The sequence below is a fragment of the Sorghum bicolor genome, chromosome 2, assembly GCF_000003195.3.
Source record: "Sorghum bicolor cultivar BTx623 chromosome 2, Sorghum_bicolor_NCBIv3, whole genome shotgun sequence".
Lineage (NCBI taxonomy): Eukaryota > Viridiplantae > Streptophyta > Magnoliopsida > Poales > Poaceae > Sorghum > Sorghum bicolor.
In genome coordinates, this window is record NC_012871.2 from 59,527,075 (window position 1) to 59,667,508 (window position 140,434).

The 140,434-nt window shown below is 44.2% G+C and overlaps 12 protein-coding genes, 1 long non-coding RNA gene and 1 pseudogene across 14 annotated transcripts; 3 read left to right on the forward strand and 11 right to left on the reverse strand.

Annotated features, from left to right (window-relative positions):
• Positions 6,859–11,551, reverse strand: LOC8060256 (annotated as a pseudogene).
• Positions 22,697–26,671, reverse strand: LOC8060257 (26S proteasome non-ATPase regulatory subunit 9). Its single transcript, XM_002462344.2, has 5 exons — positions 26,408–26,671; positions 26,246–26,306; positions 25,477–25,584; positions 23,699–24,008; positions 22,697–22,953 (listed from the first exon to the last, which is right to left on the reverse strand). Exons 1-5 carry the CDS (start codon positions 26,546–26,548, stop codon positions 22,932–22,934), a joined length of 642 nt encoding a protein of 213 aa, XP_002462389.1. The 5' UTR covers positions 26,549–26,671; the 3' UTR covers positions 22,697–22,931.
• On the forward strand, positions 26,768–28,990 carry LOC8060258. The gene is made up of 2 exons (XR_002450196.1): positions 26,768–26,957; positions 28,446–28,990. It is a non-coding gene; the product is annotated as an uncharacterized LOC8060258 (long non-coding RNA).
• On the forward strand, positions 31,877–33,857 carry LOC8062113 (ubiquitin-NEDD8-like protein RUB1). The gene is made up of 3 exons (XM_002460180.2): positions 31,877–32,116; positions 33,157–33,416; positions 33,545–33,857. Exons 1-3 carry the CDS (start codon positions 32,024–32,026, stop codon positions 33,651–33,653), a joined length of 462 nt encoding a protein of 153 aa, XP_002460225.1. The 5' UTR covers positions 31,877–32,023; the 3' UTR covers positions 33,654–33,857.
• LOC8062114 (BTB/POZ domain-containing protein NPY1) lies at positions 34,271–40,067 on the reverse strand. The gene is made up of 4 exons (XM_002462345.2): positions 39,192–40,067; positions 36,907–36,976; positions 35,238–36,407; positions 34,271–35,120 (listed from the first exon to the last, which is right to left on the reverse strand). The coding sequence occupies exons 1-4, from the start codon at positions 39,251–39,253 to the stop codon at positions 34,563–34,565; spliced, it is 1,860 nt and encodes a 619-aa protein (XP_002462390.1). The 5' UTR covers positions 39,254–40,067; the 3' UTR covers positions 34,271–34,562.
• On the reverse strand, positions 53,481–67,493 carry LOC8060259 (kinesin-like protein KIN-7I). 2 transcript variants are annotated; one of them, XM_021452462.1, is made up of 31 exons: positions 67,203–67,493; positions 67,003–67,092; positions 65,825–65,943; positions 65,352–65,465; positions 65,181–65,262; positions 65,039–65,106; positions 64,896–64,970; positions 64,180–64,325; positions 63,995–64,097; positions 63,495–63,575; positions 63,337–63,405; positions 63,197–63,256; positions 62,956–63,117; positions 62,668–62,724; positions 62,058–62,279; positions 61,572–61,745; positions 61,388–61,492; positions 59,827–59,907; positions 59,524–59,673; positions 58,895–59,008; positions 58,725–58,811; positions 58,418–58,621; positions 58,160–58,318; positions 57,376–57,582; positions 57,190–57,279; positions 56,986–57,123; positions 56,638–56,741; positions 55,795–55,864; positions 55,211–55,330; positions 55,057–55,128; positions 53,481–54,159 (listed from the first exon to the last, which is right to left on the reverse strand). In XM_021452462.1, the coding sequence occupies exons 1-31, from the start codon at positions 67,327–67,329 to the stop codon at positions 53,926–53,928; spliced, it is 3,684 nt and encodes a 1,227-aa protein (XP_021308137.1). In that variant the 5' UTR covers positions 67,330–67,493; the 3' UTR covers positions 53,481–53,925. The 2 variants fall into 2 exon arrangements, with proteins under 2 accessions (XP_021308137.1, XP_021308138.1); XM_021452463.1 differs by lacking the exons at positions 65,825–65,943; positions 67,003–67,092; positions 67,203–67,493 and having other exon boundaries at positions 65,181–65,258.
• LOC8060260 (phospholipase D alpha 1) lies at positions 71,708–75,047 on the reverse strand. Its single transcript, XM_002462347.2, has 4 exons — positions 74,891–75,047; positions 73,363–74,369; positions 72,374–73,254; positions 71,708–72,285 (listed from the first exon to the last, which is right to left on the reverse strand). The coding sequence occupies exons 1-4, from the start codon at positions 75,023–75,025 to the stop codon at positions 71,825–71,827; spliced, it is 2,484 nt and encodes an 827-aa protein (XP_002462392.1). The 5' UTR covers positions 75,026–75,047; the 3' UTR covers positions 71,708–71,824.
• Positions 83,121–84,939, forward strand: LOC8060261. The gene is made up of 4 exons (XM_002460181.2): positions 83,121–83,720; positions 84,052–84,122; positions 84,247–84,445; positions 84,523–84,939. Exons 1-4 carry the CDS (start codon positions 83,352–83,354, stop codon positions 84,712–84,714), a joined length of 831 nt encoding a protein of 276 aa, XP_002460226.1. The 5' UTR covers positions 83,121–83,351; the 3' UTR covers positions 84,715–84,939.
• Positions 87,049–89,304, reverse strand: LOC8062115 (PR domain zinc finger protein 5). Its single transcript, XM_021453769.1, has 2 exons — positions 88,664–89,304; positions 87,049–88,148 (listed from the first exon to the last, which is right to left on the reverse strand). The coding sequence occupies exons 1-2, from the start codon at positions 89,192–89,194 to the stop codon at positions 87,219–87,221; spliced, it is 1,461 nt and encodes a 486-aa protein (XP_021309444.1). The 5' UTR covers positions 89,195–89,304; the 3' UTR covers positions 87,049–87,218.
• On the reverse strand, positions 104,030–106,143 carry LOC8055988 (zinc finger RNA-binding protein). The gene is made up of 2 exons (XM_021453770.1): positions 105,654–106,143; positions 104,030–105,140 (listed from the first exon to the last, which is right to left on the reverse strand). The coding sequence occupies exons 1-2, from the start codon at positions 106,125–106,127 to the stop codon at positions 104,211–104,213; spliced, it is 1,404 nt and encodes a 467-aa protein (XP_021309445.1). The 5' UTR covers positions 106,128–106,143; the 3' UTR covers positions 104,030–104,210.
• On the reverse strand, positions 109,003–111,963 carry LOC8060263 (zinc finger protein 346). Its single transcript, XM_002462350.2, has 3 exons — positions 111,746–111,963; positions 110,647–111,065; positions 109,003–110,368 (listed from the first exon to the last, which is right to left on the reverse strand). The coding sequence occupies exons 1-3, from the start codon at positions 111,822–111,824 to the stop codon at positions 109,124–109,126; spliced, it is 1,743 nt and encodes a 580-aa protein (XP_002462395.1). The 5' UTR covers positions 111,825–111,963; the 3' UTR covers positions 109,003–109,123.
• LOC8060264 lies at positions 115,014–119,302 on the reverse strand. Its single transcript, XM_021452888.1, has 4 exons — positions 119,028–119,302; positions 117,474–118,234; positions 116,684–117,115; positions 115,014–115,958 (listed from the first exon to the last, which is right to left on the reverse strand). The coding sequence occupies exons 1-4, from the start codon at positions 119,131–119,133 to the stop codon at positions 115,443–115,445; spliced, it is 1,815 nt and encodes a 604-aa protein (XP_021308563.1). The 5' UTR covers positions 119,134–119,302; the 3' UTR covers positions 115,014–115,442.
• On the reverse strand, positions 121,101–123,246 carry LOC8060265 (hydroxycinnamoyltransferase 4). Its single transcript, XM_002462352.2, has 2 exons — positions 122,475–123,246; positions 121,101–122,133 (listed from the first exon to the last, which is right to left on the reverse strand). Exons 1-2 carry the CDS (start codon positions 122,943–122,945, stop codon positions 121,243–121,245), a joined length of 1,362 nt encoding a protein of 453 aa, XP_002462397.1. The 5' UTR covers positions 122,946–123,246; the 3' UTR covers positions 121,101–121,242.
• On the reverse strand, positions 128,690–133,380 carry LOC8060267 (putrescine hydroxycinnamoyltransferase 1). Its single transcript, XM_002462354.2, has 2 exons — positions 132,839–133,380; positions 128,690–129,879 (listed from the first exon to the last, which is right to left on the reverse strand). Exons 1-2 carry the CDS (start codon positions 133,283–133,285, stop codon positions 129,025–129,027), a joined length of 1,302 nt encoding a protein of 433 aa, XP_002462399.1. The 5' UTR covers positions 133,286–133,380; the 3' UTR covers positions 128,690–129,024.

The following is a 140,434-nucleotide window of genomic DNA, read 5'->3' on the forward strand; positions in this document are numbered from 1 at the left end:
TACTATCGTTCTCTTCATAGTAAGGGTAGAGATCCTAAAACTCCTCTTCAAAACACACAAGAAGATGATAAGGGAAGGTTCTAAAAGCATACCAAGTCAAGGAGTGAAGGTGAGAACAAGGATTTTTAAAATAAGCAACAAGGTAGAGACAAATAGCAAGAATAGAGATATTGTATAGAGCAAAATACCAAAGTTTATAGAGCAAGAGTGTTATAACAATTTTAAAACCTTAAGACGATCAATTTCAAACTAGGCTTGCGTCCTACAGTCAGCATTGCTTTGATACCACTTTGTAATACCCGATTTTAAGGATAAAACTAGATATGCACCATATGTGAGTGTAAGAAGTCAATTCTCACATATAGCCATAAATAAGGGGTAATATCAAAAGACAATGCATAAATAAATAAGGTACTTAGAATAAAAGAGATAACCTTTAATAGCAAACAGCGGATAGACAACTCCAAACTTTGGGTATTAACTCCTCTCTACAGGATCCAACTGACTGGTTGATCACAAGCCTAAACTTCTCTTGAGGTTTGGGAGAAATAGCAAGAGTGAGTCCATGTCGAACTCCACAAGTATAGCAGCTAGATTGTATAGCTCCCACAATCTTATGATCAATGTGACATAAATAATGTAAAGCATTAAACAATAAATAATGCACATCTTAACACAACAAGAATCATCACCCTTAATGCAAGAATCCCCAAGGCTGCTCCTGACCGTGAGCCTCGGCTAGTATACTAGTTTTTAACACTCTGCAGAGGTTGTACATCTTTACCCATGAGTCATGATTTATCCTTTCGCCCGAGGTAGCTAATCTCTTAACCCCCTTCCAAGGGAGGTCGGGAGGGATCCTATGAAGTCTTTCAAAGGTTCGTCTAACATGTTAGGGCCGCTTGGTTTCATTAGTCAGTCCATGTGATCCACCCACAGGAATCCACGGTCTGCTATTCCCCAATTGCGCCACACGGGTAACCGCTAACGAGCTAAAAAAATTACTCATACTTAACTAAAGCCAGAGCCATTTATAGCCCTCATGGTTGCACTATTGTCCCGGTTATCACTTACAGATAAATCATCAAGTTGCTAAAAAGTCATTTTTATCGTTTATTACTTAACATTAATCTAGTCATAGGATCATGGTCATAGAAATAAAACCCAAATGCTATACTTGCCTTAATCCAAATGCGCTTGCTGATCTTGCTAGTTGTCCAAGGCTCTGATCTTGATCACTGAAGCACTCTTGATCACCACGAGTTGCTCACCGACTAAACTCGATCACACACAAACAATCGGGGACAACATACACGAAGCAAACAAGGCTATAATTAGAACAGTACACTAATCATATAAAAACAGTATGAAAAGTTTATAAAATGATTCTACGCATCGCTACAATTTCAAAGACGTAAAGATCACAAAAATCGGAGCTAAAACGAGGGAGTTATAAATTTTCTAAGATTTTATATAGAAAAATAATTAATTAAATAGGGTCACGAAATTAAAAGTTTCAAACTGAGTAAACTATTTTACTAACATGTAGAACTCATGATTATGAACCTAACGCAATTTGAATGGATCAAAACAGAATTAAAACAGATATTTTATAGCCAAAACAAGCTCAGTGGCAATCTTGTAATTTCAGAAAACGTATTCTAGACCTAAGCCGAGCTATTTTACGTTTTACAAATTGAAAAGCGTATTCCAACAAAGCGTAAAGGACGCCGGTTTATTCCTAAAAACAGAAGGGGCTCTTTGGCAAAATATCGGCCGAAGAGTTATCTTCTATTTTCGGCTGTTGATTCAAGATCCTACGGTAGAGATTGACCCTAGGCGCTCGGCGGTGGCCAGCGGCGATCTCCCACGGTGGAGCGCCATGGCCGACGTCACGAGCTCGCCGGAGTTCATAGAAAAACGCGCTACGGACCACTATTCGCTAAACCGATAGCATAGGGAGACAGAGGGGGTCAACGCGAACTTACCAAGGCGATTTTGGAGGCCCGGGGAAGGCTTGGAAATGGTCGGCCACGTGATCTAGCGGACGACGGGGCCCTGCACATGTTCGCGTCGGTTAGAGAAGAACAGGGGACAAAAGAGAGCGAAAGGAGTAGCGTGACAGCTTCATAACCAAGTTGCGGTGCTCGGCAAGTCCTCGATTTCACTAGAATGGCTGCAAGTTACGATTTCCACGACGGCGTTTGTGTAGAGCTCGTCGGCGAGATTTAAATCGGCTTCGAAGGCGGCTAGGGCTTCTCCAGCATCGCTTGGACGGGGAAAAAGGGTGCGGGGGAGGGCGCCTAGGACTTATAGGAGCAAAGGAACTTTCCCACGGCAAATCCCGTAGAAATCGGGAAGGAAAACATGGCCTGAGCTCGAGTCCGGCTCGACCACGCGAGGAAGAAAGGGGAAAGGGGGAGGGTGTCGCTGACGTGCGGGCCCGGAGGGTCAGTGACAGGGAAAAGCGGGACCCGGCTGTCAGCGAAAAGAAAGAGAGAGAGGGGGTAGCCCGGCGCTGTGGTGCAGCCTGTGCCATGGAGTTGGGTCGGGCGCTGGCTTCCAGCTGGGCCAAATGGGAGAGGAAGGGGTTGGGCGTTCGGGCCAGAAAACAGAGAGGAAATTTGTTTTCCTTTTTCTTTTGATTGTCATTTTTTTCTTTTATTTTTAAACCATTTTCAAATCAGTTTGAAACAATTTTGAACTTTGCTCAAAGTCACACAGTATAAAAATGTAAATGCTCCAGCATGAGTACACATACATGTTACTAAATTCTATGATAAGTTTTATTTTAATGATAAATAGTATTTTTCTATGTTTCATGAGCACAACAATACAAAATTAAATTAATTTAGCTTTATTTCTAAAGGACAAATTTAGTGTGTTACATATGAAAGCTTTTTCAAAACTTCTAGGCTCCAAAACTCAATCTTTAAGACAGAAATTAGAGAAAAGTTTCCACCGAGCCCGATGAAGTGGGGAGAACCAGATGCATTTTCTTTTGTACATGCCCGTAGATATAAAATTTACTTGATTTTGAGTTTGTATGTCAAAGTTATTACTTTTTGAGGAAGGCCCTTTGAACCAAAGTTTTTTTGTTCCACAAGATTCAAACAGATGATACGGGGATAGCAGTTGGCAACAGGTGTATGGGATGTAGAGGAAGGACCGACACAAACTGGACTCAAACACAATCTATAGCGGTGGAGGGATTGACAAAAAGATACCAATGGTGTTCATGCCAAAGTTTAAAATAGCGGGCTATTAAAAATAGCGGCAACTTTTTTTCAACAGCTATGCAGCTATAGTGGTGCTATAGCGGCGCTATGACAGATAGCGTTTTTATAAAAAATAATAAAAAAACACGATACAAAAAAACATGGTAAATATGAATTTTGATGAATAGAAATATGTTTTCATAAGTATAGGTAACATTACTAAGTACTAATGTGAAATTATAGCATGGTTTATGAAAACTTTATTGTTCAGAATACCAAATTAGTTGTAACTGATAAATAACAATCTAGTACAAGATGGAGTTTTGAGAGTCAGACTGAGAAAAATTATCATAACGGCGCTATAGCACGTAACAGCGGTAAAATTTATCATAGCAAATGCAACTTAGCGGCGCTATAGCGTGTAATAGCGGTAAAAGTTTTGATATCGCAAAAAATACAAATAGCTTAGCGGCAGTCCTGTCCAGTAGCTATAGCGCCGCTATAGCCCGCTATTTTTTTCTATGGTTCATGCTCACCCCCCTGTGCCCGCGTCGGAAAAGAAGAACAAGGCGGCTAGGATTCTAGCGAGGAGGTCGCTGGCGTCTGAGACGACGAGCTTGCCAATGTTAAGGTTTCCAGGTTAGTAAATCGTCTCCCCAATGACTGTAGAAGGAGGTTCGGAGGGAGGCAGACGTGACATGACGGCGGTGGTGGGTTGAGGATGGTGTAGCAGGCCGGCAGGGGCGCCGCCCACCGAGACGGTAGGGGACAACCGGCCGGATGGGCGAGGTTCGCTATGAGGGTGTCACGACGGTGGTCGGTGGTGAGGTCTTGTGATTAGGGTGGCTGGGTTCGAGGGACGGGGTGGGTTGTGAACGGCGCGGCGAGGCAGCTCGCTGCCAGCCACCGATGGGGATGTTAGCATGTTTAAGCCGTGTATCTGCATTCTGTAAATAGGATAGCACTGCATGTTTCGCTTTCAGTTGCATGCGCGAGCGCCAAGCTGTGGTTGCCGCGCAAGTAGGAGGAAGTGGCCAGCGAGATTAAGGCCTTGTTTACTTCCAAAAGATTTTGCAAAATATGAGTAGTACTATTTTCGTGTATTTGACAAATATTATCCGATTATAGACTAACTAGGTTTAAAAGATTCGTCTCGCAAATTACAAGTAAACTGTGAAATTAGTTATTTATTTTATATATATTTAGTGCTATATGCATGTACCATAAGATTCGATGTGACAAAAAATATAAAAAAATTTGTAAAATATTGTGGAAACTAAACAAGGCCTTAACTCGCGCACAACCTGGGCACCGAGTGGTGCACGAACGCCGCGGACATGGGGATGGACGCGTCGTGCGCGCGAACACCGCCGAGCTGCGGTTCAGTGTGTAGCACAAAAACTCTGTGTCCATCGTTCTTCAAGTGTTTCGCGTGTGTTCTGTTTTCTTCGGCGAGTCGTACGTACCTCAGTTCCTGGTGTCGTACATCGTCGTCCAGGGCCTAACAAGGGAGGTAGAGGCATGCAGTGGGGCGGGGTGAGGGTGAGAGGTCGAGGACGATGGTGGCGAACTTGCTAGTATTTAGTGTGGGCGGGGTCATCGGACAGCGGCGGGTTGCGGGCGGCATATGGCCGGCGGCGAGCAAACCACAGCCGGGGCTGGCTGTCATAAGTTGCATCAGATATCCCAAGAGTGGCAAGAAGACATACAGAGTAAAGGCCAAGTGTGGCTAAGTGCATGTGGTTTCTATCTATAGCTTAAGTGTTTGGCTCCGGCCAGTCTTGCTGGGTTTGGCCCATTAGGCGTAGGGGCTCGGCCCGTTTAGCAAGTAGCACAATGGGTACGGCTCTTATAAGCCGATGTAATGAACCTAGACGAATTATCGAAGAACAGAAATAATAACCGTCTCTGCTCCCTTCGGGTTGTCTTCCTCAAGCTCTTGCTTCTGAACCCCTCCATTCCTGCTTACTCCCCAGATCCTTGCTGAAACTCACTCTCAGCTAGTCTATCTGATGAGCTCGATTCAGGTGCCTCCAGGGGTCATCAAACATGTTGGCAAGACTAGAAGGGCTTTTCTATGGAGTGGTGACAAAAACGGGAAATCGTCCCCGGGCTCATGTCTTGTAGCTTGGACTGCAGTGTGCAACCCCAAAGAGTTTGGCGGACTTGGTGTCAAGGACATTGTAGTGCAGAATGTTTGCCTACTCCTAAAACTCATCCACAGACTATACTGCCCTGGCTCTTCGGCATGGTCGCAGTGGATCCATGGACGCGTCTCCCTAGCTACACTGCAAGGCGATGTTAATGGTGAGCATTGGCAAGTGCTGCGCCAGCTTCTCCCTCTCTACCAAGCTATAACTAATGTCAAGCTGGGCAATGGAAAATCATGCTCCTTCTGGAACGATGTCTGGATCGGTGATGAAGCCTTAGTGGACGCGTTCCCGTCACTGTACAGCCACTGCACTTTCAAGAATGGTTCTGTTCATGAAATCCTATCCAACGGACTTGAGCATTATCTTGTGCCCAGGCTCTCTCATGCTGCTCAGTTTGACATGGTGGGCATTCGGCTCCTACTCTCACAAACCTCCCTGTCTAATGATGAAGACAGGCGCACATCATGCTTTGCCAAGGCCGATTCCTCACTTCACAGTGGAGCTATCTACAAGATGATCAAGGCGCGAGGCCAACCTACTGACCCCTCAGCAGTTTTTGTGTGGAAAAGCTATGCACCGCCTAGGATTCAACTCTTCATGTGGCTTTTGGCACAGAACCGGATTCAGTGTCGCTTCAACCTTCATCGCAAACACATTGTTGACACTCCATGCTGTGAGATCTGTCAGCAAGAAGAGGAAACAACACAGCACATCTTCTCCGCATGCCCCCTGGCGTCTCAGTTATGGCAGAGTCTGCAGATGACACCCCCTCCTCAAAACCTTGCAAATATACAGAATTGGGTGCCTCCTCCTTCAATCCCCAATGACGGTTCCTCAACCTTCATAGCCTTGTGCTGTTGGCAGCTATGGAAGGCCCGAAATAAGAAAGTATTCAGAAACCAAAGCACATCTCTGTCCCAGCTACTCCAAAGCTGTATCTCCTTGGCCGCAAAATAGAGCATCTGCCTTCCTGTCAAGAAGAAACACCTAGTCCAAGTCTGAAAACTTGCATTCCAGGTGGCTCGACAAGGTCAGGGATAGGACTAATGCTCCTGCTGTTGTATTTTTATTTCTTTGCTTGTATCATGCAATCCTTCGTAAAACTCCAAGCCGGGGGAACGCCTCCCCCCGTTAAAGTAAAAAAAAAAACACTGGCGGGGGAGGAGGCGGGGCCGCGGGGGTACACGTAGGAAGAAAGCATGCGCGCGGAGCCTGGGTCACGCTGGAGCACGCAACTGGTCATGGCTTAACGCGGTCAAAAGAAAACAAGTTTACTCTTCAATATTTCTTTTGTCGAGCATGTACTAAAATATTTGTTTATTCCTCAGTTCCTCTCATAACCTTCTGCTCCTGTCTCCTGATGCCCGTTTTCAATTTCCAGGCTTTCCCTTTGTCATCTAAAGCGATGAGAATGACACCGCAACGACTTAGCTTTAATCACGTCGTTTAATAGCGCATACACTAGTCTCCCTTTCCACCTTCTTGTCACGCGTCCGGAAACTTTCCTCTGGTTTTACACATCAGTTAGAGAACAATCTTTGCAACTTTACAAGATCTGTACTCCACCACTCCTTTAGTTTACCACACGTAATGCGTGATGTGTGAACACATCCTCTGAAATTAAACCTCTCTTGCCCTACCTATACACTCTCATCATCTTTTCCACACACTCAACTCAAGCAAACGCATTTTTCAAACCAGAAACCAACAACCGCGCATGTACACCTCAAACGACCGATCGATATCTACACATGTATGCAGCAGCAGCACACAAATCAACTCTCCTACTCCCTACTCATTTCGTTAGAGTCACCAGCATGCAGGTAACTGCAGATTCCTGCTATGAGATGCTGATCACAGTGGCGGTGGCAGCTCTCGGTGGCTCAGGCGACGCACTGCACAAGCCCACACAGCATGCTCACCTCCTGGTCGCTCGCCGGCGGCGGCTTCTTGCCATTGTCACCGTCGTAGCCCTCAGACGGCGCCGCGGGAGATTCTTTAATAATATCGCAGCACTCCTCGAAGCGGTAGCAGGTCACTAGGTGGTCGTTGGCCATGCCGACGGCCTGCATGAAGGCGTAGACCACCGTCGGCCCGACGCCGAGGAACCCCCGCCGCATCAGGTCCTGGCTGATGGCGTCGGCCTTGGCTGTCCGCAGCGGCACCTCCCGCGTGTTCCGGTATCCGCCAACCATTGGCCTGTTGTTGCTCATGAAGCTCCAGCAGTAGCTGTCGAACGATCCGAACTCGTCGATGACCTGTCAGCAGCAGCATATGTAATTAATTGCAGAAAAAAAACAGAGGTCGATAAGAACAAATATTATTTATTGCTAATATATAATGTTTCGGCTCATCAAAATCTAGGTGCGGGGCAGATGGATAGGATAGAATGGCATGCATGATCATATCACCTTACCTTGAGCAACTCGCGTGCGTTTTCAATGATTATGCGCAGCCTGTGTTGCGACAGCAGGGAGCTAGCAGGGCTGCATGGCGCCAAGAACTTCTTCTCGTTCAGCTTCGCCACCAACTGAGGGTCAAAGTTCATGAACACTTCCCTGTGGAGTGTAATTGCTTGTGAGTTTGATTTAGGACCTCTCTGAGATGTTTTGGTGAGCAGTTAAAATCTTAAGTGCTGTGTATGATGAGTTATTTGATTACCTGAAGGTGTCCCTCTTGCTGAGAATTGCAGGCCATGCCATCTCAGCCAGTGCACCAGACAGAGTCAGCATTTCGAACAGTTTCCTGCAGTTTAGGACTAAAAATTGTAACTTTTCAATCCATTGCTGATCATACATTTCAGAAAAAAAAAATTAGCTGATCTGATCGGGTTTAGAGCATACTTGTCGTCATGTACTGGAACTCCCCACTCTTTGTCATGGAAGGCAGCGTAGCAGGGATCTGTTGCAAGGTCAAATCAATGAATTCCTTACAGTCACTGAAAGAGACTGGCCATTCTAGGAGAAGGCTGAATACCTTTATTAAAGGTTTTCAGATTAGATGGCTTTACATTGGAATATTTGATAGGAAATTAAGCATTTCGTCATTCCAGCAAAGATCAATACTAAGCATTTTATTCTTCAGCACTGTGAATATATAGCATTTGAACCTATTGTTCACAGTGCTGAAACCTGACGACTAGGAGCTGAATGTATCTGTTTTTGTTCATGGAAGTAAGGGGTCCCAGCCGAACAGGCAACTATGTGTGTGAACAAAGGTAGCACTGGTAGAAGCCTAGCAGGTAGGAGTAGGACTGACTGATGAGTAGGAACAAATAAGCAAAACCTCCAAAGAACTAGTAGCATTGAAAAGATTGCAAACGTAGCACTACATAAATTATCTATAGTAATCATGGTTTCCAGCTGCTAACCGTACTGAAGAAAAGATGCAAAGTAAAGTTATGCATAAACTAAGAGATCAACAATGATTAAGCATATATCCTTGTAAAGAAAAGCTCGCGATATGGTCACTGCAATTCTTTTCGATCAGCAGAATTTCCTTTGAGGTAACACTCAATTGGAATGGAGTTTGGAAAATTCAGGTCTAGTTAATCATGTGTTAATTCAGAGGCCATCATACTTTTTTTATTGTCCATTGGATACCTAAAGTTGATTATATTCTATCCAGTAGCCAATTTAGCAGATTGATTACTCTGATTTAATTGCAAAAGGCACTATTGACACTTAATTATATTCAGTTCATACTTCAGAGTTTAAACAGTTGTAAATTTAAAAGGGTTGGATGAACTACGTTTTCATAAATATAGTATAGTACTTCCATCATGTAGTTAGTGCGTAATGGAATCCCTTTGGAACATAAAAATTGACAAGTTGCTCGATAACCGACAGCCCACCAAACATATCAGTGCATCTTTTTATTGTATTGTTTATGCCACCAAACGTCTACTGTGATGTCATATATGATCTAATACTCATCAATTGTCCAAGATGGCGGAGGCGTCTTATCATGCATTGCATGGTCACAAAACATCTTGTATTCAAGGGTCAAGACATATATAGTATCATCCACTGAACGTATTTTACTTATTTACCCTAGGACCAGTCAATACAACTCTCTACCGTCGAAAAAAGTGAAAAGCCTATTCGAAAAAAGTGAAAAGCCTATGCTAGCCTCCGCCTGCGCTGGCTGTACATTTTGAAGAGAGAAGAGCAAGGTCTAGCATCTCTAAATTCTTAAGATGGAATAAATTTTTTTTGTTGAGATTAACCACAAATAATGAGAATCAAATGTGATTTTTCCTATTTATGAGAAAAGACAAGGACAGGACCAAACATCAACGTTTTAGCAAGTGTCAGTTTCCATATGAATAGTTTTATAGGAACAAACAACTCGGTCTTCAATCCTAAAAGTACCGTGACAATTATATATAATAGTTTAACAAACATCGCAAATGAAAGCACTCATAAATCACAATCCAACTTTGAAAAATAATGAAAAATATCTAAGGGCTATGGCGGAGTGGGTTTAGCTTCGGATTGTAGATAGAAATATAATCTTTTGAGAAACTGACATAATTTCATGAAAACGACGTATAAGTATAATTAGAGTTATTTAAACTCTAAGATATCATATAGTCTTCCGGCCAAATATCCTAGTGTAGCAAAAACAAAGCATAGATATCGGTTAGATCACCAAGCATATATTTTAAGAACAGATATAAATAGCAAGCACCTAAATTGGAGCTAGGATTTGTTGTATACCCAATCAATACTCCAACCAAATAGATTAGGGAAACTCAACCAACACCTCGTGTGCGGCACTGCCCACACAAGTTGTAACTGACTGAACACTTCGCATCGAGATTTTGTTCCAAGGTCGGCAAAAGCTTTTGTCGAAATATGTACATATGGAACAATTGGAGCACAAAGAGCACACATGGTTATGGAAATACATACCACTTGAATAAACTAGTCGCATTTCTCCAAAAAAACATGTATTGTCTCCTTTAATTTTTCTAGATTATGTAACATTGTACGTATTTTTTTTCTTGCTATAATTTATTACTGTATTATTTGTTCGTCTAGATATAATAATCTAAGAATATATATATATATATATAGTAGATGTTTATCATGACAAAGGTGAAAAGCAGTGGTCTAAAGTTTGTAGTATGTTGTAGGTCCTGTATACAATACATACAAATAACATACAATAAGCTAGTAAATGTATAGGCACTTATTTTGTCTTGACCTTACCGAAAATAGCCATAAAGCGCATGCATGATTTGTTTTGACCACCTACCAGTGTTAGGGGTAACCCAGGGGCACCTCGGCGGTCCCGCTGACGCCGCCGCCGCGGTGGGTTCTCCGTTCAACAAGCCGAACACCGGCGGCACCACCACCTGAACAGTGGCCGCCGCTGCTGCACCGCCTGCAGGCACGACGACGCTGCTGCCACTGCCAGCAACCTTCCTGGACGTCGTCGCCGTCGCCGCCGGCCGCGCGGAGGGAGGGCCGGCAGAGCCCGCCGCCCTCCGCCGCGGAGCCCCCACGGGCGGCCCCGCGGGGCGGCGGCCGATCCGGCCCGTGGACGCCCGGCTGCAGAAGGACTCCGTGGACGCCTCCGACGCGCACGAGACGCTGAGCGAAGACGACGGGTGCACGTACCTGCTGCTGCTGCTGCTACTCCCCCGCCCACCGACGACGGCGCCTGCGGCGCGGCGCAGCAGCATGGACGCCGCGGCGCCCCTTGTCGGGGACGGGGACGACAACGACGGCAGCAGCAGCCTCCTCCTGGCCTTGGCGGCCTGCTTGTCGGCATCGTCCTCGCGCTCGGGAGGAGGAGGAGGCTCCTTGTTGTTGTTGTCCCTGGCCCCCGGCGGCTTCGGAGACTGAGACAGCCTCCGCCGCGCGGCGCCGGGCGCACGGGGAGCCACCGCCGCCGCCGACATGGCGCCGTGGAGCGAGCGAGCTAGCGGCTAGCGAGCGAGGCGTGCCTGGGCTCTCGATCTCGCGTAAAGTGAGCCTGTGTGAGTGTGAGACGACGTCGTGGGCGAAAGCGAGAGACGATCGGAAGGGCGGGGAGCAGGTGATGAGCCGGTTAAGTAGTAGCGGTAGCGGCCGCAGCTAAGCTAGCGTGTTGTAGCATTGTACTGGTACGTCGTACGCGTACAGCAGGGCCGCGCTGCATGCGGTGGGTGGGAGGTGCAGGTGCGCCCGCGGGAGGATCGGAAAAGGAGGGGGGTGATGCGATGCGGACGCGCGCGGTAGGTGCCACGTCGAAACCGTCGTCGTCATGGGTCGGGGGAGAGCTAGCTATATATATACGAACCTTTGATGATGCCCGCAGTTAATCATGCCGTGCGCCGGCCACCGCGATTATGTCGTCAGATCATGCATCAGCAGATCGACGTGCATAGAGAGATCATACAATACAACTCGGCGCCGCGCGCGCGCGGCCGGCGGCGGCGGGCGGCGCCACGCACGAAAGTGACGAGACCACGCCATGCATTGTCGGAGCACGCGTACGTCGGCCAGGTGCAACTACCGATCGAGCGGCCCCGTCTGGTGAGAGTAGTGTTAGACGAGACGACGCCAGTGGCCGGATGCTCGTACGAGCGGATCTGAGATGAAAACTCGGCGTGCTGGCCGGAACCCCCGGACGGACGTCTGTACCGGCTAGACGTGTATATGGTGCAAGCAGGGATATTATTTCTGATGGATGAGAGCCTGGCTGGTACTGGAGTGGAGATCGATCCAGCTCGTGCACCCTGAAACGGTGTTGGCGAAAGACCCGGTGACCGAATTAGATGTTCATGTCATATACTGATATATATGAGCTCCATCGGAGCCTCAGATGACATTCCTTTTGTCATATATATAGACTTCTTTTCAATCTGACGATGTCATGAAAAAAATGAATTCCTCTCACAGCTGCTCTAGCTTCTAGCAACAATGCAAGGTTGCCAAATAAATAATGAAGAGAGTTTTCTATCGGATTAGCTAGGTGTGCTTATTGACTGCTTATTCTTCACACACTGTTGTATATATATTTTTTATATGGCAGTGGCCCACATAATATGGAGCATCATTCTAAGAGAGTAACACCTTCAGTTTGTTGTATTCTCTCTTATATATATATAGTAAATACTACATTCCATTCATTAATTTTCTATCACAAAACTATCATCAGCCGTGGTACGTGTAATCATACCCGAAGTTAGGTAGGGTGTGTGAGTGTGCGCTCATGTATGTGAGTATCTGCATCTTAACTGGATCTCGAAAAAAATAGGATTTAGAAATTATTTTGGACAAAGTTTCGATCAAATATTGGGAATATAAATCATCCATAACTTTTAAATTGTTGAGATTACATATGAAAATTATAGTAATACATTTTGTCTTGAAAAATACTTTCATAAAAGTACATATATTATTTTAAAAATATTTTTATTTTATAAAATAAGATGTTAAAGTTGTGTTTTGGAGACTATATCGCTGTGCTAAACAATTTCTAAATTGAGGGAGTATTAGTGGTCAATCATGGTGGATCCCCCTTCACCAGCTAACTTTCTATGCAACATGGAGCCATGGAGGCCTCTTTTGAATTCCCGGCCCGCGTGAAACTCATGAGGACCAGCCATGAAACGTATACCATCATCGAATCCAACACGGTACCGTACCGTAAAAGTAGTTGTGAACACATTGCTATAGGTGCGACATATATTAAGGACATGAGAAATGTTGACTAGACTTAGTAAACATATAAGCTGTATTTGGGACTGCTCCAACATTCACAAATTCTATCGTGAAACAGTTTCACAAAAAAAAAATAGAGTTCTGGAATACTTTTTTAAGTGTTCTTACAATTTTACTTTTTTTCTTAAACAGAGTACGTTGAGTTGAAACTGTTTGACTAAAGAAACGTAGAGCTAAACAACGTACTCCATCAGCTTGCTAGCCTTCAGCAACCGCGCTAGCTCTGACTGATGATAAGCTATTCATTGAGCACATATGAGGTACGATTGTTCCTAGCAACAGTACAAGTCAAAGCAACTACTTCTCGTCTTCTAGGAGCAGAATCAATTAGGCTAACTTTTCCCATCAGTTAGTTCATCCGTCTTAAGATCGATGGTGGCTTAGTTTAACTCTGTACATGTGTTTAATAATAGGGAATCTACACACTATCATAATACCCGGCCTAGCTAGTTACCTAGTAACTTAACCGTACAGATGCCATGGATTTTGTATGAAATTTTCAGGCGAACGGTTGGTGGTGGAGGTACTTATATATTCATATATTGGAGGCCTAAGGTGGCTGTGGCCTTATTATATGCACAAGCTGGGGTATTTTTTTTGAAACAAGTATACTCAATTTGGAATGGATATATACACCTGCTAGTAGAAAGGTACCGACATGTTCCTTCTGTCACTCCGCAAGCAACATACGTGTATATAGTAAGCAGCCGTATACAGTAAGCAGCTTGTTCTTTCTCTGGTTGCACATTCTGTGTTTTATAAGACGGGAGCAGGTGAAATGTAATAAGCCTTTCAACGACTGATATATTGACAAACAAACAAATGGCATATTTTCTTTTTCCTTTTTCTTCTGTCCATACTCCGGCCACTAGCATCGCACTGTACTTCTGTTAGACGAGCGAAGTTTTGTTTGACCTCATATATTTCCATATGGCAATTGGCATTATCAAGCGTTGTAGAAACATCCCTACAGAACGTATAAATAATGTGATGGCAACGGTTCTCTAATCTGCTCATGGTGGACCGAAATTGCATCTCCAACATACAGATTCCTAGCTTGTACCTGAAGATGATATCAATGTTATTTGGCCCATACGCATATACCGCTTTTTCAACTTTTGATGAAACCCACAAAAAATCTTGTACGTAGGAAGAACGTTGAAGGCTTTCAAGCTGGTGTGGGATACGCGCGCGCAGATAAGAATATGAATACTGACGATGTACAAGTAAAAAATCTCGACAAAGTTAAGGCAGCCTGATACACCTAGTATGTTTCAAGCGCCCCACAGCTTAAATGCAAGCAATTAGTATATTAAAAGATGCCACACATTCAGCTAAATCAGTTCACTTTGCGGCTGAAATGCCATTGCTAGAGCCATCTCCACAAGTGCGAACATGATAGACCAGCTCATTGTGCAGAGAGCGTTGACTCTTCATATATAGCATTCGAAAATGGCACCTGCAAGAACCAGAAACCAACTTGGAGTTAACAAAGTCATCAGCAAGGGAACAAGAAGGATCTTGTAGCTTGTTCACGAGTAAACAAATAAGCTTGTCAGCTAGCGATCATTTGCTTTGATTCGAGGTGTTGAGACATTGGCATCAGATGGTGAAATTAAGTACAGCAAAACAAACAAAGAGCAGACATGATAGAGGCACCTGTCTTACTAATCAGTGGTCTAGTAGTTTATACGGAGTAGCTTGGTATGAACTTTTTGAAGATTAGCATATATCTCAATGTCAATCAAATCCTACAGCATTACTAACTAATACTCGTTTTTTCGTGTGAAGATAAAATAGTACCCAAAAAATTCTAACTTGTTGAAAATTGTAACAGGTGTCCATTGTCCAGTGTTGGTAATATTCCAAGTTTATATAGTGCAATTAATTCCAATTCCCTCTGCAAGCCTTTAAGAATCTATCCGAACAAGTTTTGTGAAAAGTTACATTTTTGAAGGGATATCAAAAGGAAACAAGTTTTGGATGTTTGGCCGCATCTAAACAGACCCTATATATAGAGATCTGACAACCATTCTGTAGTGCACTAAAGCTAGCAATCTCATACTTGGGACTCTACATGTCACATTTATCTGGTATCAACTTGGTAGCATTAAATTGGAAGACTCGCAGCTTCCACATAAAGTAGATTTTCTTATGATAATCCAAAGCCGGATTTCCGGATCTTTCAAAAAAAAACAAATGGACATGACTAACTGGAAGACCTACCATGGCAATCAAAGCAACCAAATAAACTCAGGCCTTGTTTAGTTCCGAAAAGTAAAAAGTTTTCGGTACTGTAGCACTTTCGTTTGTTTATGACAAATATTATCCAATCATGGACTAACTAGGATCAAAAGATTCGTCTCGTGATTTACAGCTAAACTGTGTAATTAGTTTTTGTTTTCGTCTATATTTAATATTTCATGCATGTGTCACAAGATTTGATGTGACGGGAAATCTTGAAAACTTTTTGGTTTTCAGTCATATAGAGATCATATCCATCGGCGCCGCGGCCGGGCGGCGCCATGCACGAAAGTGACGAGACCACGCCATGCATTTTGTCGGAGCACGTCTCTGCCTGCAGGGTGCAACCGATCGAGCCGCCCGTACGTCTGGTGAGACCGTGAGAGTACCGAGTTGGCTAGGTTTCTCTCTCTGCTTAGGCCTCTCGCTTGAGCCATTTTCGCGCTTGTTTGTGTACTTCGGTTTGTTTTCCTCTTAATAAAATACGGGCACACATCCTGTCGCGAAAAAAAAAATGAAAACTCGACCTGGCCCGGACCCCGGACGTCTGTACCGGGCAGACGGTGCACGCAAGCAGCAGGGATTTCTGATCGATATGAGATGCACACGCATGGCGCGGCAGCTGTATATTTGTATATGTACTTGTTTCCTGACCCCCGGCTGGTACTGCAGATCGATCGATCGAGCTGGTGCACCCTGAAACGACCGGTGACCCGAATTAGCAGCTGATTCATTTCATAGATATACCGATAAGCTCTGAGCCTCCTCTGATGATGATATTCCTTTCTTGTGTCACAGACTTCATTTCGATCTGATTGATGACCGCATGGAAAATGAATTCCTGTCACGGCTCTAGCTATACATACACTAGCAACAATATAATGCAAGGTGCCAAATAAATAATGAAGAGACTTTAAAAAAAACAATAATAATGAAGAGACTTTCTATATATCGATGTTAGGGTGCCTATTCATTGTTGTATACACACATTTTATATGACAGCGTGGACCACATTATTGAGCATCATTCTAAAAGAGTAACCTTCCGTGTATTCTCTATCACGTACTATATATATTAAACTCTGTATCACAACAATATCTTGGCGGGGCCGTCGTACTCGTACGTGTAATCATAATTCTGAAGTTGTTTACATACCTCTTTTGGTTTTCTGGTGGATCGGGTCCCGTTTCAACCAGCTAGCTTTTCATGCAACATGAAGGTTTCTTTTTAGTTCCCGCGTAAAACTCACGCGGAGCAGCTAAGCTAGCCATGGAAACGTAACACTCCTGCATTATACCTAATATACTCTCTCCGTCCATTAGTCTCCTTCGTTTAAGCCTTGTGCACAGAGACCAAGAAGCATGAAAGACTCACGTCTTTTCAGTAAATTATTGTGGTCCAATTAATCTAATTAATGTGCATGCCTGCATGCAACCAATGAACAGTCAAGATGGCCCAAGTCCTGCATGGAGACGTGTGCAGACATCCAAGGAATGGCCATAATTACAGTCGATCACCTCAAGATGATGGAGATAATTGGAAGAAAAATTTTTGCTTAAATGATTGAGATAAATAGACGGAGGGAGTAATTCATATCTAAAAGTGGCTGGGCAGCCACCTCTACAAATACTTTATTTCTATAGAGGTAGTGAGGTAGAGATAGCTGGCCCCATCGTCTATACAAATCATCAGAGACAGATCCAGCAGTGGGGCGAGCGGGGCTCTAGCCCCCCTCCCTTCCTACCCACCCACCCAGTGCCGAACCCATGGAGACCAAATTTTTGTCATGGATGCACCTTGAGGAGTGGGCTAAAGTTGTCTAGCCCCCCCCCCCCCACACACACACACACACCTTAACATTATCTTAGATCCGTTTCTGTGCAAATCATTACAATAGTAGTGATCTATGTCTGAGACAGTCAAGTGAGTATGTAACGACACACATTAAGAACATGAGAAATATTGAGTGGAACTTGTAAACAGCATGTAATGTGGCATATACTATTGAAGGGTCGAGATGGCGGACTAGAGAGGGGTGAATAGTCCTTTCTAAAACTTATCGCGCCGGCTAACCGAAACAAATGCGGAATTAAAACTATCGGTCTAGCCAAGACTACACCCCTCTATCTAAGTTCTCTAGCACCTTGCAAAAGATCCTAAACAAGAAAACAAGGTGCTACCTTAGCAAGAGCTCACCTAACTAATTCTAGAAGTAAGGTCACACAAACCTATGCAACTAGTACTTTGCAAACCGGGAGAGCTCCTACACAAACTAGTGAGGCAAAGCGCACAAAGCCTAAGCTCACTAGCAAGCTCAATAAGAAGGCAACTAATGCCAAATTAGAGAGCGCAACTTACTTAGCTACACAAACTAAGCAATGTGACTAATAAGGTTACACAAACCGAATTAGCCACGCAAGGGAACTACTTCTAGCTACACAAGCAAGAAGGTAACTAGCAAGCTACACAAGCTAAACTAATTACAAAAGCAGCTACACAAGCACAAGTATATAAAGAATGTAAATACAAGCTCGTGTATAGCGAATGCAAACCACCGAGAAGAGTAGACAATGTTGACACGGTGATTTTTACCGAGGTTCACTTGGTTGCCACCAAGCTACGTCCTCGTTGTGGCGATACACCCACTTGATGGATCACGAGCTAATTGGCATTCCAAAGCCAAACCCTCAGCGGGTGCCGCACATCCACTCTCAAGATGGGGATCCTCCAAGCCACAAGCAATCCACTAGAGTTGCTCTTCGCGATCCCCGCGGGGTGAGCACCGTACCCCTCACAATCTCTTCTCCGGAGCACCGCACAATCTCCTTGCGTGCTTCGACGGAGTCACAAGCCAGCCGTCTAGGAGGTGGCAACCTCCAAGAGTAACAAGCACCACCGGCTTGCAACACGAACACCTAGTGCCACTCGATGCAACCTCTCAATGTAACGCACAAGAATCACTCACTCACTATTGATTCGCACTCTTGCAAGCACAAGTGAGTTAGAGGCTTTCCTAGCACTCCCCAAGCATGGACACTAAGTCCCAAGGGTGCTCAGCACCAGCCAAGGCCGGCCACCACTTCTATTTATAGCCCCAAGGGCTAAACTAGCCGTTGCCCCTTCACTGGGCAAAACACGTGGGCACCGGACGCTCACAGGGAGCTACCGGACGCTCAACCCCCAGCATCCGGTGCTCAGGCGTCAGCCACGTGTCACTAGCCGTTTGAACTCGACCGTTGCTGCCAACGGCTACCACGCACTTGCGCCTGACACAGCACCACCGGACGCTCAACTAGTCCACACCGGCCGCGTCCGGTGCACACCGGACCCGTGCGCAGAGAGCTCCGCAAACTCGTAGGGTCACCGGACGCAAGCCACCGGACGCACCCTGAGCGTCTGGTGCTCACCGGTCAGACACTCCTCGTGCGCACTCGCTGACGTCACACACCACCAGACGCTCGAACAGTAACCTCCCAGCGTACGGTGCCAGCGTCCAGTGCGCTCTGCACACCTGAGCCACAGACACCACACCGGACGCTTTGGACCAGCGTCCGGTGCGAGAAACACTCCCGCAACTTCTCCAAATTTCCCACCGGCGCAATAGAAAATATACACTTAATTTTCTCAAAAGCGCCGAATCTCACCTCGCAAGCTCGGCGGGAGGGAGAGAGGAACCCACACCCCTCTCAACCCTAGGAACTCCACCTCCTTTGCAAATGTGCCAACACCAACAAGTGTACACCACCATGTGCAAGTGTGTTAGCATTTCACAAACATTTTCCCAAAGGAGTTAGCCTCTCAACTTGCCACGCCACTTGATCCTAACACGTATGCAAAGTTAGATCGCTCAAGTGGCACTAGATGACAGATATGCAAACAAGTTTGCCCCTCTTGATAGTACGGCCATCTATCCTAAATCCGGTCATAAACTTCTCTACACACCTATGACCGGTGAAATGGAAATGCCCTAGGTTATACCTTTGCCTTGCGCTTTCCATTCCATCTCCTCCAATGTTGATGCAACACATGCACCAACCAATCACCAAATGATATGATCCACTTCATATCATCACGTGACCGTATTGGTTCATCGATCTTGACCTCACTTGCTCTTCACCATTGCCTCGGTCCATCGGCGCCAAGTCTTGCTCAAGCTTCACCGTCACACGCGGTCCCTCACTTCAAAGCCTCTGACTTGCCCTTCACTCTTGCAATCGGTCCATCAAGCCAAGCCTCATCTTGATCTTCTCCACCTTGGTCACATGACTCCTTGTCATGTCTCTCATATGCAATGAGCTCCTCTATCATCACATCATCACCTGTGGACTAATCTCCTGTGTATCTCACATAAACACTATTAGTCTACCTAAGTTGTCACTCAATTACCAAAACCAAACAAGGACCTTTCAACTATCCATGTATATATATCAGGTTCAACAACTGCACCCTAAGCAAGACTATTGATTGGCATGTGAGCGTCAATATATGTATTGACGTGTAACTTTTCTTCTTTGTTGAATCCTCCTTCGCTGCCTTTGCCCCTACCGCCCGCGACACCCATTGACATCTCCTAATAATCCATATTGGAGGAGTCAACATGATGTCCTGTCGCTGCCAACCTCACCCACCACCTAACTGTCCACCCCCACTATTTGGCCCATGCCCTCCCTTAATCCCAGTTGGAGTTGGAAGAGGTAGACTAACGCCCCCATCGCCAACTCCTCTACTCGGCGTTGCCTCCGACGCTCATCAAAATACTATACCATCACCAGGCCTACAACCGCAGTTTGCCCCCTTCTTCTAAGGCCAAAGATGCTTCATTCCCTAATGATGGGGCGTCGTTGCCAGATTTCAAGGGGTTGTTGTCTACTTCCTCCGCCTCCAACCTCGTGAGTCCATGACAGTGCGTTCCCTGAGCATCAACATATCAGCCATAGTGGACGTGATTGTGGATGCTCCTAGGCTTCAGAAATCAGAACAAATTGCACTAAAAAGTGCATAGAAATTGAACAAAGATACATATAGATAGATAGATTGATGGATGGATGGATAGAGCTTGACCATTAATTCACCAAAAATTCAAACCACGTTTGCAAGTTCTTCGCTGGACATCAATGCACCAAAAAAATCTTGACAGCAGACAATCTATGAAATGGTCAAACAATCCTACTTTGTATATTATACATATGCATGATCAATCCAGAAACACCCAAACGCCTCTATAAGACTTTCCCTTCACCAAAGAGGTCTAGACCATCGATCTGCCCTGGTTTGATTTCTTGGCATCTCCCGAAACCTGGATCTGTCAGGAACATCTACTGTGTGGACTGTGGAGGAAAGCAAAAAAATCATACAATCCAGAAGAGGAAGCAAAGGGATTTTTAAAGCATTATAGTTTATTTTTATGGAAAATTTGAAAGGAGCACAATGGAAGAACTTCAAAGTTGCAAAAAAAATCAAAGAACCTTTTAAAATGCATCTTTCCAGCCTTTATAGCTCGAACCGTCGACTTATTCAACCTTCCCCAACGTGCATCGATCATCTGGTGACTGAAGAATGTAACTCTGTCAATCCTTGATGAATGAATGAAGTCCTTGAATCGCAAAAAAAAGACTTATTCAACCTTGAGTCAAAATGTGTGGGGGGCACCTGACAACTAAAGGCCACTTGGAGCACCATATATACCAGTATTCTCACTTTCATCAGTTTTCTAAATTATACTCCCTTTCATCAGTTTTCTAAATTATACTCCCTCTATTCGTGAAAGCTTCAACTCATATAATCCATGCTAGTCAAAATTTTTAAGTTTGACCAACTTTATAGAAAAAAACATCAATATCTATAACATAAAATGAATATCTTATAAAAATATATTTTATGATAAATCTAATGGTATTAATTTGATACTATAAATGTTAGTTTTTTTCTAGAAATTTGGTTAAAGTTTAAAAAGTTTGACTTAAGATAACTCTAGAAGTTGAAGCTTTCGGAACAGATGATGTACAAGATTTTGGGATGTGCAACCCTCAGGATTCCTGTACACTATTTTCCGTGAAAATTCTGCATTCCAAATAGAGGGCGCGCGAGTGTGGTATGGTTTGACAAAACTGCATGCAGTAGACGTTGCTTCAAGCAGGGGTTCCTAGGAACAGTACAAGTCAAAGAAACTAACTACTTCTCGTCTTCTCGGAGCAGAATCAAATTAGGCTAACTTTTTCCCATCAGTTAGTTCATCCGTCTTAAGCTGGTGGCTTAGTTTAACCCCTGTGCATGTGTTTAATAATGGGGAATCTACACACTATCATGTCATACCCTTAGCCGTACAGATACCATGGATTTTGTATGAAATCTTCAGGCGAACGGTTGGTGATGCAGCTACTTGTATATCCGCATTGGGGGCCCTAGCTAGGTGGTGGGCTGGCGGCCTTATTGTCCTAAATTTATAATAGAATGTATATACATGTTGGGGCATTTTTTTTGAAGGGCAAATTTAGATTGGATATATAATGTACTACAAGTAGAGAGGCATTTTTTTAAGCAGTTATACCCAATTTGGCAATTTATATTGGATACCTAAATGTACTATACAAGTGTAAAGGGGTACCGACATGTTCCGTCTCACTCACTTCGCAAGAGTTTTAAAAAAACAAAATAAATACCGTAGCTCTTTCATTTGTATTTGATAAATATTCTTCAACTATAGACTAAGTAAGTTCAAAAGATTCGTCTCGTAAATTATAGGTAAATTATGCAATTAGTTATTTTTTTATTTATATTTAATGTTCTATGTATGTACCGTAAGATTCGATGTGACGAGAAATTTAAAAAAATTCAAAATTTTTTTGAAAACTAAACAAGGCCATACGGATATAAAGTAAGCAGCCTGTTCTTTCTCTGGTTGGGACGTTGTTGGGCATTCTGCTTTTTTATATTAAGAAATGTTTGGTCGGCTAAAATTTAACAGATATTATAGCATATTTATAATTATAGATTATAGCAATTAGTGTCCAATCATAAACTAATTAGGCTTAAAAAATTATCTCATAAATTATTCTCTTTCTCTGACTATATTTTAGTTTTATAAATAGTCTATATTTAGACTCAGCCACTTTTTTACTCGTATACTTGTTAGACGAGCAAAATTTTGTTTGACCTCATATATTTGCACAAGCGTGATAGAAACAACCCTGCAGAACGTATAAAGGTAATAGCAAGGGTTCCTCTAATCTGCTCATGGATTCCAAAGTGCATCGCTACCATAGAGCCTTTTTTTAGCTTTAGATGATGCAACCGACGCAGAGTCCTGTCCTGTCCGTAGGAACTAGAACGTAGAAGGCTTTCAAGCAGGTGTGCGATACGCGCAGATAAGAATCAAACCCGACCATGTACAAGTAAAAAATCTCAACAAAGGCAGTCTTGTACACCGGTACAGTATGTTTCAAGCGCTCCACAGGTTAAGTATATGCCATCAGTATTTTGGAAGATGCCACACATTCAGTTAAATCAGTTCATTTTGCGGCTGAAATGACATTGCTAGAGCCTTCTCCACAAGTGCAAACATGATAGACAAACGCATCCTGCAGAAGAACGTTGACACTTCATAGCATTCGAAAATGGCACCTGCAAGAACCAGAAGCCAACTTGGAATTAACAAAGTTATCAGCAAGGGAACAAGGAGCTTGTAGCTTGTTCACGAGTAAACAAATAAGCTTGCCACCTAGCAATCATTTGCTTTGATTCCAGGTGTTGGGACATTGGCATCAGATGGCGAAAATAAGTACAGCAAAACAAACAAAGAGCAGACATGGAAGAGGCAGCTGTCTTACTAATCAGTGGTCTAGTAGTTTATAGCTTGGTATGAACTTTTTGAAGATAAGCATAATAAGCATATATCTTTGTCAATCAAATCCTGCATTGCTAACTAATACTCATTTTTTAGTATGCAGATAAAATAGTACCCAAAAAAATCTAACTTGTTGCAAGTTGTAAGAGGTGTTCATTGTCCAATGTTGCTAATCTTCCAAGTGTATATCAAAAGGAAACTATAGATATCTGACAACCATTCTGCAGTGCACTAAAGCTAGCGATCTCATACTTGGGACTCTACATGTCACATTTATCTGGTATGAAATGAACTTGGTAGCACTAAATTGGAAGACTTGCGGCTTCCACATATGGATTTCTAAACAAGTGGACATGACTAACTGAACGACCTACCATGGCAACCAAAGCAACAAAATAAACACAACTGCAAGACACACATCCATAAAGTTCTTCAAAAGGGCAGTTCAGCTATGAAATTTTGTATTGACTAGAAAGGTAATAAAAGGATTGATGCCCACTACCCAGATATAGTAAAACTTACCCCAGCAGTCCTCTTCCATGCCACTTTCTTGGTGTAATTGTTAAATTCATTGCTGACCCCTGGCGAATGATGACTAAAGATACATGACTATCCTCATTGGAAAGAGCTTCAGAGACGAGCCTTTCCTGCAATTGATCACCAGCTTCCACATTCCCAAACTTTACTATCTCATCTCCAAGTTGCAAACCATCCACAGAAGCAGGAGAACCATCTGTGATTTCATCAATCATGGCAAAAGGAAGTTTGGACACATGGTCCTCTTCCATAGGTTCACTTTGAGATGATCCAATGTGTGAAGGACTTGTTGTATCTGCATGAAATCAAATATCACAGAGATCAGAACTTTAATCACTTTCAGTTCAACAAGTCCCTGGGCCATCTTTGGTTAACTGGATGCCTTGGGTATAACATATATTTTTGCATAAACAGAGATTTATCATAATAACAACATGGCTATTGCATACTAAAATTTAAGATCATTATTATCACTTGATTTTTTTTCTAAATATTGTTTAACTTGATTATTCTATATTTCTGCCCTTACTCCTTCAAAACCAACAAGTTGGGTAGGCTAGAGTTGAAACCCAACATGAGCCCCTAGTCATGGTTCAGGTACGTCGATAGCTGCTTTCTAAGCACTCCTATCTAAACAAAGATCTCTAGGTATATTCTAACCCTTTAAATCTCTTTTTATTGCCTCCCCCCATGTCAGCTTCGGTCTTTCTCTACCTCTCCTCACATTGATATCTCGACTTAGGACTCCACAATGCACTGGTGCCTCAGAAGATCTCCTTTGGACATGGCCAAACCACCTCAACCTATGTTGAACAAGCTTTTCTTCAATTGGTGCTACCCCTAGACGGCCGCGTATATTATCGTTCCAAACTCGATCCATCCTTGTGTGACCACAAATCCAACGTAACATACGCTTTTCCGAGACACTACGTTGTTGGACATGTCGTCTTTTTGTAGGCCAACATTCTGTTCCATACAACATAGCGGGTCTAATCGCTGTTCTATAAAACTTGCCTTTAAGCTTTTGTGGTACCCTCTTGTCACAGAGAATGCCAGATGCTTGGCACCACTTCATCCACCCTGCTTTGATCCTATGGCAAACGTCTGCATCAATATCTCCATCCTTCTATAGCATTGATCCTAGATAACAAAAAGTATCTTTCTTAAGCACCACTTGACCTTCCAAACTCACCTCTCCCTCCTCGTGTGTAGCATTGCCAAAGTCGCATCTCATGTATTATGTTTATTATGTTTAGTTCGACTTACTCTAAAACCTTTGGACTTGGTTTGCTGCCACAACTCCAGTTTCCTATTTACTCTTGGCTTTCATCAACTAGCACTACATCATCTGCAAAAAGCATACACCAAGGGATGTTCCCTTGAATGTCCCTAGTCACTTCATCCAATACCAAGGCAAAGAGATACGGGCTCCAGGCTGACCCTTGATGAAGTACTATTTCAATTGGGAAGTAATCTGTGTTACCATCATTTGTTCGGACACTAGTCACGGCATTATTGTACATGTCCTTGATGAGGGTAACATGGTTGGGACTTTATGTTTGTCCAAAGCCCACCACATAACATTCCTTGGCATTTGCAGAACTATAAAAATGAATATCATATCATAAAAGATCATATCTATTCAAATTATTTTACATTTCAAATCTCATCTAGATTCTTGGTATTTTAGAAAATTCAATTGGACAAAGATTCAACAGGTTGCAGCATGCTACCGTTTGACAAGATACTGTTTGTATACTTACCAGACCTCCTCGAGGTTGATTGCTCATTCCTTGATAGCTTTGCTGAGTGTAAAATCTCCAGATTTTTATCAATTTTGTTCGTAACATCCTTGTGATCATTTCGCAATTCTGCAACAAGCATCAAACAATGTAAAATGGAAAGCATAACATTATACAACCACAACAAAGCCTTTTAGTCTATAGATAAAACCCAGCATGAGCCACCAACAAGAAGGGGAACAAAGGAAATGTATTTGAAGCAGACACATAAGACAACCAATCCACATTTTTAAATACATTTTAACAGCAAAGATAATTTTCTTTTACTCTACACTGTAAGCTCATGAGTCCAGCACAATCGAGTCTCTATCCTCTATCCCAATAGGCTTATACGGTCATACCTCGCCCACCTTTGGATGAAAACCCTAGCATTTTGTAGAAATTTATTAAATTTTTCAGCTGTGGACAACAGCAAAAGCATCGCATTTGTACTCTACCAGACTGCATCATCAGGCCACAGGCTTACTAGTGCCCTGTTAAGCAGAACAGGACTCTTGCAGCAACTCAATAGCCTACTGGACCAACTCATTCAATCAATTACACTAAGATCCCCTTTTCCTGGCTCCCCAAAAGCACCAAATTCTACTCCACCCATGGCAAATAGATTGAAGATGCATGCAAGTTGATAAACTAAACAGCTGGTTGAATAATTCTTATCACGAGTGAACATATAGCTCGCTAAACTGTAAGATATTGCGTCGCAACGAAAATCGAGCACAGCAATGGATACCAGCGAGCCTCCGGCGCTGGGCGAGCACGTTCGGGATGTCGATGTCGGACCTGGGGAAACCCTAAACCAACCGAGCCAAAACAAACAACGATTAGCGCTTAAACTGCGAAACTGAGAAGAAACTTCGGGTTTAGGCTAGGGTTTTGCGGATCTTAGGGGTACCTCGGCGTCGACGAGACCGCCGGTAATGCCCGGCCCGCCGGGCTCGGTGAGGCGGGCGATGATGGCGTCCATCTCCGCCTCCAGGCCACCCCGCTGATCCATCAGCTTCATCGTCTCCGCCTTCACGTCCGGCGCCACCATGATCCCTCCCTCCCCCTCTCTCGTCTGCAGCCGCGCAAGGAAACGGGACTGGTTCGCGAATCGTACTCAACGAGTCAGCGGTCTCTCAAGTCTCAACTCGTGTGGTGTGCAAGCAAGTCATGGACGGTTCGGTGGAATGACTGCGCACCGTTCGATCTGAAGCTAGTGGCTCAGATCGGATGGGTCCCTAAAACGGGCCTGGGCCGTGCGTGACGGCGGAGACGGCGCGTTTATTCCACGCAACACCGTCTTCTCTTCCAGAACCCTCTCATCTCCGCGTGCGGCGGCGCGATTCCTTGCTTTTTTTTTTTTCCTTCGACTTCGAGAGGCTGTGATTGTTCTTGAGTCGGATCCGGGTAACGGATTCGAGTTTGCGCCGGGCTTCTTCGGCTCCAGGTACTTCCAATCGGTAATAACCCTAATTCCTCGCTCCTGTTCATTGCTAGTAGCAAGCAGCCAAAGCACCTGTGTCGTTAGACTAGCAGAGTGGTGGCAAATAATGCTTGTTCTTGTTAAGGTGTTTATATGATTTGGTTTGCTTTTCACGTTGTTAGTTTGCGTACGGGAGAGAATAGTCGCTTCGATTTTGTCTTCAGGATTCTGCCGGGGGATTAGCCTGAAGGCTACGGGTTGCCACTGAACCCATAGAAGCAAAAATGCAGCATTCAAATGCTATATGTGGGGAATTGCAGAAAAAAAATGTCTAGGGCTCTAGACTACATTGTGTTTAGGAAAGACACCCGTGCCAACCAAACAGTCTTTGAATCACGAGCACAAATTACCAAGCTGTAGGAATTCCTTAGCACCTATGGATATTTCTCATTTTTTTCGTGCAGACCATTCATAGGAGCTCTTCACAAATATGTGAAGAACGAGCTCTGCGAGCCATAGAAGCAAAAATTGCACAATTGCACAATTGCACATCAAGGCCTAGTCTCTCTCCAATTCAAAGGTGGTTCACAATTGCACAAGCAGGACAAGTGGTAGAACAGCGTACTGACCAAGCAAAGCATTGCAAGATACATGCCAAAGTATCTTGTTCTTAATATAGCATGCATCTGTTAAGTGTTAACAGTGGATTATTGATAATCTAAATATTATTGCTGGCTAGAGCGAAGACCTTCCTGAGCGGAGTGTAATTGGATACAATACAAATGTCTTAATATTATTTTATTGCTGTGTCTTTTTTGCCTGGTTACTTGTATTGTCATTGTTTTCCTTTGTTGTAACTTTTTAGTTGTAGTAAGTACTTTTGGCCATAAGTCCATATCTTGTCTAGTTCTAACATCAACAACTTGAGTCGTCTGGATACTATTGACACATAGCCAAATTTCTGTTTGGTGACCATTTTTGCATGCCTCTGAAAAGTCTTCTATCGCTAAATGGGTCCATGTTACTGTACTAGGTTAGTTGTGATGTATAAATACATTATCCACTGAGAGTAGTCATATAAAAATTTCTCTAGAAATTTCAATTCTGTAAAACACGTATGGCATAAGTTTCTATTCATCAAAATCTCATGTTGTTGGTGTGATCCAACCTTGGAGGAACTAGGCAGTTGTTAAGAAGAGAAACACCATGTTAGCTGTGGAAAGCTAGCTGCTCTGGTCTAGTGTTTCCCTTGGGGAGGAGGACTCTTCTCCCTCCTTTGTACTATTCTTCTTTTTTCTCTCTTAATGAAATGATACACAGCCCTCTTGTGTGTTCGAGAAAAATAAGAAGAGAAAATAGGCACCCAAGTTCAAGCCGAGAGAGGACTTGAACCTAGATGGTTGGGTGCATGACCACACCTCCCATCCAAATAGTTGAACAAGGCTCACTTCCTAAATCTCATGTTTGTTGAAAATCCAACCGTTGCCCATCCTGTCTGATTCATTGCTGTTTCAATTCATTCCAGATATGGGGAACACTGCATCTGTGCAAACTGAGGCTTCAGATTCAGCGCAGCAACCTGCCACAACAGCTTCTGCACCTGAGACGAAGCCGAAAAAGAAGATCTGTTGCGCTTGCCCAGATACAAAAAAGCTGAGAGACGACTGCATCGTGCAGAATGGTGAGGATGCCTGTGGAAAGTTCATCGAAGCTCACCTGCAATGCCTGAGAGCCGAAGGGTTCAGTGTCTGACACGTTACTCCATCATGGCAACTCCACACCTGTTTCTGTGGTAGTCCGATTTTGATCATGAACAGCATATGATGAATAAGAACTTCTGGTAGAGTGATAGGAAGAACTCAGTTTTATTTCTAGACTGTAAAGGGAAAAAATTCCCCCTGAACATTGCCAGTTTGCAAGAGGGTTTGTGCCTTTTTCCAAGGCATTTTGTGCCACACATATCTGCAATTCTTGATGATACTGGTTGGAGATTGAGCACTACACCGTATGGAACCTAGAGCTTTCAATGACTTGTTCTAGTGATGTATGAATGAAGAAGATATTACCCTACACCTTTGTAGTTTTGTTGCCAATGGATGTTACCTCCATAGCTCCACGTACCAGCACCACTCTGTACCACGCACATGTTTGTGCCGGTGCTCATATCGTGTGGATGCCAACATGCGTAGGTTCTGCACACAAATGCCTTCTTTTCTTGTTTCAAGGTTGCGTGGAATGTAAGCACTGACTTTGAAAGCGAATCTGAAGCCCGCAGCTCTCTTTTTCTATCTTATTATCATCTTATTTTCCAATTCCAAAAAGAATTTTGTGCTGGTGGGGTGGACTGCTTTGTTTCTTTATGACGGTAATCATCATCAAGCGATCAATGATGATCATTTCTAGCATCATCTATATGATGGTACATTTTGTCCAAAAAGAAAAGTATGATGGTACATATCATCAATATACTGATCCCTTCATTGTTACTGAAAATTATGTCATTATGTATTCCCTACATTGTCATCCAATTTTATACTGACATAAGGGATAAAAAAGAATAGAATCTATGGCATTGAAGGAAAACTCATAATTTTCAATGCTAATAAAGGAATCAAATTTGGATGGCAACGAAGGATTTTCCTTTTCCTTTTCCCAAAGCAGCTTCTTGGTAAAAAAAACATTTCAATCTTGCTAACGATTTTTTTTAAAAGATAGCTTACATGCTGAGTTGAATAAATGAACTATTATGTTGTGACTACAGCATAAACGATGTTAATTGTGTTGACCACACATTGAAACAGGATAAATGAATGTGAGTTTTCCTCCGGGAGTCACACTAAATTTCATATATTTCTAGATTTTTTATTTAGTGAGTAATATTTTTGTTAGAAGCTATATTTTTTTATTGAGTGAAAATATTTTTTTTATTGAGCGATCCTTTTTCAATCTAACCTATAGCTTTTTCTCATGAAACTATAGATTTTTATTTTATTGAGGAACATTCTTGCCATAGCCTAGAATACTTTTTAATGAAGCCTTCAACTTTTCTAATTTGAGCAGAATATCAAAAGTTTCAACTGTTTAACACATGCGTGACTGCATATAAGAGAAGTCCATAAACCTATGTCCAATACTTTTGAAGTTATACTATTTTATTCTTGTAGATGTGGATATGGATTTTTTTTTAATAAGCCAATTATATGTACAATAGTTATTGGAAGAAGAAAATGAGGAACTTTTAAATATTGTGTATATGGTCAAGACATGTAATGTGATATGCAATATAAAGAACATTGTATTGTCAAGCCGAGGAGTTAGTAGGGTCACTTAACTATAGATGGTATATAAACGAGCTACACATAGACTGTTCGCTTGCCAGAAAAGTCATGCTCGAAATATTATCGCTGATTTTATTATGAGAGAAAATTATTGTTGAATGGTTGTCAGATTCGGTAGATAAACTCAAACGAACAGGGTCAATATTATCCGATCTTCAAGTTTGGATGCCTAGCGCCTCAACGGTTCTACAAGTCCTTTATGTATGTCAAAATTGTTATAAGAGCATCTCCAACAGTTATGTAATTGGACTTTGCATTCTTGAAATTTGCCAAAAACCTTAAAAATTACTCTCCAACAGTTTTGCATTTCACTTATGCATTTTGGCAAACTTGGCATTTGATGGACCAAACTTGGCATTTTTGCATAGGCACAGTGGCTTGGCAATTTTTATATCTCGAGAATCTTGGACTCCTTGTCGTGTCCGTACCCCCCACGTCGCGGTAGTTTCCCGCAAGACGAGTCCTCCCCACGCGCGACTCTTTTCTTTCCCCCGCGCGCCGCCTCCTTTCTTGCGCACGCCACCTTCTTTCTTCGTGCAGGGACGAAGAGATCCATCGCCGCCTCCTTTTCTTGCAGCGACGCGAGGCTAGGAGATCCATCGCCGCATCTTCACCGTGCCGCTCCTGTACCACAATGCCGTCATCTTGTTGGGGTTCCCCGCCGTGAGGAAGACGTCGAAGTCCACGCGCTGCTGCAACGTCGAGTTGATCACGGAGATCGATCGCGGCAAAGGAACGCGCGACAGGCGAAGGAATTGTGCGCGAAAAAGAAAGCGCCCGCGCGACGCGCGAGAAAATTTCCCGGAAGATGAAAGATTCCAGAAAAAAATAGTTGGGTCCACTATTTTGGGAAATGTCAAGTCAAAAATACCAAACATTTGGAGATGAACTTATTTTTCCTTTGACAAAACGTTTAGGGACTTGGCAAACTCGAACAAATGGCAAATTCCAATTGCATAACTGTTGGAGATGCTCTAACACTAGTAGAATTATATTATGTGATGTTTAACATTAAGGGTAGTTTTGAAACACAGTAATTTCATATGAATTGTGTAGAAATTTCACAGGAATTGATTTACTTTCACAAGGAAAACACAGGAAACCAAAAAAAATGCATTCTAGTTATTTCCGATTTTTAGAATCTATTTCCGTAAATTGCCTGTACAGATATAATCACTATATTTAGTTGTTTTTAATTAAAAAATGGTGAAATAATTATGTATATAGGACTATATTATTTGCTAATTATAAAAATCGTTATGAATATTCCAACTCGAGTCGGAGTGGTGGAGCACCCGGTTAGGGATGAAAACGGTACGGATATTTTCCGACCGTATTCGAGACCGAATTCGTTTAGAGGGATTCAGATCAGTCCGTATCCGAGTCCGAATGTTCAACATACGATACCGTATCCGTATCCGAGTACTTAAATCGTATATTTATGATGTCGACATCCAATCGTATCTTATCCGACATAGTTGACATTATCCGTATTCGAATCCGAATTCGACCAGAAATACGAAAACAAATATGATATCGATGATATCCGTCCGTATCCGATCCGTTTTCATCCCTACACCCGGTCACGGCGCCGCCACCCCCGCTATAAATCCGCCCAACCCGAGTAGAAACCCAACAAAAGAAGAAAGAAAGAATTTCTTGGGCGTTCTTCGGTTTCGTTCTCACGCAGTTCTGTTCGAGTTCGGCGCCGCGCCGTCAAGTCCCCTGACCGGCCTTGCGCGAGGGAGGAAGAGGCGAGGAGAAGATGCAGATCTTCGTGAAGACCCTGACGGGGAAGACCATCACCCTCGAGGTGGAGAGCAGCGACACCATCGACAACGTCAAGGCCAAAATCCAGGTGCGTGCTCCCCATCCTTGTTCTTGTTGCTACCGGCGAGTTGTTTTGACCTATCTATATGCGACGAGTCGATGGTCCGATCGATCCAAGTTTACCCTAGCTGTTGTGATGTTCATCCGATGTTACTTGGATTGATCCGGTCAGATTAATGTGGAAGTTTAGTTTTGGGAATATATTATTGATGAGGTAGTTTGGATTGCTAGGCTGAGCAGATATAGCATATCCGGAAGGTTGTGTTTTTGACTGCTTAAGTAAACGTATTCAGTACTATGTGTAATTTTGTTGTTTTAAATACAATTGCGCCTACAACTGAAGCACACTAGAGTTCCAACAATTATGCTAGTTTCCGAGTTGCAACAATTATGCTAGTCTCCTTTAAAAGTAGGTTCATTCAATAGAAATTGATGCAGCTTGATATAATATAAAAAAAAATCTGTTCCTTGTACTCACAGCAATACTTATTAAATCCATTATGATGCAAAGAAGAATATATTCTCTTGTTTTTATTGCTATATATTTATGGACTTTTTAAGTTAATCTTCTAAAAGATGCTTCCACTAATTTCATGCATATATGTGCATGATGCTAGATATAGTGGACATCTTGAGATGCAGCCTATTATAGGGTTCAATGTTAAAAAAACAATTAAGGGCAAGTGTATGTGTCTTGTTAGGCATCCTTTATTTTATTCCCCTAGAAATTCTCACTCTGCCGTTTTGCTCTCCTCAAGTTATGTATATGTGTCTTGTTAGGCATCCTTTATTTTATTCCCCTGGAAATTCTCTCTGCGGTTTTGCTCTCTTCAAGTTATCTCTGTTTTTTTTCGGTAGTCTATGTATAGTGCATTCTTATAATTTCCTATTTGAAAAGTTTATATGCAACCTTGCACTATGACAAATTGGTCATTGGTTTGTAAACTTTTCCTACCACGACCTTAATCATGCTTTGGAGATGTCACCGTTATGTTCTGTGAGTTAGTGGTCACTACATCTTCAATTTGATACTAAAGAGTTGACATGTTATTTTGTTCACTGTCACAGGACAAGGAAGGGATTCCCCCAGATCAACAGCGACTGATATTCGCTGGCAAGCAGCTGGAGGATGGCCGCACACTGGCTGACTACAACATCCAAAAGGAGTCAACTCTTCATTTGGTCCTCAGGCTTCGGGGTGGAACCATGATCAAGGTCAAAACTCTCACTGGGAAAGAGATCGAGATCGACATAGAACCCACTGACACGATTGATAGGATCAAGGAGCGTGTTGAAGAGAAAGAAGGCATTCCTCCCGTGCAGCAAAGGTACCCTGCAGATTTTAGTTATATCTGCAACTGCTAATATTTGTTCTTCAAAATGCTTATTCTACTTGAAACCAATTATGCTTTCCTGACGTCTGATGCTGATGAAGTGATTTCTGTCGCCTTTGCAGGCTCATCTATGCTGGTAAGCAGCTTGCCGATGACAAGACCGCAAAGGACTACAACATCGAGGGTGGTTCTGTCCTCCATCTTGTCCTTGCTCTGAGGGGTGGTTACTAGTCTAAACCTGATGAGCCAGACAGATAAACTGTTATGTTGGCTGCGAATTGTGCAGACCTGGTGATGTGGAACTTGCAAAGAGATAATAACATATATCAGCTTTGCGCCTGTGCCCAGTGGAAGGGGATGTCTTCCATGTTATTATCTGATATCTGATTCAACGGAATTGTTCCAGATTTACCTGTCTTGGCTTTTACACATTTTTATTGTTATTATTTGAATCTTGTTGCTGTGTTCATCGTTTTCATACCTTGGGTGTGGTTGCATCCGCTAGTACTAAAAATACGGGGAAAAAAAGGTTAACACGAATCTTGTTCTTTTTATTTATACTGTAGTTTCCTGCTTTTTATTTTTGATCAAACTGCAGTTTCCCCCACTTATTATGTGTAGATAAAAGCAGGCCCAGATTATACAACCAAAGAGAATGTGATTAGTTGTTTCGCTCTCCCCGCATATTGTCTGAACATTTTAGTGGCCTTAAATTCCAGACTCACTTGTCTCATCTTTTGCAGTGTTAACTTATCAGCACGGCTTATTAGCCATTGTCTTTGTTATTTGGTAGGATTGATTCGTGATGGCAGTACTGCGTGATGTGATCCATGTCTTACGAAGTGATCTGATACAAGGTGTTGATTTTTCCTTTTACCTTTGCCACAGAAACATTTTCAAGAACGCAGGCCCTGGATTTGCTCCCAGTTGAAATTACACTACAGTAAAAGCTACAGCATGGATGGATCACATAGAGAACAGCAGATTGATCTGCCACTACAGTAAAAGCTACAGCATGGATGATCACATAGAGAACAGCAGATTGACCTGCTTACAAAAAGAGGATGAGCAGCAGCTGATTACCTTCCTTCTGTACAACAACCTAAACCAGAGCTCTAAACTAGGAGGGGGAAAAACCCTCTAAGAAACAGAGTACCGCCTGTTCCTAAGAGGGGGAAGAGGGGAGGGCTTCACTTCTGCAGGCTTTGCTGACAACGGTGGGCTCTGCGAGCTACCAGACGTCTCTGAGCCTTTGCCGCCATGCTCGCCCTGCCCCTTGCTGCTCCACAGCTTGTCAAAGATCCTCCTGGATCGCGACTGCAGCAGGATGCCCCCAATCTGGTCCTTAAAGCTGTTCCTTCCGCCCCTGTGCTCGCTGATCCGGTGGTGCTGGCTCTCCCTCGCGCTCAGGCTTGTCACCTGCTTATTTAGTGAGTTTGGATGTTTCGGTATCCGCCTTTCACAGGGGTCACATTGATCCTCCATAGGCCGTGTGCAAGCTTGTTCTCCATTGTCAATCAGGGCGAGTTCTTTGCTTGAGCCAGCCCTCAGCTGCTGGAAGAAAAGGACCTGAACCACCAACCGGAGAGGCAGGCGGTCATTTTGTGTGGCGTGCATGGATGCATCTGTGCTGAGCTTCTTGACATCCACCAGGCTGCAAATCTTCTTCTTCTCAGATTTATTTATGTCTGGGTGTTCCTGATTAGAATGAACAAATTTATGATTCATAGTATAAACAATCAAACAATGTTCAATAGCAACCATTGAACATCGACCTAGACGCATGAAGGGTTCGCCTTTTATCTTTGAACATACCTTGAGATATGCATCGACTGCGTAGTACAGGTTATCATGAACAGGCCTAGCCACTTCTGGCACGGCTGTCGCTAGTTCAACAAACATAGACAATGAAAGGTCTTGATCTGAAGCTACTTCAGACAGGTAGCCATCAACAAGCTCTCCTACCGACAAAGTGGATTCTTGCTCAAAGTTGAGCTCAATCATCTTTTCATCAGACTTCTCAATGAAACCACCATTATGAGACAGCGCAGTTCTTGCAACAAATCTCTGGACAAGATTATGCACCAACCGAACATCATATGTACCATCATTAGGTGAAGTAGAAGGTAATAAGAGATCCTTAACAGTAGCCTTGTGCAACTGGAAGCTGATCCTTCTGATAAGCTCTTCCTTCACGTGCTCCCCACCTCCAACTAGTATAGCCACTTTCAACAGTTTCAAGAGAAATCTGCAAGAACAACCTGAACTCTTATCAGATGGCAACAACCATATTATTGTCTCGACCAGACATTGATTCCTTCTCATGTAATCCTCGGCAACCAATGCATCGTAGGAGTCCGGCAGCCATCTAACTGCATAGGCTTTAAGTGCCTCTCCTATCAATTCAGGTGACATTCTCCCCTTGGATTTAACAGCAACCATGACTCTCTTGTACAGGTCAACATCCAATTCACACAAGTCCTCAACCCACCAATCTTTGGGAGCTATTGATGGTTTTCCTGCCGACTCGACTATTTCAGCACAAGTTCCTCCTTTCTTGCTATTATGACTGTATGACCAGGTTACATTGGCAGGATCCACAGATGTCTTCGAAGCGATGGCATCGATACATCTACCCACGACCTTCAGCTCTTCAGACCATGGTAATAGGGCCTTTGTACTCTGGAGAACAATGATGGAATCCTTCCAGCTACGAAGTATGCTAGAATTTATGAAGACCTCAATTTTAAATATCAAGTTCCCCTTTTCCATATCTTCAGTCATTTCAAGATACTCCGCTGCACATCTTGCTGCTACAACATTGTGTGGACTGAGGGTGACCACCATCCCATAGCAGAACTTGGCACATATTTCAAATGATTTTGCTCCCCCAGGAAGGTCATCTATGCGAACCTCATCAGTCACCTCCTCAGCGGCCTTAAGAACTAATCTTTGAAGCTTGCTGCTCTTGGAAAGGAGGGGAAACTGTATATGACAACCAATAATAGAAGGCAATCACCACTCATGTATTGTTACGTATATGAATAATATATCCAACACAAAAGTAAAAGCATCCAAAGTAAAACATAAGCGAATTGCAGATAAGATGCGTTAAGTAATTGGTGGTTGGATTATTTAGTCGCACAGTGACAAAAAAATTCTTTCAGTTAAATTTTCAGCTGAACTATTGTCACAGAATTTTTTTATATATATAAATGTCAGTAAAAAGGAACATCTGAAGTAGTATCTGGTAGATAAAGGAAAGAGACAGCCCAACAACAGTCTTGAGCGAAACATAAATGTGAGAACGTTCTGTTACTAGAGTATGACATAACCCCTCAAATTTGTATTTTAAGCCAGAAGGCCTCAGGAAATGACTAAATATGTATCTTAAATAGTGCTCACTTAGAAAACCTGTGTCATTATTATAAAAAATAGATACAATTCTAAATCAGTGCAATAGTAGAAAATACTGGGCACCGACCTTGTGTAAGTAAAATTTTACTTGGCCAACATGCACCACAACATCTGTTGCAAGGTCAGAGACCACATATCTGCATGCATCAGCAAAAAATTGTAAGCAAAAGGCATATTGCAGAATAATACACAAATATATTTCTCATAATAATCACGGAAAGATAAGTAGTTTAGTCGATCACTTTCAGATTACTCATATCACTACATCAGTCATGCACAGTCTAAGATCGATGCCAAAACTTTATGAACCTAAGAGTTACCGGAGATTAAGAATCCACAGTCAACTTGTGTGTCCCACCAATGCATGGCTTTTGATGCACCATCAGCAGTCAGGCATATCGACAACAATGTATGTGTAAAGCTTATCTTAGACTCTAAAGACCTGTCAAAGACCTGCACTACCGGCCAATAATGGAGGCAAACATGCAGTAGCTGTAATCACTTGACTGTACAGGGCGCTTTCCAGTTATTCCAGTTCAGCTAACAAAAGCAGCCAAAGGCGTCACTATTGTTGGCCAAAGGCGTCATTAGAGTTGGTAAACAGCACACGCACGCAATGGGTTGGACACTAAGATCCAAAATCTCTGATGTTCGCTTGAGCTTAACACCAACCCTTTCCCCCACTTATGGAGAATCTGGATGGCCCAAACTGAGATCTTGCAGTTCCTTCGTGTGGTTAACCAACCTCAAAAGCATATCACCACAAGATCCACCACGAAAGTGCCACTTACTACTGCCACTTTGCACTCATGAGTGGTGCAAAAATACTACTGGTTTGTTTCCAAAGATAAGTTGGTGACGAAGCAACTTGCGGTGGATTCTTTAACTGAAGGTAAAGTGAAGGCTGATCAATGATTAGGAAGATGGTGAGATGACCATCGTTTTCTACTTTCCTTAACAATAAACTAGGCCAGCTAACTTTACCAAGTTGCCCAGATAAAACAGCAAGACGTAGTGGTATCTACCTTATAATAACACAAGAGTAAAGCATAATGCTTCTACCCCCTCAGATCTGACCTACACTAGCCACAAAAGAGCAGATAAAGCAAGTACAAATTCAGATAAAAAAGCCTACAACAAAGCCATACACTTTCTAGCCAGGAAATAAAATAGAACAATCCGATTCAAACGCAAGCACAGCACTAACGGACACCAAGGAACCTGTTATAAACAAGAACAGTGATGAAAATAAACTAGGTTTCTGCTCAATGACCCAATGATGAATCGCATCTCGACGAGAGCTATTTTTTAATCAGAGGATTGCCCATCACGGTAAAACAAATCGCTGAACAGCTAGCAAGTAGTGTGACGACAAGGGGATGGACACAAACAACTAATCCCAAGAGAAACAAAGAATGCCAGCGAGAAATTTTGAAAAAAAAATACATAGATCTATTAGCTCAGAAAATCGCAGCATACATACAACAGATAAATAGAATGCAGAGAGTACTCCCAACCCCCAATCCCCAAAAAAACAAAACACGCGCGGAAACTGGTAAGAAAATAGCAATACAGCATTGTTTTATAGCCCGTTCAAGCGGCCGGTTCAGATGAATGAAAAAGGTCAAAGCTTTTGGACGAAACCGCAAGTACGAACGAATTTGATGGTATTGGCAATCAAAAAAAGTGCGCCTATCTAGGAGGAGTATGTAACCAAAAGAAAAAAAAAGGAAATCCAAGTACAATGTCACGTCGAAATCAAGGAAGGAGGCACGAAAGGACAAAAGAGTTGGTTATTCTGAAACCAAAGCAGCAGGACGACAGTCCAAACAAGAACATGGTGATGCAAGAAGGTTTGGACTTTCGAACCACCCCCCATGTTAGCACCCGCCACCTTCACCACCACCATCTCACAAACACAAAACAGAGGTGTTCTTCTAGTTCCTCGAAAGGAATCCCTCCAAATGAGTACTAGTAGATGGGAAATCAAAGAGATGAGTGTTTGGCGCCACCCCTAATCGAGTGAACAGTACTGTTGCATCATTCGACTTCGACCGCAGGGCCAGGGGACGAGTCCGAGCAGGTTGTTGTTGTTGTTGTTAATCAGCAGGACTCGAGCGTCCTTTTTTTAAGTCAAAGAAAAACACAGATTTTTAACAAGATCGAGAGGATGCGGCGATCCTAGGGAGCAGCGTTGGGTAGACAGACGCCATAGAACATACATACTGGAACTGGAAGGCAGCAAGCAAAGATCACCGTACCGAGCCTGACTGCCTGCCTGAGCAGGAAGAGAGAGAGAGAGAGAGAGAGAGAGAGAGAGAGAGAGAGAGAAGGAGGCGTGTGTGTGCTCACCGGACGTCGGCGCCGTCGGACTGGAAGGCATCGGGCTTGGAGCCCAGCTTCATGAACTTCATCCTCCCTGCTCCCCTCTGTCTCCTCGGCCGGCCGGGCGCGGCTGGGCTCCTGCGCGCGCGCCTTTTCTCCTTCCTTTTCCTCAACAAAGCCGTGCTCCCATGCACCGACCGCCGCACCGCGGCACGAGAAAGCAAAGCAAAGCAAGCAAGCAGCCGGGACCGGGAGCTTTGCTTGCAAGTGCCGCGCGGCTACCGCTGCTGCTGCTGCTGCTGCTCCAACGAACCAAGACGGGGGAAGGTTGGTGAGTGGGATTGAGCGCGGCAATTAAGGGAGGGAGAGAGCGGGGCTTTGGAGGAGCGAGGACGGAGGAATCGGGACGGCGAGCGACGAGCAGGGGAGGAGGAAGAGGAGGCGGGCAGGCCAATGCCAATGATGCCGTGGCGTGTGAGTGATGGGATATTATTAAACTCCCCCCTCTGGCTCTCTCGATCGCTCTGCTCTCTGCAGTGCACTCCACCCAAAAAACACTCTCTCTCTACACCTCTTTCCCTCTGCTCCGCCTGCCAAAGCCGCCCTTCTCGTCGCTTGTTGCAATGTCAATACGGCATCTCCCTCCTCTCTCTCCCTCTCTCTGGTCTCTGCCCAGCCCAGAGCCCCAGGCTGTGCTGTGGCGTACGAGTAGCCTTTTTCGACCTCCCAATACCCCTCTCCCTCCCCCTGCGGCCTCTGCCTCTCTCTGTGCTGTGCTGCCGCGCCTCTTTTCCTTCACTTCAACGCTCTGCTCTGCGAACAGCAGAGCAGAACCACATTTCGCCGTGGCATGGCAGTGCGTACTCCACTGTTTTTAGCATGGCTAATTGCGCGCTTAATCGGTTCGCTTTTAGCATTTGCCTGCACAGCTTTATTAATAGTAGAAGAACGTTTCAGGGTGCGCGGTGGCCGGTGGGTGGTGCCATCCGTGACTGTGTGTTCTGTCTCTGTGGGTGCATCGCAGACTCGCAGTGGGTTGGAAGCCTTCGCACTTCACACAGCACACGTCCCTTTCTGTGTGTGCACCGCGCTACGCAGCAGCAGCCAGCAGGAGAGCAGGGCCACGTTTTTATTTTATTTTATTTTTATTTTTCCTGAAGAGAGAATTTGAGGCCGAGGCAGTGACGTCGTACTCGTACCGCAATATCCTTCCTCCTCTCCTCCTAACCCCCTCACGTAGACTCCCTTCTAGAAGGTTTCGTTCTCCGAGTTCTCAACACTGATGATCATTCGGAGAAGATCCGAAATCTTTCTCCTTTTGAAGGGACCCTTTGGAATGCAAGATTCATTTTTTGGTTTCTATATTTTTTTTCCAGTGAGAATAAATTGATTGGGGTAAAATTCCTGCCACAATTATTTCTGTGAAACCCTCGCGGTTCGTAACATCAGACATTTCTTTGATAGCCACGCGGTGCCTAGCTAAGGCCATGTTTGGTTCACGCGATAAATTTTATCACCTATCATATCGAATATTTGGATATATACATACAGTATTAAATATAGACTATTTACGAAACTAAAAATATATCTAAAGAATAATTTACAAGATAATTTTTTAAACCTAATTAGTTTATAGTTAGACATTAATTAACAAATAAAATAAAAATACTACTGTATCTGTTAAACTTTAACATTCACAGTCAAACACCTTTTAACATATAGATACACAAGAAACCAGCAAGTTTCTCATGAAAGTCTGCTAGTGAAGTTGGTTGGTGAACCCATCCGGGGTGAGCGTCGACTTGAGGGCTTGTTTAGATAAAAAAAACTTTTTGAATTTTGACACTGTAGTATTTTTATTTTTATTTAACAAATATTATCTAATCATGAAGTAATTAGGCTTAAAAGATTTGTCTCGTAATTTATAGGTAAACTGTACATTTAGTTAATTTTTTTATTTGTATTTAATGTTTTATGCATGTGCCGTAAGATTCGATGTGATGGTGTATTTAAACAAGGCCTGAGTTTGTCAGCCGAATATACCGGTCATTCAGTAGTGTTTTTCTCTTACAATAAATCAATAACAGTACACCTCACAACTCCTCACACAAATCAGCTAGTGGAGTGGGCACTGGCCACTGGGCAAGTGGGCAGCCATGTCAAACTGACAACCAGATACAAAGGCCTGCTTTAGTTTCGATTTTTTTTAATTTTTATAGTACTTTTATTTTTATTTGATAATTATTATTCAATCATAAACTAGCTAAATTTAAAAGATTATCTCGTAATTTACAGGTAAACTGTATAATTAATTTTAATTTTTATCTATATTTACTATTTTATACATGTGGCGCAAGATTTGATGTGACGAGAAATCTTTGAATTTTTTTTTGATTTTAGGGTGAACTAAAGTACTAAACAAGGCCGAGCTATACGGACTACTGTAAAAGACGACGTCACTTCCGCCAAGAACTGCTCCAATCTCAAGTCCTGGTCAATTGTATCGTACGTGCTAGATGTACTCTCTCCGTCTTAAAAAGACTGTTGTTGTTGATTTTCAGATATATTGTTTGACCATCTGTTTTATTAAAACTTTTTGTATAAATATCATCTATTTTGATATGACTTATTTGATCATTAGAGATACTTTAATAACGATTTATTTATTTTAGAATTTGCATAAAAATTTTAAATAAGACGAGTGGTCAAACATGATTAGTCAAAGTCAACAACAATAGTCTTTTTAGTACGGAGAGAGTACGTAGATGCAATTGAAAACAGAGCTCTTCGAGTCGACTCAAGTACAGACGCTCGCCTGTGAGACCGACTCGGCGACTCATCATTTCTTTATTATTACGTCTGTCCTAGAATAATATAATATAAGATGTTTAATTTTTTTTTACTCAAGTTTGAGTACGGATCTTATTAAAAAAATTATACAAATACAGTAAAATTTAAGTTATTTTAAAGAACTTTTATTAATAAATCATACCAAAGAAGTAATATTTTGCATAATTTTATAGTAATACAAATAGTCAAACTTGGTATTAAAAAAATCAAACGTCTTATAATTTAAGATGGAGGCCTCCATTCTAAATTATAAGTTGTTGTGACTTTTTGGTGTATTCATTTTGCTATACATTTAGACATATATTATATCTAGATACATAGCAAAATAAATATAAAAAATTAAAACGGCTTATAATTTTGAACAGATAGAGTATTATTATTATTATTATAGGTTTTTGCCCACTCAAAATACAGATCATGTGCATGCATGGAGTCAAAATAAATCCATTCTCAGCCTTTTGCCTCCTCATTAAACTTACTTACATACATAGACGATAAAGTTTTGTGGCAATGTAAAAGGGCTCATGGATCTCTTTCTTTCAAGCTTATCTTTAAAGACCAAAACCAGCAGCTAATAATGCCAGAATTTGCTAAAGGCGAGACAGTCACTACTGGAGCTGGCCGAAGATGAGATGGCCCATGGCGGATGTGCACCGTCCGTGCTCCTCAAGAGGTGCGGGCGGATAGCGGTGTAGAGCATGTCACATATTCTAGCATCTAAACGAGATGACCATCTTGTCTTAAAGCATTTGGGGCTAACCAGTAGGATGCCATCTCTATCCACGTCAGCCATGAAGACGTACGGAGAAATCTACAGCGGTGACTCCGGCAACATACAGAAGCTTTTTTTTTTTTTGAAGGAAAACATACAGAAGCTTCATGAGTTGTTTTCGCACGGACGGCAACATGGGTTCACACAAGCAGCGCCATCGCCGCTCAGCATCCCGGGCATATATAGGCCTTCTAGTCGACACCGCAATTAAGGTTGATCAGTGTTCAATATAATAATATAGATTTTAGTACACTAGGATGTGTTTGAGCGTCTATGTACAACTTTTTGGCCACCTGGGATGCCGGTAATAGGTGCATTATATTAACAATAGTAAATACAAACCACAACGAGATGGACATCCTCCTCTTACCTCCGAACGTCCACTTTGCAATTTAATGTAAAAACGTGCAATCCTTTTGCGCAATAGCCAGATGCCAGATTTTGCAAGGTAACCGACCTTTAGTAGCGTACAACCATTGTAATGATGAGTACATATTCTAGAGTTCACCCCATCAACTACATACGGAAAGCTTTTCTTCCATCCACGGGCCTATGGATGCCCTAGAGAAAGCTTGCGGGTTAATCCAACGAATGAACAAAGCCGGCCGGCCAGATGCATCTCACCTTTCACTGAGAAGCTAGCTAATTTAAGCTCGAGGCGATCGATGGCGGAGGGCACGTCACGCTCCGATCATTGATGATTCCAGGATGGGCTCTGATGACAAGGATACGGAGCGCGAGGGAGAGGATCACCTGAAAACAATAGGTTAACCAAAAAGATTAGGCGCAAAAGGGCAGCATGATCCTTGATTAATTCTATTCTATTTGCATCGGCGACCGACCGATCTCTTCTATTCTACAGTAGTTAATTAGGCCCATGCATTGCCATGGAAGTCGCCCAGCCGACCACCACCTTTCTGTGCATGCGCGACGACCCTGCTGCATGCCTTTCTCGCTCGCCGTCGACGGCCGCCGCGCGCGGGCCTGGCGCTCTATTCGTTTGGCTCATAATTCATAGTTGAAACTGTTGATGCAAAACTGATCTGCAAACACAAAGGGCTAATACCCGATTCAAACGTTAAGGCGTGCCAGCCGATTTGACCTTGCTATCGGCAAAGGTGATAACTCGAATACTTTAGTCCTGACAACAGCGATGCGCCCGGATGTCACGGCTAAGAGGTACTCACGCGGAACTCGAGAATACGCCGAGCTTAAGTCGACGAATTCCTAAGAACTCGTAATAAAAAGAAAAAAGTATGACGAAGTCGTCGAAAAGTAGATGCTAGAATATGAGTAAAAACGTGTATTTGATTGATTTCTTCTCTTTTTATTACAAGGTCTTAGGGTTTATATTTATACCCTGCTCAAAGAGCTACAACCAGACACGATTAGAATTCGAATTCCAAATTACACGGAATCCGTATACAAAACGATGTAAATAATTAAGGAAATAATAAAACTATCCTTCGTGACAAACCGAAACTCCTCCACATGACAACTGGCAGCTTCCGGACTCCTCCTTCGCATCATCGGCAATCCCCTTGCCATAGTCATCGGCAGACCCTTTTATCCAGCCATCGGCATCGGCAACCATCCTCATCAGCAACCCGCATCGTACTGCCACCCTATCCTACCATCCTAGACACGTGCCTAAAAATGGTGTCAAAGAAACTGATTTTTATAAGAAAAAAAACACTGCTCAATGGTTAACAATTCTTGTGACGAAAAGAGGGTGTCTCGCTCGCTCACCCGACGCCCCCAGACCGACGCGATCGAGCCGGTGGCGACCACACCGTCCACACGCACAGCAAGAAGTCTGCAATGCAATGCAACTGCATGCATGCATGTCGACGGCATGGCATGGTCCGCAACAAATGCGAGAGGACGACGATCCGTGTGGGCACGGGGGCGAGCCGTACTACGTGCAGATGGCTCTGTTTTTTGTTTCGTTTCCTTCCTTGACGGATCGGCATGATGATGATGGATCGCTCGAGCGAGATTTCGCGCGTGGCCACAATCATCAATGCAATATGGTTGGTGATCGTCGACGGAAGCTTGTTCGCTTAAGTTTATCTATAAATTTACTAATCATTAAGTAGTGTTTTTTAATTATAACAAATCAGTTCAGCCATGGCGTATGACCAAGCGAACAGGCACGCACGCGTGAACGACGGGCGTCGTCAGGTCGATTCGAATTCGAGGTGTGGCCACCGGACGGGCGGAGGAGGTCGGAGGATTTGTTAATTTTAGAGGCGAGCCGGGCGAGAATCTTGGTCAAACGACGACGGACGGGCCGGGGCTGGTGAAGAACTTTGTGGCTAAATAAACTAATCTGCACCGGTACCGGCTTTGCCAAAAGGTACCATTTTTAGATGCCGATACTCTACCGCATGCAGCAGATCGATCGAGGTATCTATGCATGCATATGCATGGGACTGGTTGATGGGACTGTAACACATGGGATCATACATGCACGTTGGTGCAGTAGTCACCAAAAAAAAACAACAACAACGCTGTAGTGGAGTCAACTCATGGTCCGTGTGCTCTCTAGAGTTTGTAGAGCATCCTTGGCAACAAAGTCAACTTGCATCTCATATGAACTTAATAATACAAAGGGATATATATTCCCTCCATCCTAAATTTTAAGTCATTCCAAGAATTTTCGAAAGTTAAAGCATCTCAAATTTGACCAAAATTATAGAAAAAATTTATTACAAAATTTTATGGCATCAAATAGATATACTATGACAATATAATTAATGAAAACCTAATGATACTTAGTTGATATTATAAATATTATTATCCTACGATATAAATTTGGTTAAACTTTAGATGCTTTGACTTTCTAAGATTTTTTAAATGACTTACAATTTAGGATGGAGGGAGTAAGAAATAGAGATATTACTTTCTTCATTCCTTGTAATAAATAAAGAAGTATAACCATACTTCTCCGAATGATTCAGTCATTTCTGACTTTCCAAAGGCTCCAAAAATTGCAGCAGAGGTAACAATGTTTAAAATGCCATTTCTCTTCTTACTAAGACAAAACTTTCCTTATAGTATCTAAGGAATCTCCCAAATGCACATAAATAATCTTTGATAGAAACACCCCATAATTGTTTAGCTGCTGCACTAATGAAAAGCTGACTCTTTTTCATTATAGAACAAACAAACTTGGATCATCTATCTTTCTCCTCTTACCAAGATTATTCCAGATGATTTTGTTCTTGCAAAGGAGCCAAAGAAGATATTGAACTCTTGGAGGGGTTTTAATATCCCCAAATAGCAGAAATGAGAAATGGCTTTATACCTCTAAAACTAATAACTTTGTAAAAAGATTGGGCAGAGTAGTATCTCCCATCCATTAGTAGAAAACTACCACACTAATGAGTCTTCCTCCTCACTATAACTAATTATGGAAGCCAATTGGCAAAACTAATCCCACAATTCCAAAAGATTTTCATCACCCATTCTACTAAAAGGTACACTTGAGGGATAAACCATCCCAAAGACTAGCAACAGATCTGTTTGTTTTCATTCACAATTCTATACAGCTTCCAAAATTCACTATTAGCGAACAGACTTTTGATTCTAACTTTTAGTCCCGCTCTAAATTAAGCCCAGGACTAATAGAGATTTGTGGTGTGCAGTTGAGTTGGTAAGTAAGATACACGGCAAGATTTAAATTATTTTTTAGTTCCCAAGATGGGTTTTAATTCCGGTTGCATGGCCTGGGACTAAAAGCCTCGACCTTTAGTCTCGGATTCCCAATCCCGATTGAGAAAACCGGAACTAAAGGACTTTCTCAACTGGGATTAAAACCCATATGTCTATTAGTGATTGTATAGCCAAACTAGAGTTTCCTATCTAATTATCTTCCCAGAACCTCACTTTCTCACGATACCTATACGTTGTGTTGGTAGATGTCTTAAAATATTCCATGGATGGAGTATATATTTTGAATCCGAAGGAGTATGCGTGTTTATTCTTAACGCACACACAATATATCATCGCCGACATTCAAAATGCCAGAATTATACTACCACTGCTGAAGTGTGTGTGATTTGGCAACCAGGTAGTATTGATAACCAGGTGGGAACTGCACTAGTGGCGTGGAATCAACATGTACTACAAGTGGTCCAACCTCTACTCATCTATTGGATCGTTTCCCTTTCAAGTTTCAATGTATGCAAAATGCATGATTCTGGCGTGGAGAGGACCCGGCCGGCCCGGACGGCGGTGATAGGTCGGCCATAGTGACCTATCAGGGAGTTAATGAAGATGCTCTCGCCTCCATCATTAACTGCTAATGATTAGCTTATGAGAAAGGTAACGCCTCACTGTTGCCGCAACCAAAAATATAGGTAACATGCACCTCTCCCTCCGAATGAAGCAAGCAATTGCATGCTGTCGCTCGCCAGCAAGTAAATATACCGTGTGTTTGGTTGGGAGCGGGGCGAGCCGGGTCGGAGCGAACTCCATTCCTGTGGCTGTTTGGTTGGAGGATGGGAGGGTTGGGTTGGCTTCAGGGTCCGTCAAAATCTGGCGGACGGAGCCGCTCCAGCCGGGTTGGCTCCCACCAAACACTAAATTCCTTCAACCAAACACTGAACGGAGACGCTCTGTCCCCAATTCTTCAACTAAACACTAAAATAGGTTGGCTCCGTCCCTAAAATCAGAAGTGCAACCAAACACTGGACGGGTTGGCTCCGTTTCCAAAAACTGGGTTGGATCCAAACCAACCCACCCAACCCCAAACCAAACACACGGTATGTGAGGCCGATCGAGGGGGGGCTGCATGCATGCTGAGTAGTAGTACCGTGTCCTTACACACACTGAAAGCGCAACCCGGCCTCTGATTCCCTTTGTAGGGCTAGCTAGCTGCAAGGACCACATCGACACTACACTCAGCCATATGACATGTTAATCAGTACTTATTAGCTAGCAAATCTAGATCAATCAAGGTACGAGTTGCATGACACTGCAATGATGATGCATTTTGGCCCAGCAAGCTAGCTAGTGTTCGTACGATCATCGAAAGCAAATATATATATTCGCCGCTCAAGTGCATAATTCTAATAATTCCGTGTTCAGAAGATATATATACAGATCTATCTATATATAATTAAGTTGAGTAATAAAATAAATAAAAGAAGTACTACGGGGTATCGTAGTTGCAACTGATGCAAAGCGAGTATCGTATCGTAGGTAATAATAGGCCAGTTAAAGAGACAGAGGCTCGACAAAGCACGTTGCGAGATGCAGTTCACCGGCAGATGGCCGGGCTTCTCGTGTGCACGGCTGAGCATGTTCGCCGCGAATCACGTCGATCGCCCGAGAGAAATGCATTGGAAGACCAAATTAAATGCATGCAGCGCAATGCATGGTTGCCCGTTGATCGATTAATTAAACTAAGGAGCGGCGCCGGGCGCGCACCGACCACGATCCAAAAATTAAAACCACTCGATCCTGTTCATAGTACGTGTAAATGACCTTTTAAGCTAGCTTCACCCAACAACACACCCTATCGAGCAGGAAAACTTGGTGACATGCAATGCAATCCCCGAGACACACACGACACACGCCCTTCTATTAATGCCTTGGTTAGTTCACCCTAAAAACCAAAAAGTTTTTAAGATTTCCCATCACATCGAATTTTTTGGTACATGCATGAAATATTAAATATAGACGAAAACAAAAACTAATTATACCGTTTAGCTGTAAATCACGAGACGAATCTTTTGATCCTAATTAGTCCATAATTAAATAATATTTGTCACAAACAAATGGAAGTGCTACAGTACCGAAAACTTTTTACTTTTCGGAACTAAACAAGGCCTAACTGTGACTGAACTAATCTGTATATACAAAAGCGGGGTAGGTCAACACAAGACACAAAGTGTGTGTAGTATGGTACTCGTTCTATACCTATAAAAAAAGTTATTTTGGACAAAGTTTAAGTTAAACATTAAAAATATAAATCATAAATAACTTTTAAGTTTTTTATTTAAAAGCATAAAAAAATAGATTTATTTTTTAAGAAATATTTTTTATAAAAATATACTTATACTACTTTCTGATAAATATTTTTATAAAATAAGGAGTCTAAGTTAGACTTTAAAGACCGTATCGTTGTCTTAAACAATTTTTTTATAGACATAGAGAGTACACAAGGTACATGCATGCTGACTAGGCCTCACGCTGTGTGCAGTGTGAGTCAACGGGAGCATGGTAGCCAAGTTGTCAACCCTTGTCCAACGGTGACCGCGAGGGGAGGCAGGGGATGGCATGGCGTCCAAAATAATGGCCATCCTCCCGCGTGGACGTGAGGACTCCCAGCCCAGGTCGGCCGTGCATGGCGGCATGCATGGTGGGGCCATTATTTGCTGCCACGCCAATATGCCATGCATGTCGATGCTTGCGCGAGATATATATGCTGCTGCGTAGTACTACGTACGATCGAGATGCTGCGTGCGATGTGGCAGCCTAGCTGCAGGTTTAATTATTAGGCGGGCGCGGGTTGGGCCATGTTTAGTTTCAAAATATTATGCAAAATGTAAATAGTACCAATTTCGTTTGTATTTGACAAATATTGTTTAATTATGGACTAACTAGGTTTAAAAAATTCGTCTCGTCAATTCCGCAAACTGTGTAATTAGTTTTTATTTTCGTCTATATTTAATACTTCATGCATACGTCTAAAAATTCGATGTGACGGAGAATCTGAAAAGTTTTGTAAAATTTTTTGGAAACTAAACAAGGGCCTTAGTACACGGGAAGCGGTGGCAACTTGAAGGATGATTTTCGACTCCGATTCCGACGATCCGATCGACGGGGGCAGATAAAAGAAGCACGCAGGCACGCAGCAGCCGGCGGCGTGACGGCGTGCAGGCAAGCACGCGCGCGTCAGCCATACGTCCTCCTCGGATTCTCTCGGCGGCTTCGGCTGCCTGCCTGCCTCGGAGCGCTCAACAAGGTTTCTGCTCGGCGCGGCCTCGAGGGCCGCAGCAGCCCGCAGGAGTAGTAGTAGTAGTAGTTTGCTTGGCGTAGACGGCACAGCCAGAGCTTGCGGCCATAAATGTAAAAATGGCCGCGCGCGTACGTACGTCGGGTCGGGTGGGCACTGGGCGCGCGGTGCACGCACGCAACGCCGTGGCGAGCGCCATCCGATCCGGCCACGCCCACACAGCGCAGAGGCAGTCAGAACGTAGAGAGGAACGGAACGGAACGGAAGACACAAAATGCTATGCTGCCGTCGATCGACCTCAATAATCGCTCAGCTCAACAAGCGGTAACTCTGCCAAAAATTCAGAGAGTATTCATGTGGGTTTCAGACAAGATTCATCTGAGAATTTTTTTTTTTTTTTTTTAGGAAACAGGAGGGATCGAGATTCATTCATCTGAGAAACATTATCCAGCGTTCTGATCGATTACAAGAGGTAAAGTACTACCGGAGAATGCAGCATTACCTCTAATATTACTACCTCTCATGCATGTTTACTTAACAGAGGCAGCAAGGCCCACCTTCTTTTTTCCCGGCCGTTCCAACCGAATCTTCAAGTGGCACATCAGGCCAGCTGCACTGTAGTATGGGGTGACCGAGGAAGAAGCTAGCTACTACTCCTCCTAGCTAGCAGAAAAGGTGCTGTGTCTCAGACATGGCGACCCAACCCTAGCTAGAGACCGGCGTCGTCCTGCTCAACTTGCATGTAGACGGAGAGCGACCTCACCGGGGCACTTGTGCCCAGCAGTAAAAGCCCATCGATCGATGTCCTCCTATATGCTACCCTAAAGCGTGGCAAGCTCGGCTCGTGTTGAACACCGCAGGCATGCAGCAAAGCCGCTATAGCTAGTGATAGATCGTAGTAGGAGCTGGCTGGAGTTTACAGTCCGGACAAGCAGAAGCCGACGCTGCTCAGTGGTCACGCACCCGCCCGGCCGGCCGCTTGCACTGGCCGACGAGGATGGACATTGACGGGACCCTGCAGTCCTGCTTGATCACGCCGGCAAGGCAAGGCAAGCCGGCCGGCCGGGGACCTCGATCACCAGGCCTACTACTGCCACCGATCTCTAGAATCTAGGCTCCGATATGGACGACGTGCCAGCAGAATGTTGCCCCGTGACACGGCCGGCCACACCCACTGTAACTGTACTACATCGGCAGGGGGATCATCCATATCGTCGTTTCTGCTTTTAACCAAGGGCCGTTTTGTTTTCGGATAGACTTATATTTTCTGCATTTCGAAAGGGGATCCAAAAACTCCAAATTGGAAAAATACCATGCACACAGTGAAAGCAAAGCGCGATCGGTCGATGAATGGAAAGTGAATGAACAAACAAGGCACTTCACCTACCGTCATCCTCCCCAGTCCCAGACCGTAACCACACGTGTGGCGGGCGTCGCTGGGGCTGTCCGTGTCGGCGACCGGTCACGACGACGGGCTAGCTAGCGCTGGCCCCGGCCCCGGGGAGATGGCAGATGGGGGTGGCCGTGGTCCGTGGGGCGCCGCGCGCGCGGTAGCGGTACATGCAGTGGGTGGGAGGTGTCCGTCGCCGGCGGTCGGCGCTGTGCTCACACGTGCGGGTGCGGTGTAGACCGGCGACAGTGTCGAGACTTGTCAGCACGGGCTCATGCATGCATGCTGTCATGCCGTGCGTGCGTCTACAGCCGATCGACGTGCATTTCACGGATCGGCGTGTCTGAACGCGCGCGCTTGGAGCTCTGCACAGTCTGCACAGTGCCTTGCCGCATGTCACGGGGTGGATCGGATGGGAGCACGGGAGCAGAGCATTCTGGGACGGGGCCGGCAGGCGACCAAACCGAAGCCCGTGTCCCGTGCCGTGTCCGTCCGACCCTGGTCAGGATCAGGATCACCCTGCGTGCTTGCGTCCGCATGATTTCGTCTTGCCTCGGGAAATGGCCTCGCCGCAGCGAATCATATCATTGCCGTTGCGTTGCTACTACTACTCCGGTCGCCGGGGCGGTCAAGCTAGCTAGGGGCGCGAACTCGACGCCAGAGCCAGACCGATCGATGGTCCTCGCGCGCGCGCGGCGGCTCATGATCGTCGTCGTCGTCGTCGTCTTCACGTACGGGATCCTCGGGTTCCTACAAGACGAGGGAGCCTTCTGCCGTTGCCGTCATGCCTGCCGTGGCATCATGCGCAATCATGCCCCGCATCGCAGGCACCTGGATTGGATCGCCGCCTTGGAATCTCGCCAAAAAATTTCAGTCATCATTGATTACATTCGTTCCTTCACCACTGGGTTTGTGTCCTTAACCCTGTTAGTATTTAGTCGGCTAGGAGTATCAGCTATAGTGCCGTAGGCTCGGGACGTTTTGCTCTTTCGTCATTCTGTGTCGTTGCAGTACTGGTACATAGAGCAATGCCAGTGCTAGTACGCTACTGTGAGAAACTGAGAACCGTGAACCAGCACCAGCACAGGCACAGGCACAGCAAAAGCAGTCCCACGTGCGAACTGGTTCGTTGGTACAGACACGTGGGCCCGGCAGGCAAGGTGCCACTGGGACTGCAAGGAGGGCCCTGCGTGTCAACCTCAGCCGAGCCGTGCACGAATCTGCACACGATCTTTCTCGTACCCAGCAATCATGAACCTGTTGTTGTTGGTGGTGGTGCACCGGGCCAGACCCAGAGCCGAACGCGCGCCCCACGGCCGAGGCTACTGTGCTACCGGCGCCAGGCTCGGACGGTGCAATTTCTTTCCCCGGCGAGCTAGATCGCGGCCGCCGACGCCGTATCGGATGGCCGTGATGTGGCGCCGTGTGCCCGTGTCGTACGAGCGAGCGAGTCCCTGGTGAGACCTGACGATGATGCCGCCGCGTGCTCGCCCCATGATTACGCGCCGCTCGCCGCTGAAAACCTGCTGTGAGGATCCACAGCCCGGGCGGCCGCCGGCCGGGCACAGACACGGCCGCAGCCGCAGCCGCAGCCGCAGGCATGCGTTCGTGATTGCGCGAATCATGGCCGTCCGCCCCACGCGCGCGGTTACCGACGGCCGGCGTGGCACGCTCTCTGCTCGTCTCTCTCTCACCCTGCCCTTTCTCTTCGCCAGATGGGAATGGGATCATTGAGGAGGCTGGCCAGAGAGGTGATTGGATAAGCGTGGTCACCAGGCGTGTGCGTGTCCGGTGTCCCAAGGCCCAAAGGCTCTGTCTGCTTCTGGTACCTGCTCCAGCTCCTGCTCCCAAGACTGGCAATTGGGACACAACGGACGGAGAGTGCGGTTTTCATCATCGTCGGTCAAGATGGACCTTTCCGACCAGCTTTCTAATCCTACTACCAGTTAGTCCTATAATACCAAGACAGCTTCAGAATGAACTGTAGTTTTGCTTTGGGTATCTGGCTAACACCCCTCCTTCAGACCAGCAATGCCCAGACTTCAGAATGATTGATACTGAGTACCATTCGCCTGCTCTGACCTTTAGGTGCTAGGACAATAATTTCCTTGCCACTGGCAAACAAATACAAGATCCGCATTTCTGCTGATTACTCAAGTCACTCAAGAACTGATCTATGCGAGATGAGCCAAGAGCCTCGGTGCAAGATGCATATCTCTAGATTTTTCTTCTTCTCAAAGTCCGACTCATATGGTGGCTTGACACTTAACCTCTAGATAGGTATTCAGCAGTGTTTTTCTCTTATAATAAATCAGTAAATAGTACTTTCAGTCTTGGTTTATCAACCGAATAGGCTCTCAAGCTTAACCGTTGTGCGTAGAATACTTAGAATCCAGAAATCAACCTTCCTGTTATCGTACTAGTTGTTACACTATGGACAATAGAAAGAAAAAGGTACACTTTGGACAGCAACCAAAATGCACCCACATACGTATGACTCTACTGGTAGCATTGTACTCCTAGCAAAGTACTGTACATCAGGATTCTTTACATTAGCGCTAGCGCTTTGGAATTAGAAGTAGCTGACGCGTGCAACCGCACCCTACCTGAAAGAAAGCCAGTGTGGTACTGGTACCACAGTACTAGGAAGGCCCGAAGCGTACAAGCGCACATTGGACTAATGGACCTACAAACATATTTGCATTTCTGCTACGTGAGCTATCAGCTATGCAAAAGACATGAGTTTTTTTTTTGAAAAATTAGATATGAGAAATTTATAAGCTCAGTTTGATGCGCTCTGTAATTCTTTAAGCATCCCTCTCAACCTCAGGACTTCGCGAGCATTCTGAGAAAGCTCCCTCTTCAGCATGGTGGATGCTTCTTGGTATTTGGCATCCATGGTCTTCATCTCATCCATTGCTTCTTTGAGCCGACCACGATGGGCGTCAAGTTGTGGGCGCAGACATCGAATCTCCATGCGAAGCTTTGTCTTCTCTTTGTTATTAGCTGCAGCATCCTGTAAATACGAGCATGCTATGAAATTTGCACTTACACAAGACTGGTCAGTTACTGAAACTACAACACGCAGAAAACTGTTGTTGAAGTTTGGCGATACCACACAGTTTTTTTTTAAAAAAAGAACTATGTCATCCTATTAATAGATAGGAATCCACAGTTGCGTGTCTTTCTTGTTGAAATATAAAATGAATTGGCTACTATCCCCATCGGACCTTAGGCTTCTGGGTTGAACTGCTCGTGCATGCAACTCGATACAATATTTAGCAGTTCTGGGCCAAACACAATTAAATACGGAGTATGTTAACTATAGCCAACTCCTATTTCCATGTTTGAATTGGCCACCTTCCTCGTCAGCTTAGGCTGTTGGGTGGAATTGATTGTGCATGCGATTCACTATTTCTATGCATTCACTCCCTTTGGGTTAAATGCGATGCAAACTTTTGAGAAGTATTCCTGGGAAATGTGATTTAACTTCTTTTAGAAATTATACAAATGAAAAACTACATTTTAAAAAGATATCGGTAAAACAATTCAAATGTTGATCCAAAATTAATATCTTCGTGTTCAGAACTTTATGTTCGGCTAATGAAGATAATATTTGAAGATATGTAGAAAAACACTTGCACGCTATTATAAAAATGTGACAAGAGCAATAAAACATGGAGACACTCTTTTTACAGGATCTCATTGAATCTTGCACATGCTATGAATTTATTGTTATGCATTGCAAGGATAAACACACAAAGCAACCTAAATGAAATCAAAACTCCTTATAACCTTAATTGATATTCCCTTTGTTCCAAAATGTAGGACATTTTAGTTTTTAACTAAGTCAAACTTCCCTAAGTTTGGAATGGAGGAAGAAGCAGACAACAATGAGTTAAGCAGTGCTTACATTTTTCATATTGACTTCCATGACAGATATCCTAGAATTCAACTCATCTATTGTATCTTTGGCATGTATTAACTACATAGAGAAAAAGCAACAGAAAAAACAAGTTAGTATCACTGAGGTAACCTGTGGTTAGTAACAAATAAAGCTAACTTGCCTTTCTGTCACAATTCTCTTTCAAAACCTCTGCTTCAGCAACCAACAATCTCAGCTGCTGTGTCTCAGAGAGTAAACAGTTGCGCTCTTCAGTAATCATCAATAGTTGTTTGTGAAGCTCCTATTCAAACTGGAGTCAATAGAATTCTACAAAGAAACCTAGCAAAATTTGCACTCCTTGGAAAAATAACTGTAGCATTTAGTATAGAAAAGCCCAATAAGTGACGTTCGAGTCAATTGTCATTAATTTGGGAATACTGAAAACAACAGCACCTCAGTGTTTATTATTGAATCTCTCTTAGTACAATGACATGCAGGAGATGGGAAAACAAATTGGTTTTGTATAATAGATTTGGTGGAATTGTTGGTTGTATATTGCTGAGTCTCTTATGCAGATTATATAGTACACTGCTTGGGGGGGGGGGGGGGGGGGTAGCCTATCTTAGAGAAGGCAAGTCAGGGTTAGAAACAATCTTAATGTACCATATATAGAGATATCCCAATATATTCCATGTCTCATAATGCTTGAAAACTTGGAAGCCCCCAAAAAAGTAGAGCAAAATAAACAGATAATATAAAACTTACATTTTCACACGCAGCACCAGATATTGTTCTTCCTTTCTCCACAATTTGGCTGGATTCTTTACAAGCCCCACTGATGCATGAGACATTTCTATTGTAAACAAAAAGTGAAGCAATGCAAACACACTCTTTCATCTAAAGAAACAAACTCTTTTCTACTAGACCAATTATGTTAAATATGCACTTCTTGTCCAGAACCAATTATTGATTGACTTGCAAACATATTAAGGTTTCTTATAAACCCACTGATTGTTTGTGACTTCTAAAATTACCTCGAAACATTTAAAATAATGCCCAGTAACTCAGAACACGTCAATAAAAAATGTACAGTTTTGATGAAAAGCATAACCAAGTCCTTATATATTTTGATTTGGAAGTACCTCCCATTTTTTTTTCTCGAACAACGCAGGAGAACTGTTTGTCACTTCATTAAGAAGAGAATAGAAACAACAGAGGAGAGGCAGAACCTTTAGTCCAGCCCAACACAGCAACACCACAACACTCATCAGAAACTACAGCTAAAACTCTTTTAACATAATGACTAGCACCCTAAAAGACACAAGCATTCCTATGACTCCACAACTCCCAAGTCCCAAGCAACCAGAATGATGAGTGAATTCAGTCGTTTCTTATCTCTTTTGGAACAGCCTTGATTGTTAAGCACCTCCCATTAACAGGGCTTCTTTCTAAAACTCAGAAACCTTGATTCATGTTTTAAAAAATGATGAAATGAAGACATTAGAAACATCCTAGGTACAAGCTCATACATAAAATGTTACTAATCCTCACTGAAAGCGCAGAGACAAACAGATGCCTTGATGGAAAAGGCTCAATGAAAAGACTGACCTGCATTTCATTCCTTTCTCATTCATGTCACTCTCCACGGAAAGCGCCAGTTTATCCTCTAGAGTTTTGCACTGTTCTCTACAACACCCTAGCTCTTGCCTCACCTAGTAGTGTATTACAATATATCACTTAATACATAAGTTCTTTGGATTATCAGTGGCAAAATAGTATAGAATACATATATTAAACACAAAGCCCCTCCGTAGACCATATTGGCAATGCTATTATTAGTTAAAAATAACATGGAAGGCCTGTATGGAAAGCTTCCGGGCAATGCCAAGATAGGCAAATCAACATGGTATATGCATACATTAGGGGAACTAAAACATGCAACCCTATCAAAAGTACCTTTATCAAATCTTCTGAAAGTTTGTGGTTCTCATCAAGGCAGATGTTCAATCTATGATTAGCTTCTAGGTATTCTTTCTCCTTTGCTGTCCAAATTGATCTTTCAGATTCCATGTCCAAAAGGGCATCAGTAAATTGCTGCATTCATTTTAGAAAATGAAATTATTTCACATAACATATAAATGGATAAAAGTACAGTCTTACCATTCCCAAAACTTCCTTTTCCCTTGATACAGAATTGAGAGAAGTCTCCAAACTTTTAAGGGTAGATTCGGATGCATCTAACTTTTTGGTCTGCATTACAAAAAGATTGAAAAAAATGGGTAGAAAAAAATGGATGCACAAGAACCAATAAGATCAAATATATTTGCAAAGACATGTTATTTATACCAAGAGTGCAATCTCATTGCTAAAGGAGTTTCTTTCTGATTCCGTTGAGTTCAATTTATTCGCAAGATCTTCTAGTTCAGATGTCATAAGCTCTACTTTAGACAATGCTTCGTCCTTTTCAGCAATTGAAGTGACTAGAGCTTCTTGTAAAGAAGAAATTTCCACATCCATATCAAAAGCATGCATCTCAAGATTTTGGTAGTCCTCCTGAATATTAAAATAAAAAAAAGTGAAATGAGATTCTTGGTCATAAAGGTCTATCTCTTTATGGATTCTGTGCTCCCCCTCTCTTTAAGGCAGAGAAAGGGAGAGGGGGTACCAAACCCTTGGGGAATTATCCACACAAAATGTGAGTGCCTGGGTTCGACCCCAGGTCGGCGTCCAATCAACTAGAGGCTCTACGAGCCAAACTATTGCTAGGTTGTCCAACAGAGATGATCTCAAAGGAAAAATTACAAGTCTTAAACATCTATAGTGATATATGAAAATGGACCTGTAACTGATAGCTGCTAAGGGTAGTCAAGGGTATTAGTGTAATCTCCCATGTTACAAATAAAGGGAGACTGAACTGGATTGATACGATTGAGGCCCAAAAGAGGGGCAATATATAGAGTACATAGGAGACATAGGAAGGAAACCCTAGACACAGGGAGCTTACACTAATACCCTTGACTATCCTTAACAATAGCGATGCCAGACAAAGACACCAATATGTACACCAAACTGCTGCAAACAGCCCAGTAGTTCCTAGAAAAATGTGGGATTTGCAAAGAATAACACATACCTGCATGTGCTCAAAAGCTCCAGAAAGTTCCTGTGGCATGGAATTCAGCTCATGCCTTTTGTCAACACTAGCTGAATCGCGTTTCCGTAAATCACGTTCAAGCAAAGTTCTCTGGCTTTGCAATTTCTTAATTTCTTTGTGTGCCTCTGCTTTCTCACTCTGTTAAAAGAACATGTATCAATTATACATCAGAAACAGCTGGCTTTTAAGTGGCAATAAAATTTATATAATAACAATGGCATGTTGCCTGTTGGTAACCTGAAGTTTTATTTTCTCCTGAATGGAATTCTTAAGTTTGTTCTCGGTCTCTCTTAACTTTGTTTTAGTTCTATCAAGTTCCTTTCGGATAGATTCCTTTTCTTTCATCAAAGAAGATGATGACAAGATTGATACTTCCTTCTGGAGATTTAGGTGCTCTAAGAGAATGGCATCCTTCTCCATTTCATGTTGAAGAGTACAGTCCTGAGTATAAGTACAATATTTTAGTGCACGGGTAATGAAGTTTTATATCAGGTGACAGAAACTAAGAATTAAATCACTGAAAAGAACTTAGCCAGTGACGAACATCTATGGCCTTCTCACAGCTTTCCAGATTGGCCTTCAGCTTATAAATCTCATTTCGTTGATCTTGAGACTGTTCCTCCAATAGTTTCTGCGCTCAAACCAGAGTAACATTGGAAACAAACGAACTTCTTAGAACTTAAGCACTTTAGGAAAAAAAGAATTTGAAAATACCTTCTCCAATTCAAGTTTGCAAACTTTGTCCATCAAACAGGTTGACAGTTTCTCATAGTCCCTGATCACAGAACCAGACCGTGCACTATCTTCATGAGCAGAGTGCTTTACTTCCTATGGAAACCCAAATTACACATCAATTATATATGTGCATTAAGATGGGAAATTGGAAACTACGTTCAGACAGTTAAATAAATGCAGTAGCAGTACTACACTAAGCATATGCAAATCTTGTAATCTATAGTTTTACATGATCAATAATTAGCATGACAGAGTGTTCCATTGATGAGACATTTTCACCAGACTGCACGTACTATTTTTCCAAGCTTATAAATATAACATAGCAATGCACTTGGTTCACAACCCTCAAGGATCATGGTAGCAATTCACACTATATTTCTTCGCAGTAGTAGGATACTAGTGTCCAGGTGAAAACTAGGGGAAACCAGATTGAGCATTTCCACAGTTAAAGCATGTCTAGTGAATCTCTGAGCTAATATTTATAATGGATTAAAATAAAATGATTGCTGACAATCAATTCTGAATATCGAATAAAACAGCCAACTTAACTAAACGGCATGATTATTCAAAGTCCAATCTGGAGATGCATGCAAAATGAGAAAGCATACACGAATTCCTTGTGCCATAATGCAGAGATTCTGACAGAGTTCATCAATAAAAGAAAGAGCACTGTCAACTGAGTTTCTCCACTGATCCAACTCCACATTTATTCCTTGAGTCTCCATCAATAAATTACTGAGGAATTCATAGGCTAGTTCCTGGAAGTTGCCAAAAAAAAGTTTTATGTGTACCCTATAACATGAAATGGTTGCAGCAAGACGGAAACAAACTAAATGCTAGCTATGATTTCTTTCTTTTTTAAAAAAAGAAAAGAGGGAATACAATGTAACTGGAGAAGGGTAACAGGGTACCTGTTTGGATTTGACAGTAGCAGATAGTGTGGACAGGTTCTCATTAGCGACTTTTGTTTGCTCTTCTGCAGCCAGAGCAATCTGCAGAAGCGGCAAATAAGAAAACAACATATGGAATGTAACAACAGCTTCAAGGTGAAGAACAAATTTGCAATCTTGGAAAAATAATGAAGGTAGAATTTTCTAAAGGATTTTTTTAGCATGACATCTTGAGTTCAATGTTGTATTGAGCACAACCCAGAGAGCATATATATAGCGCAAGGGACACACACAAGAGCAACACCTCATTAGGAGTTGAATGTGGAATGCGAACAAATACAACATTAATAAAAATGACATGTTAAATCAATGTGTTGTATGGGGCATAGCTTGTTGATAATATATAATGCTAATGCAAGGTAGATCAATAAAATGAAGCAAGCAATTAAGGTCAGAATGTCAGATATCGAGTTCCCATATGTATCCTAGGGCAAAACATTATAAGTTTATAACTCGCCCTCCATATCCTGTATGTGACCTAGATTCATGACCCGTGCTCATACGAGTTAGAACAACTCGTGTCCAACGATGACACAAAGTCCGATTCAAATAAGTATTATGTGCAATGCACGGGAACATTTGCTAGTTTTAGATAACAAGAAAGGTGATGGCAACGTACTTGAGACATTCTTAGCTAAGGGTGGGCCTAGCACAGTGTAGAGTTTCTCCACTTGTGTCTTTGGAGGTCCTAGGTTCAAACCAACCTCCTTCCAGAATTAAGCAAGCCGCAAGTGCAAGGCTGTATAGAAAATCCCTTCAAGCCACCATGTGTGGGAGCTTTCAGCACTAGGCATGCCCTTTTATATCTCTAGTTCTCTACTATATTGGAATGGAAAATGCAAAGGTAAATGCAACTCAGAAAAGTATACGGAGTTTAGATAAGATTGATCATAGATTATAGTGTCATGTATCCATGTTTAATCTGCTGGATCCGGATGATGACGACTAAGATACCAAACTAACAATCTTAGGGCCGTTGGGAGATGGCGACTAAGATGCCAAACTAATAATCTTAGGGGTTAGTTGGATCCTGGGCATAAGGAAAACCAGATTCGATAACTACAGCCTAATTACCTAAAACCCTGTTTTGTACTTCTGTTGGATTAGGAAAAAAAGAGAGAATGTTAACTTTGCATTTTAGAACTCACAAATTATGAGTTGTATGATAATCTAAGCTACGTAAATTGTACTTAGTCACTCGACTAACAAATTGTGAATCAAAACAGCCATTTGATTCCTTTGCTTCAGATATTCAACCTTTTGCACAGGATGGGTGAAGACGAGGACAACTCATGGTAATTGTGTAAGAAGCGTTGAAGAGATAGCAGAAGTAAATAAATCACGGCCTTCTAAAAGGTTAACTCTTGATTTTAATCTTCTCCAGCAAAATGAAACATCATAATACCATGGAATAGACAAAATTGGTTCTTATAAAATATAAATGGCTTCTAAATGATAATGGAACTAGTTTGCAGTACACATCAGTCACCAAGTTGGAGACTTTCTGTTTAACATAACTCACCTCTTCATACTCCTCATTAAATGAAACCTTCTGTTGAGTTGCCAGCTCAAGAACAGCATCCAAATTAGTCTGGATAGAACTCTTCTCTGCCTCCAACAGCTTGATCTGCTTGGGATATATTCAATTAGATAACAGTTTGTTTTTCCATTCCAGAATAGGATGATACTAGGGGGAAAATTAGTACCTGATCTTGAAGTTGTTTGATGACAAGAATGGCTTCAGATTCTCGAGCAGATAAGCTACTAACTACACAAGGAACAGTGTTTTTGTGATGTAGAGCATCATTCCCATCACAGGGGTCCTGGGGTATTAATAGTTCACCAGCTCTCCCCAAGAATTGCTCTTGATCTGATTTTTTCTGGCAAAAGCACATACTCAGCAGTCAGATCTGTAGCTAAAAAGTTGCAAAATATTCTTGAGAGAGAGAGAAGAAAAAACTTGGATTATCTTGTATTTATAGAAGGCCAACAACTTAACATTAAGAAGTAACCATAGTTCTCAAGGCGTCACCTAGGCGTCCAGGCGCCCCCCCATCGCCTTGCAGAATGGGTGCCTAGGCGGGCAAGGCGGGTGCCTAGGCGAGCAAGGCGGGCGCCTAGGCGTCCAGGCGCCCCCCATCGCCGTGCCTCGCCTTTACGCCGTAAGAACAATGGAAGTAAGAAAATCTCACCACTGCATTTGGCTTTCTTCGGTTGGTAACATGCAGCAAAGCATGCGAGTCAGGAAGAGAGACATCTTCACTGTCTTTGGACATGTCACCAGATGAGTAAGCATTAGCACAAGGCTCATCATTACTTTCTTTCATTAACTCTTCAAAAAGTGGTGGCATTCCCATATCCCGTCTATTTCTAATTGTGCTGCTTGTAGAGCCTTCCTGGACAGTTCCTAAATCCTGGGTATTATAGATAGAAATACTCAGAACACACATCTTATGTGTAAATTTCAATACTCTCACAATTTGACAGAAGATATGAATACGAAAGTAAACAGAATATGAATATTTTGGCATGTATGCAGCAAACCATATAAACACCCTGCAAAATGACACCACTACACACCCACCCTAAGAGAAAGGATGAAAAGCAAAAGCGCTCACAGGAGGCAAAACTTCTAGACAAATATTTTGGGTGAAACTTTTCTGACTAACATTTAAATTATGATAAGGAATCAATGCACCAAAAATGTTCCGCAGCCATCCAAAAACAAATGATGCGCTGGTATACTTTTAGAATGCCAAGTTGAACGTATTGAAAAGCATTCTTACAAATTTAAAATGATACCTCAACACCAAATTGCTTTGCATTTGGTCCAGAACACCATGTTACCCTTCTTTTGTTCTATTCAAGGAAGAAAAGAAGAAAAAAGCTATTAGTAGACTAAAAGAGTACAAACATTGTTAGCCCTCTGTTTAAAAGCACACATCTTATGGCCATTTCTGTAAAGTTCAAAGTCTAAACAGTACTTCAAGATATCAGCAGAAAAGAAAGTACCTATGGAGAAAAACTAGAAGAAAGAACCAATGAGCAACCACATAGTTCATATGCCTTGTACGACTGTTACATACTAACCTTACTAAAAGCAGCACTCCTGTCATCTCTGTCTGAATTTAAAACCAGTGAACTAAGATTTTCAATTTTCTTTGCCTGTTGAATCAAGCATCTGTCACGCTGCTCTTTAGCTTTCTTTTCCTCCTCCAACTCTAAAGCTATTCTTTCCTTTTCCAATTCACTCTAAAAAATAATTACCAGATTACATGATGTACATAGTCATGAATGTCTGGATAGAAATAGAAACACTTGACAAAGCAACCTGCAGTAGTGTGTTCCGCAGATTCAGAATTTCTTCCTCCCAATGATCACTTTGAGATTTCTAAGGACAGAAGGAATGTAAGTTTCAATTCTAAAGCAGTACGGATTATTGCTAATAAGAAACATTTTTTTAATACATACTCTAAGTTTTGCTCGAAGCTCTTCTATTTCTTTCCTTTGGCGTTTTAATAATGCAGCATCTGTCAAAATCTGTAAACATATATAGTGTAAAGATTTATGCAATTATAGCAAGATGAATAGAAACAGTAATCTAGTGGGCAACAGAAACATGTTAATACCTCATTAACGCATGCATAATTTGTTACACGTAATGCTCTACTCGCAAATTGCAAACTGCTTTTTGTCTCATCAGCGTGGACCTACAAAAATATAAAATAAATAGTTTATCAAAAAACAAATAACAAAGTATTAGTTCTAAGACTATAATTTTTGCTCTTTGTTGTGCCTAATGGCACATTGAGTGACTGATTTTTTGCTTCTGTATGGTACATGACTTTACAAAGCAATGAAACAATTGATTTAAAAGACAGAAATTCAAAATAACTACTTTGGGTTATTACCTGGACATGAAAAGTGTACAAAAGAAAAGATAGTGACACCTTTTAATTTAATTTCCACAACAAACATCATCAATAAGCAAAGCATACTACAAATATATGATAAAGAAGCTTCAGTACTTTATAATTCAGTATATAACTTTGCAGAAATGGGACAAGTGATACAATTCTACTTCAGCATCCAATAGTCCAAACACAGCAGATAAACAAATATGGAATACCTGTGCAAGTGTTATATTGCAGATGATAGCTGTGTTAGAATTTCCACCCAGAGCAGGCTGTAATATCCTTGTCAGTTTACTATCTCGGTATGGCACATGTCCCCTGCAAATGAAATTCATTACTAAAGTAGTAATGAAAAATATCAGAACAGGTAGGGTCGCCAGTCAAAAAGTTAATAACTTACCCTTGACCCTCAATGCCTTCACTAAGTTTTTTTATGACCGTACCAAGAGTCATGAGACTTTTGTTAATATGAGAACCCTCCTTAAGCCTCACACCCTCTGCACCAGTCTTTGCAGCGCGTTCTGAGCCAGCTAAGTCAACAAGGTTCTGAAATGTACATTATTAACATAAGTAGAAGAAAAATGAAAATCTGAATCTTATATATCAATAGTTGGATAAGTACTCGGCTCACTCACAAATAAGCGACATTTTGGACAATGGTCCCTAAAAGGCAAATTTGAAGTTGAAATTTCAGGGTTTACAGAAATGTTCGTTTCAGTTGATGTTGTACCAAATCCAGGATAGATGTGGTTCATTTTCCAGAATAGTCTGGGTTTTTGGAACATTTTACAAGACATCCATCTCCCTGTTCACTGATACAAGGCAGAAACTAGAGAGACAAACTTTTAGGTTTGTGCTCAGCTCACTCACAAATATTTTATGCTTTTCTTAAGTTAACTGTGAACAAGCATAAGACATCAAATAAATATGAACATAGGAACTAATGAGCATTATTCAACACATATCTACAAATACTGTAACTCAATCTCAAATATCCATAACAGTATGGACAACCAAAATTTTAAGGATAAACTGCATGTATTCCAATTTCCAATAAAAAAACAAATTATTATCTGCGGGAGAGAGCAGCAATTAAGAGGGGAGAATTGCACATACCAAAACAGATACTCGTACAGCATCACAAGAGTCTTCAGCTTCATTGTCGTCACTTTTTTCTCTGCTCTCGATTACCTGAACATTTAGCAGCAAAATAATCAGAAATGTGATCCAGTGGAAAATGGTACAGAATATAAGCTTACCATGCGAAATATAGTGTGAGAACGACTGCTGTAAAGATTCATGTTTGTCTCCCCGATATGCCGGTGGGCTGCAGTTGTGCTAGCAGTTTATTAAGAATAAACTATACAGTAACTGAGCCAGCAAACATTCAAGAAGGCTTACATTCTCCAAAAGACATGAAATCCATGACCTGTTCCGCGCATGTAACAATTTCTTCTTTTAAACCAGCAACAAAGATCCCTTTCTTCAATCAAAAGTACCAGCATGTAACAATAAGAATACTATTTAAAGATGGTTAGTTATCAATATCACATGAAAAGATGGGTTGTTTACCTCAATGCTCTCATGAATCTGTAATTTTCGATGTTCTGGCACAAGAAGGTCATTAATATCTTCATTGTAAATTTCCATATAGGACATCCTCACGAGAAATTCTCTGTCCATATGCTGCACAATAGCTAAAACAAGTGAGTCAAATAGAATACACAGCATGTTAGTAAAAACCCTAGCCAAGGTTCAATATAATAATGCAGAACGTAAGATGAATAAAGAATAGGTGGCCAGGAGCCCAGGACTATGCTACACAACCTTTGTAAAACACATTAAGCGAATCCTAATACCAAAAAGGAACAGTACATTCAAAATATTTTCCATAGTAGATCATACAATAAACAGATTAAGAAGGAACTAAATGAACACTGTATCAGCATGCAGCAGTTAACATATCTCTTGCTTGAATCCCATAGTGTATGCCAAAGTAAGCATAATAAAGAATGATATTGAACATTGAGATTCATGTAATTAACCTCTTGAATACGCTGGAATAAGTCATGAACTGCAAGCGGTATTATTCCAGGCTCATTAGCCGATCCTCTCATTGTGAAAGTCTTCCCACTGTTAGTTTGACCATATGCAAAAACAGTGCCTGTCAAATATGAACGAGATTAATTCATTCCAATGCATATACACTCAGCGAAATCAAATTGCCTGAATGATTGAGAAAACTCATTTGTGCGAAGAACTAAGAAACCAACTAATTAAACCAGATACAATCACACACAAAAAAGGAAAGAAATAAAGGGATTAATAAGAACATACAGTCAGAGCATAAAAAAAGAGCCTTGGACTTGCTGAACAAAGAATGCTAGAGTGAGTGAAAACCAGAGCCTTTCCCATGGCTCCTAGATATAATGACTAGTGACAGCTACAATCCTACTAGACTAGAACCAACCTCAGTTCTTCCATTAGAAAAAATCTAGGTTCATGAAAATGTAGTCATAATACTATTATAAATTAAAATCCAACATGACAATGTAATTCAAACTTGAAATAATGGTCTGCTCTTGACGAAATCGTGGAGAATATGTGGATTGCGTCCTACCTAGTGCAAGTAGGTTATGGAACACAGGTGCAAACTGGTAGAGGCATCATATCAATGGCAAATTGGCAAGATTGGTCTTTGTTCTACTTATAACTTATAAGGGTTCGAAACAAGTGGTCTCCTCCCGCTATTGCTGCCTCAGTTTGATTGGTGATAACTTGTCGGCTCCGTGTTAAATAAAGGCAAGGGAAGGGTCCTCATCAAACTGATCATTGAACACTTAATCCCAGGGGTGTTGCTGGTTTGGGGCATGCTGACAACCACTGATTACAGTGCTGGAAGTACCATATCCTACAAAATAAGCACGTACTTCATCTGAGCTACGTCCTCTCATCAACCATCATCAGCACATAACAGTGCATCAACGTGCTCATTACAGTGCCGAAGCACTTAATTCCAGGGGCGTGTTGCCTCTCCACTGATTATCCGCACACATAGTCCGCGATAAAATGCCCATTAAGAATATAGCAAGCGGGTGCTGACACAAGTAAACCAAATAGCCTGACACAGACACACAGTATACCTTTGAAATGCAAACGGACCCAACTTGTTTGCCCAAGGAAATGGTACCAACAACCAGAGTGAAAGAAGAACCGTGATTACCATTGAACCCTCGCACCACGGAGTCGACGATTTGCTTGGTGCGGGTCTCGTAGACCTCGGCAGTGCGGCACTCCTCGCCGAATATCCTGTCTGCGAGAACGAGGGGCGAGCGCAACAAGTCAGGGGACCCCGCAATCCCAAGCGACCCGAAGGCGAAGCTATAATGGGGAGCGAAAGGGCGGATGCCGGAGGCTTCTTACCGAACTCGAAGCGGGTGGAGGACTGCGCGGAGTGAGCGATGGCGTTGCCCGAGATCCTCCATGGGCTGCTCCGCACGTCCTCCGGGGGGAGCGGCCGCGAGCGCACCGCTACGTGGATCCGCTCCATAGACGGTCGCCGCAGGTCCTGGAGCTCCGGGGAGGAGGGGGGCAGAGGTGGGGTTTGGCCGGTGTCCGGTACTCCGGTGAGGTGGGGTTTCGATTTTTGGTTTTCCCGCTGATGGGCGTGTTTGCTTTGCGTCCCGAAGCCGTCCGATTTCGGGCCGCCGAACGAATGGCTGGCTCACACCCGCACCCGCACGCGCTTGGGGCCTTGTTTAGTTTTAAAAATTTTGTAAATTTTTTTAGATTGTCTGTCACATCGAGGGCTTATTTGGTTTCCCTTACTAAACTACTTTAGCTAGCTAAAATTATTTTAGCTTTTCTTGGATGACTAATGAGATTAAACTATTTTAGCACCTTTTAGTCAATGTATTTGGTACTTTAGCTACTAAAGTGACTAAAATTTAGCTAGCTAAAATTTAGCAAGGGAAACCAAAGAGGGTCCGAATCTTTAGATATATGCATGGAGTATTAAATATAGATAAAAATAAAAACTAATTGCACAGTTTGGTTGAAATTGATGAGACGAATCTTTTGAGCCTAGTTAATCCATAATTGAACAATATTTGTCAAATACAAACAAAAGTGCTACTATTCGCAAAAAATTTTGGAAGTAAACAAGGGATGTGTCGCACTCGCGAGTGCCAAATGCCCAAAATGCCACCCGCGTTCTAGGTTCTAGGTTTTATTACATTATTTTTCAAAAAAAATAGTGAGGTATGAGTGACATAAAACAAAACAACAATTTTATTTTACGGTTTATAGGCTTATATATTCAAATATTACATGATTTTATTATATGAAATGCTTCAAGTAGAGTTTCACTCGGCCCCTTGTTTAGTTCACACTAAAAATCAAAAACTTTTCAAAATTTTCTGTCACATCGAATCTTGCGGCAAATGCATGAAGTAGTAAATGTAGATAAAAACAAAAACTAATTACATAGTTTGTCTGTAAATCACGAAACGAATCTTTTAAGCCTAGTTACTCTATGATTGGTAATGTTTGTCAAATAAAAACGAAAGTGCTACAGTGTTAAAATAAAAAAAAATTCACTTCTAAACAATGCCTCGGTTTCTAACATACGGGGAATGAAAAAAAAACACTCTAGAGTTCCACTCAATTTTCAATGCATTGGAAAATGTTGTGCGATGTGTCGGTCTGTTTACTTAGTTGAAAATTCATGGCGTATCATTCGATGATTTGTTATAAAAGAAAAACACTACTGAATAGCTGGTAGATTCACCAAATAAATAAGCTCAAGCGAATAGGTCGCTTTGTACTATTAGCCGATTTGTTGTGAGAGAAAAACACCGCTGAATGACTGATAGATTCGGCTGATAAGCTCAAACGAACGAGACGCCATGATAAAAGCTAATTTTCTCTCCCTCCTCGTAATTGTTGTGTCACACCATCATTTTTTAAATGTGCCACCTCGTTAAGACCTTATTTGACACATCTTCTCCAACATCGTCAAGAGTTATTTGGCACATTTTTTTGCCAAATGGGATTCTTCACTAGCGCTCCATTCCACTCTCCCTTCAATTCCCCAACCTTGTTTAGCTCCAAATTTTTTTAAAAAATAAATACTATAGCACTTTCGTTTATATTTGATAAATATGTCCAATCATAGACTAACTAGGTTCACAATATTTATCTCACAAATTATAGATAAATTGTGTAATAATTTATTTATATTTAATACTTCATGCATGAGATTTGATGTGGCGGAGAATAAAAAAAATTAGAAAATTTTTTAGGCCCTGGCCTCTAGAGCCGAAAGAGACCCATAGATGAAAAAAAACAGTTACCTCCCTGATGTTGTGGTGTTGTGTGGGATGAAAACGGATCGGATACGGACGGATATCACCGATATCATATTTGTTTTCATATTTCTGGTCGGATTCGGATTCGAATACGGATAATGTCAATCATGTCGGATAAGATATAACTGGATGTCGACATCATAAATATATGATTTAAGTATTCGGATACGGATACGGTATCGGATGTTAAACATTCGAACTCGAATACGGACAGATCTGAACCTCTCTAAACGAATTCGGTCTCGAATACGGTCGAAAAATATCTGTACCGTTTTCATCTGTAGGTGTGGGGGCGAAGGAAGCCCATGGTGGGCGGATAAAAGGAATAGAGAAGAAAAAAAGAATAAATAGGAGAAGATAAAAAATAAAGATATTATGGATATTTTAGTTTTTATTATCTATCATGAGTTAGTATTCAATTAAATGTTTTACTGAAACAATTTCAGCTCCATCGGTAAAGCAGTTGGGGGAGAGAAAAAAAACTTCAAAGCATACTGTAGCAAACAGAACGCATCTTCAAGGGTTTTGCGTAATTGAGTTGGCATATTGTTGTTGTTGTTGTTGTTTGCAAACTCCCAAAATAAAATGCAAAGTCTAAAAATAGGTCATCTCCAAGAATTTTGCATAATTGAGTGGGCAATTAGCCAAAGTGGACCCGACCACGATTTTTTTCTTCACGCGCGCTCGCGATCGTCTTCCCGCGCGAATTGCCAGCCACCATTAGGAGAGATCGGCTTTTTTTCAAGCCGTGCGCGGCTTGGCATATATGCCAAGTTTGCTCTCTCATTTGCCAAGTTACCCAAAATGCAAACTCCAAATGCAAAACTATTGGATACCTCTTTTTGTGATTTTTGGTAAATTACAACAATGCAAAGTCCAAATACAAAATCCTTGGAGACGCTCAACTCCCACTAAAATTTTCCTGCATAGTCTCAAGGCGTTTCTAACCCAAAACCATGAGATATAAGGAGGTGTTTGGTTGGGGTTATTAAAGTTTAATAGGTACTGAAGCATTTTTATTTTATTTGATAATTAGTATTTAATTATGAACTAATTAGGTTTGAAAAAATTCGTCTCACAAATTACTCTTCAGCCATATTTTTAGTTTTATAAATAATTTATATTTAGTACTTCATGCACGTGTCTAAATATTCGATATAATGGGCGGTAAACTTTACCGCTGGGAACCAAACATACCAAATTCTATACTTGTCAAATCATAAAAATTCTATTTCACCCTGCATATAAACATTTGTTCGCGTAGACATAATTTCTTATATTTAATAAACTATTTCATCCTCTCTTTTCTTAATTCTAATGGCACTAGGTTAATGCCCGTACGTTGTTACGGGTTTTAAAATCCACATACTCTTATGTTTCTTCATTGTTATTTTATTTTTTCTATTTATATTCTTCCTTTTTCATTTGTTTTTCAGTTTTTGTTTTTCAATTTTATTTTATTTTATGTCCTTTCCTTATTCTTTTCTTGTTTTAATTTTACCTTTTATTTTCTTTTTCTTTTGGTTTTATTTTTATTGTTCTTCCTTGCTTCTATTTGTTTTTCTTTTTTCTTTTCAGGTTTTTTATGTTTCTTCATTCTTATTTTATATTTTACTTTCTTTTAATCTTCTTTCATCCTTATTTAAATTATTTATTTATTTTATTTGCTCTATGCACTTTTTATTATTTGTTAATCATGTTTGTTTTTATATTTTTCTTTTTAGTGATTTTATTTTTTATTTTTATTTTTTATATATATGTGATATTTATGTAGTATATATGTAGTGTTCTATGTTGTGTTATGTCATGTTTACGTAGTATACATGTGATGATTTATGATGTTTTTTATAGTGTTCACTTAGTATACATGTAATCTATAATATATTTAATGATATTCTATGATATATTTAGTGATGTTAATATTATATAAATATATTTACGATATTTGAAAAGTAACCTTTTGACATTATTTGAAATTTTTCTCCATTTTGTGTTTTTTTCTTATACTTTTACTCTAGATTTTATTATTATTTTTATCTATGCCATGTATTTATGTATTTTTATGTATATTGTAATATCAGTTTCATAAAACTAAAATCAAAATACTATTCTTCTAAATCGATAACATTTTTTTACAAAGACAGAACATTGTCTGTTGAACCTAGAATATTGTCTCTACTTAATAAAAGAAAATATTTTATCTTTATAAGATAAATATTCATTAAACAATTTTATCTAAATATATTCATGTGTGATCTTGTTTTGAAGTATTTGTTATAAGAAATTTAATGGTGCAATCTGAATTTAATTTATATCTTCAGTTTAAGAGTTATGATTTTTTTTAATTCGCTAAAATAATTTTGTATATATAGGTGAGTGGGGCCTGGGTTGATGGGATAGCCTATGGTGGCACAGTAAAAGGGATGGGAGTTGTGGCTTCACCATGGGATGTGGTAGACGGGTTCTTTTCATAATTTTTAGTTGTAGAGATATAATTAGTATATGGTAGCTTGTTCGCTTAAATTTATCGGCTGAATTTGTCAGTCATTCAATGGTATATTTCTTTTATAACAAATTAGTAAATAATATTTTTCTACCATAATTTATCAGATAAACGAACAAGACGGTCCCTTACAACTGACATAACCGTACAAGTAAGTAAATTAAACAAGCATATCAGGTTGTCAGGATGTCCGGCAGCTTCACCGCTTTCCTCCCCCTCACCGGCGCCCTCGTGTCCGGGAAGCACCCGTCGGCCGGCAGGTCATCCACCTCGCCGACCTCCGACACGGTGATCGGGAACGGGAGCAGGTGCCCCGGCAGGTCCTCCACTCTGTCCTGCGTGTACGCATCCCACAGCCTCTCCGCCGCTCGCCGCACGGCGCGTACGCACTCCAAGCTCTCTGGCTCCAGGAACAAGTCTCCGTCGTCAGCGTCCTCACTGGCATGGCGGCCCATGATGAAATGCTCGTGCCACAGCGACATCCTGAACCCGTGCACCTGCCCTCGCGCCCGCCGGCACGGCCCGTTCAGGTGCGCCGGTTGGTAGCTCCCCTGCGCGATCTCGCTGTCCCGGTTGCCGGCCAGCGACCGCTCGTTCAGGTTCGCCGAGCCGACCATGACATACTCGTCGTCGACTGCGTGCGTCACCAACGAGACAGTGAGATGAGGCTGCGAGGTCCGAGGTGACATGACAACGCAGGAGACGTTGCAGAGAGCGCGTACCGATCATGAGCTTGGCGTGCACGTAGATGGGGCCGCGGCGGTTCACCTGCGCGCGCCAGTAGTCCGTGTCCTCCTCCGGCGTCTCCGGCGGGGAGTACTCGCCGGGGAGCGGCGCCTCCCGGTTGCCGAGGCAGAAGAAGTTGAGGTAGTCGCAGGGGTGCGCCTGGCCGCGCAACCCGGCGTCGTCGATGGCCTTGGCGACGACACCGTACATCATTTCCACGGTGCGCCTGTTCCAGAGCAGGATGGCCTGCACGGCCTCACCCGCCGGCACGCCCTCGGGCCACATCGGCGTCACGACGTACACTGCGAACCGCTCGCCGCGCCGGATCTTGGCGGCGACCTTGAGCGCGATCTCGACGGGCACCAGGTTCAGGCACCCGGCGTCCCTGTCCTCCGCCCACGACGCGCACCCGCCGAGGAAGTACTGGTTCTCGATGTAGATGAACCGCCGCGCGCGCCGGACGGCCTCCACGTAGCCGATCTGTATGCTGCGGTCCACCGTGACGTCCTTGCCGCTCGCCAGCCCCATGGCGGCGGCCTCGGCCGGGTCGGAGGGGAACCCCACGACCGACGCGTCGTCGATGGACCGGAACACCTGCACGTTCCACGGGTCGTTGCTGACGGGGTCGGGGAACGTCGCCGGGCTCAGGTCGAGCAGGCAGCCGCGCATGTCCTCCGGCGCCTGCTTCCTCCACCGCTGCTCGAAGTTGGCGAGCACGTCCCACGCCGCGGGACCTTCCAGTCTGCAGTGCACGTCGTGCCACGGCTCCCGCGGGCCGCCGCGCCGCAGGGAGGAGTGCTTGTAGTTGTTCTGCATGAAGTCGTGGAGGTACGTCGTGTCGAGGTCCCTGAACAGCGTGTGGTTCTCGTCGTCGTACCTGCTCGAACACACCTCGCATGGTTAGCTCAGCTTTGGGCCCTGCTGTACGTAGCAGCTGCAGCTGCAGCTAGAGCAACTGCAACAGTGTGTTTCTGTCGGTACGTACCTGCCGTCGCAGAGGTCTATGCCGCCGATGAAGCTGACGACGTGGCGTTCGTCGGTGCCCGGCGTGGCTGCGTCGAGCGTGACGGTCTTCTGGTGGTGCGTGAACTCGGCGCTGGTCTCGACGTGCTGCACCATGGTCAGCGACGCGTCGGCGTTGCGCGGGCAGAGGAAGCACCTCACGTTGGTGCCCTCGAAGAACCTACGGGTCTCCTCGTCGTGCGTCTTCATCAGGCCGGCGTTGCCGAGGAACGACACGGACGTGTTGTCCTGCCACGGCATCACCAGCACGGCCACCCCTTCGTCGGCCTTCCGCTTCAGCAGCTCGCCCAGCGTGACGCCCTCGGCGCCTTCGGGGACCGCCGCGCGACGGCCCGCGTCGCGCACCAGCGTGATCTCCGTGTTCACCGACCACCCGGCGACGTACACGAACCGCCGCGCGTCGCGGATGGCGGCGAACAGGTCCTCCCACAGCCGCGCCGGCCGGTACGCCAGCCCGCCGTCGAGGCGGACCCCCGGGTCGAACGCGTCGGACAGGTGCGCGTTCTGGTACAGCGTGACGCTGCAGTTGGTCCGCTCCGGGAAAAACGCCGGCTTGACGCCCGCGAATTCGGGGAGGCGGACGCCGGCGCCCCAGGACGGGTCACGCTCCACGTCAAAGAAGTGCAGGCGGACGCGGAGGCTCGGCGTGTGCGTCTCGTGGGCGTGCTCGCCGCCGCGGAGGTCGAGCCAGCACTCCAGCGGCTGTCCGGAGGCGACGCGCGCGGCGGGCACGGACCCGGCGCCGAGGACGCCCGCGCCGATGAGGTGCTGGTTCTTGACCGTGAAGGTGACCGCCGCGGCGGGGTAGGCGCAGTGCAGGCGGAACGACTGGTTCCAGGCCGGGCGGGTGGGGTGGAACTCCACCTCCCGGGTGCGCGCCACCCGCGCCGCGCCGACGTCGACGTCGACGTAGAGCCGGCTGTGCTGGAGGCAGTGCACGCCTAGGGACTCCTGCATCTTCTCCGTGGCCTGTCCGTCAAACAGAGCACGTGCCGCCATTAGTCACTGTGCACAAGATCTTCACAACACAAGGTTTCCAGTTTGCTCTGTTTTGTCTCAAAAGTCTGTTGTTTCTTTTCGATATGTCATTGGATTATGTACTACTATAAAAAGATTCATTCAATTTTTTTTTGTTCTTTCGTTTTTTTAACCACATCTGCAAAGTAAGCAATACTCCGCATGTATATTCACTATTCAGACCAGTCATTGCAGTGTCTGTCATGAGGATTTGTTAATTAATTCAAGCGACGGTGCAAAATGCGTTTCACGTTTCGTCAGTCTAACGGATAATCCAACAGTCAGTGGCAGTAGGTGACCACGAACTGCTGCGAAAAGGGAGAGCATCCTTGATGGCCAATCCATTAGCTCGCAAGCAAGCCATGGCCGCAAAGCAAAGCACAGCTCACTGCGGAGAGAAGCCACGCTGCAGCTATTCATCGCGGAACAGAAACAAACGAACGGAGAGGGCACGGGGCGCTTTGCTAATTTACCTCCATGATCCGGCCGTGGATGGCGTTGTGGAGGTGCTCGGCCTCGAACACTGTCGCTTCCAGGACGCCGTGGAGGTAGACGACCTCATCGGCGGCGATGGCGGCGGTGGCGTCTCCCTCTAGCTGAGAGCCCATGATGCCTGGCGTGCTCGGCCCCGTTGCCGCCTTCTCTTCACGCGCGTGGCTGAGCTTTTATAGCCGACTTGGCAAAGCATCAAAGGGAAGATAGACGCCACGTATATTGGCGCCCGATGTAGTCCCTTTCTACCATCAGTACCATTTGTTTATGCTTTTCCAGCAAAGCCAACGCCAAATTTCCCACAAGATCGATAGATTCCATGGAGTTTTGCTAGTCATCAGCGAAACACAAGGCCATGCAGCATGCTAGAAAAGGCACTCCAGCGTGCGAGAAAGGGGACGTCTTCCCTAAATTCGTAAGCAACGGGTGCCCGCACAAAAGCACAAGCTTAAATGTTGAAACCACCCATGAAACTAAGAGAAATGATTAAGCATTTAGTTTGGTTTGAATTGGGAATTTGAATCTGAACTCAACTAACCTAAACCATGGAGCTCCTGTAATTGTGTTTCTTTGTATCCTGTTTTTAATAAAATTTGTAGGAGCTCGTAGCTCCTCCAGTTTCTTAAAAAAAAACTAAACTAAACCATGGAACGGTTCTCAGTAATCTCACTTGAATGGTGATGGTCTGACAGAGGCTTCAAGGTACCACTACGGGAGAAAGCTAGTTTGCTGAGTGCCAGAATCTTTGCCGAGTGCAGGATTTCAGGCACTCGGCAAACATGTCTTTGCCGAGTGTTGCGCTATCTTGACATTTGGTAAAGCAGACACTCGGCAAAGAACCTCTTTGCCGAGTGTTCAGCACTCGTGAAAAAAAAACACTCGTAAAAATGGATCTTTGCCGAGTGTCGGACACTCGGCAAATAATAGAACTCGTAAAAATAATACTTCGGCAAAGAAATTGCTAACGCCGGCACATGCGTCTCCTCCGTTATCGTTTGCCGAGTGTCCACCGTCAGCACATGGCAAAGAATTAGTGGTTTGCCGAGTGTCGTGAGGAAACACTCGGCAAAGAGTATTTTTGCCGAGTGTTAGATAGACAGCACTCGACAAACAATTTATTTGCCGAGTGTTTATTTTGACACTTGGTAAACTATTTTTTTATTTATTTTATTTTTTATCTTAGTTTTTTGAAGCTTGAATACATCATTTTAAACTACATGTTCAAATTTGGATCTTTTTAGATATATTTTGCTATATTTTGTTAGTTTTTTTATTTACTCGAATTTCTCTCGAAAATTCTGATTTGAACTGCAGGTGCATGAAATAACAAAATGTAGCGGTTCCAAAAATTGTATTCATGTTGAAGAGCATATTTTGAGGTCGGATCCAGGAACTCACCCAAAATGTTGGTCGTATTGTCGACGAAACCTGATGAGCCGCTCGCGATTTAAGTGTTTTTAAATTATATAAAATCTGAAAAAAGTTCAAAAATCACGAAACTTGACGAGGTGTCTTGCTATTGCATATAGAGGCTATGATAAAAAATTAGAAAGTTTCGAGCAAGTGGCGATATCGGATAGATAAAACCCAGACATCTCACGTGTGATCTCGTCGGGTTTCGTCCCTATTAGGCGCCGTTTAGAGATCACATTGTGACCATTAGGCGCCGTTTACTCCTCGCTTGGCGCTGCTGTTAGGTGTGGATCTAGCGACTTCGGGGGAGGAAGAGGTCGACGAAGAGCGATGGACATGCCTGCTGCTAGAGCTACTCACGGAGATCACATGACACGTGGCCGCCATCACGGCGATGCCATGGCATTGGTTGTCGCGGCAAGATGTGGTGTTGCGCTTGTGCGTAAAAGTGACATTTTTTTGGTGGGCCTTAGGCTATTGAGGGGAGATGTAACTCCTCATTTATTTGAGGTGGAGATATTGGTGGCCCAAAAAAAAAAGAGAAAGAGCTAAGGAATTTTATAGGAATGATAGGTGGGATTGGGAGCTATTGAAGATGCACTTATTCACTTATATGGAGTGATTCTTTTTTTTGGGATGATAGGTGGGATTGGGAGCTATTGAAGATGCTCTTATTCACTTATATAGGGATGATAGGTGGGATTAGGAGCTGGTGGAAATTGATTCTAGAGTTAGTGGAAATTGGATGGGAGTAGAGCCTTTTAGCTGTTAGCTCACAGTGTAAATAGAGAAGTGATTCTTATCATATTATCATCCGAATCTAGTTGTGTTTCACCAGTTTTTTAGTGTCTATTAGAGATATTTTCATGGAGAATTTAGAATTAGAAGCGCTATAAACGGCGCCTAATGGTCGTAATTGATTTTAGATGGTGAAGTAACATCAATACATCACTAGAAGATTCAACTGGAGCAATTATGATGAACACAGTAGTGATCCAAGCAGAAACATAGGGCACATCGTCTTGTGCTGGACGCATTATGCAGACAACAGCCACTCCTGGTCCTAGGTGTAGGTGGCTAGGTTCGATTGCAACCACTACTGCGTAGTGCCTTGAAAGCAGGATGAGCCAAGCACAACTGATCCCGGCCTGTGAACACAATTACCCTAGGCCCTGTTTAGTTGCGAAAATTTTTACAAAATAGCTATTTTAGTACTTTTGTTTGAATTTGTCAATTATTTCTATAGATTAACTAGGCTCAAAAGATTCATCTCGTAAATTACAGATGAATTGTATAATTGATTATTTTTTATTTATATTTAATGCTTCATACATGTGCCCCAAGTTCGATGTGACGGAAAATCTTAACCATTTTGCAAAATGGTTCATGAATTAAACAGGGCTTTAGCTTTCGCTTATAAGATTTAAGTTTGTGTGTATTCAGAAAATATGCAATTATTTGTTCGTTTTTTGTTTAATTTCATTTCAAGGTCCAACAAAAGCATGTCACCTCATGGAAGTCATGCTTGAAGGCATAAATATTTTTTTTGCTCAAGATCACACACGGAGTGATGACACAAAGCAAGGCGTGCATTTTTATCGTGCGTGTCGAATTCATGTTTCCTACTAATACTGCACCACACCTCACTTAGAGGATATCCAAATCAACCCACCCAAATGAAATAGTTGGCTACGTGCCATTTTGCCTATACACAACAGTGGAACCCACAATCCTGCAGTAATCTTGATGCAATGTGGTCTCTACTCCACTCCATCTTGGTAGAGATATAGTCGCTGAAGTCATTAAATCCTTCATAGAAGCCCATAATTTTCGTTCATGCCTTGTTTTTCTTTTCTGATGTCGTTGCATATTCAATTGTTTCACATTGCAGCTCTGAAGATATAGCCCACAACTTAAATTTGAACACACTTCATTTTTTTAGGCAAACAGGAGGGGGTGAAGTCAAGACTGGTGGAGGATGATAGTTGGTTTCCTCTCTATGTGGCAAAACTCGTCAAGGACGTTTTCTTGGCTTGTTGGTGGTGGCGTGCAGTGTGTTATCCGACTATAAAAGTAAGCTGCTTCGCTTCTTGCTCTACTTGTGACTTTTGTTTGTTTCCTACTCCCTTCGTTCTAAATTAGAAGATGTTTGGTTTTCTTTGAGCATCTCTTCACTAAATTTCTCATATTGTATCTCCTATAAGTTGCTTTTAGAGAGTACATTAAAATTAATTTAGGATATAGAAGAGTACTGCTACAATAAATTACCTAGACTTGTCTCCTGTATTTTTTTAGGATATGAGAGATGGGGTTGTCTCCTTTTACTTAGGAAGACGATGCTTCTTTGAAGAGGCCTCTTAAAAGTTATAGGTATAGCTATAGGAGATAAGCTAGGAGATCTGTTGTAGCTTCTTTGTCTCCTAAAATACTATTTTTTAGGTATTGATAGGATATCACCTAAAACATTGTTCTTTAGAATATATCTAGACTTGATGTATATTTAAATGCATATAAAAAGTTATATATCCAAAGAAGCTAAAATGTCTCATAATTTAGAATTGAAAGAGTACTTATCTTTTTTTGGTGAAAGAGTACTTATATCAACCGTCTTTTTTTGGTGAAGGAGTACTTATCAACGGCTATCGTTCAGGATTCAAGCCCTGTTCATCTTTATGCCTTCAAAAATTAGGTAACTCTATATTTTTCATTTCTTTGTCTAATATAAAACTCCCACAGAATATTTTCCCACCCTTACATAATTGGCCTTAACATTTTTTGGAAGGCATGAAGTGAGTTTAACTTAAGAACGAATTTCATTTTTCACTTTTCCTATCTATCAGTTGCCTGATATATTCCTTAGTTTGTTCAGGCCACAAAGCAGGACAGCAATCTTTAGTTGGTCAGGCGACGTTGCAGGCTAGCAACCATTGATCATGTTTTGCTTCCTGCTTGCCACTGGAACACGTAGGAGGAGAGATGGCGGTGGAGGTGACCATTGACAACAGTAATTTTCTTATGATAAATCATACGAATAATATCTTCAACTAGAGCTTTTCTACCAAACAAATAGGCTCAACGTCGAAGGAACCACCAGCAGCTATGCAACAGGTTTAAGGCGGTGATCCAGCCATTAAAATCAAATCCAATGGCTGTAAAGCATTGCCTGACAGATGACTACTTTTCTGGCACCTGTAAATTAGCATCTCTCATTTTTCTTCCATGCCCATATAGAACAAAAAGAACTTCATACGGTGATACCTTAAGGACAGAAGAGCTTGGGGTCGGCTTTTATTGATTCTCTGACGTCACAGATCATGGAAGGAGCAGAGTCTCATCTCCAAAGACAACATAAGTAGCAAGACAACCTCTGCACTCAGATAACACACCAAATGAATGAACATGCTTACAATTACAAGTCTGAGACTGCACTCAACAGATTTTCCCCTTATGTACCGAACACATCTATAACGGCAAAAAATGAAGCGCCAAACTTCCAAAGCACAAATTTACGATAAAACTCACGGCAAATTGACAACAAACTTCGCATCATATGCTGACCTTTTCCACTAAGGTTTAACAGTAAATACATTGTTTCCTCAAAAATAAAAAAAATACATTCTTTTTTGACAAAATAGAAAAAGCTTTCGAATGCTCCGATATATCTGAAAACCTTTTTATATGTGTACGAAAGAAAAAAAGAAGAAGAAGAAGGTATCAAGTAAGTTTACCTTAAGTGTGTAGTGTGGATGTATACTTTTTCCATGTCCTTTTGTGATATCTTTTGCTTAAATCTGGATGGACTATTATTATTGGGCCTTATAGTGGTACCTTTATTATCTACTAGAGTTAATAGCTCAAAAAATTCTGAGCAATTGAGTTTTTTCATAAAGGTAATTAGATAAATAAAACATTTCTCCGTGTCATCATTTTTCATAAAGGGTTACATTAAAGGATTTATGGGAAGGTTGACACCAATTAAATATGTGACCACAAATATTTGCATTTTTTATAGACCTCACCTATACATAATACCACTTGAACGCTTGTAGCTGAGGAAAGCCACTTAAAGTTGACTTAAAGTTGATGATGGATACCACGCGTAGAATAATCTAGATATCATTTGTGAAAAACACATAGGTGTAGATACCAATTGACACGTGTGGATACCAGTTGAAAGGATATTTGCATCGTTGTCTTCTTCTTGAATTCTTGTTTCCATGAGCTTCCTTCTCATTTGCTTGAACTAGTTGATTTGTTTGATCCTCTTCAAGCTTCTTCACACACTATGAGTGGCTATCTTGAATTCATCAACTTGATCAAATACTTGGGTTTACTAACTCATGAATAATTCATATACTACCACTAGATCATAGAATAATAGAAGCAATAGTGATAGAACATGGACTTAAACCTTTTCATTTATCAAGCATGTCCTTAACTCAAATCAAGTAACCTTTTCATTTGGTCATCGGAGTAATCCAAACGACTATAAAATGGTCTATGATACATGCCAGTAATTAGCTGTTGACGTGCCCAAAGCTTCAATGCACCTTCTTTGGTGGTCAGCGTAGAAATCTGGCGACCCTCTCTACAGAAACACTTAGCCATGCCTGCTCTGGCCTCCTTAGGGCAACCATCGGATAATTTAGATGGTCCATGAGACAACCTTTTGTAGAGTGTTTTGCCACCTCTAGATTCCTTCGGTGTCTAGCGCTGGACCTATCTAGTGGTGCTCACCCTCATGGGAGCACCAAAGTTATCCAATTAATGACTCTACACTAGAAACTCTTAGCACAATAGCACATAGCCTAATCTCTGGTGCCAACCCTCATAGGTGCACTAGACTTATCTGATGGGCATAGAAAATGCCCATCAAGACCTCTCTCAAAACCCTTTTTTCAAATGGCTAACCTTGAAATGGTGTCGTGTAAGACTACCAACACCTATAGCACTAAGTTAGCATTTTCAAAATATTTTGCAAAAGTTTTCTCTTGCTTCTTTTTTACACCGCTCGATTAAACACACTCACGAGTTAGATCTCACCTAGTGGCACTAAATAATCAATTAGCAAACAAAAAAATGCTTCTCTTGATAGTATGACTATCTATCCTAACCCGACCAAGTACTTCTTTACTTAACCTTAGGCTGGTGAAACAAAATGTCCTACAAATATATCGTTGTCCTGCACATTCTAGTCCATCTCTATTCGGTGATGGTCGCGAGCATACCACCTCCATCTTTGTCATCTTTCATATGATGAACAATGCTTGTCAACAAGTGTGGCCTACCGCGCGCACCTTAACCATTGTCCATAGCATGAAGTTCCTCCACCTTCACTCCATCAAGCCATTTGATATCTTCACTTGGCTTGATCTCCATGAATGATATGGTCCTTTCCATAGCTTCACATGACCTTCAAGTCCTACCTTAGCCTTGTTTGCTTTTCATAATTACCTTGGTCCACCGGCACAAATCCCTTTGCTTGCACTTCACTGTCTCGATGGTCCGTCATGTCCTGACCCTCTGGCCTGCCCTTTCACACTTGCATACGATCCTTCTCAGTGAAGCTCTGCCTTGATCTTCACTATCTTGCCATATGAGACTATGTCATGTCCCATACTCAATATGCCTCTTTTTTATCACCACTTGATCAAGTCATCTTCACTAGTTTAGCACTTGCATCACTTCAAACATGTCATATCCCCTCTTGCAAAGATCTATTCATCTCACATGAAACCTCATTAGTCCACCTAAGATTGTCACTTAATTACCAAAATCAAAGTGGGACTTTCACCGCTACTCATGGAAACACCAAAAAATCACCCTAGCTTAAGGAGGCATAAATCGACGTTAAGGTTAGCATCTTATTAGAGTTTCGCTAGTTAACCAGGTTAGGGAGATGCATCCGACAAATCAACAAGGGTCTAGGGCAATCTTGCTTTTCCGTAAGGAGTGGCTACCTCAATGCGACAGTCTTACTGGTTGGTTAAGAGACGACACCAAGAGAAGACCAAAGACAGGCATTTGTGTTCGATAGTAGAGGGTATCGAGAGGCAATAGTGCATCATAATGAAAATGGAAACTATTCTTAATCGCATCGCTCTTTGAGCGAGAGCCAGGTGTGAACTGAAGGGCATTCCGCATTCGAAGGGTTCCTCTACCTAATGGCAATTGCGGGTAAATAACCAATTAGTATGTGGGTAGATACATAATAAATAGGACAAATACAAGGATTCAGGTGAGGAGTCGTGTTTTGGTCGCTCCGTGTGAAAATAAAAAAAATATGTTTTGTTCGCTCAGAGTGAAACGGTAGTAACAAGACGATAAAAACACTGTCCCATACACAAATTTTAAGAGATAATGACCACCAAGAATCCCTAATCAAAACTCGCAATAGCTATATCTATTGCATCGAAAGTCCTGGCCACGAAGAAAGTTGGAATTCCATTTGTGCAAATATGCACGGGCATAATTGGAAACAAACGACGACATCTTCTGATATGACGTAAGCAAAATGCACTTTCCGAGTGCAAAGCTACGTAAGCAAATAAGTTTTTTTTTTAATATAAGACAAGCAAGTACCTGCATTATTGATTTTTTCCCCCCGCTGTCGTCCGGCAACGGACGTATCTTCTCGAGGAAGACAAGGTTCCTGTGAGAATGAAAAATGAGGGGCCAAACAAATTTGGCGAAACCATGGACACCAAAGAGGAAGACAAACAGTCACAACCAATCACGGCGCCAAAACATGCAGCGCAGCTTCATCATCGTGGCCTCATGGGTCCTTCCTGGATATGGCGGAGGAAAAACAGGTGGTGGCCGTTGCAATCGCAGCCAGGTCCAGGCCGCTCCAACTCCAGCTCCAGCAGCTTGCCCTTGCCCCTCTCCCCTCTCCGACTCCAACCCAACCCCCCCATCCAATGGCCCTCCGGCTCCGCCCCCGTTGTTGTCTCACCTCACGCGCTCCCTGACCTGCCCCGCCCCGCCCCGCCCCCAGCACGACGCGATGCTCCGCACCGCGTCGGATAGATGGACGATATTGCTGGGGAGCCGGGAAGGAAAGGGGACGACTCTTCCCGTGCCGTGCTGACGCCACCACCACGCGGCCCCGGTCTCCTCTCGCCCTCCTCTCCTCCGTCTGGATCTGGTCCTATCCCCTCCCCACCCTCCGCCGCCGCCGCCGCTGTCCTCGCCCTCCCGGCCTCAGCCACGAGCCAGGGCGCCGGGCTCCTGGCCTCGTCTCGCCTCGCCGGCGAGATGGACGGCGGCGGGGAGACGCTGCTGGTGCGGAGGAGCAAGGGCAAGAAGAAGAGACCGCAGCCGGCCGCGGAGAGGGGCTCCGGCGGCAGCGGGGACAGGTTCCGCACGCTCTGGCGGGACTACCACGACCTGCTGCAGGTGAGTGGCGCCAGTCTCGTCGATTCTCGCTGCGGCCACCAATCTCTTCGCCCTTTCCAATTTTCATGCCGCTCTACTGTTTCGACCTGTTCTTGATGGGTTCACCGCCGTCTTGATTGCTGGATTCCTCGTGCTATCCCTGTTCCGGCTGCTAGTGCTCCTATTAGGTTTGTGATTGTACTGCCATTGTCGGGGGTGCTCGGCTGTTTGATTCTTTGCTGCGTAGGACGGGGTTTCAAGAATTCCATCCAATACCATGGTCAAATCTAACAATATACTGAATCAAGTATATCTGTGATTACACTTGAAGCTGATACAACATTTGATGCAGGAGACTGAGGGAAAGAAGAAGATGCTGGCGAGCACGAAGCGGAGAAGCCTCGCCTTGCTTGCTGAAGTCAAGTATGACAGTTCTTGGGCTCTTGCTTTATCGCTCCATGTTACTATGCTATATCATCTTGTTATTCTTCATGCTGGCATTATTACTGCTTGTCAGCTTCACTAACTGTGTAGTTCTTGTTGCAAGGTTCTTGCGAAGGAAGTACCAATCCTTTCTCAAGGGTGGCTCACAGCAGAAACATTACAAGTTGAAGAAGCAAGCTCGGTACATGCCATCTCCATTGGGAAGCAACAAGGCCACCGCGTTAGGTGATCATGGTGCAAGGACCAAAGTGCCTTCTACCAGCAAAAACTCAAACCTTCACTTAAATCAAGATTCTGTTCCGGTAAGTGGTGGAGTTCATGAATTAACATAAACCGTAAGAAAAGTGTTTCTTTTTTAAAAGGGCTTTCTTGTCTGCAGAATGATGTGGTGAATGATCACCAGGGGCAACAGGGCCATCCAGAAGTCGAAAAGTTTGATGAGGTCGGGGTGGATGAAGATATGATGACACCTGATGTCAAATTATCAGTTTGTAGGGATACAGGAAACTCGCCTGCAAGTGAAGGTAAGAGGACGGTTCCATGGCAAGATCGGTTAGCGTTGAAGGCCTAGGTCCTCAGCTGATGTGGCTAAGAAATAAGCTGCTTCTCTGATAGCTGGCTTTGCAACTGTATCCCTCAAATGATCAATAGTGCTTTGTACAGAAACGATGGGATATGATATATGCATGTTACATTGCCTGATTGAAAAAACTCAGATGGTTATACCATGCGCCTAAGCAAGTTCGACAAGAGGATTTTGATTTTATGAATGGTTCTGTCCAGGTTTTGGATTGACTACTTTGAATGTGTTTGTGCAATGAATGTATTTTCAGTCATCCAGACAAACAGACGCTTTAGCAATGATCATGAATTCTATGAATTGCAAGTTTGTAGTGTTAAATCTCTGGTTTCACAATTTAGGTTTTAAATAGGCTCTTTATCACGAGGACAAATGTAATAAATGCTTCGTGGTTTTGTATAGCAAGTTTTAGGTTTGGGTGTTGCATTTTTAAAATTGGTGTACCATGGTCAATAGGCAGCATGTAGATTCGTCTCAAAGAATATTTGTTTTTTATGGGTAAATATATGTACCCTTTTACTGTGAATTGTAAATTTGGAGGGTTATATAGTATCTCATCTTGTTTCTAAATAGTCTCTTTAACATGCTAGGGGTGGGGCTGTTGCATTTTAAAAACTGGAGTACCAGATATTATTTAACCAGATGCACAATATTAGTTCTATATTAGTGTGTTTGGTTTGTGGAGTCTTCCCATGCTTCATGAGGTGATGCATCATGAGTTCAACCCATAAAGGGGTGCATTTGATATAGGGTGCCTTGTTTAGTTCCAAAATATTTTGCAAAATCGACACTGTAGCTTTTTCGTTTGTATTTGACAAATATTATTCAATCATAGACTAACTAGGCTCAAAAAATTCGTCTCGTCAATTTCGACCAAACTGTGCAATTAGTTTTTATTTTTGTCTATATTTAATACTTCATGCATGTGTCTAAAGATTCGATGTGACGGAGAATCTGAAAAAAATTTTGCAAAATTTTTTGGGAACTAAACAAGGCCTTAGCTGTCTTGGAACCACTTGAGCTTGCAATTTGGCCTCCTTTCCGTAGAGCTTCTACCTTCTGTTGGTGTCCCCTGCTGCTGCAGTGATTCTCAAACTGAGATACAAAGTTACATTTCGCCTGACAGATACCGCAGCCCCATTCTGAGAGATACTGCTTGCCTTATTTAGACTCTAAGTCCACATTGTTCGAGGTAATAAATAACTTTAGACTCTATGATAGAGTCTGCATTGTGAGTGCCCTAAGAGAGCCTTATTTAGTTCGCAAAAATTTTCGTTTTTGGTCTGTAGCATTTTCGTTTTTATTTGACAAACATTGTCCAATCACAGAGTAACTCGGTTCAAAAGATTCATCTCACAAATTACAGGTAAACTGTGCAATTAGTTTTTATTTTTATTTATATTTAATGCTCCATGCATGCGACCAAAAATTCGATATGACAGAAAATCTTAAAAATTTTTGCGAACTAAACAAGGCCTTATGGGACAAGCAGCTAGGAACTGAAGCGTGCACTAGAGCTAGCGGGTGTTTTTCAGTTTGGAAGCGGGTGTTTTTCAGTTTCAAAATTGGCGGTCATTGTTTTTCGGCAACAAAAGCGAATTCGTGAAACTGTTTTGTTTGCAGCGGAGCCGGCGGCCGTTTGCGCGCACAACTTTTTTTTCCATGACGCCTGACAATTTCCATGGAAGCGGGTGTTTTTCAGTTAAAAAATTGGAGTACTATGCATTTTGAATTAGCGAACGGATGACAATTACTGTCGGTCACCAAAATGAATTGTTAACAGTGGCATAGCATATAAACTTCATAACATGTTTTACTGTACAATTTCATCATTGCTATTTTGGCAGACGAGCCATAGCATTTCGTTTATTCGCATTGAGCCTTTTCCGGTGCTTATTCCCAGAAAGATGGTGAGCAAGCATCTTTTCGCTGTTGCAATGATCATGAATTCTGAGTTGCAAGTTTGGAGTGTTAAATTTCTGGTTTCACAGTTTAGCAATGTATTTTCAGTTTAAGTTAAATTTCTGAAGGGGTGCATTTGATATAGGGTTGCATTTTTAAAATTGGTGTACCATAGTCAATCGGCATGTAGATTCATCTCAATGAATATTTGTTTTTTATGGGTAACCCTTTACTGTGAATTGCAAGTTTGGAGGGTTAAAAAATATCTTTTTTCTAAATAATATTTTTAACTATGATGGGGCTTGCGGTGTTGCATTTTAAAGACCGGAGTATACCAGGTATAAAATATTTATACTCCATCCCCACATCCAAAAACATTGATTAAATAAAAGAGCATCGGTGGCACCACAGACTAGACATTCATGATCAAACTGATGCAAGCATTGCAATAAAGTAGCAGCAACATAAATTATGTTAAATAAATTATCATGTCAAATAATAGGTTGTAAGACTTGGTAAATGAAAATCCAATTGAATATCTTCAAGATGAATGGATGGTGCTGTCATTTCTCGCTCCACAGCCTCTCCAATCATTAGTTGTTGAGCTTTGACAGATGACCCTTCCCAGTACGATGGTGAGCGAGCATCTTTTCGCTGTTGCATTGCAGATTGCAAATCTCGCAAAAACTCAACGACATCCGTTGCTCCACCTTCTCTGTGTGCTTCTTCCCCTTCCGATGCTCGGCTAGTGTATTCTTGCTGTTGCAGTGCAAATAGCAAAGCTTGCAAAAGTATGTCGCCCTATGTATCTCCGTCTCCTCAGAGCTTGCACACTTAGCTGTCTTGGAACCACTTGAGCTTGCAATTTGGCCTCCTTTCCGTAGAGCTTCTACCTTCTGTTGGTGTCCCCTGCTGCTGCAGTGATTCTCAAACTGAGATACAGAGTTACATTTCGCCTGACAGATACCGCAGCCCCATTCTGAGAGATACTGCTTGCCTTCTACCTGTAGAACCAGAAAATTAAGCTGGTGTCTCTTGCCTCTTAGGTGGTTCGCCAAGTCTGACTGATGACTGCACTTGGCTTGGCAGAGGCTGCAATTCCATGTTGAAGCAGGGTTTTTCTCTTCATCCTGTTTCACAAGGTTTGGTTGTGAATTCAGCGACCCACAATTCACTGCCATGTTCTTGCATTCCTCCAGCAGGGATTGGACCTTTGCTTTGTGTCTTTTGCCTCTCAGGTGGTCCTCCAGGTTTGATTTGCAGGTGCAGTTGGATTGGCAGAACCAGCAGACCCAAGTTAGACGCGGCTTTTCGTCATATTGCCGCACATTTTCGGATTTCGCAGCAGGTGCCTTTGCTTTCTGACTGTAGGCATTGTTTCTTGATACCAAGGCAGCTACTTTAGACTGGTGTTTCTGCCCTGCAAAATGCTGTTGTAAGTGGCTCTCGGTGGGTGCTTCCACCCGGCAGATGTCACAGCTCCATTTCACTGAAGAAGGCGCCGTCTTCTTGTGCAACGTAGTCTGTTCATTTTACATTCAGTTTGGTTAGATGCTGAGAGCATTGATTGTATCGACTGAATCGAATCAATGGTGAAATCAGGACAAACAGATTTGCTAGTACCAAATCATTTCTCTAAGCAGTTTGATGACGCAATAGATGTGAAAGTGTGAAAAACTAGACAGATAACTTGATTGTATAATCTTCATATACACAAATTTTATAAACAAAACAGATATAGTATTAATACCGGATGAGGAACAACATGGCGAGCTGCACACCCTATTGGATTCTTCTTGTTTGAGTGCTTCATTTTTCATGACTTACTACTAGGTTCTTTCTCTAGGCAGCTTGATTACAGCATTAGATGTGAAAGTGTGGAAAATTAGACGGTAAACTTTCTAGGAAAATCATCATATACTTTACAAATCTAGTAGAAAAGAGTAAACAGATACTCCACATGTCACAAACGCATAAGCAGAACAGAGTCCTCATACGAGATCAGATAGAAAGGAAAACATCATGTTAAGCTGCTCACCTCATTGGGTTCTTGTAGTTTGCGCTCATCAAGTGCTGCATTTTGCTGACCTGCCGCGTTACCGGCACCACAAGAAGTTCTCAGGGATTCACGGACGCGATCTTCCGTGGGAGGCTTGTGGGACTCGAGTTGCACACCCCCGCGCACTCCATCTTTCTTCTTCTTCTTCTTCTTCTTCTTCAGATCGTTGTCCACATCGGCGGCGACAATACCATGGTCTGCAGGACCAACCGCGTCCCTGCTGCGCGGCATCTCCTCGAGCTCGAGGAAGGAGAAGGGCGCCCCGGGGTTAGCACGGTCGACGTCGGCGGCGCGCAGGGCCATGGCGCGCTCAATCTTGGCGAGCTCGGCCAGGATAATCTCCTGGCGAAGTCGGTCCTTCTGGAGCTGCGACAGCAGCGCGTCCCTGATCACCAGCATCGACGACGACGAGTCTTCTGCAGGAGCGTGATGCCTCGGAGGCTCGGGGAAGCGGCGGTCTCGGCCGCCTTCGTCGGCGGTCGCTGCGCCTCGGCCTGCGAACAACTCCATCGATGTGTCGATGGGATCGTCGTGAGAGCAATGGAGGTGGAGCACAGCAGAGCGAGGCTCGCTGAACCAGAGCAAGGAGGAGAGGGGACTCAGATTCGGTGCCTTTCCTCTGGCACGGCACGTCGTATCTTTCGGACTTCTTTGCAAAAAGTCTATATCACCTGGTGTCTACTTTATCTTCGAACTATGAAACAGTCTAATTTATCGTTTGAACTATCCAAAACCGTTCAAATCACCCCCACGGTTTTTGATGGCGGTTTTGCTACAGTAGCATGGTGTTGACTCTTTCTTTTTTCCTATTTGTTTCATATAATCTTTGAAAAAATCATAGTAAATCACAGAAAAATCATAATCTAATTTTGTTAGACTCCACATGAGTAGATCTACGCAATAAATATATAATATGATATACTTTAATATAAATCATTTATGTAGCTTTAAATTAGTTAGAAAAATCAAATTTTATCTGTAATTAATTGGAATAATTCAGAAAAATCATAATCTAATTTTGTTAGACTCCGCATGAGTAGATCTACGCAATGAATATATAATATGGTATACTTTAAATAAATCATTTCTATAGCTTTAAATTAGTTAGAAAAATCAAATTTTATCTGTAATTAATTGGAATAATTCATAGCTGCAGCTTATGTGGTCCAATTGTGGTGAAATTTTTATGGTGGACTAATTATTCTATGCTTAAACTATAGTAAATATTTCATACTCATAGGATCATGTATAACTAAGTTTATTCAGGTTTATGCTTGTTAAATATAAATAAATCTATAACTAAGTTATACATGATCCAATGAGTATGAAATATTTACTATAGTTCAAGCATAGAATAATTAGTCCACCAAAAAAGTTTCATCACAATTGGACCACAGAAGCTGCAGCTATGAATTATTCCAGTTAATTACAGATAAAATTTGATTTTTCTAACTAATTTAAAGCTACAGAAAAAATTTATACTAAAGTATACCATATTAGATATTCATTGTGTAGATCTACTCATGTGGAGTCCAACAAAATTAAATTTTCTATTTTATGATTTTTCTGTGATTTACTATGATTTTTCAAAGATTATATGAAAACAAATAGAAAAAAAAGAAAAAGTCAAAACCATGGTTACTGTAGCAAAACCGCCATAAAAAACCACTCGAGGGATGATTTGAACGGTTTTTCATAGTTCAGGGGGTAAATTAGACTGTTTCATAGTTCGGGGAGTAAAGTAGACACGACCCCATAGTTCAGGGGGTGATGTAGACTTTTTTCGGCCTTCTATCTACCGTTCAAAGAGAATCTAATGGCTCTTATGGATCGTGAGCACATCTTTTAGCTTTTCCCCTGGAAATGGGCGGGAGCGGGAGCGGCGGCGGCTCATCAACGCGCGTGTTGCGTCGGTCTCCCGCGTGCTGCGCTGGCCAGCGACAGCCGCGCCGGTCGCCACACCGGTCTCGCACACGTCGCGCCGCTCGCCGGCGGCTGGGTTGGTCTCCACACCGCTGCACCGCACACCGACAGCTAGGCTGGTCTCCCCAACGGCAACGCTGTGCCGCCCACTGCCTGGAGGGTCGAGCCGTCCTGCAGTCGTCGATCTGAAGAGCCAAGCTGCGTCAAGGACGAGGAGCACTGAGCAGACCAACATCCTACGTAGGCACGCCTTCCTGCAGGGACATCATCGAGAAAGACCATCTTTGTGAGTTGCTTCACTGCCTTGCATCAGATTCAGAATAAAGCCCCTTCTTAAGTTACTCTGCATCTATCTGCTAATTATTGTTTATAGTAAATGTTTAGCTTGACAAAAATTGCAAATCTGCAATCATGTGGTAGTAATTGTTTGCTATAAATTTGTTTTTTATGACAGAATTTGACAAGGACAATTGGGTTAGATATTGAAACATGATGACAGAACTTGAGAAGGGAATACCTCAAGTTGGTTTGAGGTTAAGAAATCCAGATGAGGCTTGGCAGTTTTGGGTGGCATATGGGGGTCATACAGGCTTTGATGTGAGAAAAAGGTATAGGAATCTAAGCAAATTTGATGGCAAGGTGACTTCATGCAGATTTGTTTGTGCCAACGAAGATCATCGAAGGAAAGTGGAAAGAGAGCATATGACGAAGTGTTTCAGAGCTGAAACAAGAACCAATTGCAAAGCACGAATGACAATTACATTGGACCGAGGGGAAGGAAATTATGAAGTCACTGATGTTGTCCTTGAACATAATCACCTCTTTCACTTGCCTGAAACTCGACACTTGATGGCATCCCAAAGGAAAATTTCAGAACTACAGGCTTTCGAAATCGAGACCGCCGATGATTCTGGAATTAGGCCAAAAAACAAAAATGATGTTGTACAACACCAAGTTGAATTGAAAAATGATGACAGCAACAGAGATGAAATTGTGGAGTCTCAAGATTACAATGTTCTTGGCAGTTTTACTCACCTCATAACAGCTCCAACTTATGCCGAAGAAAACCTTCAGTTCTAGCGTGTATAGGTTTGTTAGATAGCATTTTGGACAGGGCTAATTATAGTCTTTTGTGGCCTAACTGTATATCTGAAATGGCCTATAGAATTTCAGTAGAAGCACATGTGCTGGTTTAGTAATAGCACAACTTGCCAGGATACACAACCTGAAGGTGCTTTTAATCATTTTGAACTTGTGCACTTGTGCTTTGGAAGTGGAGCACACAAATATCCAGTGTGCTTGATCTGTCTAGTAATTGTGTGCTTGTGAAAATGGCTTTGTTTGTGTGCAAGTCTAATATATTTTGTCATTTGTGAAAATTTAGAGCTAAACAAGGACCTCCAGGAAGTGAAAATGGCTTTGTTACAAGAAGTGGTTCCTATCCAAAAGCTAATTACATTAACCATGGTGGCGGCATGCCTGCCCAGTCCATCTCCATGGCAGCAAGGACCTCTGGGTCGTAGTGTTGCAGAGTTAATTCATGGAGTCTGGGCCTGAGCCCCGAGCTTGTTTTTCCTGGTCAGCGTGAGCTCCACCTTCTCTTGGTCGGCATGAGTTTCGGCCCCTCCGGGGAGGCGCGGAAGGGCTGCAGTGTTGCGAGACGGATGAGCTTGCGGCGGCATCCCGAGCTGTGGCGGTGCGAGGCACTCCGTCTCCGTGGGAAGCGGGAGGAGCAGCAGCAACGCTTGACGTAGGAGGACAGCAGCAACGTGAGGCGGAGTAGCAGCCTAAGCCGATGGATTCTATTTGAACGGTGGATAGGAAGCCGAAAGGTACCGGAGGAAAGGCACCCAATCTGAGTCCGAGGAGAGGAGGCACGATGCACGACGGACGACGCAGAGGCCGTGCACTTTAAGAAGGCCCGGACGAAATCAGGAACAGTTTGGTATTTCACCCGTCTTTGAAGTAATCGGCGTCTTTGTACCGCTCTGCACTAGTGGTATCCGCCGTCGAAACCCGCTTCAGGCGTCATTGTGACCGTCATCGGCTCCGGTGAATGAGCGGCTCTTTACCTTCAGCGCTGCCTCGTGCGTTGCGCTTGCCATTCGTTCGCCGCCCGCGGCCACCAATCCTACACCGGGCATCCCCGCCTCCCCCGCGCCAACGGCAATGACACCCACGCGCGCCGACTACTAGCCCAATCGTAGCTAGAGTTGGCACTACCGTCGGCTGCCATTGGTGCCACAGCAGCACTCGATCCAGGGCCCCGGGCCCGGGCTGAGGTTCTGAAATCTCTGGTTTGGAGGTTGAAATCTGTTTAGATTTATTTTTTTTGGCTCAAACAGAATTTTTTTTTGTAGGAGCCTGAGAACTAAACGGGGCAAAAAAATTTGGTGCTAAAATTTTAGGCTGCAACTGTGCACGCACTCCTATAGAAGTCCACAAATGACAACTTGGGCTGCATGCAGTTGTAGTTGTCATTGGTGAGTTTTCATGGGAGTGCGCGTATAGTTGCAACCTAAAATTTTGCCCCGTTTAGCTCTTTGGACCAAAAAAATTTCAAATCTAAACAGGCCCGGTTGAGTTTCGAAATTTGAGTCTAAATTTTGAATTACTCCTAGTTTCAAATCTTCGTATGAACAGTGTAGCTCCATTTCCCGAGTGCCTATTGTGATTCAGGTTCTGTTTTGTATTGTTTCTTAGGCCTTGTTTAGTTCTGAAAAAATTCGGATTTCGCTACTGTAGTATTTTCGTTTTTATTTGACAAATATTGTCCAATCATGAGCTAACTAGGATCAAAAGATTCGTCTCGCGATTTACAGACAAACTGTGTAATTAGTTTTTGTTTTCGTTTATATTTAATGCTTCATGCATGTACCGCAAGATTTAATGTGATGGGGAATCTTGAAAACTTTTTGGATTTCGGGATAAACTAAACAAGGCCTTACTTTCTTTGCAAACAGCTTCATCTAAGGCCTTGTTTAGTTCCTTCCCAAAACCCAAAAATTTTCAAGATTTTTCGTCACATCGAATCTTTGAACACATGCATATAGCATTACATATAAATGAAAATAAAAACTAATTACAGAGTTTGTTTGTAATTTGCGAGACGAATCTTTGAGTCTAATTAGTCTATAATTGAATAATATTTGCCGCATGCTACAGTACCTCTTTAAAAAAAAGAACTAAACAAGGCCTAAACAACCAGAAAAGCTAGCACCTTTTTTTAGAGAGAGAGAAACAGCACCTTCTTTGCTAACACCTCCATCTAAGAAGCCAGAGAAGCAAACACCTTCTTTATTAAAAAGGTGTCTTTTCTTCTACAGTTCCCTCCAAGAGTTATTTATAAGTGGTGTTTGACAGAGTTATGTATATTTTTTTAAGCTTATCTGCCGAATTTATCAACCATTCAATAATATTTTTCTCTAAAAAAATCAGCAAACATGACATGATAGAAAAAAAAAGATAAGTTCAGTAACATAGATGATGTTATAGATGATGTTGGAGGCTGTACGGGCTAGCCACTTGAGAGCTCGCTGGCGCATTCCTTTTATGCATTTTCTTTCGTATTCAATGAATAAAATATGTTCTCAACTAGCTATTTCTATTCGTGTTGGACACAGGCACACACCCTTAACGATGACCCTTAGAGTATTTCTAATCATTCGACTTTTCCATCTTTAATTTTTTGGCAAAATAAGAAAAAACTCTCTCTGATAGTTTGTCATATTTTCTTCCCATCTTTTCTAACCTCGTAAAAATTTATCCCAAGCGTGCGTATATGCGCGCGTCTTAGGAGCGTGCATTTGGAGTTTCGTGACCCATCTAGTAAGCAAGAAGAAAGACAGGGTTCCAAGTGAAAAATATGTAAGAGAAAAAGATCTTGTGGAAAGGCTTAAATACGTACAGAAACAAATTCAGGGTTCTTGATACAAAATATAAGACCGAGTTGTAGAAAAAATGTCGAGAAAAAAAATTAATATAACAATATAGAAAACTTTGGGAGATGACTTCTTTTTTCTCTTCATACTAAGAGCAACTCCAACGGCTTTGCTATTCTCGTTATGGAGGTCTTTTAGAACTTTTATAGTAGAACAATAGGCTCCAACAGATATGCTATTTGGTTTTGTAAAATAGAAAGTTTGCTATCCCTTGATTTTCGCTGGCCATATATAGCCAACCACTGGCACTAGCTATCTGATAACAAGGCTATTGTGAACCTCTTCTTTTTTTAAGAAGTTATCTATTTTACAAAATAGCTAAACATTAAAATTTGACTACTGAGTTTAGTCAAGCTCTTGGAGATGCTCTAATGTAGGAGTTAACGAACACCATATTTTGCGGAAAAATATATAAAAATCTTTTGGAGATGCTCGGACTGCTAACTCTCAAAATCTTTTGGAGTTAACGAACACCATTTAACAATATTTTTCTAAAAAAATCTATAAGGACATCCCTTCTAGGTGTCGAAGTCACCAGCTAACTAGGCTTGGGAGGAGGTTCGGACCGACGTGAAAGCAAACTGCTAGTGTTTTGTTCGCCGCTAGCGCGGAGCTAGCTAAAAGCATGCATACGATTTTTTATTGTGGCTACCAATCTGATGCATGCGGCAGAGAAAAAAAAAGATATCATTAATAATTCTGACGAGTGGACCTATATTTATCATCTCCACGTCAGCTGTTAATTTTGACAGCAACGTTGCGGGCACCCTAATTATGATGGAGAGCAGAGTCATCCGGCACAATCTATCTCTACTAGCTTGGCCTTGATGACCAACCGATCATGCATCCTTAATGACCAACATCGATTCTCCTGTGCAAGCATAGTGAAAGCACGAAACATAACCTAGCTAGTGACAACCAAGGTTTTTAATTTCGGTATGGCAAAAATTCCGGCCACCACTAAAATTACCAAATTTCGCGAAATTCGGCCAAAAATTTGCTAAATTTTTTAGGGACTAGCACATAAAGTATGTTTTCTTTTAAAAAATTAGATCTAAACAAGTATCAGTATGATTTATGACTACACATCTATTCAATAAAAAAATATACAATATAAACAATAGAAAATATGAGTCTAAAGTTATACAGCACATGTATTAGTATATAAGAGCAACTCCAGTGGGCCTCCTAAACAGGCCCCTATTCTAAATTTTGAGAGTCTGAGTGAAAAAAAAAACACCTCCTATTTGGACTCTCATTTTAGGAGGGCTCAAATTCTAGTTTCAGGCCCCCAACAATAGGACCTTCCTATCCTCTCCCTCTCCCTCGACGCCCTGAGGCCCCGACGCCACCGCGCCCTGACGCGGCCGCCATTTCCGCCTGATCTCCCAGCCGCCGCTTCCGCCTCCGCCTCCGCCGCCCTATCGCGTCCCACCGGCCTCCATCTCCATGCAGCCGCGCTCTCCGGCGGAGGCGGAGGCCGCCGCCGCCAGTGCCACCACGGTGCCCGACGTGGGCGGGGTCGAGCCGGCCGTCACGATGGACCAGGTGCCACGCTGGAGCGACCCCGACCAGCGCATCTTCTTCGTCTCCATGTCCGACGAGGCGTCCGCGGAGGGCGCCGAATTCGAGGCGACCTCCGCGTCCGGCTTCATCACCTTCTCCGACCCGCTCACGGTCGACGACGACGACGGCGCCGGTGCGGATGGCCGCGCCGGGGCCGCCTCGCGCTTTCCCGTCGACCATGAGATCAACTCCAGGATCTACCTCTGGCGTGGCCAGCCCTGGAACCTTGAGGTCGACGCCGTCGTCAATTCCACTAATGAGGTCTCGATTCCTGTCCCCCGCTCCTCCTCGCATCGGCGAGCCAGCCAGCCGCCGGATCTCCTCTACCCAGCGGACCTTGACGACGGGGAGCACCACTCCTCGACGCGGACCTAGACGGGAGCTTGGGCTCCTGCGTGTGTGCGTGCACAGGCGCCGGCTCCGCCTCCTCCCGCTCCCGCGCTGCGTGGCTACTGATGGTGACGGCGGCGAGCAGGCGGGGCGTCGTTGCTGGCGGCGTGCGTGCGAGTCGGAGCTTGAGCTGGCGTGCGTGCGGCATGTGAGCAGATAGGTTGTTGGACTGAAGTTGAAGTAAATTTTGTGCCCCTATTGTATGTAGCCCAGCATGCAAATGAAAAAAATAGGAGCTCGTATGTTGGCCTGGAGTTGCTCTAATGAAATTTCGGATTTTTTTTCGATCACCACCGAAATTACCAAAATTCGTGAAATTTCGCCGAAATTTTGAACCCAGGTGACAATGAAACTAGAATGTTTCTATACACACACAATCACTGAAATTAACGAAGAAAGGAAAAATGATTTTCTACACAAAAAATTATTTCAACATGAGAATAAAAATAGAAAAAGATGATAGGAGGAATGTTAGGAGAGAAAAAAAATAGATGATTACATATGTCAACGTCTATGCTATATACTATGCATTTTGAATTAGCCAACGGATGACAATTACAGTCGGTCACCAAAATGAATTGTTAACAGTGGCATAGCATATTAACTTCATAAGTACGGTCCATGTTTTACTGTACGACTTTACCATTGCTACTTTGGCAGACGAGCCATAGCATTTCGTTGTGCTTATTCCCAGAAAAGATGGTGAGCAAGCATCTGTCAGGTGTACTAAGAAGCAGCGCTTGACCGGCGTAACGGCGAATCATTCTACTGTGGGGTGATGTAGGTAGCCTTACAGTTAGTGGAAGTTTGCCGTCATAACGGCGTGTGTGGTGGGCATATATAAGCGCTGTGTAATGGTCTGTTGTGCCATCGAACATCAGAACCCGAAAACCTTGTAACTGACTCCTCTGTTCTATCGATTCCTCCCTGCTGTTCTTGCTATCCTATCCCAGATTCTATTTCCTGTTGATTCTTCCTCAAACTCGTTGCGAACCCTAGCAGGATCGTAACAAGTGGTATCAAAGCCGCCGCGGTTCCCTTCTTGATCGCGCTCGTAAATCCAGACGGCACGAATCGGAGTTCCACTTCGGTGTTGAACTCATGATTCTAGAAGTCCGATTTGGTGAGCGGGTCGTTGGTAATCACGGGCTGTTCGTGCATCCCGCGCGAAGATTGATTCCATCCTGGCGCCAAGGAAGAATCCCACCAAATTCCAGCAAGAGATGGCCAAGTCCGTGGAGGAGCTCGCGTCCCAGTTCGAGAAGATGATGCAGCAGTTCAACGGATTCCAATCGATGATGCAGAGTTCTCTGGATTCGCTCAATGCTATGGGGGCATGGCAAGTGACTGCTGATGAGGCGTTCGGTGAATTGCGTCGGCAGGCGGATGGCGCTTCTTCGGCGTTGCAGGCGGTCACCAAGCAGGTGGATCTCGCTGCGACGCGGATGAATTCATTGGAAGCGCGGATCGAGAAGGCTACTGCAGGCCCGACGTTCGTTCATCCACACCCAGGTTCGAGGTCGGTCGACCTCAACCTTGCTCCCGGAACATCCCCGTGCTCACCTGCGAGGGACGGGGAGCGGCCCAAGGGGCATGGCGATGACTGTGGTGGGATCCTTGGACCCCGGCCGCAGTACTTCAACAAGGGTACGTTTGTTACTCCTCGCCCTTCCCCTGTGATTCCTGTTGAGGATGAAATGCCTGTTCATTGTCGTTCACCTCCCTTTCCCAAAATGGAGTTTCCAAAATTTGATGGTGAATCTCCCCGTCTATGGCGGGACCAATGCGAGGTATTCTTCGAGGTCTACGCGGTTCACCCATCTCTGAAGACTCGCTTCGCCACTCTGAATTTCAAGGGTATGGCGGCGTCCTGGTTGCAAACAGTGCAGAGGCAAGGGCGGATCACTGATTGGGATAAGCTCTGTGATCTGGTGATGGGCAAGTTTGACAGGAACCAGTATTAGTTGTTATTGAAGCGCTTTGAGAAACTGAGGCAAGTGGATTCAGTTCAGTCCTACCAGATGGAGTTTGAGAAGCTGGCTCAGGGGTTACTCTTGTACAATAATGCTTATGATGATACATATTTTGTCAATCATTTTGTGGATGGTCTTAAGGATGAGATTCGATCAGTCATTTCTTTGCATCGACCCAAGGATGTCGACACTGCAAGTGCTCTGGCCCTGCTGCAGGAAGAAGAGTTGGCCAAATGCAAGAAATTTGGTTCCTCCACAAAGTTTTATACTCGACCCAATGTTGATAGGCCCAAGTCAATTGAAGCTGACAGGGTGAAAGGGGATAGCCAGTTCAAAGAAAATGAAGATAAGTTGGCTGCTCTGAAGGAAAGCAGAAGAAAGAATGGGTTGTGTTTTAAGTGCGGAGCTAAGTGGAGTCATAATCATAAATGTGTTGCACGTGTTCCTTTACATGTGTTGGAAGAAATCCTAGATGCTCTGGAATCTGATTCAGAGCTTTCTGCTGAACTGGAAGATGATATCATTGCTACAGTCTCTCAGTCAAACTCATTGGAACAAGTTAGGAGAAGAACCATGAGAATCTGTGGCTGCATTGGCAAAGTGTCAGTACTAATTCTTGTTGATTCGGATAGTGTTGGCTCTTTCATCAGTGACAGACTTGCTGCTCAGCTTCAGCTGGCAACTGTGCCTTGTACCCCTGTGCACCTTATGGTAGCTGATGGGAGTCCTATGATTTGTGATCAGAAGATACCTGATTTACAGTGGTCTGCTCAGGGACATACTTTCTTCTCTTCTATGGGCATCATTCCTTTAAAGTGTTTTGACATGATCATTGGAGCTGATTGGTTAGAAGACCATAGTCCAATGTGGGTACATTGGGGTAGAAAGATTATGAGGTTCACTTCTGCTAGGAAGAGAGTCACATTGTTGGGCTAAAATCAGGAAGTGGTTCACTGCCCTCCTGTGTCTCAGCATGTTCTGAAAGGATTACTGAATAGACAAGCCGTCACTCATTGTATTCAGTTGAGGTTGGATTTTCCTCAGGCTTCCTCATTTACCCAAGCCATTGAAGTTGCCTCTATTGATGCAGCAGGATCCCTCCTCAAATTGAAGTGCTACTGGATCAGCATGATGATGTATTTCAGGCACCCACGACTTTACCTCCACCAAGACCATTTGATCATAGAATACCTCTTCTCCGTGGTGCTCAACCAGTTAATGTTAGACCCTATAGGTATTCTCCTACTCAAAAAGATGAGATTGAGAAACAGTTGGCAGAGATGTTGAGTAATGGTATTATTAAGCCTAGTAACAGTCCTTATGCATCTCATGTTTTGTTAGTTAGAAAGAAAGATAGAACATGGAAATTTTGTGTGGATTACAGACATCTCAATGCTCAGACTGTGAAGGATAAACACCCCATGCCTGTAGTGGATGAGTTGCTAGATGAGTTAGCTGGTGCCATCTGGTTCTCCAAACTTGATTTCAGAGCAGGGTATCATCAACTCTGTATTCACCAAGCTGATACTCACAAAACTGCTTTCAAAACTCATAGTGGGTTGTATGAGTTCCTTGTTATGGCTTTTGGACTCACTAATGCACCAGCTTCTTTCCAAGGAGTAATGAATCTGATATTTGTACATCTGTTGAGGAAGGGTGTTATCATATTCATGGATGACATCTTGGTTTACTCAGCCACTTTGGAAGAGCATGTTACTCTATTGCAACAGGTCTTTGAAGTGATTAGGGAACACAAATTCTTTTTGAAGCGTTCCAAATGTTCCTTTGCTCAAAGTGAGGTGGAGTATCTGGGTCATTGCATTTCAGCCAAAGGAGTAGCTACTGAACCATCCAAGGTTTCAGCTGTTCAGAATTGGCCTAGACCCAAGAATCTGAAGGATGTGAGAGGATTTTTAGGCCTCACTGGATATTATAGGAAGTTCATTAAGCATTATGGGCTCATCAGCAGACCCCTGTCTGGTTTTCTGAAGAAATCAAAACCATTTGTTTGGACTTCAGTAGTTGAAGAAGCATTTTTGCAGTTGAAAGCAGCTTTAACTCAGGCTCCAGTTTTGGCTATTCCTGATTTTAGGAAACAATTTGATCTTGAAACTGATGCTTGTGATACAGGGTTTGGTGCTGTACTGATGCAAGATGGTCACCCAGTGGCTTATTTGAGCAAACCTGTAAGTCCTAAGAATCAAGCCATGTCAACTTATGAGGAGTGTATGGCAATAATCTTGGCAGTGGAAAAGTGGAGAGCCTACCTTCAACATAAAGAGTTTATCATCAGGACTGATCATCAGAGTTTACTTAACTTGGTTGATCAGAGAGTCTCAACCAGGCTTCAGCAAAAAGCTTTGTTCAAGCTTATGGATCTTCAGTTCAAGATTCAGTACAAAAAAGGGGCATCCAATCAGGCTGCTGATTCTTTGTCCAGATGTGTTCATGCTGTCTTTGTGTATGCTGTGGCTATTTCCAATCCTGACTGGTTACAACGTGTTAAGGAAGGATACAAGGATGATCCAATGGCTTTGAAGTTGTTACAGGAACTCTCTATCGGTACAACTGCATCTGGGAATTTCTTTCTCAAGGATGGTGTTATCAGATATAAAGGGAGAGTGTGGCTCGGCAACAACACTTTGGCCCAACAGCATGTCCTTCAAGGTGTTCATGACACTGCTGTCGGTGGACATTCTGGGTTTCCGGCAACATATTACAGGATCAGGCAATTATTCACATGGCCAAGAATGAAACAATCCATTGCTGACTTTATTAAATCTTGTTTTGTGTGTCAACAAGCTAAGGTTGACCACACAAAATCAGCAGGGTTGCTCCAACCTCTGCCAGTACCTCAGCAAGCATGGAAAGTCATATCAATGGATTTTGTTGAAGGCCTTCCTAAGTCCTCGAGATTTGACACTATCTTGGTGGTCATTGACAAGTTCACTAAGTATGGTCACTTCATTCCTTTAGCACAACCATTCACTGCAATGCAGGTTGCTCAGGCCTTTATGGAAAATGTCTACAAATTACATGGCCTACCAGAAGGCATTATTTCAGACAGGGATCGGGTGTTCACTAGTGCATTCTGGAGAGATCTGTTCAAACTTACTGACACAGCTTTTGATGAGTTCCTCGTACCATCCACAAATCGATGGACAAACAGAACGACTCAATCAATGCCTGGAAGGGTTTCTGCGGTGCAGTGTTCATTCCTTTCCTAAGCAGTGGGCCAAATGGTTACCTTTGGCAGAATTTTGGTATAACGCTTCATATCATTCAGCTTTGGGAAGATCACCATTTGAGGTACTATATGGACATTCCCCACGTCATTTTGGGATTTCTAATGAGGTGCAGATGCATGCTCCTGATTTAGAACAGTGGTTGCTGGAAAGAAATTTGCTCCAGGACATAATTCAGCATAATCTGTCCAGAGCTCAAGCCAGAATGAAGCATTATGCTGATCTGCATCATTCAGAAAAAGGAGTTTGCAGTTGGTGATATGGTATATCTGAAACTCCAACCATATATTCAGTCCTCGGTGGCTCCTCGCAGTAATCACTAAAGTTGAAAACGGGCGGGATAAATCCCGTTTCGTCCGCAACCGTATACCGTATTTTTCTGTTCGTTTTCGTTTTTTATGGGATAAACGGAAACGGGACCGAAAAAAGGACGGATTAAAACGGGAGCGGGATCGAAAACGGTAGAGCGTTTGTCCGTCCGTATTTGCGGAATCCCGTTTTTTACCGGGATATCCCGTTTTTCATAAAAACGGGAAAGTAGCACAACATAGTCCCTAAGCCCAATATGACCAAAAATGTATCTTGTCTTATGCAATGTATGAATAAATTGTATTTGTGTGAATTGTAATCTATGGACTATGGATATGTTCTTATACGATATATGGATAATTCATATTTGTGTGAATTGTGATCTATGGACTATGGATATGTGGTATTGTATTAATGTGGTCACTAGTCACTGGTTAGTGCATATTTGATATTTGGTATTGCATTTTGGTCTCTGTATTTGCGCTACCATATGCGGCTTTACATGTTCTGGTTTAATTTTCGCTTACCGCTCGTTTCCGTCTATTTTTCGATCGTATTTACCCGTTTTCGTATTACCGTTTATCCCGCTACCGTTTTCGCTCCCGGTTGTCCGGCTTCCGCTTCCGTTTTCGTCTAAAAATATGAAAATGAAAACGATAGAGCGATTTTCCGTTCGTTTGCGTCCGTTTTCAACCTTAGTAATCACAAACTCAGTTTTGGTTTCTATGGCCCATTCAAGATTCTGGCATGAGTGGGTGCGGTAGCTTATAAACTACAACTTCTTGATGATTATAAGATACATTCAGTTGTTCACGTCTCTCAGCTCAAGCGACATATTCCACCGTCGGGCAGGATTGAGGACGACATCAATGAGATTCCAGACAATCCTGTGGCTTCTGTTCAACCACAGGGGTTCCTTGACTTCCGGACGGTCTCAAAGGGATGTTCTAATTTGTCCCAAATCTTGGTGCAATGGGATGAGCTTCCTGGTTCTTTGACCACCTGGGAAGAGGTGAATGATCTTCGTCGACGGTTTCCACGCTGTGCAGCTTGGGGACAAGCTGCTTTTCGAGAAGGGGGCAATGTCAGGTGTACTAAGAGCACTCACAATGCAAGACTCTATCACAGAATCCAAGACAATTAAATACATATTATTTATGGTATTTTGCTGATGTGGCAGCATATTTATTGAAGAAAAATGTAGAAAAAATAAGACTCCAAGTCTTATTTAGACTCCAAGTCCACATTGTTCGAGGTAATAAATAACTTTAGACTCTATGATAGAGTCTGCATTGTGAATGCCCTAAGAAGCAGCGCTTGACCGGCGTAACGGCGAATCATTCTACTGTGGGGTGATGTAGTTAGCCTTACAGTTAGTGGAAGTTTGCCGTCATAACGGCGTGTGGTGGGCGTATATAAGCACCGTGTAATGGTCTGTTGCGCCATCGAACATCAGAACCCGAAAACCTTGTAACTGACTCCTCTGTTCTGACTCCTCTGCTCTATCGATTCCTCCCGGCTGTTCTTGCTATCCTATCCCAGATTCTATTTCCTGTTGATTCTTCCTCAAACTCGTTGCGAACCCTAGCAGGATCGTAACAGCATCTTTTCGCTGTTGCAATGATCATGAATTCTATGAGTTGCAAGTTTGGAGTGTTAAATTTCTTGTTTCACAGTTTAGCAATGTATTTTCAGTTTATGTTAAATTTCTGAAGGGGTGCATTTGATATAGGGTTGCATTTTTAAAATTGGTGTACCATAGTCAATCGGCATGTAGATTCATCTCAATGAATATTTGTTTTTTATAGGTAACCCTTTACTGTGAATTGCAAGTTTGGAGGGTTAAAAAATATCTTTTCTCTAAATAATCTTTTTAACAATGATGGGGCTTGCGGTGTTGCATTTTAAAGACCGGAGTATACCAGGTATAAATATTTGTACTCCATCCCCACATCCAAAAACATTGATTAAATAAAAGAGCATCGGTGGCACCACAGACTAGACATTCATGATCAAACTGATGCAAGCATCGCAATAAAGTAGCAGCAACATAAATTATGTTAAATAAATTTTCATGTCAAATAATAGGTTGTAAGACTTGGTAAATGAAAATCCAATTGAATATCTTCAAGATGAATGGATGGTCCTGGCATTTCTCGCTCCACAGCCTCTCCAATCATTAGTTATTGAGCTTTGACAGATGACCCTTCCCAGTACGATGGTGAGCGAGCATCTTTTCGCTGTTGCATTGCAGATTGCAAATCTCGCAAAAACTCAACGACATCCGTTGCTCCACCTTCTCTGTGTGCTTCTTCCCCTTCCGATGCTCAGCTAGTGTATTCTTGCTGTTGCAGTGCAAATCGCAAAGCTTGCAGAAGTATGTCACCCTATGTATATCCGTCTCCTCAGAGCTTGCACCCTTAGCTGTCTTGGAACCAGTTGAGCTCGAAATTTGGCCTCCTCTCCGTGGAGCTTCTACCTTCTGTTGGTGTCCCCTGCTGCTACAGTGATTCTCAAACTGAGATACAGAGTTACATTTGGCCTGACAGATACCGCAGCCCCATTCTGAGAGATACTGCTTGCCTTCTACCTGTAGAACCAGAAAATTAAGCTGGTGTCTCTTGCCTCTCAGGTGGTTCGCCAACTCTGACTGACGACTGCACTTGGCTTGGCAGAGGCTGCAATTCCATGTTGAAGCAGGGTTGCTCTCTTCATCTAGTGTCACAATGTTTGGTTGTGAATTCAGCGACCCGTAATTCAGTGCCATGTTCTTGCATTCTTCCAGCAAGGATTGGATCTTTGCTTTGTGTCTTTTGCCTCTCAGGTGGTCGTCCAGGTTTGATTTGCAGGTGCAGTTGGATTGGCAGAACCTGCAGATCCAAGATAGACGTGGTTTTTGGTCATATTGCCGCACATTTTCGGATTTCGCAGCAGGTGCCTTTGCTTTCTGACTGTTGGGGTCGTTTCTTGATACCAAGGCTGCTACTTTAGACCGGTGCTTCTGCCCTGCAAAATGCTGTTGTAAGTGGCTCTCGGTGGGTGCTTCCACCCGGCAGATGTCGCAGCTCCATTTCACTAAAGAAGGCGTCGTCTTCTTAGGCAACGTAGTCTGTTAATTTTACATTCAGTTTGGTCAGATCTTCAGAGCATCGCTTGTACCGATACCGACTGAATCAAATCAATGGTTAAATCAGGGCAAGCATTATTTGCTAGTACTAAATCATTTCTTTAAGCAGTTTGATTACACAATAGGTGCAAAAGCGTGAAAAACTAGGCAGTGAATTTGCTTGTATAATCTTCATATACACAGATTTATAAACAAAACGGATATAGTATTAATACCAGATGAGGAACAACATGGCAAGATGCTCAACCCATTGGATTCTTGATGTTTGAGTGGTGCTTTGTCATTTTCCTGAACTACTACTAGGTTCTTCCTCTATGCAGTTTGATTACAGTATTAGAATCGAAAGTGCAGAAAATTTGACAGTAAACTTGCTAGGGAAATCATCATACAAGTAAACAGATACTCCACATGGCACAAACGCATAAGCAGAACACAGAGTCCTAACTCCTAATACGAGATCAGATGGAAAGGAAAACATCATGTTAAGCTGCTCACCTCATTGGGTCCTTGTAGTTTGGTCTCATCAAGTGCTCCATTTTGCTGACCTGCAGCGTTACCGGCACCACAAGAACTTTTCAGGCATTCACGGACGAGATCTTCCGTGGCAGGCTTCTGGGACTCGAGTTGTACACCCGCGGCGACAATACCATAGTCTGCACGACCAACCACCTCGCTGCTGTGCGGCGTCTCCTCCTCGAGGAAGGGGAAAGGCGCCACCGGGTTAGCACGCTCGGCGTCGGCGGAGCGCAGGGCCATGGCGCGCTCAATCTTGGCGAGCTCGGCCAGGATGATCTCCTGGCGAAGTCTGTCCTTCTGGAGCTGCGACAGCAGCGCGTCCCTGATCACCAGCATCGCCGACGAGTCTTCTGCACGAGCGTGACGCGTCGGTGGCTCGGGGAAGCGGCGGTCTCCGCCGCCGTCGTCGCCGCACGCGGCGGCGGCTGGGCCTCGGCCGGCGAACGACTCCATCGTCAGTCGATGGTGTCGTCGGGAGAGCAATGGAACACAGCAGGTCGAGGAGCGAGACGCAATACAGAGGCCGGCCACTTAAAAAGGGCGGGGGACTACGCGTATCGTATGGCGTATCCGCCGTCGAAAACCGCTTCAGGCGTCATTGTGACCGTCGCTCGGGGTGCAGTGAATGAGCGGCTGTTTCCCTTCGCATCCGCCGGTTCAGCGCTGCCTCGTGCATTGCGCTGGCGCGCGGCTGCTCGCCTTCACCTTCGCCAGGTCTCCCCGTTCGTTCGCCGCGCGCGTTCCCACGCACACGCGAAGCCTGGAAAACAGCTGCAGTGCATGCCACCAATCCTACACCGGGCATCCTCGTCTTCCCCGCGCCAAACGGCAATGACATCCACGCGCGCCGACTACTAGCCCAATCGGAGTCAGAGCTGGCACTACCGTCGGCTGCATGCCATTGGTGCCACAGCAGCAAAACCCTCTACCCAGGGGCCCGGCTGAGGTTCTGAAATCTCCGGTTTGGAAGTTGAAATATCAGTTAGAGCAAGTTTAATAATATATAGCCCACTTGGTCGTGTAACGTTCCTTGCAGTCTTCTGCCAGTTCATCCATATAATATTTAGTTATTTACTATTAATACATGACCAATTTATATCTCTCACAAAGTTTTTTGACTGTGCCAAAGCTGGCTTTAAGCTTCTCCTCTCTCTCCTCCCTTCTCTCCTCCACCTTAGCATTTAGTCTGCTTACAGTCCACTATAATACTTGCTCTTAGAGTTCCAAATCGTTGAGTTAATTCTAGTCGAAATTTTGAATTACTCCTAGTTTCAAATCTTCGTATGAACAGTGTAGCTCCATCTCTCGAATGCCTATTGTGATATGTTTTGTATTGTTTCTTTGCAAACAGCTTCATCTAAGCAACCAGAGAACTACCACCTTTTTTTTAGAGAGAGAGAGAGAGAGAAAAGCTGCACCTTCTTTGCTAACACCTTCATCTAAAGAAGCCATAGAAGCAATCACCTTTTTTATTAGAAAGGTGTTTTTTTTCTTCTACAATCCCCCTCCAAGAGTTACTGTATTTTATAAGCGGTGTTTGACAGAGCTACATCTGTTTACTTGAGTTTATCGGTCAAATTTACTAACCATTCAGTAGTATTTTTCTTTCAAAAAAAATCAACGAATATGATATGATAGAAAAAAGAAGATGAGTTCAGTAACATAGATGATGTTGGAGGCTGTGTGAGCTAGCCACTTGAGAGCTCGCTAGCACATTCCTTTTATGCATTCTCTTTCATATTAAATAAATAAAATATATTTTCTAATAGTTTGTCATTCGTCTTTTTCATCCTTATTTTTTTTGACAAAATAAGAAAAAACTCTCTGTAATAGTTTGGCATCTTCCCTTCACATCTTTTCTAACCTCACAAAAAATTATCCCAAACGTGGTATATGCGTGCGGCCTAGGAGCGCACATCTGGAGTTTCTCGGCCCATCTAGTAAGTGGAAAGAAAGATAGGGTTCCAAGTGAGAAAAATGTCTGGTGGAAGGGTTTAAACATGTACAAAAACAAATTCAAAGTTTCTGATACAAAACATAAGGCTGAGTCGTAGAAAAAAAGTGACGAGAAAAAGTTTTTAGGATAGAAATAAAGGAAACTCTTGGAGATGACTTTTTTTCTCCTCATACTAATTTAGGAGTTGGCAAACACCATATTTTGGGGGACAAAATATGAGGATCTTAGAGATGCTCTTATAGTGTTGAAGTCACCAACTAACTAGGCTTGGGAGGAGGCTTGGACTGACCTAAGGGCACTTCTAATGCAGAAATCATCATAGTTTCTATGGACATTAATTGTACTGTCACCTAAGTATTTTATTGATGTAGCAAGGTAGTTATTGAAGAGAGAGAACAAAAATCATAGAAACCAGGTCCAAGTTAGAAACCATGTCTACGCGAGAACCAAGACATGAAGAGATATGATTGGTAGAGAATGAAGAGAGAATATATATGATTGAATAAAACATTGTTCTCTACAAAGTATTTATTGGGACCATGGTTTCTATATGTAGTGTCTATGAAAGTTAATTGTTATAGAAACTACATGTAATTTCTAGCATTGGTAAACTGCTAGCGTTTTGTTCGCTGCTAGTGTGGGTTCATGCATACTCCCTTCATATCCATAAAAAATGTCGTTTAGGATAACGACATGGTCTACAAAACTTAACTTTGACTCTTTTTTATAATATTTTTATCAAAAAATGATATATGTATATTTTTATGAAAGTATTTTTTAAGATAAATCTATTCATATAGTTATTTTCAAACTCCACGACTTAAAAGTTATTTATGATTTAAATTCTCGATGTTTGACTCAAACCTTATCAAAACGATTTTCAGGATGGAGTACAGTTTTTTACTGCGACTACCAATCTGATGCATGCGTCAGATAAAAAAGATATCATTAATTAATTATGACACGGATCATTGATTAATTATGACGCGTGGGCCTATATATTATCAGCTTCATGTCAGCTGTTAATGTTGACAGCAACGTTGCGGGCACCCTAATGGGTGATGGAGAGCAGAGCCATGTGGCACAATCTATCTCTACCAGCTTGGCCTTGATGATCAACCGATCGGGCATCGATTCTCCTGTGCAAGCATAGTGAAAGCACGAAACATAATACACTGACAATCCTATCACAAAAACTAGAATGTTTCTAACCATATTAGGGTGCTACCTAAACAAAATGATATATATCACTGAAAGAAAAAAATGATTTTCTACAAAAAAAAAATATTTCTACACGAGAATAAAAATAGAAAGAGATGATAGGGGATGTTAGGAGAGAGAGAAAAAATAGATGAGTACAATGTCAACGTCTAGTGCTAGTATATAGTACTATGTATTTTGAATTAGCCAACGGATGACAATTACAGTCGGTCAACAAAATGAATTGTTAACAGTGGCATAGCATATAAACTTCATAAGTACGGTCCGTGTTTTACTGTACAATTTCACCATTGCTATTTTGGTAGACAAGAGCCACAACTGCATTTCGTTTATTCGCATTGAGCCTTTTCCGGTGCTTATTCCCAGAAAGATGGTGAGCAAGCATCTTTTGGCTGTTGCACTGCAAATTGCAGACCGCGCAAAAATCCAGCAACTTCTGTTTCTCCAAGTGTTCGTCCTCCTCACAATGGCCTGCAAGCATACTCTCGCTGCTGCACTGCAAATTGCAAATCCCGCACGACCACAATGCTGTCTGTTCCTCCACCTTCTCTGAACTTGAACTATAGCTATCAGAACCATTTGAAGCTAATCTGTTCTCCGTCGTCAGATTGCTTGATTTCCCATTCACACCTTCTCCTTGTAGAGCATCCATCTTCTTTTGGTGTTTCTTGCCTCTGCAGTGATGAGCAAATTGAGATGCAGAGTAACATTTTGCCTGACAGATAACACAATCCCATTCAAAGGGTGGTTGCTGGTTCTTGGCAATTTCTGGTGGAAAATCTCCTGTTTCCTTGGCTTCTTCATGTAGGTCCTGGACATTCAGTTGGTGTATCTTGCTTCCAATTTGGTGCTCCAAGTCTAATTGGCAATCAGAATCAGCTTGAAATATGCTACAATTTGACCCCGAAGTCTGCTCTGCATTTTGCGGTGCAATGTTCGGAAGCACTGTCTCTTCTCGTGATTCAGAATTCTTTGACATGTTACGGATTTCGTCCAGTAGAGCTTGAAGCTTAGCTAAAAGGTGCCCTCCTAACTCCAATTCATGAGCAGCATTTGCTAGGCAAATGGCAGAACTCGACATTGAAGGTGGCTTCTCTAAGTGCTGTGGTACATTGCTCTTGTGGCACTCTGGTTCCTGCAGCTCATTATTCTTAGCCATGCCATCACCCTCCATGAGTTGCGCTTCAATGTTTTGTTGATGTGTTCTTCCATTCAGATGCTCCTTCAGGTCTGATTCGCTTGTACCATTGACCTGGCATGTACTGCAGCTCCATTTTATTGAGGATGTTTTCTGCCCTGTCCTGGAAGAGGATTCTTCTGTTAATTGTGCCTTCCGATAACTTGCTTCTTTTGATCGGTGCTTCCGTCCTGCACAATGTACTTGTAAGCTGTGCTCACTAGTTACTTGCACATGGCAGATTTCACAACCCAATTTCTGGTGTCGTTTCTTAACTGGTATTGTTATTCCTGTCAGTTCCCATTTCACTGAAGGAGAAGTCATCTTGGGCTGTACGGTCTGTTTTGTTTGACATGCAGCGTGCAGTTTGATTAGATCATTGATAGCTGAAATGGTGAAAACATCTGGTAAACTTGCTACTAAATTCTATGAACTTTAATGAGAACATCAATAAATGGTTGCAAAGAAACCTAAACTTGCAGAAGAATTTCCATACATAAATCCTACCAAATTGTTGATGTATCACAACTTAACATTGTTCTGAAGATAAAATAGCAAATATTGCCGAAAATAACTAACAGATGAGGATAAAAAAACAATAAGGATAAAGGACCCACCTCACTGGATTCTTGTGATTTCTGCTCTTCAAGTTTTGAATTCTCCTGACCTGCCTTACCATTACAACAACAAGGTCTCAAGCATTCGACGATATGCTCTTCCATGGCAGGCTTCTCAGACTTCAATGCTACATTTCTGTCCCTTCCCTCCATTTGCTTTGGATCATGGATCTCATCGACATCGGCATAACATTCTTGACTGACTGACCATCGCCAAGGTGGCATGGACTGCTCCCTGAAGGTGAAGGGAACTGGCTTAGTCCATTCCACATCATCAGCGGCAATACCATGACGTGAACCGTTGCGCAGAACCATGGCATGCTCTATCTTAGCCAACTCTGCCTGTATGATCTCCTGGCGAAGACGATCCTTCTGAAGCTGTGACAGCAGTGCCTCTCTAATCACCAGCATTGGGTCCACTGTACAAGGCACAAGCATTGTGGAATCCTTGAGTACACAATATAATATCACCAAATGAACATCATCAATGTTGCCACGGCATTAAAAAAACACGACCGATTCAGCAAATGACCAACTTGTCCATCTAATTGAACTAGCAAAGCGCTCTGAGCCTCTGACTATATGCTGAGGTTAGGCCAAAGCCAAAGAATGTTAGTCAAAGACGAACAAGTTTGTTTCTAAAAGAATGAAAAAACTAACAAGGCAACAAGCTACGTTGATGGCTTGAAGCTTAACTAAACTAGCTATTTAGGAGTATTGTCTTATCAAGTGCAGTAGCATAGTAACTGAATCTGAAAACCATCCTATACTGGTGATTATGCCAAGAGCCGCAGATTACTAGCATAGTAACTGAATCGTGGAACTTTCCTATTCTGGTGATTATGACAAGAGCCCAAGAACCCTGCTTCCTTAATGGAAATCGGGGCTTGGCTTTCCAAAAGGAACAGGCAGCAAGGTATAGGATACTAGGTTGAGATTCTTGGAATCTTGGCATGGACCAAAAGAATCGCTTGCATCCCCACGAAAGGAAACTTAAAAAGATTCCCCCCTCTGTCTTTTGCTGTCCCCTCCCAATCTCAAAGAACACGAGGGCGGAGGTCGACTACAGCGGCGGTCAGAGGTGGACGGCGCTACTTACCGTGAGGCGGCGGAAGGTGCATGAAGCGGTGGCCGTCGTCTACGTCGTCGTCGCCGCGGCCTCGGCGAGCGAATTCCATCGACAGGAAGCGGCGCGTGGAAACGGCACGTCGGTACGGTTTTACTTTTCCGGCGAGGACGGCGGGGCGGGGGAGCGCTGAGGGGAAGGAAAGCTTTGGAGGAAAGCAAATGGTGGGCTGCCCGTGGGCACAAGGAAATGATTAGTTGACGGTGGTGGGCGATTTTCTTTTAATTTATCATAATCCACGAATCAGTTCCAGTTTTAATCCATTCCACATTCCAGGACTTTTAACTAATACTAAGATATTCCAGGATCAAGAGATGGCTTGGCAATCTCAATATAATAGTCACTCCCACCAGTCCCAAAAAAATTATGCTTTATAATAAAAGAAACTTGATATTTTAGCTCTTTGAACGCTGATGTCTTGTTTAGTTCCACCCAAAATCTAATTTTTTTTAATATTCCCTATGACATTGAATCTTATGGCACATGCATGGAACATTTAATATGGATAAAAAATAACTAATTACATAATTTATCTGTATTTGTGAGACGAATCTTTTGAGCCTATTTAGGCCTTGTTTAGTTTCCAAAAGTTTGGGTTTTCGGACACTGTAGCATTTTTTTGTTTTTATTTGGCAATTATTATCCAATCATAGACTAACTAGGCTCAAAAGATTCATCTCGCGATTTACAGATAAATTGTGCAATTGGTTTTTGTTTTTGTCTATATTTAATACTTCATGCATGTGCCGCAAGATTTGATGTGACGAGGAATCTAAAGTTTTTGGGAAAACTTTTTGGGAATTGAACAAGGCCTTAATCTATGACTGGATAACAATTGTCAAATACAAACGAAAGTGCTACAATATCTAAATCTAAATAAAAAATTGGATCTAAACATGTCCTAAGTTGGGTCTATATTAGCTTGACTTTTGTAGTCTATTGTTGGGCTATCCCTCTCTACATGAAGGATGACCTTGAGCTTAGCAAAACAGTCTAGATGTACTCCCTCCGTCTCAAAATAATTATCATTCTCGCTTCTCGAAAAATAACTTTAACTAAATATATATTAAAAATATTATTACTTACAGTATATAATTGATATCATCGAAAAGATCTTGGAATATAGTTTTTAACAAATTTATTTGGAGATACAAATATTGCATGTACTTCCTATAAATCTAGTCAAACCTACGACACAAAAACCCAAAACAATAGTTATTTTTGGGACAAAGGAAGTAGCTCACATGCCTAGTTCTTGTGAATTGTTGATTTTGGTTGGAATCAACGGCGGAAATCGGTCCATGGAAGGAATAAAAAACATAAACCCTGGCCTCCATTGTTTTAGCTGCTACCGCCAAGAGAAGAGAGAGAGAGAGGAACACAAGAACACTACAATGTGAAAGAAGAGAGGAAGAAAAAGGATAAACAAATATGTCCAGATGTGGTAGCTCTGAATCGGTCATCTTCAAGCTAGTGATTTGAAACTCACGCTGTTGGATTAGTACCAAACTTGGTGAGATCGTCCTTCACTTAGTGTACTTTGATCTGTTCAGCTAGTTTTAGGATTGATCGAGTAAAGCGCCAGATTTGAAAGGGGTTTTATTCGGGTTTATATAGTTTCACGATAGCAATTTTGGTAGATGATTATTTTGGATGGTGAAACGATATTCGATTGAGCTAAAACTTGGTTAGTGGTTAGGAGACTTGTGGATATGGATGCCTACCAAAGTACGTGCACAATGGAGCAAGTTAATGAGAGACATAATCTATGAGTTCTTTGTTTGGTTGCCTCATTCCTCTTTGTTAGAAGGTTGTGGTTATTGTTGATGTCAAGTCTATATCTTGATGAATGTGTTGATATTAGTGTAATCCTCTAGATGTTCTAGAGTTGGTCGCGTGATTTTTACTCCTCACGTTAAGGATATTTTTCACGTAAATCATTGTCTATTGTGTATATGATTGTTTTAGTTTTGTTGTTGATCTGATGATAGATGTTCACAAGGCGAGAAATTAATGTGCATTTTTCTGCCTTTTATCCCAACACCTATATGTCATCGTACATTAGCGTGGATCACTTTCAATAAATAGAGCAGAGGTAATATGGGTAATATTTTCCATTAAGTGCTAATCTATCCAAAAAGTTCTAAAATATTAAGTATTTTGAGATGGAAGAAGTACCATATAGTTTTCCCTGTTAAGAAATAGAGGTTTCCATTTTATTTCAGAATAAACAAAGCCAGTCACATTTGAGGTTGTGATGTTCGAAGGCACACTTGCCAAAGCAACTTCAGATACATCATAACGACCAAGGTAACTCCTAACATAATAGATGCCATCAGAGCTCCTCAAATCTACAAAAGGAAGAAAGATTCTAGCTCCGGTGTTGATGTCACGCTTCGGTTTTTTTTGAGGATTCTGCTCATTGGACTCCACACAATCTGAGATAGGGCTAGAACTGGTCTTCTAACTTAAGCTAGAGGAGACTCGTCCTTTTGCTAAGCCATCCATCTCTGTGATCAGCTCCTTGGCTTTCATCAGACATCTTCTTTGAGTACCTTCTTAGCATTCCTATAGTTTCTCTTATCACCACTTTCATGTTCATCTAGCTTGTTCCTTGAAAACACAATGTGTGAATCTCCCAAAGACTACAAAGACTAGTAGCAGAACAAATGTTGTTTGGGTATGGTTTTTCTTAGCCAGCCATAGACTAGCTACTGACTCAAGAATATTAGATTTTTTTTTATAAAAAGAAGTAATGGCATGAGCTCTGCCTCCCGAGCGAATGGTAGAAATTGTAGGTTTTAATACTAGCATATTAATTAATATAAATAGTTTTATTAGTGGTAGGTATTAAACATGAATATGTAGTGTTACATCATTCAAGATTCTAACCCTTGTGAACCACAGATATGGACTACTAAGGAATATAACCAACAAGGCATACGGAGTTGTGTCAGCAAGTCTACGGCCTGTAGAGAATTCTCCGGCACCACTGATCATTGTGCTTAATCTACGTCAATCATATCTAACACTCCAATAACCCAGGAAGCCTTGAGACTATAAAAAAAAAGAGCAAATAATTGTTTATTATTACTTTTTCTAGGTTGCTACCATGATAATTTCCCTTTTAATTTTCTATATTCTCGACAGAGTTTAATTAAATCTTTAATTTGTTCTAGGTTTCGAACTTCGTCCCATGGTCTATATATAACAATTCTCATATGGATAAAGAGGTAAACTATTTTTCACAACAGCTGTGCACTTTCACATGTTTTTTGCAATGGAATCTAAAGGTTCTCATGGAATTATTTCAACAAATTTCCGAAGCAAAGCGCAGAGAATTCAACTAGCTAATTAAAAAACGTTACCAATCAGCAACACCAATCAACTGCTACATCGAAACATACGTGCTTCAAAGTGTGTCTCTTGGGCCGAAGATAAAAGTCACATAACAATTAAACCTACCATAGTAAAATTAAAGTTCGAAACGTGAGAAATCACCGAAATCTGCAGTTCAGCAGCAGACCAGAAGTGCAGCAATAGCAGCTTCGTCCACCACCGTGTGAAGCGCCCCTCAAAATGGCAGATCGACAGCTGAAAACCATCCGGAACCCAGCCAACAACTTGCCCGTGAGCAAGGACGGTCACTCTGCAGCCATGCCCCAGCATCTCAATTGCGGCTCTGTAGCGCCTCTCGGTGCCTCCTCCCGACGAGGTGTGACTCCAGATTCTTCTCACTGTTGCATTGCACGTCACACACTGCACAGTAGGACCTCGAGAGCTTCGCACGCCTGGCCTCTGCGTTCTCCTGGTGTCGCCTGCCCGCAAGATGGAAGTAGTAGTCCCATTCAGTAGTGCACTTGGCCTGGCAAAGTGTACACGTCCATGTGTTCTCTGGCACCTCCTCCTTGCCGTCTTGGTGTGTGTTCGTCGCGATAGCCCTGCTCCTTGCAGGCGTTGTTTTCGTGTTAGGCTCCGGGCTGTTGCTCTTGCTCCTCGATGTTTGCAGTGCTGCGACATTTGACCGGTGCCGCTTGCCAGCCAGGTGCTTCTCAAGTTGATGCTGGTTAGTTGGGTTAGCATGGCAGACAGTGCAGCTCCATTGCCCGAGTGGCTTCTGCTTCTTGACAGGTGAACTTGGGGCGGTCAGCTTCCTCTTCTCCCCAGCAGTTCTTTCAGTTGTTGGCTGTTTGAGAGGAAAGTTTGTTTAGACTCCACGGCACTAGTGAGTAATACTACATCCAAAAAAAACAGAACAAAATTGGGGAGACTCACTCAGACCTTGTTTGAATGCACTCGTATCCACCTTAATCCATGTACATTGAACTGGATTAGGGTGGAACTTAGTTTAATTTCCACCTCAATCCACTCCAACATACATGGATTGAGGTGGATACAAGTACATCCAAACAAGCCCTCAAAGAAAAAGGTGACATGTCAGGCAATCAAATACAAACTTGCCTGTGCAGATCAACCAATACCAGCTCATAGCATACATTTATGTTGTGGCTTGAGCTATGCTACACAAGGCGCAATGTAGACTTAGACTAGAGGCCTAGAGCAAGCAACCAATCACACCCTATAGGATTCCTATCAATGAAAATTTGAAAACAAACTACCTCTTTAAGCTCTATACAAGACTACAAGGACTAAGTCATCTGAAAAAGGCTTTATTTGTTCCAATTATAAGGCATATGCTAGGGATGTTTAACTGAAACCTTACATGATTGGCATCGGTTCCTAAGTACTTACAATTGCAAAAGTTTTTATGGTGAAACAAGCAAATGTTCAGGACATAATGTATTGCAAGTTCACAACAAATATGACATCGTGAAGACATGACCAAATTAGTCTTAGCAAAGCTTAGAGGGGGAAAAAGACAAAAAAATGAGGGTTTAAACATGAACTTGCCTCATTGAACTCTGTACTCTTCTGCTCGCTGTTAGCAGCGTTTTCCTGATCTGTGGGCTTATACTGAAGACGCTGTTGCATAGGTTTTTTTATACAATCCTTAACGGCGGACTCTATGGCCTTTCCCTCCTCAGTGCTCTGGTTCTTGATTTCGTGCAATGGCTGCATGCTACAGCCACCCTCCACATCAACCTTTACCCCAACAACGACCTGTTGATGTCCTGATGCTGCCTCCTCGCAAAATGAGGAAGACTGCATCTGATTAATACCGGCTTTGGCTGCCATTGGCACCAAAGTCTCTTCCACTGGAGTCTGCTTTCTCGGTGATTGACACAGTTCCACATATCCGCTAAATGGATGTGTCCTCAACCCAGATGACCTGCCCTGATGCTGCTCAGCATCATTGCTCGGCCTTGTCTGCTCAGGTGCAGGCTGTATGAAATGAAGTTTGTTTAGATTTCAGACTTTTACAGAATTGACAAATGGGAAAAAACAAAAAATTTCCAACATTGCAAGAATGGAGTGAACAAGCAATCTATATACTGGTATGATTGCCCATTGGATGAGCTTATGATCAACTGTAAACTTCACAGGTCAATTAACAAAGTACTGCTGCTTTCAACATTGCTAGATAGCTCAGATTTGCAATTTTAAAATGCTTACGTAAGTAGTGTACCACAACATGTGTTACACTATAATTGATAAACTGAAATGTTCTGCAGGAAACAAAATTGAAAGGAAAAACATGGTGTTAAAATCTAAAATGGAAACAACTTAATATAGTCCTCACCTCACTGAACTCTAGCCGCTTCTGCTGATAGGATCCTGCGTTCTCATTACCTGCCAGGCTATATCGATAAGGCAACTGCATGGCTCCATTGCTCTGATCGTCCTTAGCAAATTTGGCAGCCTCTCTCTCCTCACTCTTATGGTTTCTACCTTCATACATATGCTGCACACCATGGCAGGCCTCTGCACCACACCTACGTTCCCAACTATCATCGGTCCTCTGATGTGTGGATGCCACCGCCTCGCGGATTGAGCCAGAACCCATTGATCTAACAGAAGCATGGGGTGCCACTGGTACCAAGGTCTCTTCCTCCGGAGTCTGCTTGCTAGGTGAAGTGCCCAGTTCCACATGGCCACTTGTTGGATGCGTTCTTGCACCAGATGACCTGCAACCTTGCTGCTTTTCAGTGTCACTTGATGACTGTAGCTGCAGCAACGGTGCTGGTGATGGCGACCGCTCCACATGTGGGTACACTGGAGGCACCCTTACCGCTGTGGAGCTTCCGCAGCAGCAAGGGCACGGCTGGCGAAGAGGCTCTTCCCAAGGAGGCATCGACGGCGTCCTGCGATGCCGGTAATCCTGTGACCATGGGAGTGCTGGCACAGGATTGTGGCCGCCAGGGGTAAAGCCCATGACGCGCTCAGTCTGCATGAGCTCGCGCAAGATCATGTCCTGGTGCATGAATCCCTTGTGCAGCTCCAACAGCAGTTCCTGCCTCCTCGTCAGCAGCGCGGCATCTACCCCTGATGTATTGGGGTCACCTGCTCACCAGTGGCAAGAGAATTATTGTCTGATAAACAGGATTAGATGAAATGTTTACATTTTCTCCTACCAAATTGCACTCATAGTCATTTTTGGTGTCAAGAGAAAACCCAAATTCTTTCTGATGAGATCATCAGATATCTCATCAATCTAAACATCAAGCGATATCGCGAAGAAATTCAAAGAAATATTGAGCTAATGCAAATTATTGGGGCAATATATAATCAAGAATTTAAACATATATGTGTGTATATACTAACGCCTAGAAAACACCTTGGGAATGCCTAGGCTTGCCTAAGCTCTAGGCAGTGGGTCACTGCCTAGCGCCTTCTTGAACCTTTTCGCTGCCTAAACAGAAACAAAGAGAGCCTAATTGGTTGGGTTAAAGAAAAAGTTGCCCAACTGCAATCATGACAAACCTAAACTTGGGCTTACTAAAATAGAAAAATTGCCAATTTTTGGGCAAAAAAAATGTAGACAAGCATTTGTTTTGAGTGCCATGACATAGAGGCTGTTCGCTTGTCTGGAAAGGTACTGTAGTGAACAGGACCATAGCAGCAATCCCTTTTCGATCGAAGTTTCTAGTGACTTTGCCGTGATTTTGGCCATAGATAGAACCGGTTTTTTTTATAATAGTAAACCAATCGATAGCCAAAATTTACAGGGGTCTGTCTTAGTTTTATTTGGGCAAGTTCTGGAACACAACCAAGCAGGCCTCAAATCCCTCTTTTCTGTGGAAGGCAGGCATCCATATAAAACATCAAAGCAATGGCGCGGAGAGTTGAGTAGTACCGTGACTGTGCGGCGGCGCCGGAGGGTCGGGGAAGCGGCGGAGACGGCCGTTTTCTTCGTCGTCGGCTGCTGCGCTGGTGGGTCGGCCGCGGAAGGCGAACTCCATTGCGGTCTTGCGGATTTGGTAGCGGCGCGGAGAAGTGGGGGGAGAGGGTTTTGCGATGGAAACCGAAACAAAATTTATGGTGAGCGAAACGGTTTTCTTTCTCTTTGGGATCTGGGATGGATATTGGCAACACGAAACGGATCGGAACGGATGTTACGGGATCACAGTGCCCTAGCATTTTTTATTTTACAGTACAGACGCCAGAGGAGGCGTGCTTGGGAAGCTAAAACACGCGCCGGTCTGTAGACGGTCATTTGAAGGTCTCGGACCCGTCTGCCAAGTTTTTCTTTTTTCAAAAAAGCAACCGAGTTCATGGAAAATGTATGTGTATTAATAATTGAGAAAAAACACAGTTTTGATTTTAGTATTAGAAAAATAGACTAGATATATAGAGGTATAGAAGGAAAAATATCCATAGGTCATAATGAGAGAAAATAAAATAGTTACATCGCTATAGCCAGTGGCGAAGCTAGAACAATTTTGCGAGTGTGCCTTCTCTTGTAAGTGTGAAAATTTTATCTATAACTTTCTTTCAAAAAAATTTTTTATCTACAACTATAGTGAAAATGTGTTTTTAATAGTGATTTTCCTTTTTTTTGGGTGCATGGTCAAATCTCAAATGATAACTTGATTTATGAGTTATGAATCACATTACTAATTTTCTATTAACAACTGTATTCTATAACGTACTAATGTTTATTAGTTCCATATTTATTGACATTTTTAAAACTTAAAAAAAATCTTGCAAAGATAAAAACATTTTTCTTCAAGATCTGCAACAACAAAATAATTATTTTGGTTTCTCGAGTGTGGCTTGGCTCAGTTCTATCCCTAGTTTTTTTTAAAATAATAACCATTTTAGCCTTAAAGACTTCTTTTAGGCTCATTTTATCCCAGAACTATCAAAGTGGTCATTTTAGTCTTTAAACTTTATAATTTAGACTCACTTTTATCTATAAAACTATCAAAATACATTTTAATCCTTAAATTTCTTTTTTCCCCCTCAACTTTGTCTGTTGTCCTATGTGGAACCTCACGATGTCGCACATGGTCAGCTCCAGCGTCACCCACGAATCGAGATGGACGGCTATCGTTAGATATCAGTGCCCTTGCATTGTCCCCAACAAATCAAATCAGGTAGCATATATTTTTTATGTTTGCATTCATATTTTAAAACGAATATAAATATAGATTAATATCCTTGAATATGAATAATCGTATCGTTAAGATATGATATTATATTGTTTAATTATAATTTTGTTTTTCATTTTAGTAACTAAACATTATTGTTTTTAGTTTGCAAAACAAATTATTTTTATTCACGAGCCTGACGCTTGTAGATGCGTTGATGTTCTAATTCATTGTTGTGTTATAGGATACTAAATAGCATTTGTTGTAGTTGTAATTGCTCCCAAAAAAACAATATAGAGCGTATATAAAAAAACACTATAGTTAGAAGGTAACATTTAAAATAACATATTAGAATTATTAATAGCCACTAAAGAGTTTTTACTCCATCCACTAATAATTTTTTTATTTTCAATGAATCATTTTTCTTTGCATAAAATTGAATGGTTTGTTTTTTTAAGTCACAAAAAGGAACTTGTGGTTATGGATTGGTCAATGTCGATAATCTTTTGTTTGTAGTTGTAGCACCCTTTCCTATATTTTGGTAAATGATAAGCACTATTACCGCTACTACCGCACCCCTCTCAATATTTCTCTAGCTCCGCCCCGGCTTGGCAAAGATAAGATTTCCGATAGTGATGCCTGCAATATATTCTACACATGCTCAACTATATATTGGTGTCGAACACATTCATATATACAGTAATTGGTAAAATTCTCACACAGTTTTTTTTCATAGACTCATACTATCCAACCAAGCTTGGCATAGAGACTATGACGTACTGTAGAAGCAAGTGAAGGAGAGTAGGATCGGAATGGATGATGTGCAATGTGTAGAGTGGGCACGCTGGCTGAGAATTTTCGTTTTTGATATTAGAATTTTAGATACAAAGATAAATATATCGATAGATATAGACATATTAACGGGTGCATAAAGTGCAAGTTAAGCGTACACATGAATCTATTGCCTCACGCTCAAGCTCACTCCAGCGCGGCCAGCTCCTCGAAGAAGAGCTCCTTGAACCGCTCCATGCGTTCGGGCTCCAGCGCGACGGCCACCGCGACACCGCCGCCCTTGCCGTTGCCGGGGCAGTTCAACAGGTACACGAACCCCGGGTAGTACATGAGCGCCGGCGCCAGCAGCGCCGGCTCTCCCCACCCGAAGTCCGCGTCGTAGGACGGCATCCCCAGCCAGCTGATCACGCGCAGGTCCGTGCCGGCGAGTCCACCGCGCGGCAGCGCCGCCAGGTCGGCCGTCTCCAGGTAGTCCAGCAGCGACCGCGCGTACTCGTCCCCGTGCCCCGTCGCCGCGCGGAGCCGACGCGCGCCGAAACCCAGCGGGTTGGCCAGGAGGTCGCCGACGACGGCGGACACGGAGGTGCGCGCCACCGCGTTGCCGAAGAAGGCGTCCGGCAGCGGCGGCGACAGGCGGGCGCGCATGTCCACCATCGTGTAGAGCCGGGACTCGGCGTCGGGAGCCAGCGCGCGCGCCGCGCACGCGCACCGCCAGACGTGCGCCACCAGCGCGCGGAAGGTGGACACCGCGCCCGCGCGGGCACGGAGCGCGGCGGCCTGCGCGCCGGTCACGCGGAGGATCGCGCTGGCGTACTCCGCCGCCTTGTTGTTGCCTCCTGTCGTCGGTGGCCTGGAGGTGCGGCCGCCGTACTCGTAGGTGTGGTCGAAGAGGACCGTCGGCAGTGGGCGCGCCCGGAGGGGCGTGCGGTCAAGCGACGGGGGCACGGCGGCGGCGGCGGTGTCTCCACGGGCGATGCTGGCCCACGTCCGGATGAAGTGGAAGGCGCTGCGGCCGTCGATGACGAAGGGGTGCATGGCCGTGCCGAGCGTCACGCCGCCGCACCTGAAGAAGGTGACCTGCGAGTGGAGGAGACAGGCGCCTGATCTGAGTTAACCATATGGTTGGTAAAGCCGACCCAAACCAACTTCGTTTTATTCCTCAAAAAACCAACTTCGTTTCACCTTGGCCACGATCTTTATCTCGTTGATGAATCATTCTGTTCATCCTTATGGTACTATCGGTTATTACGTAATAAAGTGTCAAGTTCTTTCGTTATTACGTAATCTATCCCATTTCACGTCATTCGTTAGGTTAATAATCGTTAAAAAAAAAAGCACTCGACGCAAAAGGCACAAACTCTATCCAGAGAAAAGTGGTGTGTTGGAACCAACGGAAAGTCATCAGCGCATCCAGCAACCTGAAGCAGGAGCAACGGTGCGTCGGGGCCGGCCGTGGAGTCGTATTTCGGCACGAACGTGTCGTTCATGGCCTTGGACGGCGCGAAGCCGTCGAAGTCCTCGAGCGCGGCGGCGGAACGCGCGACGACGAAGAGCGCGCCCGCGGCGTTGCAGTCGATCTCGGCGCGCCCGTCGTCGTCGCGGCCCGCGCGTAGGCGGCCGGCAAACGGGTAGAACTGGACCAGCGCGGCGGCCAGCGCCGCACGCAGCACGTCGGCCGAGAAGAAGTCCGGGCTCGGCTGCTGAGGAGCCCGGTCGTCGTCGTCGCCGCCGCTGCCGTCCTGGGGCTGGGGACAGCGGCGGCGGAAGAAGTAGACCGTCGGGGTGTAGCCGTTCCGCGCGGCGAGGTCGAGGTTGGACAGCCAGAGCGCGCGCCGCGGCGTGGTCTCGCTCGGCGCCACCAGCTCGGAGGTGACGACCTCAACGGCCATCGGTCGGAGGATGTCTAGCTGTGGCTCGCTCTTGTTCAGGCGTTTTGGCCTCTGTGATCGATAGGGCCTTTTCTAGTGTGGTGCGTGAAGTGAGTGCAGCGACTCCGTCCAAAGGTAGGGGCTGGGATTTGTAGTAGGGGCTGCGATGTGGGTTTGGTAGCAGAAAATCATAAGTAATAAGTTATAAGTCCTGGAGTTGTTGATCAGTCGACTGTGCTTGCATTGCATCATGGTTTCAAGGTGCAATCACAGTTTGCCGGTCTTCATTGTCCCATCTCTCGTAGTCGTAGCCGCTGTCGATGAATATAGAATGCTGTGTGACGTTAGTTTGTTTGTAGGAGACGTGTGTGCGCGTGTGTGTGTGTATGAGCGTTTCTGTTTGTATAATATATGTTTTAAATATAAAATGTCTAGGGTATATCATCAGCATGATGAATAAATACCCAAAGTTACTGCACATGCCGTGATAGAGGCTGAGACCAAGCCTTCGGTTGGGATAGTGCTTATCTGGTGGTAGGGAAGAATCAACACATGTACTCTTGCAGATTTTGATGGCCACACATATGCTTGACATTGTTAAGACGTATCTTTCGTCCTATCACCGGGAAACTTCACATCCAAACTGTGGAGTGAGTAGTTCCATCGGGGACTATGGCATTGTTTAGTTGTCAAAAATTTTGGATTTTGGCTATTGTAGCACTTTCGTTTGTTTGTGACAAATATTGTCCAATCATAAACTAATTAGGGTCAAAAGATTTATGTCGCTTTACAGACAAACTGTGTAATTAGTTTTTATTTTCATCTAAATTTAATACTCCATGTATATATGTTTCCGCAAAATTTGATGTGACAGAGAATCTTGAAATTTTTTGCGAACTAAACAAGACCTATATATAAACGTGACACTGGCAAGAAAGTGCCAACTGCCAATAATCTACAGTACACACTGGATCGGAGCTTGGTTGGCCACCTGACGCGATACCCGATCGTCGATCGAGACTAGCTAGCTAACCAAGTCTAGGGCCGGCCGAGGTTCCGCCGTTAATTTAATTTCTTGACCGTTCATGATGAGAGCCCTACATCGGCCGGCCATCGTCGTCGTTTCAGTACTCTCACTCGATCTTTCAGGCTTAACCCGTGCTGTGTCTGCCACAGTATACGTTATTAGCTGTGTGGTTGAGTGGTTCATCACCACCAAACCCTCTTCCCCATCCACAGTGACCTACGCCTACCTGAGAATTCTTTTGTACGTAGCACTGCTCACCAGGCGCACTCGACACACGAGCGTGTGCTTACGGATCGGAGCTGTGCTCAGCATTGGCGCCGGCGTGAAATCGATCGAGGCAGGAACAGTGGGCGTTGTTGCGTTCATATGCGCATGTATCCCCCACCAAACGTCCAAACCCTCCTCCGTGGCTCCGTCCATGATGACATAGTGATGTTTTTGTCTCATCACGGCAGCATCCGCAAACAAAGCGTACGCACATATGATAAGCTATATAGTACCTAAACCAAGACGTGATTTAATTAGATTTGTCTTGTTGCTCGGTTGTTTTTGCGTAGGTTCATTTCTCTTATTTGAATATAGTCCACACCTCTCCTATCCGATTTGCTAAAAAGAGATTTAGTTATTAGATTGTTCAATTCTCTTATTGAAAAAACAGAAACAACTTAGATTGTCTTGTTGCTCGGTTGTTTTTTGCTTTGCCTAGGTTTTCTCCTACTTGAATATAGTCGACAGCTTTCCTATTAAATTATTGGCTTAAAAAAGATTTAGTTAAGTTAGATTGTTCAATTCTCTTAAAGAAAAAACAGAAATAACTTAGCAGAGCATATGCAGATAAGGAAAATATTGGTCGGAAGTTTTAGGCATTTAGATCAAAGTTTCAGTGAGACCATATTACGCACATACAGGTCTAGATCAATTTTTAAAGACGCAGCTTTAGAAACTCTTGGAGCGAGAGTAGTGGGTTAGATATTAAAGATTTTCGGTTGAGTAATTTTGTTATTATTTTATTTAGATTAAACACAAATGTTCAAACTATTTTGCTATTTGTTTACAAATGATCTTGGTTGAATATAATCTTGGATCTATAGGTATGTAAAGTAGACCCTAATATTATCTTAGAAATTCGGATCTCACAATCACACATTTCCTAACAGATGCTCAGGTGCAAGTGCAACTACGTGGGTTTACCCAACCAAACTCTGGTACGACGAAGCACAAGCCGAGAGCCAACAACAGCAAGGATCATGCCGTGCCCCGCCGTGCCGTGCTTCGTCGTGCCAGTGCCTTGCCATGCCTAGACGGTCCATTCGGGCATGTATACCATTGCGGCGTTCAGTCTCTTGTCGGTCGTCAGCAACATCGACATGCGCGTGACGACGGCAAATTAAGGCCTTGTTCAGTTTCTAAAATTTTGGATTTTTTTGGACACTGTAGCACTTTCATTTTTATTTGGCAAATATTATCCAATCATAGACTAACTAAGTTTAAAAGATTCATCTTGCGATTTACGGGCAAACTGTGTAATTAGTTTTTGTTTTCATCTATATTTAATACTCCATGCATATGTCGTAAAATTCAATGTGACGGGAAATCTTGAAATTTTTTAAACTAAACAAGACCTAAAGCTAACCGATCCTCTTCCATGTTTGATATATTCCTCTATTTCCGGCTCCAGCAGTGTCCGGTTTCCTACTCCTCTTTGACGCAGTGGCACGTATCTACTGTCCGCCGCCGCAGCTCTCTCAGATGACTGACGTGGCGTTCATGTTCAAAGAAGATTTTCAGTTTTCAGCTTCATCTTTGGCCTCCTAAGGGAGGGTAGTACTGTCATCTAACAACACACTCTAAACACACTGCCCATGTGCCATATATCGCCACCTGTGCGAGCCGTTGTCGTGGCGTCACTCTCGCGCGAGACGAGACGACGTTCTAATTTTCAACAAAGCTAGGGGAATCTTGGTTGCCTGCGACAAATGCGGAGCCGGCCGGCCGGTGTGTGAGAGTGAGACCAATAAATCCATCTTCCATCAGGTGCCCACCCATTCAGTCTTCACTCACCCATCCAGACAGCAGCAGCTACATAGGGAACCAAAAATAATATCAGACGACTGATGAGTAAGTTTAACCACAAAGAATTCAATTAGTGTTGAACTCTAAAGTTTGACGAGAAAACGTAAACTAGTAAACCCCGGTGATAGTTCAGGGAAACCGAATGGCATTTTTCCTTGAGCCGTTTACCTGTATGTCATTATGAAAGATCGACCAAACCAGGAAGCCACTGAAAAGTTGTTTCGCACCGCTATGCCCAACTTCATCTTCGGCTATATCCGTGTGCCATTCCGTCCTCATTCCGTCCATTTTCTTCCGTTTACAGGGTCTGACACATGGGTCCCAGGTAACAAAATGTCCTTCTTACCCTTCCGGTAGCTCTGCTCGGTTTTCACCTGCGCTGAAGGAACCGCCCGTTTCTCAGCAGCTCGGTGCTCCTGCTCCCCAACGCCAAAGAGAGCGCTCCCCAGGAGCTTGAGTGCCCTGGCATGAGATGGACTCGTGTCTTATTAGGCCGGCGATCAGAGCCATGCATGCCCCGGCGAGCCAGGGAGGTAGCCGGATGCCCGTGAACAGGAACAGGACGCCGGCGGCGATCGGCATGCCCAGGACGTTGTAGCCCAGAGCCCACACGTAGTTCAGCTGGATCCTGGAGAGGGTCTTGCGCGAGAGATCGATGGCCGTGATCACGTCCTCAACGCTGCTCTTCATCAGAACGATGTCAGCGGCCTCGATGGCCACATCTGCGCCCAACCGATGACCATGTGGTTGTCGAAGGCCTCCTCGCGCGAGCGGGAGGCGTCGGCGCGCGTGCGGAGCACGGCGAGTTCCTTGACGAAGGTGAGGTAGTCGCGGCTCGTCTCGTCCCACGGAGCGGCGGTGGATGCCGAATCCGCCGCGCTGGAGATCTCCCTGGACCACCCGGCCTCGGAGAAGGAGTCGAAGTTGTTGTTGCCGGCGCCGCCGCTTCCGTCGACGGAGCCCTTCCGCAGCTGCTTTGAGCGGAGGCGCTTGACGAGTATCTCCAGGTCGTCGAGGAGCCCCCATGAGGAGTCGAAGGCGATGCCGTGGTTGGGGGAGGTCGCCCACGCCGGCGCGGCGGCCGCGGCGCGGGAGCTGACCGACGGCAGAGCGCCGCCGGCGCCGAGCGGCTTGGCGTGGTCGTCGAGCAGCGACGCTGCGGCGGCAGCTCCGGAGGGCGGGGAGGAGAGGGCGGCAGCGTCCCCCGCGGCGATCTCCGGGGATGAGGCGTCAGAGTCGACGGCGGGCAGGGAGAGCGCGAGGAAGTCGCGGTCGACGTCCCCGGCACCGTCGTCGTAGGTGCGGAGCAGCCCCGGCAGGGAGAGGCCCCTGCCGTCGGGGAGGATGAACTCGGCGTAGGTGCGGAACACCTCGTCGAGGATGGCGGAGATCTGGTCCTCGCTGAACTTGAACCGCGGGTTGACGGCGACGACGAGCGCGGCCATCTCGTTGCGGTCCAGCCCGCCGTCCCCGTTGGTGTCGAAGCCCGCCGTCCCCGTTTCGGTCCTCACCTTCTCCGCGCGCGACCCCCGGCCGGCCGACGCCGCCGACGCGGACAGCGCCATTACGGGTACGGCCCGTTCGCTGCGCGCGGGCTTGATGGATTCAACGAATCGACCACCCAGGTGCTGCTTCGGATTCGGAACGAGACCGCGGACTGCATCACGGCCGGCTTCAGCAAGCTAGCGCCGCTGTTCGCGTTGCTCGCGTAGGGGACTTCTAGCGTCCGTCTTCCCTCTTCCGTAGCGCCAACTAGTTTGTACTTAGTTTTCTCCTACAGCTGCACCGTTCTAGCCGGTGATTTGTGTTCGTGTGGCCTGTTGTAACCCAGTGCACCTCGCTCTCGGTTCCTCAGGAGTGTTTTGAACCTTTCCTTCTTAAAGCAATACGAGCCTACGACACGTTTTCGAAAAATTTTGTTGGCAGTCTGTTCTTTCTACCAGTGGCATTGGGGACAAAAAAAATTTATTATCCAGACCAAGTAGTTCAGGGGCATTCAAGTCTATTGCCAGGCCACTTAACTGCCGTTAGGCTTTAGAATGGACGGAATGGCACACGGGTATAGCCGAAGATGAAGTTGGGCACAGCGGTGCGAAATAACTTTTTAGTGGCTTTCTAGTTTGGTCAATCTTTCGTAATGGCATACAGGTAGAAACTGCAAAGAAAATTAGCCTAAGTTTGGGCGCGATTGGTTTGCTTCCCACTTGAGCCTGGCTTGTCCCAATGATGCAGGCCCATCGTGACCAGGCTAACAAGGTGCTTAGGTGCAACAGCCCGTCGCATTGCACGTGCCTGGCCAGCCCGGACTCACGAAACCAAACGCGCCGTCGCCGAGTAGCTGCAGGCTGCAGCGTTTGAGATTTTTCTGCGCTCGGAGCTCGTAGATGGGCCTAGATGGATAGGAACATCTCAGCCCAGACCATTTGATTTGAGAGAGTTTCCGTGGAAAATATCAAACGCTGCAGCCCATGAAAGCCGAGCGTGTGTACAAGTGTACAACAGGCCGCTACACCCCTATTTTTGCGAACAGGCCGCTACACTGACGTTGCTAGTTCGTGCTCTCGGCCTGGGGTGGCCGACCAACGCGGCGACCGGCAACGCTCAGTGCAAAATGCAAAAAACCTCAGTGATGTGTCATTTTCAATTTGTCTTTGCCAGCCATGCATTTCCAATTTGTCATTCAGTTTTTTATGTAGATATTTAGGACAGAATGTGTTTGGTGACTTGGCATACTAGAAACCTGGAACCAAGCGCCTTATCACACTTATACAGCCACCCAGACAGTGTCACGGTAAGCATCGAGTTGCATCTCGAAACATGCACTACGATATAGTACAGTAGAGGCCCCCAGCAGATCGATGCACATGGACCAACTCTCCACACGAACCGATGGAAGTTACCACGGCGGCATCACAATCACTTCGCATCCACAGCGGGACGACTGGCTCTCCCACTCCTCTATAGACCTCGCCATGGCTGGTCGATCAGTCACGGTCATGGTCACTCCCCGTAGAATGCCTTCTCGAAGGTCTGCAGGTACTCAGGCTCGAGCGCGAAGAGGACGTTGATGGGGTCGTCCTTGTCGTAGCCCTGCGTCACATAGGCCGTGCCGCTGCCGAACATCTGCGCGGGCGCCACGAACCCGGGGCGGCCCCAGCCGAAGTCGGCGTCGTGGATGGGCATGCCGAGCCAGCTGACGACCCAGAGGTCGGACTCCGGCATGAACTGCCCGCGCGCCGCCTGGTTGCCCTTCTCGGCCTCCAGCTCCAGGTAGTCGACGACGGAGCGCACCAAGGCGTCGTCGACGCGGGACACGGCGCGCTTGATCCGGTCCGCCACGAACCCGAGCGGCTGCGACAGCACGTCGCCCACCTTCACGGTCACCAGGTCCCGCACGATGGCGTTGCCGAAGTAGGTGGCCGGGAGCGGCGGCCGGAGCCGCTGCCGGACGTTGGCGGGCACGCGGAGCCGCGTCTCGCCGTCGGCGGGGAGCGCACGCGCCACGCACATGGCGCGCCACAGGTGCGCGGTCACCGCGCAGTACGTGGACGCCCCCGGCGCGCACCGCGACCGGATGCCCGCCAGGAGCTTGGGCGGGACGGTGTAGACGCGCGTCACGAAGGGACGCGGGGACCCGTTGAGGTAGGCCGGCGAGTAGACCGGGTGCTCGAAGGGCACGTGCGGCGGGGAGCGCGCGCGGAGGAGCGTCCGGTCGTGGGACGGCGCCCACGTGGGGGACTCCCCGCGCGCCAGCGCCGTCCACGCCCGGATGAACTGGATCGCGCCCGCGCCGTCCATCGTGACGTGGTGCATGCCCGTGCCCACGGCCACGCCGCCGCACTTGAGGAAGGTCACCTGCAAAAGATCAGGTTTTTGTCCTGGTTATTACATTATATTCTGATGAATGATGATGTTCCGACTCCACACGACACCAGCTTTTAATTATTTTTCGATCTGCCCACCAAAAGCAGCAGATGAATGCAGAACAGATTTCCAGACGACAGCAGATCCTAAATTGTTCCATCTATTGTACTATCTTTCTTCAGTTAAATAAATAGCAAAAACTCGGCACTCAAAGAGGGTCCCAATTTGTTCGGAGCGCCAAAGGTGATTTGACTTGCAAGTTGCAGCCGCCAAGCTCTGAACTTATCTACTACTAAAAGCCTTATGATGGTAAGATAAAAAAAAAAGACACCCTCTAATCACACACTTATCTTTAAAACGCAGAGGCAAACAAGACAAAATAACAGGGTATACTCCACCCTCCAAATTGTCAACAAAGGTGTGCCAACCGATCGCATCATTCTGTCTCTTTCTCTGTACATAACGGTTGCCCGTTATAGTCCACCGCCCGAGGATCCAAATCGAAGCTTGAGCTCGCACCATGACAGCAATCGCTAGGCCAATTTGCAAACATCTTGAAAACATCGGCCACGGGCAGACCATCCATGCTGCGATAAGCAGCTAGTACCTCGTTGTCACTGTCAGGCATCCATCAACGACGGCGCGGCGCTTCGTGGCGCCGTAGGGGCATCCCCATCCCCATACCGGCGCCGGCCACGCACACACGGCAGCGGCGATTCTGATCGATTCGACGACACATTAGCATCGCCGTCGCAATCTATCGCTGACAGTTCTGGCGTGGGAAGGATTTTGTTTTCGTTCTCGTTTGTTTGTTCGTTTGTTTTTTGGTTTGGCTGAGATCGATGGCACTATCGATCATGACAGTTCTGGGGTGGCAAGGAATTTTGTTTTTGTTTTTCAATTCCGTTTGAGCGGAGCGAGCACGTCTGCAAAAGCACATCCAGAATTCCACCTGATCCGTGAAGCAAAGCTTGGCCCGTCCAGGTGCGAGGTAAAGCGAGGCAGTCGCATTCGGGGCAAAGGGATAAGGAAGGAAGGCCAGGGAGGCAGGGAATCACAGCTATGTTCATCTCAATGATTAGATCAGTCTAGAAGCTCTATGCATGGGGGATGTGATCTGGCACACAGAGAATTGCGGATAGATACGAGTTGGAGGGTTGCACGCATGTGCATGATTACTACTACTACTTGATTAGTTTGCCTTTCGCTGCGTGTTTTTTTTTTTTCCTTTGGTGAAAGAAAAATGCACAGAGACTACAATAACAAGCGCTGCTGTTTACTTCGTATCGTTAATTTATGAGCAAATTGTGCGTCCTAATCAGGAGTGTTTTGGGCGATGGTGTTCCCATGCCCAACACTTTTAGTAAACTCCCCATCTTACCGCTTTCGGTGAACCAAACGAATCTTTTAACAGTGGAAAATAATCTCTCAGTCACAAGGGGGAACTGGGAGTGCTACTTGACATTCGTTGGCTGTCACGATCACCCACCGTCAAAGTGTGCGTACACCGAGTGAGTACTAGTACTACTGATGTCTGATGACTGCATAGCTAACAGCTCGTTACACCGACCGCCTCGCAAATTATTGACCCCCCGAGCCGTCCTTTTGTCCTGAGCAGCTAGCAGCAGTAGTCTCGCTGAGAATCACGAATGGCCTACCAGTCCTAGGGCTTGTTTAGTTAAAAAAAAAATTTCGGATTTCGCTATTGTAGCACTTTCGTTTTTATTTAACAAATATTGTCCAATCATAAACTAACTAGGATCAAAAGATTCGTCTCGCGATTTATAGACAAACTGTATAATTAGTTTTTGTTTTCGTCTATATTCAATACTTCATGCATGTGTCGCAAGATTCGATGTGACAGGGAATCTTGAAAACTTTTTGAATTTTGGGGTGAACTAAACAAAGCCCTAGCAGAAAACCCGGGGAAACTGTACAGGGACCATGTGCTCTCGTCGGTTGGATGTTCATCCAACTGCTCTTCTCATCAATAATAATAATAATAACCTAATAAATCTACGAAACGGCCTAAAACAAAAGTCAACTGCATGCGAGGAAGTCCATTCCGTAGGCGGTAGGGCCGTAAATAACGTGCCTGCTGGTTCGAGCAGCCGGCCTCGGGTCGTCGCCCAGGTCGAGCCCGTCCACGGCTCGGACCGAGCAACGCGGGCCCAAGTGACGTGGGCGGGAATCGGTTTCATAGCGTCGCGTGATTCTTGCTCGTCGCCTTGTGTCGCGCCAATGCACTGGACGGCGGGTTCCGAGACATCTCCCATGGAAAAACGGGACTCCACGGCCGGCATCGCCCGGGGCAGGCGAGACTGCTTGCCGTGACCGGTGAGTTTGCGGCATATCCGCCACGCTCTTTTGGTTTCCAGCAAAAAGAAAAAAAAAAAGCTTTTCAACACGAACCTGTCGCGAATCTACGAGTAAACGATTCCTAGATAAAAGAAATGTAATTATTCAATTTGGCAGGGTTTTATACAAGTAAAGCTTCTGGGAGCATCCGTCGCTCGACACGTCCTTTGTACTACGAGTACGAGTGTCCGACCACCAGCGTGCCCCACTTCGTCCTGTGTACACACGCTGTCCTGGTGGGCCCTACGATCATAGCGACACGAGATCAAGGGGCCCCACGAGCCAGCAGTTGAATTATCCTAAGGTTCTAGCCTCGTCCTCGTCCTAGGCGTCTTCTGACCCCCGATTTGTTTTTTCATCTTTTTTATTTACGGACCAACGTGCCGCGACCGCGAGATAAAAAAGAAACGGAAGGCGGCAGGAAGGACAGTTTAATTAATTATATGAACCGGGATTACGACGGTGAAAAACTGAAAAACGAACACGTAGACCCCGTGGTGATTTTGATTCAGCAAGCAAAGGGTGAAGGCGTGAAGCAATCAGAGGTCAGAGCAAGGAGCCAAGGGAAGGCAGGCGGCCGGCGCGCACGGACCTGGACCATGGCGAGCACGCAGGGCGGGTCGCCGGATTCGGCGAAGGGCACGAGCAGGCGGCGCGCCTCGGGGGACGGCTCGAAGTCCCTGAACATGTCGTCCCCGGTGAAGTCGGCGCGCGCGACGACGAACAGCGCGCCCTCGCCGGTGCAGTCGATCTCGATCCGCCCGCCCTGGCCGACCACGAGCCGCCCCGCCAGCGGGTAGAACGCCACCAGCGCGCTGGCGAGCGCCTCCCGCAGGCGCGCCGGGTCGAAGAACGACCCCTCCCCGGCGGGCGCGTCGGCGTCGGGCTCGGGGTCGGGGTCGGGCGGCCTCGGGTAGTAGTAGACGAGCGGCGTGTGGGTCTTGGGCACCGCCAGGTCCAGGTTGGACAGCCACAGCGCGTGCCGCGGCGTCGCCTCGCTCGGCGGCACCAGCGTCGTCTCCACCACCTCCACCTTCATCCTCGCCCCCCCGCTCTGATTTGTGTGCGTCTCTCTGGTCTGCAGCTGTGTGCTCGAGCGGCGCGCTGTGGAGGGAGGTGATGGTTTATAAAGAGAGGATGGGAAGGGGATGGGGGGTTATTATTAATTGGCTAATTGGCGTGGAGTATGTGATGTTGATCCACATCCACTAATCTGACGGCTGAGGCTAATCGCTCTCACGTGCGACGCCACATGGAGGAAACGAGAAAGACGTTGTGGTAGTCCGGCTTGTTGCTCGTCTCCGTGGTAACTCGAGTAGTATGTATATCTATGCTATGTCTATATATCTATACATCTTATAGTTCTAAATTTCATTAGATATTTTATTTTGATATACACATATATAAGTTGTCTGTCTCATCTGTGCACTATAAGTTAGAAACATAGCTCTGTAGCATATGAAATTATAATAATACTCTCCTTTCATCTTAGAATAAGTGTGATTTTCATTTATCGAAAAGCCAAAACTTTTAATTTTAGCCAAACATATAGGAAAATATATTTATATGCATAACAAGTATTATTTATTAATTGTTGAGTATGTCTTTATAATAAACTTATTTAATGATAGTAATATTGCTATTGTTTTTATATATCTAATCAAACTTCAATCTTTTTTACCTGCACATAACCCAAAATGACATTTATTTTAGAATAGAGAGTACACATTGGCAAGGTATCATTCACCTAATATTGTGCATCAGGGTGTTTGATTTAACGAATGAGTTAGTTCGTCGTCTATTCATTCCCTATCTTCTATTTGGTTTGTGGAATAAAATAGGTTGATGCATCTTAATCAATCCTCACGAGCTAATAATTAGTACGTACTAGTATGAGAAATAGAGCTATTGGACCAAATTTGAGGAATGAACTCATGATACTAGCATTACCTTATCTTGGACGGAGTGGCTCCTCAAACCAAAGATACTGTATTAGTTATTCACAATAGCATACCACGTCATCTATTAACATTAATTTATGCTACCTCCATTCTCGTTGATGAGGTGCACGGATATTAAGATTTAAACTTTAAAACCTTTGACTTATAATTTAACTAACACATTTTAATTATTGTATAACATAAACTTGGTATATATATATATATATTTGTAAATACAAATAATATAATATATAAAAAAATGACGGTTAAAGTGTAATTTATAAGATCATATCGTACCAAATTGTGCCTTAAAAGAACAGACAGAATAATAGTTTTTTCTCTCGATGACATAATCACATAAATATATAATTATACATCTTTGTCGAGAAAATATTCGTTTTTTTTTTTTTTTTTTTTTGAAACCGAGAAAATATTCGTTACGTCCAAGAAGATCAATAAATTTTACATAGATGTTCAGACCCTCGTCCCTCTATATAAGTAATTAAATCATGTGTTAGTCCCGCACGACAACGCACGTGGCTATGTTTGTGGTTAACAAGGGTTAAACTACGGTTGGCCCCGTGGAAACGCTTGTGCGCTTGTCGGGAGCGCGGCAGCATATATGGGGGTTTTGCGTGTAGGTAGCCCCTTATCTGGACACTGGAGTGATGCGGCTTTTTGTCGGCAACTTTCCCGTTCGTTCCATGCGCCTTCCCCACCTTGCTCTTCCGAGTGTGTCGCCGCTGCTGAGGTTATCTACGCTGCAGAACAGCGCGCACAAGGTGGTGTGTGTGTCGCCGACGTGGAATGTACCGGGAGTCCATGAATTCTGCGGATAAAGCTAGTGCACAATATGTTGCCTGAAAATGCGTCAGGTGACCAAACATGTCAAACACGTGAAAATGCGTTTCACAGGGAGTGAAAGTGGCGGCTCCGATCACCCGATCGTCGTCCAACACGCTAATGTATAAAAATCCATCTGTTGCTTGCGCGTGTACACGATGACGTCTCCCATAAGTCAAATCGTAATTTTGTGCATCCAACCTCATTCAGAAAAAATATATGATGGTCATAGGCACTGACGTACGCACGGGCTTGCGGCTGCTATCGCAGAACGTACCTGTATATACAATATGTAAATCCAATTCGGATTTGGAATATTTGTCGATCGATCACAATATTCTTGCAGCCCCACTGCCAGTAGAACAATACAAGGACCAGGGTTATTAATTAAAGCCATGTTCTCTCATTCTCTGCATTTTAGCAGGGCGCAACTTGGACGGCAGCCATCAGTCTGCTTGGTCACTCCTCAGCATCTCTGAACAAAAAATGTCTGGGAATGGACGGCAGGCCGGGCGCCTTCATTCTCCGTTTATGGTAGTATAAACGATCCACAGAATCACAGATATTCGATCAAATTGCAGTTGGAAACTGTTTAAGAGCACCATGGCCATTGTCAATGGACGAAGCTACAAGAATCGGGTTCGTGTAGCCACTGTCAGTTGGATGAGCCGTTGTGCCGTGCATGCATCAGCCTATGTTCGATTGGTGGTCGTCCGTTTACTCGTGCAGTTGTGCTTTTGTTTAAGCAGGTCCCCTCTGGACAGCCCATCCGCTGGCCAATTTTTCCTCTTCTTGTTGAGAAGTCAGCTCTGTGTGAGAGCGTTATAAAAAGAAAAGTAGCGACGTGTACAGTTGTAGTACTGGTAGGACAGAATCCTACCAGCTAGGGTTTGGAGGTTGTAGCGATGAATTGCCGGAGAGTGAGGAGGAGGACGGCGCTTGAACACCGTGGCTGTGCGCGAGGGAGAAGAGGTGGCGGCTAGGGTTAGGCTAAAAGTCTTCCAGCTCCATAAAAGAAGCCGAGTAAATATGATTGCTCTTGCTTGATTGTATCAATAAAGTTTACAGATATTTATGTCTTTTCTACTCCACCTATTTTGCTAATAACCTATCTGGGACTAATATAAATTGCAAATACAAAGATAACTGAACTTATAAAGATAACTGGGCAAGGGTATCAGCCCATTAATCATACGCCGGCCATAACATCTCTCTCCGCCTGGACAAACAGCTCGTCCTCGAGTTGTAAATCGGGATAGAGGACCAGGAGAACTGCTGCAGCGGCTCCCATGTAGCATCAACAGAAAAGGGCCTTCTAGAGCCGCCTGGAGGGCCTCCTTGCATCGTCATCGTCCAACCGCGCACGTACGACTCATCGTAGTTGAAGCACAACCCCTGACGACGACGCTCGAGCATCTAGGCTGGCGTCAGGCAGTGAAATGTTGCCAGCGCCGGAGCCTGTTGTGGGGCAGACAATGGAGGTATGGCTGCGGATGGGTCAGGAGCACGCGCCTCTGCAGCGGGTACAGGTAGTGCCAATTGTTGGCACTGAGGAAGCGAAGTGGTTTGCTGGGCAGGGACCAACAAGGTAGCCGCGACACGATGCTCAAACGCCCGAGCGAGGTACATGGCTGTCTGAAGGTCCTGTGGCTCCCTCAACTTGACGTCGACCTTAATGTGCTCCGATAAGCCGCCCACAAAGAGTTCCGCCTTTTGTGGGGCGGACAGATTGTGGGCATGACACAACACCGCGTTGAAGCGATCGGATAGTCCTGAACCGTCGCGCTAGCTTAGATAATCAGGTGCCACGAACCGCTGGCCCAAAACGAAGATTGCAGAGCTCCTTAAAGCGTTGCTAGGTAGGCATACCCTCGTCCTTCTTGAGGGCGTAGTACCATGTCTGCGCAACGCCATGAAGATGATAGGAACCGAGCCATGTGCGATTGGACACCGGCATGCACTGGCCCCTGAAGAACTGGTCACATTGATTGAGCCAGTTGAGAGGGTCGATGGAGCCATCGTATGTCGGGATTTCTAGCCAGTAGTGCTTTGGTGGCTCAAGCCCGCCCCAGAGCGCCCCGTCGAGGCCCGCCGTAAGTACCCCACCGTTGGGTCACCGTATGTCGGGTACCATAATGAGGGATACCCAAATCAGAGCAATGAAAAAACGCAAAAAACATACTAACCACAATCACCGGGGTACGGGCCTCAGTTCATTCAACTCGTCCCGACCCCTCAGGGCCTCGGACGCAAGTTCCAACTCGTCCCGGCCCCTCAGGGCCTCGGACGCAAGTTCCGACTCGCCCGACCCCTCAGGGCCTCGGACGCAAGTTCCGACTCGCCCGACCCCTCAAGGCCTCGGACGCAAGGTCCGACTCGCCCGACCCCCCAGGGTCTCGGACGCAAGTTCCGACTCGCCCGACCCCTCAGGGTCTCGGACGCAAGGTCCGACTCGCCCGACCCCCCAGGGTCTCGGACGCAAGTTCCGACTCGCCCGACCCCTCAGGGTCTCGGACGCAGGTTCCGTCTCGCCCGACCCCTTATGGGCCCGGACACCGGATCTCGATCCACCAGGTCAACAAGACTTTCACCATACGGCGCCCATACCCGCGAGGTGACAAGCGCGATGACTTTCATACCGTGGCAGGGCAGGGTGCCAACTGTTCCAACCACCCCGGTCACTGTGGCCTTACCTCTGTCACTATACATCCTTACCCCTTTCACTGTAGCGCGCTGCCGCACAGTAGGAAGAGAATGGGAGAGGTTAATCAGCACCACTATTTGAGGTCTTTTCCCACTGTTGACAGGATGTGCAGCAGTGCTGGCGATCCGACCCCCGCGACCCCTATAGGGCTCGGTAACCCTCTACAGGGGCAGCCATACCGTTAACCATCCCTCAAGGACAAGATGGACCAGCTCCAACAGGGTCGGGACTGTGGTTTCACCGTTCCACCCAGGGAAATCAACTCATGTAAATCTTTGTCCAAATAATCCCTTTCCGTTACCTCGTATTGATCAGATAGTTGACTCTACCGCGGGATGTGAAATTTTATCTTTTCTTGATGCTTATTCCGGCTACCACCAAATCAAGATGAAAGAGTCCGACCAGCTCGCGACTTCATTCATCACCCCTTTCGGAATGTATTGCTACGTAACCATGCCTTTTGGCCTCAAAAACGCGGGGGCTACATATCAACGATGTATGCTCCAGGTTTTTGGGAACCTTATAGGCAAAACGGTAGAGGCTTATGTAGACGACATTGTCGTCAAGTCCAGGGAAGCAAGCGGCCTGGTTGCCGACCTGGAAGAAACATTCCGATGCCTTAGGGCGAAAGGGATCAGACTCAACCCTGAAAAGTGCGTTTTCAGGGTCCCCCGAGGCATGCTCCTTGGGTTTATTGTGTCTGAGCGGGGGATCGAGGCCAACCCAGAAAAGGTCTCGGCCATCGCAAATATGGGCCCGATTCGTAACCTAAAGGGAGTGCAGAGGGTGATGGGATGCCTAGCCTCCCTAAGCCATTTCATTTCTCGCCTCGGGGAAAGAGGGCTGCCTCTGTATAGGTTACTTAGGAAATCTGAGCACTTTTGCTGGACCCCCGAGGCCCAGGAAGCCCTTGACAAGCTCAAGGCTCTGCTCACCAACCCTCCCATCCTGGTACCCCCCGCCGAGGGGGAACCACTATTTCTCTACGTCGCAGCCACTGATCAGGTGGCCAGCGCAGCTATCGTGGTCGAGAGGAAGGAAGAAGGGCACGCCCTGCCGGTCCAAAGGTCGGTATACTTCATCAGTGAAGTACTCTCCGACACAAAGACCCGATACCCCCAGATCCAAAAATTACTCTACGCAGTAGTATTGGCCCGGCGCAAACTCCGACATTACTTTGAATCCCATCCGGTCTCAGTGGTCTCATCTTTCCCTCTGGAGAAGTGATTCAGAACCGGGAGGCCAACGGAAGGATAGCCAAATGGGCCATAGAACTCATGGGCGATGGGATCACCTACGAGCCTCGCAGAGCCATAAAGTCCCAGGTTCTGGCAGACTTTGTGGCAGAGTGGACTGGGACTCAGCTCCCGCCACCTCAAATCCAGCACGAGTGCTGGACCATGTACTTCGACGGGTCTTTGATGAAAACTGGGGCCGGCGCGGGCCTTGTCTTCATCTCACCCCTCGGGGTAAGGATGCGATACGCAATCCGGCTCCATTTCCCTGCTTCGAACAATGCAGCAGAGTACGAGGCCCTTGTTAACGGTCTCCACATCGCGATCGAGCTTGGGATCAAACGGCTCGACATCCGAGGCGATTCTAGACTCATCATCGATCAAGTCATGAAAGAGTCTAGCTGCCATGACCCCAAGATGGACGCGTACTGCAAAGCGGTTCGACGCCTGGAAGAAAAGTTCGACGGCCTCGAACTTAACCACGTGTTAAGGAAGTATAATGAGGCCGCCGACGCGCTCGCCAAGATGGAATCCGTGCGGGCCACGGTCCCCCCGGACGTTTTCGTCAGTGATCTTTACAAGCCTTCCGTCGACTACAAGGACGACGGGGGGTCGGACGAACCCCCAAGCGAACAGAGTTCCGACCCTAAAGACACTGCCGCTCAAGAACAGGAGGCCATGGACATCGAGCCAGAGCCACCTGCACTTGACGACTCGCCCGACTGGCGCTACCCTTTGCTTCAACGCCTGGTCGACGGCACTTTGCCCCTGGACCAGGCCGAAGCAAGGCGCGTGGCTCGTCATGCCAAGACCTTTATCCTCCTTGATGGGGAGATGTACAAGCGAAGCCCCTCGGGCGTCCTCATGCGGTGCATCCCACGTCAAGAGGGAATCAAGCTCCTACAGGACATTCACTCGGGGGCTTGTGGCCATCACGCCGCGCCTCGGACGTTGGTAGGAAATGCCTTCCGACAAGGTTTCTACTGGCCCACCGCCGTAGCCGACGCCACAGAGATCGTCAGGGCCTGTAAGGGATGCCAGTTTTATGCTCGGCAGATACATCTACCCGCTCAGGCCCTGCAAACGATCCCCATCACCTGGCCTTTCGCTGTCTGGGGCCTCGACCTGGTCGGGCCTCTGCAGAAAGCGCCGGGGGGCTTCACACACTTGCTTGTCGCAATCTACAAGTTCTCCAAGTGGATCGAAGTCCGACCCATTACAAGGATCAAGGCTGAGCAAGTAGTGTTGTTCTTCACAGACATCATCCATCGATTTGGAGTACCGAACTCCATAATCACCGACAATGGCACACAGTTCACCGGGCGAAAGTTCTTGCAATTCTGCGACAGACACCACATACGTGTGGACTAGGCGGCAGTGGCTCACCCCAAGACCAACGGTCAAGTGGAGCGTGCCAATGGCATGATCCTCCAGGGTTTGAAGCCCAGGATTTTCAACCGTCTGAA

What these genes read in the sequence shown, in the direction of transcription:
- LOC8060257 (XM_002462344.2), bottom strand. Translation starts at nt 26,548, where the DNA reads ATGGTGGCGCCGGACGTGAAGGCGGAGACGATGAAGCTGATGGATCAG. An exon ending in GCGGTCTCGTCGACGCCGAG is followed by an intron (nt 26,307 to 26,407) that starts GTACCCCTAAGA and finishes CGGTTGGTTTAG; the next exon opens with GGTTTCCCCAGGTCCGACAT. An exon ending in CCAGCGCCGGAGGCTCGCTG is followed by an intron (nt 25,585 to 26,245) that starts GTATCCATTGCT and finishes TGCTTGTTGCAG; the next exon opens with AATTGCGAAATGATCACAAG.
- LOC8062113 (XM_002460180.2), top strand. Translation starts at nt 32,024, where the DNA reads ATGCAGATCTTCGTGAAGACCCTGACGGGGAAGACCATCACCCTCGAG. An exon ending in ACGTCAAGGCCAAAATCCAG is followed by an intron (nt 32,117 to 33,156) that starts GTGCGTGCTCCC and finishes TCACTGTCACAG; the next exon opens with GACAAGGAAGGGATTCCCCC. An exon ending in ATTCCTCCCGTGCAGCAAAG is followed by an intron (nt 33,417 to 33,544) that starts GTACCCTGCAGA and finishes TCGCCTTTGCAG; the next exon opens with GCTCATCTATGCTGGTAAGC.
- LOC8062114 (XM_002462345.2), bottom strand. Translation starts at nt 39,253, where the DNA reads ATGAAGTTCATGAAGCTGGGCTCCAAGCCCGATGCCTTCCAGTCCGAC. An exon ending in TAAAATTTTACTTACACAAG is followed by an intron (nt 36,408 to 36,906) that starts GTCGGTGCCCAG and finishes TGTCATATACAG; the next exon opens with TTTCCCCTCCTTTCCAAGAG. An exon ending in CAGTCGATGCATATCTCAAG is followed by an intron (nt 35,121 to 35,237) that starts GTATGTTCAAAG and finishes CATTCTAATCAG; the next exon opens with GAACACCCAGACATAAATAA.
- LOC8060259 (XM_021452462.1), bottom strand. Translation starts at nt 67,329, where the DNA reads ATGGAGCGGATCCACGTAGCGGTGCGCTCGCGGCCGCTCCCCCCGGAG. An exon ending in AGCTTCGAGCAAAACTTAGA is followed by an intron (nt 63,257 to 63,336) that starts GTATGTATTAAA and finishes TTCTGTCCTTAG; the next exon opens with AAATCTCAAAGTGATCATTG. An exon ending in AAAAGGAAGTTTTGGGAATG is followed by an intron (nt 57,124 to 57,189) that starts GTAAGACTGTAC and finishes AAATGAATGCAG; the next exon opens with CAATTTACTGATGCCCTTTT.
- LOC8060260 (XM_002462347.2), bottom strand. Translation starts at nt 75,025, where the DNA reads ATGGGCTCTCAGCTAGAGGGAGACGCCACCGCCGCCATCGCCGCCGAT. An exon ending in TCCACGGCCGGATCATGGAG is followed by an intron (nt 74,370 to 74,890) that starts GTAAATTAGCAA and finishes TTTGACGGACAG; the next exon opens with GCCACGGAGAAGATGCAGGA. An exon ending in ATAGACCTCTGCGACGGCAG is followed by an intron (nt 73,255 to 73,362) that starts GTACGTACCGAC and finishes GTGTTCGAGCAG; the next exon opens with GTACGACGACGAGAACCACA.
- LOC8060261 (XM_002460181.2), top strand. Translation starts at nt 83,352, where the DNA reads ATGGACGATATTGCTGGGGAGCCGGGAAGGAAAGGGGACGACTCTTCC. An exon ending in ACTACCACGACCTGCTGCAG is followed by an intron (nt 83,721 to 84,051) that starts GTGAGTGGCGCC and finishes CATTTGATGCAG; the next exon opens with GAGACTGAGGGAAAGAAGAA. An exon ending in TAAATCAAGATTCTGTTCCG is followed by an intron (nt 84,446 to 84,522) that starts GTAAGTGGTGGA and finishes TCTTGTCTGCAG; the next exon opens with AATGATGTGGTGAATGATCA.
- LOC8062115 (XM_021453769.1), bottom strand. Translation starts at nt 89,194, where the DNA reads ATGGAGTTGTTCGCAGGCCGAGGCGCAGCGACCGCCGACGAAGGCGGC. An exon ending in AACTACAAGAACCCAATGAG is followed by an intron (nt 88,149 to 88,663) that starts GTGAGCAGCTTA and finishes TAAAATGAACAG; the next exon opens with ACTACGTTGCACAAGAAGAC.
- LOC8055988 (XM_021453770.1), bottom strand. Translation starts at nt 106,127, where the DNA reads ATGGAGTCGTTCGCCGGCCGAGGCCCAGCCGCCGCCGCGTGCGGCGAC. An exon ending in AACTACAAGGACCCAATGAG is followed by an intron (nt 105,141 to 105,653) that starts GTGAGCAGCTTA and finishes TAAAATTAACAG; the next exon opens with ACTACGTTGCCTAAGAAGAC.
- LOC8060263 (XM_002462350.2), bottom strand. Translation starts at nt 111,824, where the DNA reads ATGGAATTCGCTCGCCGAGGCCGCGGCGACGACGACGTAGACGACGGC. An exon ending in GCACCTTCCGCCGCCTCACG is followed by an intron (nt 111,066 to 111,745) that starts GTAAGTAGCGCC and finishes TGCCTTGTACAG; the next exon opens with TGGACCCAATGCTGGTGATT. An exon ending in AATCACAAGAATCCAGTGAG is followed by an intron (nt 110,369 to 110,646) that starts GTGGGTCCTTTA and finishes CAAACAAAACAG; the next exon opens with ACCGTACAGCCCAAGATGAC.
- LOC8060264 (XM_021452888.1), bottom strand. Translation starts at nt 119,133, where the DNA reads ATGGAGTTCGCCTTCCGCGGCCGACCCACCAGCGCAGCAGCCGACGAC. An exon ending in AGCGGCTAGAGTTCAGTGAG is followed by an intron (nt 117,116 to 117,473) that starts GTGAGGACTATA and finishes CATTTCATACAG; the next exon opens with CCTGCACCTGAGCAGACAAG. An exon ending in AGAGTACAGAGTTCAATGAG is followed by an intron (nt 115,959 to 116,683) that starts GCAAGTTCATGT and finishes CCTCTCAAACAG; the next exon opens with CCAACAACTGAAAGAACTGC.
- LOC8060265 (XM_002462352.2), bottom strand. Translation starts at nt 122,945, where the DNA reads ATGGCCGTTGAGGTCGTCACCTCCGAGCTGGTGGCGCCGAGCGAGACC. An exon ending in CACCGTTGCTCCTGCTTCAG is followed by an intron (nt 122,134 to 122,474) that starts GTTGCTGGATGC and finishes CTCCACTCGCAG; the next exon opens with GTCACCTTCTTCAGGTGCGG.
- LOC8060267 (XM_002462354.2), bottom strand. Translation starts at nt 133,285, where the DNA reads ATGAAGGTGGAGGTGGTGGAGACGACGCTGGTGCCGCCGAGCGAGGCG. An exon ending in GCGTGCTCGCCATGGTCCAG is followed by an intron (nt 129,880 to 132,838) that starts GTCCGTGCGCGC and finishes GATCTTTTGCAG; the next exon opens with GTGACCTTCCTCAAGTGCGG.